At 47.4% G+C, this 144,179-nt stretch overlaps 11 non-coding genes across 11 annotated transcripts; all 11 read right to left on the bottom strand.

Moving 5' to 3' along the window:
- Window positions 1–12,614: 12,614 nt before the first annotated feature.
- TRNAR-CCU (transfer RNA arginine (anticodon CCU)) lies at window positions 12,615–12,687 on the bottom strand. Its single transcript has one exon. It is a non-coding gene; the product is annotated as a tRNA-Arg (tRNA).
- Window positions 12,688–18,502: 5,815 nt separating this feature from the next.
- On the bottom strand, window positions 18,503–18,575 carry TRNAR-CCU (transfer RNA arginine (anticodon CCU)). Its single transcript has one exon. It is a non-coding gene; the product is annotated as a tRNA-Arg (tRNA).
- Window positions 18,576–18,729: 154 nt separating this feature from the next.
- On the bottom strand, window positions 18,730–18,802 carry TRNAR-CCU (transfer RNA arginine (anticodon CCU)). The gene has a single exon. It is a non-coding gene; the product is annotated as a tRNA-Arg (tRNA).
- Window positions 18,803–18,953: 151 nt separating this feature from the next.
- On the bottom strand, window positions 18,954–19,026 carry TRNAR-CCU (transfer RNA arginine (anticodon CCU)). Its single transcript has one exon. It is a non-coding gene; the product is annotated as a tRNA-Arg (tRNA).
- Window positions 19,027–19,179: 153 nt separating this feature from the next.
- TRNAR-CCU (transfer RNA arginine (anticodon CCU)) lies at window positions 19,180–19,252 on the bottom strand. Its single transcript has one exon. It is a non-coding gene; the product is annotated as a tRNA-Arg (tRNA).
- A 4,384-nt stretch (window positions 19,253–23,636) lies between these two features.
- Window positions 23,637–23,709, bottom strand: TRNAR-CCU (transfer RNA arginine (anticodon CCU)). The gene has a single exon. It is a non-coding gene; the product is annotated as a tRNA-Arg (tRNA).
- Window positions 23,710–50,409: 26,700 nt separating this feature from the next.
- On the bottom strand, window positions 50,410–50,481 carry TRNAM-CAU (transfer RNA methionine (anticodon CAU)). Its single transcript has one exon. It is a non-coding gene; the product is annotated as a tRNA-Met (tRNA).
- Window positions 50,482–70,921: 20,440 nt separating this feature from the next.
- TRNAM-CAU (transfer RNA methionine (anticodon CAU)) lies at window positions 70,922–70,993 on the bottom strand. The gene has a single exon. It is a non-coding gene; the product is annotated as a tRNA-Met (tRNA).
- A 10,722-nt stretch (window positions 70,994–81,715) lies between these two features.
- Window positions 81,716–81,787, bottom strand: TRNAM-CAU (transfer RNA methionine (anticodon CAU)). Its single transcript has one exon. It is a non-coding gene; the product is annotated as a tRNA-Met (tRNA).
- A 27,412-nt stretch (window positions 81,788–109,199) lies between these two features.
- On the bottom strand, window positions 109,200–109,271 carry TRNAM-CAU (transfer RNA methionine (anticodon CAU)). The gene has a single exon. It is a non-coding gene; the product is annotated as a tRNA-Met (tRNA).
- Window positions 109,272–109,753: 482 nt separating this feature from the next.
- Window positions 109,754–109,825, bottom strand: TRNAM-CAU (transfer RNA methionine (anticodon CAU)). The gene has a single exon. It is a non-coding gene; the product is annotated as a tRNA-Met (tRNA).
- Between the last annotated feature and the right edge of the window lie 34,354 nt (window positions 109,826–144,179).

Raw genomic sequence — 144,179 nt, 5'->3', positions numbered from 1 at the left:
CCAACAAAGCAGTTCTTTAAAAAATATCACAGCACTTAGTGACGTACATGCTGTAACTCCTTGTAGAAACTTAAAACAAACACGTGAGGACACAGAAAGCTAGCAGCGGGCCTACATGGGAATACCACCGCCTCAATACTAATTCACAAGTGTAAAACTAACCAAACAGTTCTTTAAAGAATATCCAAATGCTTAGTGACATACATTTTTCTAACTAGCTTATATAAGCTTTATACAAACATGAGAACATACACAAAGCTAGCGGTGCACCTACATAGAAGTGCGGCCATCTGAACACGATTATTTGCAATTGTAAGCTCAGCAGAACAGTTCGTTATAGTGACGCACATTTTGTAACTGCCTTACACAAGCTTAGTGCAAGCAAAAGAATGCGGAAAAATATAAATTAAAAACTTGCTCTATGCATACACAAACAGATCAACACAAATGGTAAACACCGCTTTGAAGACACATGTGACTGTGGCAAAGCGCAGTGCTGTGCCGGTTGAAACTGCCAGCCACAAAAGTATTGAGCAATGCTTGAACTACAGGCAATAAAGTGCTGAGAGACTGCGTCTCTAGCGTAACTATTTTAATTCATATTTCTTGAATATAGGGCTCTCTTGCAGATAAGGCATCTGATCCAACTGACCTGATTTTACACCTGCTACATGCATACAATGCACTCAGATATAACTGGTAATAATAATTATAAAAGGCATTTAAAAACTTGATAGTATGATGAAGATGCATGACTAGAAAAGTTCTGTCCCCCTCGTACTTGTTAAGAAGGCGTAAGTACGACGCATCTTTTTTTCCTCAATTTTTGCATTAATGGATACCCGGGAACCTCGAACCGACAAAAAAAAGATGGATACTGCTATGTTAATACTGTTATGAATAATTTTTTGTGAAAGCTTTTTTACAGACAAGTTGCAGTCTCGTTTCTGGAGGTTGAGCTGTATCTTGCAAAATAACTTGGAAAGTGGTCACATGGGAGCATGACACTATGTCATAATGTTAGTTTCAGTTGACTCTCTTGCCCTACAAGTAGCTGCTCACTGTGGCCAGTGATGCAACAGCAGTGTCTGTGTGACTTTCATCACACTTCTGTCCTATGCCATCCTTACCAGAGTTGACGGCACATAGATACCCAAATTTCGATAGTGTTCCTTTCTCAGGTGGTCGCTTTTGATTTGCTCAATATCAGTTGGCACTTCAGCTGCATCAAACTTCTTTTTTACCTCTTCAAGAACAACATCAACAATCTTATGACACCTGTGTTGTCCTTCTAGCTGCCTACAAAGACCAGTCAATCTAGCAACAACGCTGACAGTCTCTACTATGTTCTAATGGAGGAGAGGTGTGTCCCACCATGTGTTCCACATTGTTGTCGCTATGTGGGCTGGCTGGAGAGGCAACAACTGTAATATGTTTGCATTTGCGTATCTTAAAGTGATGCTTGTACTGTGTTATAACACCTAACTTAGTCTTGCACTTGCTGCACAAGAACACTGGCTCACAGTTGTGGTGAAAAGCTTTTGTATGTTGAGCAAATGAGTTGTATGCACTACAAAAAAATCACAGTGATAGCACACATGTTGCTCTACCAGGCCTGGTGTGTTTCCTTCTGACACTGCTGCTGATGCTGACGCGCTGCTGCTTGCCTCGCACACTGTTGCAGCTGCAGTAGACAGGCAGTTTCTGTATCTGTTGTTGCAGTGTAATCTGTCATGGTAACTTCAAGTGGTATCGGGCTCACTTCTGCAACAGAGATGTCGTTTGCCCCTTGAGGGCTTTCGTCATCAGGGCCAATAATTTCGTAGGCATTGTCTCCTGCATCGAAGAACCAATAAGAACAGCCTGAATTAATAAACATAGCTCTAAAAAGTACGGACATCAAGACTTAACCACAAGCTTTGCACGTCCGTGACCGGGCTTAATGAATAGTACTTGCAGGAGGAGTTACACAATTGTGTGTGTATATTACAGTAAAGCCTTATTAAAAGAGATACTCAAGAGGCACGAGAAACATGTCTCTCGAAACCAAAAATTTTAAAACACTGAGGAGCCAGACTAGATCACTTTATTATGCATCATCACTAATGTATGTTTAGATATATCTGAAGGAATAATTGCTCAGGGTGGCTTAAAGGGCCCCTAAACCACTTCTCGACATTTTTTTGAACATTTCAAGTAAACATGCGTATCGAAATCAGAATGCCGTCACAATCGACGAAGCCAAACGACCCCGTGCACATCTCTGGACCTATCCTGCACCGCCCAGTTTGTCCTGACGTCACCAGGCTGTCTCTGATGATGTCACCAGTTTCCGGTGCTGTCGATTGGTCGAACGAAAGTGTACGACTGCCGGCAAGGCCTGCAAGCAAATACACACACTCCTTCTTCCTCGTCGCGTTGCTCGCGATGCCATTGTGGGCGGACAATGGGGGCAAAGAACAGAAACGCCAACAGAAGGGTCTCCCTATGAGGCTCTCCAACACGAGTCACCATACAGTTCCATTGTATTGGCGAGGTCATTAGCGCCACCCCTCGCAGGACGACGGGCCAGCGCGGCAGCAACAGAGCTCGTTGGTGATGGCCTGTCCCGTAACATTTGGAGGTGTACTAGGCGACGAAATGCGATACTGTCCAGATGGCGTGTACCAGATGAAAGAGTAAAATGAGTGGGGATTACTTTTCGATAATAAAACACACATAGCTCCCCTATTACTGTACCGCTTCAAAAAATTCTCGTGGCTACCTGTTCGTTGCCTTATCGTGTACAACTGCAACACCGCAACTAAATTTCAATCTCGGTGATTTAGGGGCCCTTTAAAGAACATTCACAGCTTTTTAGTGACTGTAGATTGTGTTAGCTTCCTTCCCAACTTCTGGAATTTAAACACTTCAATTTGCAAGCCTTGTTGCTCACAGTACCTTTGAGGTGCTCTTAGACGCTCGTCAGCTTCAACTGCCGACACTTTCTGCCCTGCACTGTCCTCATTGCCCTCCTATTCGAGTTCATGCTAAAAGAGACATGCGCAACTGACTTGTGTGAGGATTGCGTGACCTTTACGGCCTTTGGAGCACACAAGGTGCACGAAGTGAATGTGTCTGGGTTCTGTCCCTTCGAAGTAGTGAATACCTTTAAAGTCATCCTTAGTATCAAAGGTGTCTCTTGTACACAGTATTGTTAAAGTGGCAAACATCGGAAAACCAACCAAACCATTTTGAGATGTCTCTTACAACCAAGTGTATCTTGTAATGACATTCTACTGTACTGAATATTTTTCATCTATGGATCATCTGCATGTACATATAGTCACAAAGACATGTTGTGTGGAATGGCGAATCTGGAAACAGCTCGTACTCTTACTTTTTGTCCCTAACATAAGCAGCTGATAACAATATGATAAAAAAGCAGGCAATGAGGCTAGCATTGAACATAATCCTTCAGCTCTAAACAGTTTTTGGGCCCACATCATTCCCTCATATGACATAAGGAAACAACTTGATTGCAGCAATGGCTGCATGTGATCTCAGTTGATTGAAACAAACTATACGTAAGGTTGTCCTGTATGTAATTTTATCAGAGTGCTTTTTAGATGTCCTGCTGGCGATCCTGGCTGCATGATGCATGATGAGTGGAAAAGAAAGGAATGATGCCAAAAAGCATGATTCCTTTCTTTTCCACTCCACTCTTTTTTCTGGTTTTCTCCCCTTTTCCTTCTCCCTTGTGTAAAATAGCACACCTGAAGTATCAAATCTGTTGAACTAACGTGTGTATCAAACCTGTCAACATGCGCGCTTCTCTGTGGTCTGTGTTGTATTTTTGCGCTGTACAAGTCAATTCAAGTTGAAAGATGGAACGCCCCTGCCTTTAGTTTAATTGTATGTATATATATATATATATATATATATATATATATATGTATGTATGTATATATATATATATATATATATATGTGTGTCCCTCTCATGTTTTGAAATATATGTACATTCAGGAGTGCCTGCATGCTCTTCTCCCCTGCTCCAGTGACGCAAAGGAGAGCCTGTTTATGTACCATAGTAAAGCATTCAAAGGTTTTCGCTCTGCCCATTACATCCCTTATCATACAGATCTGTCACAATACAGAGTAGCAGTGGTCCATAATATTAGCCCATCCCAACATAACTATAGATTAGCACATACCGACATGCTGCGAAACAGCTGTTGCAAAGCCGCTGGTGCTGGCAATTTCCGCAGCACTGCAGTGGTACAGCCGAGTTTCACCTGTATAGTGACAAATGCATATGCATGTTAACAACTTAGTAGTTGCTGATGGTTTGATAAACTTTACACTACACAATAAAGTAATCTAGACAACTTTGTTGGAACAAATGCACATAATTACGACACCATTTAAACACTAACATGATTAACTGCCCCCAATCTCTCACTCACTAAGGGATAATACTACTGAAATATCGGTGGAGAGCTCAGATTAACACAGCCCATAAAGGACAAGCTTTCCTTGAGGAAAACAGCTAAAACAATGATTAGTTTTCTAGATCATTTTATGTGGTAGCTTTGATTTAATTGTCATGCAGTACTATAAAATATGAAGTGCCGCATTTCTAGCAGCAGAAGGCGTCGTCAGCCTCATGGTACAACTGATTTTTGCACTGTTTGTGTCAGTGAGCCGACACATACAAAGAAAACCAAATTCACACAAACATATACAGTGCCAAGTGCACTTCTTCTGAAAACACAGCCACCAGTTCCAATGGTGCTGAAAGGAAAGGTTATATATAGTGCGAGACTGCATGGAACTACCATTTATGACTAAGTGATTTATGACTAATGATCTGCTGATTGAAGAGGTAGTCACATGCTATTTCTAGTTTCTTTTAGAAGCATTACTAAAGGATAAATTAAAATCTATTCACAAGTCACGAATATCACGCATCCACAGCTTGGCTCAATAACTTGTGAGAAAAAGACATGTTTACCTAGAATAGCAGCCTTTTTTCCTGCTGCAAAACTTTCCTTAGAATTAATGAAATAACTTCTCAGCGTCATAATATATTGCGTTTCTCGCAACTACTTGCCGGCAGTGGCGAGTTAGTGTTTATATCCGACTCATTGGGCAACAATACTGCCAAGCACAAATGCTTCACGAACACGAGAACACGTCCCTCGCAGAGAATAGCAACCATATATGCCTCTGTGAGACATGATCGCACCTTTGTGGTCAAAATGTACATTAGAACGACATCACCATCTCATTAAAAAAAAGCCTCAGTACAAGGCAGCAGCCAACTCTATAATGTGAAATTGCAACTGATGTCCACTTACTGGTGGCCTGTGTTTGAGTCACTTCTGGCAGTTGACTGGCTGCTGAGAAATGCACGTCCTGGGTTGTCCCTACAAAACATACAGGGTTATGTCAAATGTTGAAAATATATATACGCCGGCATTTCATAAGTCGCAAAACAAACGAGTAAACTAATAAACAAATGTAATTTAAACAGAGTACACATCATAAGATAGGCTGTCAACTGGTAGTGCATTATGCGAAAAACCTAATGCATAGGAAAGACTATATGTATACACACGAAGCTGACACACAATCTAATTCGCTCTATGTTTTTCCGTGCAATATAATATATTCAAATTATTATGTCTCGTGGTTAGAGAAAAATGAGTGTAAGTTGCGCACTAAATTAGGTACCCTGGAAAGCTTTTATTCAAGATGCACCTGTGCGCGCTTCAAATGAGTAGCGTTGTAAAATTTACGCACATGGCATTTAACATAGTTGCTGAACACGGATTTCCTTTGCCCTGTGTCGTGTGCAGTGAGCTACATATATTTGCCCCCCCCCCCCCCCTTTTTTGTACTAGCCATACTGCGTGCCACTGCACCTATACGCACGTCAGTAAACCTTACGACACAGAAATAAAAAAAAAGAAGCACGAATCACCCATGCCTGCATGTTGTACTGGGCCTAACCTAACCAAGCGTGGGCTGTTGCTTTTTATAGTAAACACAGGCACCGTGCTCATTGCAAGTATGTATCATGTTACTAAGCAAATATGCAATTTCATTGTACCACTATTTTTTTTTTTTTCACGTGGATGTACCTGTTGAGAGGCAAGACAAAAAGCAGTCACTTCTCAGAACTAATCAGCTTTTTTAAACACATTTCTAACTTTTCAATTACACTTGCTGCTATGTGTTTGTCTCCAGAGAGCATACTTGATTTGACTTTCCAATCAGAGACATTACATAAATATACCATGTTAAGATGACTGCTTAGAGCACGTGAGAATTTTCATCTTGGTGTAACATACTGTATCTTGATTTTGTTGACATTTGGTCGAATGGTACACCCAATACACTCACATACTAGTTTTTGTGTCCAAATTCCATGCCAATGTATTTTGATTTCTTGGCATTCGCTCCTCTGCACTACGTGAAGTCGCGCTGTACTGGCTCTTTCACATCCTCGTGTCCTTGCAGCTGCCTTCTTGCGTTATATAAAGCGGGTGCCTGAAAAATATCGTGTGCAAGAGTCAACACAAGGGCATGGTGCAAAACAACATCAAGACAGTCAAGGCCATGGCAATAAAAGAAAGTCTTAGCTCTTAGTCTTCCTAGTGAAATGCATACAAAACATCCAAATGACTGCAACAGTCAACTGCTCTACTAACTTCAATTTTTAGATTTAAACAAAAAAACAAATAACCAACAGTTCATCCTTGTTTGTCACCAATGTTAGAATACTCCTGCTAATAAATAGAATATTGGTTATTTTCAGACATCATAGGTCTGTCGTAAGCCTGGTGTATCGCAAACACCACTTGTGACACATCCTAAGCACGGGCCCAGCGTGCCCCCCGCAACATCCCTGGTTGTGCCACTGCTGAACCCATATTTGAGGATCATAGCTGCAAACGTGATGCTCAGTAGGCATGAAAGTGTTGTCCTTCAGTTCAATGGATATATAGATGTGCCTATAAAAAAAGGGCAACAAGGCTTGTTATATCAAGCTTATCCACATTTCAATACTAACAAGTTCACTGCGGCTTGCATCTAAGCTTACTAAAAGGCATGAACTTATTTTCATTTATGAGGTGCGCAATGGAGTTCATTTTTGACAGACTCGACTACTGCTGCAGTTTGAAATCTAGCATTTTAGATTCTTGAAGGCATGTAAAAGTTGCAGTTAAACCGCAGTTATTAGTTTATTAGACCAACTTATTGTTCTGTGTACGCCAGACGACTGGTAACACGGAACTAAAGCAACATTTTATTTTGATATTTTATTTCTCTACTAAAAATATTCAAGCGATAAACACATTTTGATCTGCCATGCAGTAGCAAAATGCACCCATGACGCTTGTAACCCCCAGAGGAAGGCTGATTTAGCTGTTCATATGACATAACTCTGACACGCCAACTCATATTAGCAAATGCACAGGCATGTCCAAAAGAATAAGCGTACGCGAAGTGCCCCTGCAATTGTAATTCCACACAGCAGCCGTTATATTCGATGCCGATGCATAACTAGCTGCTCGACAATTCACCGAGTTCGTAGACATAAGCATCCTTTCAGTTTCGCATCGCGCTCGAAAACCGCAACAGGAGACAAAACCAGACCTATAATCACACCATTTCAATACATGAGCAAAAGCAGTTCAGTCTTAGAGATAAACACTGTGAGATCGATTTTGTGGGCGACGGCGACGAGCGACGGCTTCGAGCGACAAAACGAGGCGTCGCTTGAACAGATGGCTCGGTTCTGGAAATCTAGAAATCGTCGCTCGTCGCCCGGAAGTGCTATGAGCCACTAGCCAATAGCGCGAAGCCGGAACTGGATGTACATCGCTCAAATACTACCGATTGTCGCGCGGAACGAGCAGATGATTCAATTTTTATACATGCAAGGATAAGAACCTACTTCAATACCTCCGGAAATATTTTATGCTACTTTTTACAGTAAAATACATCAACGTAAATTACTAAAGCACGCGTCACGCGTGATTGCAGCCCCCATACCGGCAACACCGGGGAAGAGTCGCTCAATATCGTCGCTCGCACGGAGTACGACTTGTAGGCGACGAGCGAACGCGACAGCCATCTGCCGCGCACAAGATCGCTTATATGGCGTTTATACTTTTTTCAGCATAAAACATGGATTCCTCATGCGTTTTCAGTAAGTTCAAGATAACGCTCCCAATTGACCTCTTGCAGCATGCAGCTGAATGCCTGCGGTAAAGTTTCTAACTAGCACTGGTGCTGCACGTAACTTCAGTGGTCGCATATTCGCCCTGGGCGAGACACCGTCAAGCGCGCGGTTTATTTATAACAAAAGTATGCTGCGAGCCGAATGACGCCTTCTATTATGTGATTCCTTATTTCAACAGCGTTCCGTACACAGCAGACTGCCAAACTGAATAAACTGAAACACACAAAACGCACGCTAATCGCGCTCCGTATAGGCTCGGAATCACGGGCTGGTGAACGAACCATTTTAAGCGTCCTCTCGCCTGGCGTCTTACTGTACATACCATAGTTCGGGCAGCGTTTGCGATTTTCAAAGCTCTTACGGATAACGGCAAAGTGATAAAATCACATGCAGTTATCGCGACGACTGGCTGTTTCGATTGACATCGAGAGACACAGCGCGTATGCCTAGTCCGTTGTCAATCGCGTCGGCTAAGCGCAGCGACGACTTCCTGGCGATAGCATGTCATATACGGAGAATGTGAACCTAAGTTAGAATTCACTTACCGTGGAGGATTTCTTGTTATATCCAAGGCATGACGAACGACTGTCGCGTTTTCGCGGCGACGCGAGATGACTGACACACAATCTCCCATGGACGGACTTTGCTGCTGCTCGCTGGACCAGTGGCTGGCTGGACGGATCACCTTTCTCCGGTGCTGTGTTGTTCCGCGATCTTGAGCGCGCGCGCGCGTTGAGGCAACTCCGAGTGAAAACGTAGTGCGCTCGCTACGCGTTCCTTTGAACTGCGGCGGGATGGTCTCTTAGAAGCAAAACGATGTGCTCTTTGCTCAGCGTGCATGAGTGACACATTGCCATGTTCGGGGCCAGCCACCTACAGTTCAAGCAGAAGATTGCGCTAAGTTTTGTTCTCTATTGCCGCAAGAGTAGAACGGGCATTCTACTCTCTCTCTGAAGGGGAGAGTGAAAAGCACATTTTACTGTCCCCTTCGTGACAGAGTGAACAATGCATTTCACTCTCCTCGACATTTTGCGAGAGTAAAACAACTCTTTGAAGAGTAAATCAGCAGCTTCACTCCTGCGATACCCTTCCTAGTTTTTTGAGTGTAGGTCGAGCTGAAGAACTGCAACTCCGCCACCGGTGACGTCACAGCACTCGAGCACACAACGCATCTTATGGATGTTTGAAAAAATAGATCGCTCTTTGATGCCACAAGTTTGATGGTCTGCGACTATTTCCTTGATGACGCCTTGAAGCCTGCTAGCTAAAATCTTCATAAATATTTTATAATCGACGCTTGTTAGTGAAATCGGCTTGTAGGATGACACGAATCTGAGTTTGTCCATTGGATCGCTCTTCGGTATTAGAATGGTGTGCGTTTTTCCAAAAGAAGGTGGTAATGATTTCTTTTCGTATGCGTCATTAAGTACGTGTGCCAGCAAAGGCGCCAGCTCTCTTTTAAAAGCTTTATATAGACCCGCGATGAGTCCATCAGGTCCTGGTGATTTACCCAAGTTCAAATCGTCAATTGCCTTTTCGACTTCTCTCTCCATTATTTTTTCCTGTAATCGCTTTTTTACGTCATCACTCAAGCGTGGCATGCGATGTAGAAAACCTGCTTTAAAACCCTCAACATTCGCTTCCTGAAATGCGAAGCGCGACTGATAGTACTCACAGAAGGCACGCCGAATGCTATCACTGTCTTCAACGACATTCGCATTCACTAAAATCTGGTCGACATGGTTTCTTCCTCCATACGCCTTCTCTAAACCGAGCGCCCTTTTCGTGCGCGTCTCCCCTGCCGCTAGTGCATCTGCTCGTGCTCGCACGATGGCACCTTGATAGCGTTCCTTGTCAAACAGTTTTTGACGTTTTCCACATCGTCTTTGTACGCACCAGGCGCTCTGCACTCAAGCGTTAGCAGCTGCCCAAGCAGTGTTCTTAAACCCTTTCCGTTCATTTCCTCCTCGAATTTTTTACATCTGGATCTTTCTATCGCTTTGAGTTTAATCTTTTGTTTAAAACATTCCCACTTGTCGACGATTGTTCCCGCAGCATCACATTGAACTTCATTAACCGCATCCCGTACTACCTGTAAAAAGGGCTGGTCATTTAGTAACAAGGCATTCATTATCCACATATCCCAGGTAAATACATGTCTTCTTTTCATTATACCTATGTTACATTTCACCAGGCAGTGATCTGAAAACGACACTGGCACTACACAATAACCGTGGCATCTTGGAATTGTATCCAATGAAATGTACATTCGGTCCAAACGCGCAAGGCTGCTGCCCTGAAAACGTGTGAGAGTCACTTGACGCCCCCCTTCCAGACATTCAAAAACATCGAGATCATTTTCATTAATTAAGTTTGATAACACTGCACTGCTTCGGTCACGCACACCTGTATTATTGACTCTGTCTCCGGCACTTAACAAACAATTAAAGTCACCTAACAGCATCACGTGCATATTACAACATTCATATTGTGAAACGTTCAAAAAAAAAAAACGGACGCGCTCATCTACTGAATTCGGCGCATATACGCATATGACGCGGAACTCAGCATCACACATAACAATATCGCAAAGAACAATCCTTCCTGACTGACACGAAAAAATATTTTGAATCTGCAGTCCAGGCAGCTTTTTCACAAGAAGATCGCACCCTCCAGCCGTGCCTAACGCATGGCTAACCACCACAAAATACCTAGTCGTGAAACGTCGCACCATGCTCCCGGTCCCCTCCTCTCCTTCAACCTTAGTTTCCTGGACGGCTAGTACGTCTATGTCGTGGTCAGTGACCAATCGTAGGACCTGACTTTGCCTACGACTAGCCGCCAGCCCTCTCACGTTTAATGTGGCAATCCTAAGGGACGGTATTTGAGCCATCTTGATCTAAAAGAAAAGTAGGCCCGGAGCATGGTGCTTACCGCTCACGACTAGCCATCGGCTAGCCGCCTCCGGGACCTCCCGGCTTGTTGGTGTCCTTAGGCGTGGGCGCTTTGTCGACAGGCTTCTTTTCAGGCGGTATGTTGGGCTTTGGCTTGAATCCCATCCGCCTCCCACGAGGCGTCTTCGTCGGCGGTCCCTCGCTGGTGCTGGTTGCCCGATCCTCGCGGTCCTTCGTCTGGTCGTGGGTGCGCTTGACGGAAGCAGCAAGAGCCCCAGTACGGTCGTCGTCGGTGACGCCCTCGTCCTGCTGCATTGCGGTCGCGTCGTCAGGTGCGTCTTCACTGTCGCTTCCCGTCGCCTGCCCCTCAGTCGTAGCGACATGTTCCTCCCTACTCGGTTTCTGGGTAGCCTCAGCCGCCTTTACGTCTACCTCCAAAGTCGTCATCCCTCTAGTTGTCGCTGTCGACACCATGTCACCAGTTCCTTTAGCCGCGTCCTCCGCCTCGGCCACGTCCATCACGTGCTCTGCCGCCACGTCAATAGCTGGTGGGCCTGTCACAACGGCATAAGACTTGACGCAGTCAGCATCGACGTGGCCGAAACGTCTGCACCGGGAACAGCGGGGGACTCGGCACTCTCGGCGGACGTGACCCGTGGCGTGACAGCGTAGGCACTGCATCGGTCGACCAGGAACGACGACCAAGGCCAACTCACCGCCGACGCGGATCTAATGAGGAAGGTCCTCAACCTTCACGCTGCCCTTCAGTTTGAGGACGACGGTCCTGGTCGTTGAGGTCTTGGTCCCCATGCGTTCCACGCGCCACCACTCACGACTCACCTCCTCCACCTTGCCGAAAGCCGCGAACGCCATCCGGACGTCCTCGTCGGCAACGCCATACAGCAACCACTGAAGCCTAATCTTCACCTGCTGGTCCTGCGGGTCAACGATGACGCACCGTCGTCCCTTAACTTGTAGTTCCTTAAGGTCCAGCATCCTTATTGTGGCAGTCGCATCGCTGAGGGTCACTGCCCAGACGTGGTTGATGTGGTACGCCCCTATGCATACCACGTCAGGCAACAGTCCCGTCGGCAGTAGGGCGTGTCTAAAATCTTCGACCTTGTAAGGTCTGGCGCGAATATCACCGTGCTAAAAGATGGTGTTAATCACCACTTGTCCTTTCGGCAGTTGGGGCAAGATAAATGCATATTCCTTATGGTCACTTAGCCTGTTTCCGCGGCCAAAAGTGGCCGCTGTCGCTGCTCCACTGGAGCCCATGACTCTGCCGACCGCTCAGCTCGGCTGCCGGAAGCAGAATGAGACCACGAGGGCTAAACCTTTTTGGTAGGCATACTTTACTTACAACTGCGTGGTTGGCTGCAAATTCCGAGTTGCCACAAAAGGGAAACACATGCGGAGGAGTCTCGACATTTAACTCTGTACAGAGGAACATCTGCAAGGATAATGTTTCAAAAAGGAAACGCGTACCCTCGGCGGGACTCGAACCCGCAATCCCCGGTTTAGGAGACCGATGCCTTATCCGTTATGCCACGAGGGCTTTTTTTTTCTTTATTGCCTCCTTAGACATTACCACACAAAAAAAAAACGAATTCATATACACAGTGCACCCACATCACATCAGGTGGGATGGTCGCTAAAATTTCTTGAGGCACACCAGTTCATCAAGGACGCTTACCAAGTCTGGGGTTTCGCCTTGTGCACAATACACTTCTCGTAATAGTGACGTACTTTCAATGAAGTTCTCTCGCGCAGAGCACACATTCACATCAGCATGACGTACAGCCATTCTTGTCTTCCACAAACTGTGGAGGCCCAGCAACATGAACATGTCGAACGGTGACCCGTCATCACTTTCAACTGGAAGGAACCGAATTCCATAGGGGTTTATGGGGAGTTCTTTTTTAAGAGTGGGCTACAAGATGTCCCAGTGAAAGACAGCGTCCCAACACTCAATGAAGGCATGTTCAATTGTTTCAGGCTTTTTACACAGCAGGCAATTGGTAGTCCAGGGCACGAATATTCCTTTCTGTTCTAGCCATACTTTAACGGGGAGGGTGTTCGTGTGTAGGTGGAAAAAGAAAGTTTTCGCAGCAGGTCTTGCAGGCATCCTTTTGACTCGTTTCAGCACATCTTTTCCTGGGCCTCCACAGTGAACACTCCTATACAGTGGGATAGGTAGCATGCTGTCAACTAAATCTGCGTACAGTTTCTTTCTTCTCACTGAGCACAAATACTCCAGCGAAAAACGTGCGCAGAGTATTCTAAAAGATGCAACGACTTCACGATAGTAACCAGTCGCTCTTCTACTGATAACACTAGATGTGAACACAACAAATTTATTATTTATTTTTATTTATTTATTTATGATACCCTCAGGGCCAAAGGCATTACAGAGGGGAGTGGTGTTAATATACAAGTAAAACGTACAAGAAAAATACAATATTCGCTCATTATACAATGTTAGCTATATCATTGGAAAAAGTACGTAAAATATTAGCACAATAACATGAAAAAAACCTTATTTATACATAGTTGTCTAGAAGATTTCGGAAGTGATGGTTATCAATGATAGATACAGCATCAGAAGGAAGGTGATTCCAATCGCGACTAGTCCTGGGCAAAAAGGAGTGAAAGAAATGCTTAGTGTTGCAAATGTCAATACCAACTTTGTGGCTGTGATCGATGCGATGGGATCGGTAATGAGGCCTAGAGATAAATTGGTCGCGCAAAACAGGTTGATGGTACAACTTATGAAAAAGAGTTAGTCTGGAAATTGGGCGGCGCGCAGACAGGGATGGGAGAGCAAGATTATACTTCATGGCAGTAATACTAGCAGTTCTATTGTAGTTGCACAAAATAAACCTAACGGAGTTATTTTGAAAAAGTTCTAGTGCCGTTACAAGCTTGTCCTGACTTGGATCCCATATCGAGCATGCGTATTCCAGCTTGGAACGTATTAGTGTTTTATACAGCAATTTATATACAATGTATACAGTCAAATTTTACATACAATCAAAATTTATATACAATTTTATACAGCAAATTCAGGCAGTTCTGTTGCCATTTTTGCCTGAATGACTGTACGGCGAAAAACATTTCTTTCGTCTCGCAGGAAGATGAACCGCGATACGATCTGTCTAATGAACAAGTGTGAGAGCCCAAGGCCCCCATTTCGAACTGTGCGAAAAAGATTTGTTTGGCTGGATCGCTCCCAAGAGGAGTTCCAGATGAAGATAGCAAACACTCGATGTATTTTTTGAACGTTTACACGGGACATGAACATTACTTGCAGTACGTACCAAACATTGGCAATCAAAAAAACATTGCAAGCTGAAGCACGTGCAAATACTGACAATCCCCGGCCCTGCCATCCTTTTATCTTTTCTTTCATTGATTCTATTTGTCCGGTCCACAACTGCGTCGAGTCCCGACAGTGCTCAAGGGGCACTCCTAGATACAGTGAAGGCACTGTAGTCCACTGCATACCGGCGAATTTTGTGGGTGTCGCGTCCCAGCTTCCATGCCATATCCCAACACTTTGTTCGAAGTTTATCTGGGCACCAGTGTACCTACAAAAGGATCTTGCAAGGCGGACAGCCTCGACCACGCTTTGCCTGTCTTCACAAAAGACGGCGACGTCATCTGCATAAGCTAGCATTTTAACTTCTGCGGCGTGCAGCCTAAAACCACGAATGTTTTCATCCCGTATGACTGCCATACAAAAGGGTTCGAGGTACAGGGCAAAAAGCAAAGGACACAAGGGACAGCCTTGCCGTACAGACGAGCGGACTGGCACCCGCGAACTAAGGCACTTATTAACTATAAGCTGCGTGTAACAGTCTTCATAAGCCATTTTAACGCCGTCTACAATGATGCTCCCAACATTACAGTACTGCAGTATAGCGAAAAGCACCTGATGTGACACCCGGTCGAACGCCTTCGCAAGGTCTAGCTGCAACATTGCCACCCGACCCCCAATGGCATCACAACATTCGAGCACATTCCTTGGAATGTGGGTGTTCGTGAAAATGGTGCGGCCTTTACTGCCACACGTCTGTCGTGGCCCTACAAGCTGCTGAATCAGGCTTTGAAACCGTCGAGCCAGTACTTTCATAAATATTTTGTAATCTGTGTTGGTCAGACTTATCGGTTTGTATGAACCTAGTGAAAGGAGCTTTTCCCGGTCATCTGCTTTCGGAATTAATACTATGTGTGAAGTCCGGAATGAGGGTGGTACTTGTTTAAATTCATACGCCTCTGAGAGTAGTCGGTGCAATATACACGCAAACTCCTGACTGAATGCCTTGTAAAAAGCGGCGCCTAAGCCGTCCGGCCCTGGCGATTTGCCTGACGGCAGCTCTTCTATCGCCCTTTCGATCTCGGACACAGCTATTGGTCTCTCAAGACTTTCTCTAACGTCGTCATCCAACCTTGGCATTTCGCTCATGAATTCACTCTCGAAGACCAGTCCAGAACGTCACATTGCCGAACAATTCGCGATAGTGCTCCACAAAAGCTTTCTCGATCGACGAAGCGTCTGACGTCACCTCGCTTTGAAGACGTATCTGTTGGATCTCATTTCTTGACGCGTGACGCTTTTCATCGCTCATTGCCCGTTTGTTTCGCATCTCACCCATCCATAGGCGTTCGGTTCTAGCGTGTATAACTGCTGCTTTGCATCGCTCGGCATCGATAACTTCAAGCTCATGTCTTACTTTCTTTACGTTTTCAGCTAATTGATCGTGATCAGCATTTTGTACGCTTGACAGACATTCTAGCTGTCTTTGCAGCTCTCTTTGTTTCTGTAATTTATCGTGCTGAAGGCTGCTTCCTCTTTCTATTGCAATGAACTTAACTTGAATCTTAAATTCCTCCCATGTTGCAATAAAATATTCATCCTCATTTGTCATCAACTCTGTTATCTCTTCCTTAACTCTGCGCACAAATGGTTCATCAACAAGCAGCTTTTCGTTGAATTTCCACATGTTCCAGTTGAATCGTGTTCTTTTGACTTTTTCCCCAATCGAGAAGCTTAGAAAGCTATCGTCCGTGAACGATTGCGGTGCGACGTTATAACTGTTACAAAGGGTGATCAAGTCGTCAGAAACAGTCACTCTGTCCAGCCTTGCTAGGCTATTTCGCTGAATGTGCATGTACTGCGGAATCATACCATCAGTGAGGATTCGGCTAACATCTTCGAAGTTGTGTTCTTCAGTTAGTCTGCTCAAAAGGAGAGCACTTTTATCGCGAACCCTTTCCCTTTTTAGTCGGTCTTCCGGAGAACACACACAGTTAAAATCACCAAGAAATATGACGAAGCGATCACACTTTAGATATTGCTCGATACATTCAAAAAACAAAGTTCGATCATTCACATTGTTTGGGGCATAAACGCATACGAGCCGCCACAAATCGTGAGGAAAAGCAAAATCTACAATAAGCAAGCGACCAGTTTCACAAACAGTTACACTTTCTTCAATAATACCAGCACTCTTCCGTATTAACAACGCACATCCGCCTGATGTGCCATTCGCATGGCACATGCACACATTGTAATTCGCCGTGAAAGGCGTCACCATGCGATCGGTGTGCTCTTGGATTTGGACCTTAGTTTCTTGTAAGGTAACTACATCGAGTTCCTGCTCGATACACAGGTGGCTAAGTTGATATTGCCTTCTGCACGCTCCATGGCCTCGAACATTTGAAGTGGCAACTCTCAATGCTCTCTCTAGTTTCACCGCCGTTTATATGCCAAAGCGAGCCGATCGCACGGTGCCGCTGAAAAACAAGCGATCCGGACACACTGTAGAAAGAAAAGCATGCATAACTTTTCCACTGAAAACCGCTCGATCCACACGCGTACCTTTAGAGCGTACGCGAAGGCTGATTCCGAAAAGGCAGCCATCTCTTCATGACGTTAGTCCGGGCGCCCCAGTAGGCGTCAGGTGCTACTTAGGCGCTTTTGCCGCAGGCCGTCTGTCCGGCGGGATGTTTGGTTTCAGGCGCACGGGTACACGACGACCCGCCTGCGCTTTTGGCGGCGGCTCGTCTTTGGCCCCGTTGTCAAGGTTGCCGTCCAGGTTGCCGGTCGAGTCTCCCGCTCTTTTCATAGCCGCATTGCTTGCACTCGATTGTTCGACGTCCATCAAGGGTGTTGCCGGTCCGTGCTCCGTGGCGGCCACCTCGGCAGCGGCGGATTTTGCGGCCGATTCTTCTTTGCCCCCTTCGTCGGATGCCCTTTGCACTGCATCTTTGGGGTCGGTAGGTAGCATATTTGCCACCTTCGTGGATTTAGCAGCCGTCACAGAAGGTGTTGCAACTGTGTCCGACGGCGAAACAAGCACGTGGGAAGCCTCATCAACGTCAGCCTCGTCCATTAACAGGTCAGCCACGTCGTCTCGAAGCGCAGGTCCTGTGACGGATGCGTAAGTCTTAACACATTCCGTCTCCTCGTGACCGTAGCGACGGCATACGGCACATCTCGGGACGCGGCGGTCCCGTCGGACATGTCCCGTGTTTCGGCACTTCAGGCAAAGGGGTGCTCTGCCCGGTATAACAACTAGGGTCTGCTCACCAGCAACACGAAGTTCATGGGGCAGGTCTTCTACGGTCATACCCGTCTTCAGAACCAGGGACACTGCAGGTGTCACGATGCTTTATCTTGAACTCCGTGAACACGCCACTTTTCATACAAAACATCTGTAACCTTTCCGTACGGTAAGAGGGCTGCCCGTATATCCTCGTCCGACACGTTATGTAGCATCCAATGCAGCTTAAGCCGCACGGCCTCATTGGCTGGATCAATGACAATGCACCGATGTTCATTTACCTTGAGGTTCTTGGCGCTTGAAAGCCTCTTCGCGCCTTCGTCGCTCTTGAAAGTCACCGCCCAAACGTGGCTCATCTGATACGCCCCTAGGGCGATGACATCAGGAAGTAGGCCTAAGCTAGCCAGCGCATCTCGGAAGTGCTCCACGCGATACGGCCTGGCACGTACATCAGCATGAAGAAACACTGTATTTAAAACAATCCGACCTGTCGGCAGTTGAGGCAGCAAAACTTGATAATCCGGGTCTTCCGAAGCAAAATTCCTGGTACCGCGGCCCTGCTGGGCCGCTAAAGCCGCTCCTGCGGAACTCATGATCGGCACGTCCGCTCGCTAGCGCGGCAGAAAGCCGAATCCCCTTGGCCACGAGGGCTGCACCTTTTTGGTAGGCATACTTTACTTACAACTGCGTGGTTGGCTGCAAATTCCGAGTTGCCACAAAAGGAAAACAGGTGCGGAGGAGTCTCGACATTTAACTCTTTACAGGGGAACATTTGCAAGGAAAGTGTTTCAAAAAGGAAGCGCCTACCCTCGGCGGGACTCGAACCCGCAATCCCCGGTTTAGGAGACCGATGCCTTATCCGTTAGGCCACGAGGGCTACACTTTTTTTGGTAGGCATACTTTACATACAACTGCGTGGTTGGGTGCAAATTCCGAGTTGCCACAAAAGGAAAACAGATGTGGAGGAGTCTCGACATTTAACTCTTTACAGGGGAACATTTGCAAGGAAAGTGTTTCAAAAAGGAAGCGCCTACCCTCGGCGGGACTCGAACCCACAATCCCCGGTTTAGGAGACCGATGCCCTATCCGTTAGGCCACGAGGGCTACACCTTTTTGGTAGGCATACTTTACTTATAACTGCGTGGTCGGCTGCAAATTCCGAGTTCCCACAAAAGGAAAACAGATGCGGAGGAGTCTCGATATTGAGCCCTTTACAGGGGAACATTTGCAAGGAAAGTTTTAAAAAGGAAACGCGTACCCTCGGCGGGACTCGAACCCGCAATCCCCGGTTTAGGAGACCGATGCCTTATCCGTTAGGCCACGAGGGCTACACTTTTTTGGTAGCCATACTTTACTTACAACTGTGTGGTTGGCTGCAAATTCCGAGTTCCCACAAAAGGAAAACAGATGCGGAGGAGTCTCGACATTTACCTCTTTACAGGGGAACATTTGCAAGGAAAGTGTTTGAAAAAGGAAACGCCTACCCTCGGCGGGAGTCGAGCCCGCAATCCCCGGTTTAGGAGACCGATGCCTTCTCCGTTAGGCCACGAGGGCTACACTTTTTTTGGTAGGAACCCCAAATGAAAATGGCAAACTGCCGGTGTATTCTTTGTATGCTGACTCTTGATGCGCACAATCCTTGTAAAACATACCAAATTTTGGCCCAAAAACACATTACACACTGTTGCTCTTGTGAACATTGATAGTTCTCTCCTTCCCAGCCTTGCCATTTTCGCCTTAATTTCTTCGACCTCTCCTTGCCAGTAATATTTGGTGTCCTGGTGATCTTGCAGAGGTACCCCAAGGTACTTGGTAGGCATATTCGTCCACTGCATTTTTGCAAAAAGTGAAGGTGTGTCCTCCCATTGTCCATACCATATCCCAATCGACTTGCCCCGATTAATTACACTCCCTGTCATTTTACAATACTTTGTCACAACATTAACAGCATTGCTTACACTTTGCTTGTCATCACAAAAGACAGCGACGTCATCCGCGTATGCTAGCAATTTTACCTCACTGTAACCCACCCTAAAAACCCGGACATGGCTTTTTTTTATTATCTGTAGACACAGTGGCTCGAGATATAGGGCAAACAGTAGAGGCGATAAACCACATCCCTGTCTTACGGAAGACCTGACGGCAATGCTGGGAGAGAGTGTTCTATCAACGATTACCTTTGTAGAAACGTCCGCATAGCACATTCTGATCCCTTCTGTTAAGATTGTTCCCACATTCACGTGCTCCAAAACATTGAACAGAATTGTGTGTGTCACTCTATCAAACGCTTTTTCTAGGTCCAATTGTAACATGGCCACCCTACCATAAAAGTCATCACAATGCTCAAGTACTGTTCTTGCTACGTGTACGTTTGTAGTTACTGACCTCCCCTTAATGCCACATGTTTGATGTGGGCCTATCAATCGTGTTATTATACTCTGTAGCCTTCTGCCCAAAACTTCAGTGTATATCTTATAGTCTGAGTTTGTTAAGCTGATTGGTCGGTAGGCTCGCACGAATAGGAGTGATGAAGGATCGATAGTTTTGGGTATCAGGACAATATGACTCTCGCGAAACGACGGTGGCAGTACCCGATTTTCATAGGCTTCTGTGATAACGTTATAAAGAGCTGCAGCTATATCTGTTTTGAAAGCTTTATAGAATGATCCACTCAGTCCATCAGGTCCTGGCGTTTTCCCAGGGCTCAGGTCATATATAGCCTGCTCTATTTCCTTGATGCTTATTGGCATTTCTAATCTATATCGCTGTTCATCATCTAGACTTGGCAAAAGGTGTAAGAATTCATTTTCGAAACCCTGTTCGCATTGCGTTTCATGTCCTAAGAGTTCGCTGTAATATTCTACAAAGGCAAGTTGGATGGTTTTCTTATCACGTACTATTTCATTTCGGTATGTTATCGCATTTATCTCCTTTCGGGTGGCATAACTTTTTTCATCCGAAAACGAGCGCTTTGTAGGTTGTTCTCCGCACCATCGATGTTCTGCGCGTGCGCGAATAATTGCGCCCCGATATTTTTCCTTATCGACAAGTTCCAACTGTGCTTTCGTTCGCTTTATTTCTTTAGCGAAACATCCAGGACAGGTGCTTTCCATACTTAAATAAAAGTTGAGCTCACTTTGTAATTCTATTTCTTTTCTTTTTTCTTGGTGGTGAAAAACGCTGGACCTTTCAATGGCTATTAACTTTGTTGCTTGCTTAAAACACTCCCACCTTTCCGTGCAGTACGTCACTGTGATCACCCGATAACAGCTCTTGAATGCTATCTTGAATTTTTTCAATAAATATTTCGTCCTGCAGCAATTTTTATTGAATTTCCAAAGACCCCAGTTGAAGCTTGGTGGCTTCTTTGGACCAAGCGAAAAACAGACCAAACTGTGGTCGCTAAAATAAACATGTTTGACTTCATAATCACTGCACAATGGCAACGCTTCCCCAGAAACATAGACACGATCCACTCTGGCATGGCTGTCCCCTTGAAAATGAGTGAACCGATGTGTATCATTATTGGCCAAAACGTCGCCTATATCCTCCAAATTATGTCCTTCAACGAGTGTTGCCAGGAGAAGCGCACTGCCTTCAAGACCAGAAAGATTACGGGCTCTGTCTTCCACTTTGCAGACACAGTTGAAGTCTCCCATCATGACCATAGTTATCTCACATTTCAAGTGACATTCCACGCTTTCAAAAAACGCCCTGCGCTCGGCTGTTCTATTCGGCTCGTAAACAAAGATAACACGGAATTTCAGATTGCAAAACATAAAATCGCACATTATAATACGCCCGGTACCATCACTAAATACATTTTCCACATTTATACCAATATTATTGCGAAGAAAGAGCACACAGCCCCCTGCTCTACCAACAGCATGAGAAACGCACACATAATATCTAGACATGAACGTTTGGACTAGGCGTTCGGTCCCTTCCTCAGTTTCAATTTTTGTCTCTTGTACAGCAATAATATCCAGATTATTTTCGATGAACAGGCGATTACGCTGGTACTGCTTCTTCTTTGCCGTAAGTCCCCGCACGTTAATCGTGCCTACGCGTAAGGGTGTTTCAATACGTATCGCCATTTCTACGGGAAAGAGATCAAGGCCGATAGATCCCAATAAATTTACAGCTCTCGTCAGTGACGAAGGGTCACTCACATTACTGTGGTGAGTCTGCGTTCAGCCTGCACTGTTGACTGGTCTTCCATCGGCAGCTCAGAAGTAGCAGCATTTTCCACCACCCCCTACCCTCCCCCCCCCCCCCCCCCCGCAACGGGCAAAAACACGCGAACGTACGACCTGTTAAGTCCGCTGTGTCGCCGCCGCCTTTCTGTCCGGTGGTATGGTTGGCGTTGGTCTAAATCTTGGCCTCCGGCCAGTTGCTGTCTTCACAGGTGGTTCGTTCGCACTTTGAGTGCTCGCCTTCTGCTCTTCGCCGGCACTTTCTTCGTGCGTTCTTTTGGCCGCTGCCGCTGCTTTGCTGGTTTCCGTAGTGTCCATTACGCTTGAATCGTCCTCACTCGTTGCTACGGAGGGTTTCTTGCTTGTACTTGCGTCATTACTTGTTTCAGCGTCCTTAGCTGATGTAGGCTTGCCACATGTCGGTATGGCTTCACTCGCAACCTGCTCTACATCTCGTTTCATAGAATTTGTGGCTGGGTCTTTCTTTGAAAGTGGCGACAGAGACAGTCTCAACGCGCTGGCACTTTCCTCTGCGTCGACTTCGTCCATGAGGTGCTCATTGACGACTTCCTCACTTCTCGCTAGCCCCGCAACGTTTGCATACGTGCGCACGCACTGACTTTCTTCGTGGCCGAAGCGTCGACACACGGAGCAACGTGGCACGCGGCACTCGCGCCTGATGTGCCCCGTACGGTTCCACCGAAGACACAGTCGAGCACGACCTGGCACGACCACTAGCGCCATTATGCCTGCTACTCGTAGCTGATGCGGTAGATCGTCAAGTGTCACGCCTGGCTTCAGCTTGAGGGTCACCGTACGCATAGACGACCCCTTGGCCGTGATGCCTGGTACACGCCATTGCTCTTTCTGGACGACAGATACTTTCCTGTACGGAGCATACGCCGCGTCTACGTCTTCGTCGTGCACATTGTGCAGCAACCAGTGGAGTTTAACCCGGACATCCCGGTTGTGTGGATCCACAACCAAACATTGTCGTTCCTTGACTTGAACTTCCATATACTTCAGCATCTTCTTTGTCGCCTCTGCACTCTCGAACGTCACCGCCCAGACGTGGTTCATTTAGAATGCCCCCAAGGCGACCACCTCGGGGAGCAATTTCAGATGAGCCAGCGTGTCGCGAAAATCTTCGACACGAAATGGTCTCGCTTTCACGTCGCCGTCAAGAAAAAGTGTTTAAAACGCACGAACCTGTAGGCAGTGGCGGCAAAACAACATGGTATTCCGGTTCAAAGGACACAGGCATCCTGTTTCCGCGGCTTGGCATAGCCGCAAACACCGCCCCTACGGAGCGCGACATTCGACGTCCGTACCGAACGGTAGCCGGAAGTAGAATCCAGGCCACGAGGGCTACACCTTTTTGGTAGGCATACTTTACTTACAACTGCGTGGTTGGGAGCAAATTCCGAGTTGCCACAAAAGGAAAACAGATGCGGAGGAGTCTCGACATTTAACTCTTTACAGGGGAACATTTGCAAGGAAAGTGTTTCAAAAGGCCTACCCTCGGCGGGACTCTAACCCACAAACCCCAGTTTAGGAGACCGATGCCTTATCCGTTAGGCCACGAGGGCTACACCTTTTTCGTAGGCATACTTTACTTATAACTGCGTGGTTGGCTGCAAATTCCGAGTTGCCACAAAAGGAACACAGATGCAGAGGAGTGGCGACATTTAACTCTGTACAGAGGAACATCTGCAAGGATAATGTTGCAAAAAGGAAACGCGTACCCTCGGCGGGACTCGAACCCGCAATCCCCGGTTTAGGAGACCGATGCCTTATCCGTTAGGCCACGAGGGCTTTTTTTTTTTTTTCTTTATTGCATGTTGGCAGCACAAACCAAGAACACATTCAAATGCTAAAACATGTCAACCACGCTTTGGCTAACATTACCTATAAAAATCGCTTCAGCTTGATCAGTTCATCAAGAATAGCAACCCACTCGGGAGGCTACTCTGGGCACGATATATTTCCCGAATATACGCGACACTTTCGATGAAGTTTATTCTCGCCGGACGGGTATCGACATCCGAGTGTCGCACTGCCATTCTCGTTTTCCACAGACTGTGGAGGCCAAGGAGCATAAACATATTGTACGGAACTCCTCCTTCGTTATCGGTTGGCAAATATCGTATACCAAGAGGTGTAATTGGTAGTTATTTTTTAAGTGTACGTTGTAAAACATCCCAATGAAATATTGGATCCCGGCAATCGATGAAAACGTGTTCAATGGTCTCTGGCTTTTTACAAAGTAAGCAGTTTACTGCCCATGGCACATATATTCCTTTTTCGTCTAACCATGCTTTTACGGGTGGCGTGTTTGTGTGTAGCTTAAAGAAAAACGTTTTTTGAGAGGGTCTAACTGCCATTTTTTTCACCCGTTTCAGTACATCGTCTCCTTGGCCTCCCCAGTTTACAGACCTGTACAATGGTATTGGCAACATTGTGTATACTAAGTCTTTATACAGTGTTTTTCTTGTCACAGAGCACAGATATTCCATGGAAAACTGCACACGCAAAATACGAAGTGAATTAACCACTTCGCGCAGATATCCCCTAATGCTTCCTCCCTTCACATCACTGGTCGTTACAACATATTGCGGCAGTGCTTTTCCCAAACGGACTTGAATTACTGTGCGTAGAAAATCATTTCTCTGATCCCGAAAAAAAAAAGAAAACGCGACACAATTTGTCTGATAAACAAATGACAGCCCTAGCCCACCACTTCGAGCTGAACGAAACAAATTGGTTCTGCTTATCCTCTCCCAACTAGAAGCCCATATGAATACGGCAAAAACACGATGCATTTTTTGCACACTAGAACGACACATTGATAACACTTGCATAATATACCACACTTTCGCTACTAAAAAGAGATTGCACACAGAAGCGCGTCCAAACATTGACATATCTCGGCCAAGCCAACCCTTTGATTTTTCACTCATTCTATCAGCTTCATCGGACCAGTACTGTGCGGTATCATTATAGTGCTCGAGCGGCACACCCAAGTATTTAGTTGGCGTTGTTGACCACCGCATGTTTGCAAAGTGAGCTGGTATAATGTCCCAATGACCGTACCATATACCGATGCTCTTTTGCCAATTGATCTGGGATCCAGATTGTTCACAGTACTTCTTTACAAGACGTGCAGCTTCAAGAACGCTATCACGATCCTCGCAGAAGACTGCGATGTCATCAGCGTATGCCAGTACCTTGACTTCAGAAAGCTGTAGCCGAAATCCTCGGACGTTGTTATTTCGTATCACTGCTAAACAGAAAGGCTCGAGGTACAATGCAAAAAGCAATGGACTTAGTGGACACCCTTGTCTAAGGGAAGATCTCAGCGACAGCTTCTCGCTGAGGGACTTATTAATTATAATCTGTGTCGTGCATTGGTCGTAGGCCATTTTGACGCCATCTAAGATTACTTTCCCTACGTTAACATATTCCAAAACAAGAAGAGCATCGTGGGACAGACGGTCGAAGGCTTTCGCCAGGTCGAGTTGCAACAAAGCAACGCGTCTAGCGAAAACGTCGCAACACTCTAGAACGCTTCGCGCTACGTGGCTGTTTGTAGTAATAGTGCGGCCTTTTATGCCGCAAGTTTGATACGGACCGACAAGATTTGTAATGACTGTTTGAAGTCTCTTTGCCAATACCTTCATGACTATCTTATAATCGGTATTTGTAAGGCTAATTGGCCTGTATGCCCTAACCGATAAAAGCGCCTTGTGGTCATCTGTTTTCGGTATTAAAACCATGTGTGCACTTCTGAAAGAAGGTGGCAGTCGTTTATTTATGTGCCTCAGAGTATACATGCTCCAACACTTGAGCAAGCCCAGGTGCAAATACCTTATAAAAGGCGGCTCCTAAGCCATCGGGACCCGGTGATTTGCCTGCAGGAAGTTCTTCGATCGCGTGTTCTATTTCTCGGACGCTTATCGGTTCCTCGAGACTGGCTTTTACGTCGTCATCAACGCGCGGCATAAAATTCACGAAACTTGCTTCAAATTCAGCTCCCACGTGGATTGGGACGCCGCACAACTTGCGGTAGTGTTCGGCAAAGGCTTGTTCAATCATATTCGAGTCGGAAGTAACCTCATCCCGATAATTAATCTGTCTTATTTCATTTTTCCTTGCGTACCTCTTTTCATCGGCAATGACGCGTTTGTTCGGCGTTCCATCAACCCACAGTCTTTCCGTCCGTGCCCGAATAACTGCTGCTCTATATTTTTCCGTGTCAATAGCTTCCATCGCGCTATTAACTGTTCTGATTTCATCACTAAATTTTCCAGGTTCCGCACTCTCCATAAAAATGAGAAAATTTAGTTCCTTCTGGAGCTCATTTTCTTTAATTTTTTCATTGTGTCTTCTAACTGTTCCTACTTCCATTGCAACCATTTTCACGCGAACCTTAAAGTCTTCCCATACTCCTACCCAAGGTACACTCTCATTGCTCAACATGTTTTTAATTTCGTGCTTTACATCGTTTATAAATTTGTCATCACTTGGGTGTTTTTCGTTAAATTTCCAAAGTGCCCAATCGAACCGCGGCTTTTTTGGCTTGGAACCGAGTGCAAACCACACTATACTGTGATCGCTAAAGGACATTGGCTTCACGACATAGTTATCGCATAGAGGCACAAGATCTAACGAGATGTAAGCTCTGTCAAGTCGTGCTTGGCTATCTCGTTGATAGTGCGTAAATTGTGGCTGCAAAGTACTGGCCAAAAGGCGACCAACGTCTTCTAGGTTGTAGTCATTTACTAAGGTGTTCAATATCACTGCACTCTTGTCCTGCGGGAATTTACGTTTAGCACGATCTTCTGCATGACACACACAATTAAAGTCACCAAGAAAGATGATGTACTTGTCACAACGAAGGTACTCTTCTAGATTCGAGAAAAAACGACATCTTTCATTGATATTATTTGGCGCATAAACACATATAATCCTCCATTGTGATCCATTAAAAGAAAAATCAAGAACAATAAAACGCCCACTTTCGCTCACAGTAACCATATCTTCATTTATACCAATACCCCTTCGAACCAAGACAGCGCATCCACCAAATGTGCCGGCAGCGTGACATGTGCATATGTTATAATGTGTTCTGAAAGGTGTTACCATTTTGTTTGTTTGCTCCTCGCTTTCAACTTTCGTCTCTTGTATAGCTATAATATCGAGTTCATTTTCAGCGCATAGTCGGCTGAGCTCGTACTGCCTCCGTCTTGAAGCGAGGCCGCGTACATTAATAGCACCAACTCGTATTCCCCTCTTCAAATCCATTCTTAATAAGCGGGAAAGGTAGGCATAAAAGAAAGACGTATATAATCACACGTAGCACTTCTAGGTATACTTATATTTACGTCTACAAGTGCTAACGGACAGAGCAGCTGTTTCGCGACACATGGAAGTGCAGTCCACAAAATACCTTGCTTGAGCAGCAGCTGACCTCCCCGACCCTTCGGTAGCGTTGGCCTCTCGCAAGCTCGCGTCTGAGTGCCTTTGCAGGCACAAGTCCCTACGGCTACTTTGGTGTCGGCGCCGCCGGTCTTTTGTCCGGTGGGATATTTGGCGTCGGCCGTAATGACGGCCGGCGCGTTACCACCGACTTTGGCGGCGGTTCCTCGCTGTTCGGTTTGCCAGTTTTCCCGCCGTCGCTTGTTGATTCTTCGTGTGTTCGCTTCCCGACCGCCACAATAGCATTGGTAACGTCCAACGCTTCGTTGTCAGCTTACGTCATTGTCGAGACGGCAGGCGTTTCTTTGGCCGCGATGTCTTGCTTATGAACGTCGACGGCCGAGCCCTTGCTCACAGGTCGCGTAGGCGTTCCTGTCACACCCACCGCTCCGGCAGTCGTTTGCCCCTGCAGTTTCTGTGGTTGTGTCGCTGTGACCTTCGCCTCGTTGGCGCTCCCGGCAGAGGCTTCCTCGGCATCCACTTCGTCCATAAGAAGTTCAGCGTTTTCATCCGCAGCCGTCGGCCCCGTCACGTTGGCGTATGTCCTCACGCACTGCTACTCGTCATGGCCATGACGACGACAACGTGCGCAGCGCGGGACGCGGCAGTCGCGCCGGATGTGCCCTGTGTTGCGGCAACGAAGGCAGAGCGGTGCTCTTCCAGGAATCACCACGAGAGCTTCCTCACCGGCTATCTGTAACAGATGAGGCACGTCGTCCGCCCCCAAGCCCTTCCTCGGCATCAGGGTGACTAGGCGTGTTGAAGAACCTTTGTCCTGAAGGTCATGCACCCGCCACCGCTTTCATGCCACATCCGTGACTCAGCCGTAAGGCGCCAGGGCTTCACGAATGTCCTCGTCCTGCACGTTGTGTAACATCCAGTGTAGCTTGAGGTGCATTGCTTGATTTCCAGGGTCGACGACGATGCATGGTCTATCCTTCACCTTCAAGTCCTTCGCCCGCAGCAGTTCTTTCACTCCATCACTACTTTTGAACGTCACGGCCCACACATGACTCATTCGATACGCCCCTAGGGCGACAACGTCAGACAGCAACTTCATGCTCGACAGCATGTCACGGAAGTTTTCCGCCCGGTATGGCCTTGCACGCATATCAGCATGCAAAAATAAAGTATTCGTAACAAGTCGCCCTGTTGGTAGTTGAGGCAGTAGCACCTGATAATCAGGATCCTTGTTGACAAAAAAACCTAGAGTCGCGGCCCTGCTGGGCCGCTGATGCCGCTCCGATGGAGCTCATGACAGCCACGTCCGTACACCACAGTGGCCGAAAGTGGAATCTAGGCCACGAGGGCTACACCTTTTCGGTAGGCATACTTTACTTACAACTGCGTGGTTGGCTGCAAATTCCGAGTTGCCAGAAAAGGAACACAGATGCAGAGCAGTGGCGACATTTAACTCTGTACAGAGGAACATTTGCAAGGAAAGTGTTTCAAAAAGGAAACGCCTACCCTCGGCGCCACTCGAACCCGCAATCCCCGGTTTAGGAGACCGATGCCTTATCCGTTAGGCCACAAGGGTTTTTTTTTTCTTTATTTACGCATTTCGTCAATTATACGTCATACAAGAATTTGAAACTCTGAATTCAACATAACTGGACACATATCGATACATACTGAAAACGGGACTTTCAGCTCGTCCCGTGTAGCTTGGTTAGTAAGGTTTAAGCTCCAATAACGTTTCGATTATGCGCAACCATTCAGGTTGCTCGTTAAGAGCCTTTAACACGTCTCTAACATATGAAATATTTTCAGCAAAATATATCTTGGCTGGTTTGGGATCCACATGCTCGTGTCTGAAATCCAATCTTGTTTTCCAGACACTGTGCATTGTAACCAACATCATAACATCATATGGCACGTCCCCTGTTTGCGCAAATGGGAAGAACCGAATTTCGAATGGCGTTAGCGGAAAATCCTTTTTCAGCATCCTCTGTAGGACGTCCCACAAGAAAATTGAATCCGAGCAATCTAAGAAAATATGTTCAATTGTTTCTGGCTTGTTACATATCGTACAATTTACACCCCAAGGCAGATAGATACCTTTTTCTTTTAACCATGGTTTAACAGGGAGCGTGCCACTGTGCAGTAAGAAGAAAAATGTTTTAGTTGACGCTCTAATAGGCATTTTTTAGCACGTTTCAGTACATCCCGTTCGGGTCCTAATGCATACTTTGCACGATATAAAGGTACAGGGCATAGCACATCAACTAAATACTTATACAATTGTTTTTTTGCTTACTGATGAGAAATAATCCCTAAAAAAATGCACTTCAAGAAAACGAGCAGCATAAACAGCTTCTTTCAAAAGTCCTTTTGCCGCTACATGCGGTGCACAAAAAGAGGATACAATGTACTGTGGTAGCGCATCACGCAGGCGCACTTGCATGACCGTACGTAGAAAGCCATCACTTTGATCACGCAAGAAAAAATATCGCGAAACAAGTTGCTTAAGGAACAAGTGCGACAGGCTAAACCCGCCTTTCTTGACAGAATGAGAGATTTATTGAGCCGGTCCTCTCTCAAGTCGATCTCCAGAGACAGATAGCAAAAATTCTATGGATCCTTTGCACACACGTTCGCGACATGCATAGCACCTGTAGCATATAATAAATTTTCGCCACGAGAAACACATTGAAAACTGTTGCGCGCGCAAATATCGACAGGTCGCATCCGCCCCACTTTGTTGTCTCTGTCCTAACGTGTTCCACTTGATCAATCCACTATTCGGTATTTTCCTGATAACATCCTAAAGGTACGCCAACATACCTGGACGGAGAAGTGGTAAAATTGATCCCCTCAGGCAGTTCTGGCCTAGAATCCCACTCCCCATGCCAAAACCCTAGACACTTTTTCCAACTAATGGCACTTCCAGTGAGTCTACAGAAAGCTCTTGCGTCACTGACTGCCTCTTGTATGCTCTCTTCATTTTCACAAAAAATCGCGATGTCCTCTGCATAGGCCAAAACCTTTATTTCATGCGATAAAAACTGATAACCCGTTATTCTTTCATTGCTCAACACTCTTAAACAAAAGGGCTCGAAGTAAATAGCAAACAATAAGGCTGATGCGGGACATCCTTGACGGACACTAGAACGCACGGCTATATCTTCGCTGAGTTTCCTGTTAATTACTATTTTAGCCTCGCAACGATTGTATACCATTTTCACACCATCTCTTATTACCGCTCCTACATTTACGTAATCCAGCAATGCAAAAAGTATGTTATGACACACCCTGTCAAATGCTTTTTCCAAATCTAACTGAATCATGGCTATACGGCCACATGACGCATCACAGCACTCTAAAATTGTTCTTGCCGTATGAATATTGCTAAAGATACTTCTTCCTCTTATTCCACATGTTTGGTGTGCACCAACAATATCGGTAATTACCGTTTGAAGTGTTTTTGCAATAACCTTCATATACACTTCGTAATCAACATTTGTTAGATTTATTCGCCTATAATTTTCTACCGACTGCAATCTTTCAGGGTCTTCAGTTTTCGGTATAAGTATAATACGGTATTTCCTCAAAGACATGGGCATTTGTTTGACGTCGTATGCCTCCGTTATGGTACGGTGAAGCATTTCTGAAATTTCTGTTTTGAAAAACTTATAAAAGGCAGTCCCGATGCCATCTGGTCCAGGTGCCTTGCCGTTACTGAGGTCATCAATCGCTTTCTGAATTTCTTCTATTGCTATTGGCCTTTCAAGACCAATATTAACGTCCTCATCCAGTTTGGGCATAGGTGACAGAAAATCTTTTATAAAAGGATCTTGCACTTCTGCTTCGCTGCCCAACAAGCTGCGATACCGTTCAAGGAAAGCCAGTTCGATAATCTGGTCTGACGAAACCGTGCTACGATAGCGTATTTCTTTTATCTCCTTTTTGGTAGCATACCTCTTTTCTTCAGCTAGCGCGCGTTTGGTGGGTGTTTCTCCCACCAAAAACCGTTCCGCACGTGCCCTTACCACGGCGCCTTTATATCTTTCCTCAGCAATGGATTCCATCTGTCTTTTCACTTCTTTGATTTCTTTTCTGAACAATCCGGGTATCGTGCTATCGGCATTTAAAAGATAGTCCAGTGTGGCTTGTAGCTCGTTTTCTTTTTGTTTTTCTTTATATCGTAGGATGCTTTACCTCTCAATTGCGCACATTTTTACTTCGGTTTTAAAATTCTCCCTAACCGCGGTAAAGCTTGTGGTATCATTATTCAGAGCTTCTTTGCACTTTTGGCTCACCAGTTTAACAAACGCTTCGTCTTTCAAAAGGTTTTAATTTAACTTCCAAAGGTCCCAATTAAACGCACTTGTTTTTCTTTTATTACCTACTTGGAACATTACAAGACTCTGGTCACTAAAGCTAACGTGTTTCACTATGTAGTTGCTACAGAAAGCCAAGATACATTGCGAAATGTACACGCGATCTAACCTTGCGTGGCTTTGAAGCTGAAAGTGTGTGAACTGCGCATGATTTCCGCGAAGAACATCACCAACGTCCACAAGGTCACAGTCCTCTGTTAAAGCTCGAAGCTGTAGCGCACTTTTGTCACGAACTGGATTATTACTAACCGTGTCTTCAGGCATGCAAACGCAGTTGAAGTCACCAAGTAACGCGACAATTCTGTCACACTTTAAAAAATTAGCTACGTAATCAAAAAAACATTTTCTGTCAGAACATGTATTAGGTGCGTATAAACAAATAATTCGCCATTTTTTTTTTTCATGAAAAGAAAAATCACAAAGTGCTAATCTGCCATCTTGAGAAGTTGTGATACTTTCTTCAATAATACCAATAGACCGTTTTAAAAAGATGACACATCCTCCCGACTTTCCAATGGCATGGAATACACAGACATTAAAATTTGCTTTATAATTATCAACCATGTGGTCAGCCTGCTCCTCGCTCTCAATTTTTGATTCTTGTAACGCTAAGATGTCGATATCATTTTCAATTAACAGACGCTTTAACTGTACTTGTCGCTTTCTCGCCGTTAACCCTCTTACATTCAGAGTACCTATCTGAAGCGCTGACGGTAATTTAAAACACATTGAATGCGAGGGGTCAAGCCGACCGCACTCAGACTCAGTCTCACGCCGCTCTGTAAGAAGTGGCCTCGCTGTGTGAAACGAGGCCGAAGTGTGTTCCTTGGCGGCACACATTGCCGACACACAGCGCTGCTCGTCCGACCCAGTTCAACCGTCAAGTGCTATTCCGGTCAGCAACCCCGCTAACGCGGGGTCACTGTCGGTGTGGTCCTTTTGTCTGGCGGCACGTTGGGTTTTACTTTAAGTGAACTTCTTCTGATGACTGGTGTCTTCAGGACTGGCTCACCAGTGCTGTCTTCGCCTCGCTTGCCGACGTCTTCATTCCGTTCACGCGGCCTCTTTGAAACAGCTGAAGTGCCGCTTTTGCCTCCGTCTTTGTTGGCGTCTTCCTTGTTAAGTTCGAACTCATGAGTTTCCATGACGGTCGCAGGAACGCTTGTGTTGTCCGAGACTTTATCATCTGCTGCTGTTTCTTGTAGCTCGTTGGATTGGCTGTCCTGGCTGTCGTCCTTTCCTTCAGCGTTTTCAAAGGAGGGTTGCGTTAATGGCTTGCGGCCAGAGCTTGATGCAACCCCACCTCCACTGGTTGTTTCCTCCGCATCGACCTGGTCCATGAGGTGTTCGTTCACAGTGTCATTTCTACCGGACCCTTTTACGTTTGCGTAGCTACGCACACACTGGGTATCGTCGTGGCCATAGCGACGGCCGAGCCTGCAGCGTGGAACTCGGCACTCGCGCCGTATGTGACCCGTGCCATGGCACCGCAGGCAGAGCGGCGGTCTCCCTGGTACATGCACTAGTGCATGGTCTTCGCCGACGCGGAGCTGGTGTGGCAGCTCTTCCGCGGTGTAGCCAGCCTTCAGGCGCAGGGGCACTAGACGCGTGTGGGAACCCTTGTCATTACAGCCTGCCACACGCCACTACTCCCTCGATATATCGCTAATAGTTCCGTAAGGAGCCAGGGCAGTTCTCACGTCTTCGTCCGGTGTGGTGTGCAGAAGCCAATACAGCTTCATCCTGATGTCTTGGTTGCAGGGGTCTATGACAACACACCGCTGCTCCTTAATACTGAAGGCAGGGGCTGTCAAAATCTCCTGCTTGGCTTTTCCGTCTTTGAATGTTATCGCCCAGAGGGGATTCATTTGATACGCCGCTAGGGCCACAACTTCCGGCATTAGCTGCAGACGGTCTCAAGCATCTCGGAAATGTTCGACACGGTATGGCCTTGTCTTTACATCAGCGTGTAAAAAAACAGCAGTCGTAACGGTCGTTCCTGAAGGCAACTGCGGTAAAATGATCTGGTATTCCTGCGATGTCGTATCGTTCAACCTGATGCCACGACCCAGCTGGGCCACAGAAACCGCCCCTGAGGAGCAAGACATTCTGCGTCCGCACCGTACGGTAGCCTTTAGTAGAATCCCTTAGGCCACGAGGGCTACACCTTTGCGGTTGGCATACTTTATTTACAACTGCGTGGTTGGCTGCAAATTCCGAGTCGCTTCAAAAGAAATACAGATGCAGAGGAGCCGCGACATTTAACTCTTCACAGAGGAACATTTGCAAGGATAATGTTTCAAAAAGGAAACGCATACCCTCGGCGGACTCAAACCCGCCATCCCCGGTTTAGGAGACCGATGCCTTATCCGTTAGGCCACGAGGGTATTTTTTTTTCCTTATTTTCGAAGTTCACATGAGGAACAATAAGTCACAAACAATAAAACACTTCAGCCACACTTTAGCTGAGGCGAGCAAAGTTAAAATTTCCTCAAACTTACGAGGTCATCAAGAAGTATTACCCACTGAGGTGGGTCTTGCTGTCCCCGCATACATTCCCGAAGGTTAGGCCAAGAAGCATGAACAAATCATACGGTACATCTTCGTGATCAACCAGTAAAAACCTGATACCATAAGGGTCTAGTGCTAACTCTTTCTTTATAGTTCTCTGTAGGACGTCCCAGTGAAATATCGCGTCCAAGCAGTCCAGAAAAACATGTTCGACTGTCTCTGGCCTCTTACATAACATACAGTTCGTTGTCCAAGGGACAAAGATTCCCTTTCCTTAAAGCCACGTTTTGGCAGGTAATGTATTAGATTCTAACTTGAAAAAGAATGCTTTCACGCCTGGCCTAACTGGCATGTTCTTCACTCGCTTTAAAATATTCTGCCCTCGGCCTCCACGGTAAGGCGCACGGTACAATGGCACCGGCAGCATGATATCCACAAGATCTTTGTACAGCTTTTTCTTGGGAACACTGTACAAACAGTCTGGGGAAAAACGCATTTCTAACAACTTACAAGAAAGCACAACCTCGCGCAAAAATCCGGTTACAGCACCGCACATGTTTTCACCAGAGGACACTATGTTTCTTGGGAGTAGCCTCTGCAATCGGACTTGTATAACCGTTCTTAAGAAGGCGTCATTTTGATCACGAAAGAAAAAAAAGCGTGATACCACTTGACGCAAGAACAAATGAACCAGTCCAAGGCCTCCACTCTTCAGTGAAAGAAACAGGTTTGTTCTCTTCGTTTTTTCCTAGGTCGAAGTCCAAAGAAAGACGGCAAATATACGATGCAATTTTTGAATAGAGGTCCGCGAAGCACACAGCACATTCATGAGGTACCATATTTTTGAAATGAGAAAAACATTGCAGACAAAGGCACGGGAGAAAATTGACAGATTCCTTCGTTGCCACGCTCCCGCTTTCTCTCTCGCCCTTGACATCTCTTCGTTCCAAAGTGGGCTGGGATCGCGATAACATTCTACGGGCACACTAAGGTATCGCGTTGGCATGGGAGACCATTGCAGCCGTGAGAAAAATTCTGGTGTAATATCCCGTTCCCTGTTCCAAAATCCAGAGCTTTTTTCCCAGTTCACTTGACATCCAGTATGGTTACAAAACCTTTCCAGAATGTTTGTAACTTCACAAATGCTTTCTCTGTTCGTGCAAAACACCGCTATGTCGTCCGCATACGCAAGAAGTTTCACCTGAGCAGATTGCAGCTTGAAACCCGTGACGTAATCAGTGCTGAGAATGGCCAGACATAAAGGCTCTAGATACGCTGCAAAAAGCAGGGGAGAGAGCGGACAACCTTGCCTCACCGAAGAACGCGCTGTGAGGCGCTCAGTAAGGTCACCATTAACTATAATGCGTGTCATACAGTTAGCGTACGCCATTTTTACTCCTTCTACTATTACTCTACCCAGGTTAGCATGCTCTAGAATGGAGAAAAGAATGTCATGTGAAACGCGGTCGAACGCTTTGGCCAAGTCCAGCTGTATCATAGCTACCTGGCTTCCAAGCGCCTCAACACATTCCAATACAGTTCTGGCCACATGGATATTCGTTGCAATGCTTCGACCTCTGATGCCACAGGTTTGGTGCGGCCCTTCTAATTTGTCGATTACACTCTGAAGTCGTCTGGCTAGTACCTTCATGTACACCTTGTAGTCGACATTAGTGATGCTAATAGGTCTGTAGGAAACCACTAACATTCGTTTCTCCGAATCATCAGACTTCAGAATAAGTACAATGTGTGAAGTACCAAAGAACAATGATACTTTTTTACGTTCATAGGCTTCTGTTATCACTTGTAACAAGAACTGAGAAACATAATGTTTAAAGGTTTCATAAAAGGCAGCGTTCAGCCCATCTGGCCCTGGAGCTTTTTCAGACGGAAGATCATCTATTGCTTTCTCAATCTCTTCCAAAGTAATAGGCAATTCAAGACGCTCTTTTACATCATTCTCGAGTGTTGGCATTAGTCGGAGGGAATCCCCTTCAAACCCTTGCGCATGCACGCGCCTATTGCTAAAGAGTTCAGCAAAGTATTCCGTAATAGCGCGCTGAATCTCACTAGGGTCGCTTGTAATGTGCCCCTCGTATCTTACTTGTCTGATTTCCTTCTGGCAAGCATACCGCTTTTCATCAGATAGCGCCTGCTTTGTAGGCGCTTCGCCTGCCCACAAGTTATCGCTCCTTGAGCGTATTATTGCTGCTCTGTACCTGTCAGTGTCAATTGTTTCGATCTGACGCTTCACGTCTTTTATTTTCTTACTAAAATTTTCTGGCCGATTGGTTTCCATGCTAACTAAGCACTCGAGTTGTTCGCGAAGTTCCTTTTCTCTTTCTTTCTGTTCATACCGAATTGCGCTACATTTTTGCATAGCTTTAAGCTTTACTCGTTCTTTGAAACTTTCCCATTCAACGGCAAAGCAGTCCACTTGCTTAGCTAGTACACCGTCGAGATCGCTTTTAATTTCCTTGACAAATCTGCCATCGTCTAAAATTTTCTCATTTAGTTTCCAAAGGTACCAATTAAAGCGTGATTTCCTTTTCTTCGTTCCAAAAGTCGCGCTCACAAGGCAATGATCGCTAAACGACACAGGATTTACATCATAGGCTGTGCATAGCGGCACGAGATCAGCAGAAACATACAGCCTATCTAATCTTGCGTGACTGTCGCGTTGAAAGTGTGTGTAATCAAGCTGTGTTCCAGCCGAAAACACACTTCCAACGTACTCCAATAAATTATCGCGCACAAGTTCAATCAACAGTTGCGCGCTCTTGTCCCTCACTGGTCTACACTTCACTCGGTCAGTAGCAGCACAGACGCAGTTAAAGTCTCCCAATAAAAGCAGCACCTTGTCACAATTCAAGTACGGCTCAATGGAATAAAAAAAAAACATTTACGTTCACTTTCAACATTGGGGGCATAAACACATACAACCCGCCAGTGTAAGCTTGAAAAAGAAAAATCAACAACCAAGAGGCGGCCACTTTCACAAGCAAATACAGACTCCACACTTATACCTAGTGTGTTGCGAATGAAGAGAAGGCATCCACCCGATGTCCCAACGGAGTGACACACACACACTTCAAAGCTGGCGCGGAAAGTGGGCACCATGCGGTCAGCGTGTTCTTGCGACTCTATCTTTGATTCTTGCACAGGTCAAGGTCATTATCAATAAGAAGGCGATTAAGCTGATATTGCCGCCTTCCGGCTCCCAGCCCTCTAACATTCAAAGTTTCTACACGCAATGGGGTTCTTAGCTCAACTACCATACGTTTACGTAATAAAAAGGGGCGCGATCCGCATGGTGCCTACCTCTGTCGACCATGTGATTCTCCCGAATGATGTTCCGCAATGACGTTCGGGGGGTCTGTCTGGCCACCCAAAGGGTTGTCTGGTGTTTGTCTCGAAGTGGTCTGAGGCACTTCCTCGTCACACCATCCACTTTGCATGCGCGCAAACTCGAAATGTCAGCCAAAAACACTGTGTCGGTCGACACACAACCGACGCTGACATTCCACAGAACGCATAAAAAAAATTACGGAGGCAGTTTACCCGCCTTCCGTGACTCTCCCAGAAGGTTTGGCCGCGGCTTCAACGACGAGCGTCGACTTCCTGTCGTTTTCGGAGGCGTCTCCCCACTGCTACTACCACCAGGCTGCAGGTTCTCACCGGCGCTCTCTGCGTGGGACCGTTTTCCAGCGATTAGGGCAGCCGCTTCATCGTCGGCGTCCATGGCGTCGGCAATGCGAGGCTCCATGCAGTCCGGGGTTTTCAGCGAAACTTTCGTATCGGCCACCGAACTGTGACCGCTCTCGCTTTCGGGGCCACGCTGCGCTAGCTGAGATGCCACCACTGCAAGAGGCGTCAACGTTGTCGTTGCCTTTTGCTTAACCAGAGGCGTAAACGAAGGCGCATCTTTCATCCCCGTTTTCCCAGTTGTCCTCGCTGCCTCTTCTGCGTCCGCCTCATCCATCAAATGCTCCGAGGCATCTTCACTGGTTCCAGGGCCGGCGATGCTCGCATAAGTACGGGGGCACTCACCGTCTTCGTGACCGAAACGTCGACAAGCTCCGCATCGCGGGACCTTACACTCCCGACGAATGTGTCCCGTACCTCGGCAGCGAAGGCATAACGGAGGCCTTCCAGGCACGACGAGTGCCAACTCACCCCCAACGTTAAGCTGGTGCGGCAAGTCGTCCAGTTTAACGCCAGCTTTCAATTTCAGCGTGACCATCCTGCTTGTTGAGCCTTCCTCTGACACGCCGTGCACACGCCAGCGCTCCCGGGCCACCTCGGAGACCTTTCCGTACGGTGCAAGCACGACACGCACGTCCTCATCCGGCACGGTGTGAAGCAGCCAATGGAGCTTGAGACGAACGTCCTGGTTCGCCGGGTAAATAACCATCCAGCGGCGTTCTTTGACGCGCAGCTCACCGACGCCTGCATTCTTCTTAACGGCATCCGCATCCTTCAGCGTGATGGCCCAGACATGGATCATCCGATACGCCCCCAGGGCGATAACATCCGAGAGAAGCGATTGCCTAGCCAACGTGTCTCGAAAATCTTCCACCCGGTACGGGCGGGCCCTGATATCCGCGTGCCAAAAAATCAGTATTTAAAACTCAACGCCCGGTTGGGAGACTTGGCAGAACAACCTGGTAGTCGTTTTCCATTTCCATAGCCCTGTTACCGCGGCCAGAACTGGCCGCTGAAGCCGCTCCAACGGAGCCAGTCATCATACGTCCGTCACGCTTGGTGGCTGGAAGCAGAAAAATCTGCGCCACTTTGCTGCTCCTGCACGCTATGTAAATTTGTTTATATTTGTAATAAACGAGAGTGGCCTTTTTTTTTTAAGGCGGGAAACACGAGCGCGCCGCACAAGAGAGCACTTCTCGGACTGCAATTATGTCTATAAGACACCAAATTACTGCGCTGATAAGCTCTTCCTGTTAAATGGGAGCAAAATAAAATAAAGGAAACATGTAGCAGAGCGTTGATTCGATCCACGGACCACTGAGTTATGGGCCCAGCACGGCTCCGCTGCGCCACTCTGCTGCTTTTTTTTTTCTTTATTGCTGGATAATCAAAGATGCAGTACATTCACCATACTAAGGTAAGAACAAAACAAAGTGTTACATAGTCATTACATATACTTCTCGAAGTGCACATGTTAAGAACGCCTTAAGGTCACCAGTGTATCCAGTACAGGTAACCATTCTGGTGGTTCAGCCTGAGATTTATACACATCTCTTATTTGAGAAACACTTTCAATGAAATATTGTCTGACTGGTTTGGCGTCCACATCAGCATTTCGTACGGCCATTCGTGTTTTCCATATGCTGTGTAGGCTCAGCGTCATGATCATGTCATAGGGCACGTCGTTTTCTTTTTCAACTGGGAGAAAGCGGATACCGTAGGGTGATATAGGGAGCTGTTTTTTCAGCGTTCTTTGCAAGACATCCCAGTGGAATATTGCATCCCTGCAGTCTAACAAAATGGGTTCTATTGTCTCAGGCTTTGAACAAATGAGACAATTAACTGACCACAGTACGAACAGTCCTCTCTCTTGCAACCATGGTTTAACTGGCAAGGTATTGGTATGGAGCTGAAAGAAGAACGTCTTAACTGAGGAGCGGACTGTCATTCTTTTAACACGTTTCAACACGTCACCTTCCGAACCTACACAATACAAGGCACGATATATGGGCACTGGCAACATAATATCAATCAGATCCTTGTATAAACGCTTTTTAGGTACATTACTTAGGTACTCCATTGAGATTCTCACTTTTAGCATTCGAAAAGACATAACGACCTCACAAAGAAAGCCGCGAACACTCCCTTTTTTGGTGACATTTGATACAACATATTCAGGAAATTACATCACTCATTCGTAATTGTAAAATTGTTCGCAGAAATCCATTATTTTGGTCGCGCAAAAAAATAAATCTTGACACAACTTGTTTGAGAAATAAATGACATAAACTTAGTCCGCCGCTACGAGACTGATCAAAATAAATTAGTTCTGCTGCATCTTTCCCATGTTGAACGCCACACGAACACTGCAAAGACTCTGTGCAACTTCTGCACTTTGGTACGAGACATACAAAGCACTTGAAGAACATACCACACTTTCGCGACTAAAAACACGTTGCAAACTGTAGCACGCGCGAAAACGGAGAAATCCCGCCCACCCCATTTATCTGTTTGTTCCCTAACACGTTTGGTTTCCTCGTTCCAGTATTGCGTTGTATCGCGATAATCTTCTAAGGGCACTCCGAGATATTTGACAGGTGTCACAGTCCATTTCATGTTAGCGAAATAATCTGAGGTGTATTCCCACGGCCCATGCCATAAGCCTAAACATTTGTTCCAATTTATCATACTGCACGTGTGCGAGCAAAAAATTTCTGCTTCTTTAACGGTCTCCTTAACGCTTTCCTTATCGCCACAGAAGACTGCTATGTCGTCAGCATAACACAGTATTTTAACTTCACTTGTGAGTAATTTGAAGCCATGTATAGTGCCATTATTAAGAACCTTTAAGCAGAAAGGTTCGAGAAAAATTGCAAACAATAATGATGATAATGGACACCCTTGCCTAATACTACACTGAACTTTGAAACTTTCGCTGACACTTTTGTTTACAATTATGCTTGCTGAACTGTAAGTTTAACACATTTTCACACCAGTCGCAATCACAAACCCAACATTAATACACTGCAAAAGACTAAAAAGAATTTGATGTGACACACGATCGAAAGCTTTTTCTAGATCAACCTGTAGCATTGCTACGCGTTCTGAAAAGTCATCGCGGTATTCAAGTAAACTTCTGGTAACATGAATGTTAGTAAATATCGAGCGTCCCCTGATCCCACATGTCTGGTGGGGTCCTACCAAAACTGTGATCACGGTTTGTAATCTTTTGGCCAGTACTTTCATATATATTTTGTAATCTACATTGCTTAAGGTTGTCGGTCGATAGGACGAAACCGATAGAAGTTTAACTGGGTCATCTGTCTTGCGTATTAATACAACGTGAGAACAGTTGAAAGATAGGGGCACTGCATTTTCATTATATGCTTCGGTTATTACATGATGCAGGGCTTTTGCCAGGTCCACTTTACAAGCTTTGTAAAAACAACTGCTTAAGCCATCCGGGCCTGGAGATTTGCCTACGGATAACTCATCAATTGCGTCTTCGATTTCGCGTACGGTAATGTCTGCTTCAAGGCGGGTCTTCACGTCATCGTCAAACCTTGGCATTAAGTGAAGGTAATCATTTTCAAAGCCGGTTTCAATATCAATTTTGTGACCTAACAGATTTTTAAAGTACTCTACAAAAGCAAGTTCAATTATCCGTTTGTCTTATGTTATAACGCCCTCGTACTGTGTTTCTTTTATTTCATTTTTGACGGCATAATTTTTCTCATCCGCTAGTGAGCGCTTAGCAGGCGTTTCTCCCAACCACAGTCTTTCGCCACGAGCGCGAACAATGGCTCCTTGATATCTTTCGACATCTATTGCTTCCAGTTTGTTTTTGACATCCTTAATTATATTATTTAATGCCCCTGGTTGTGTGCTTTCTGCGTTCAGCAAATAGTCTAATTGACTACGGAGCACATTTTCTTCGTTTCTTTCACTGCGGCGTAGTGCGCATGCCCTCTCGATTGCAATGATCTTAATCTCTTGTTTGAACAGCTCCCATTCAGCGATGAAACTATCCGTTTTAGACAGTAGTCTTTCTATGCATTTTTTTGCTTTGCTCACAAAGTTATCATTGTTCATAAGCTTATCATTAAACTTCCAAAGTGTCCAACTGAATGATGACCCTTTGTGCTTTGCTCCTAAGGAGAACATAACCAAACTGTGATCACTGAACGAAACATGTTTTACGTTGTAATCTTGGCACAGCGCCACTATATTTGCAGATACGTATAACCTGTCCAAGCGTGCATGGCTTGTGCGTTGGAAGTGGGTGAAATGTGGCCGTTTTCCGCCAGCTCCAATATGACCAATGTCTTCTAGGCAGTGATCCTGAACTATCGCGCTTAATTTCATGGCACTATTATCGCGTACCGGTTCATCCTTTATTCTATCGGCAGAAAAACACGCACAGTTAAAATCGCCAAGCATTAGAATCATTCTTTCAGAATTTAAATAGGATTCAAGACTTTCAAAAAAAGCTGAGCGATCGGTTTCTCTGTTAGGCGCGTACAAACATATTGCCCGCCACTTCAAAGCAGAGAAAATAAATTCACACATAACTAACCGCCCAGTTTTACACACAGTCACGGTCTCTACTACGATTCCCAGGGAGCTGCATAGTAACGAGGCACACCCACCGGACGAGCCTACTGCGTGACACACACATACATAGTACCGTCAAGTAAAAGGTTCTACCATGCGATCTGTTTGATCTTGGCTTTCGACTTTGGTTTCTTGAATTGCTACGATATCAAGGTCATTTTCCATTAAGAGACGGCTTACTTGGTACTGTCGACGCCTTGTAGAAAGGCCCCGCACGTTTAACGTGCCTATGCTAAGTGGCGCGTCAAGTTTTACTGCCATTTATGAGAATGATCAAACAGGTCGCATGGCGCTCACCTTGTGCTGTGAGAGGCTGAAAATTTTGACTGGAAGCTTTTCTATCTTCAGTTGCCATGGGCAAACACACCATGAGTGTCTCAGAAAGAAGGAACTGGGGTTCCAGCCCCTTAGCTTGTCCTCGCCCACTTTCAGCATGTGTAGCGTCGGAACCAGGAGGCTGACCCGGGCTTCACTGATCCAGGGGGGCTACGTGCCCCCCGGAATATGACGGTCCAGTGGTACGTTGGGCTTTGGCTTGAAGCTCGTGCGGCGCCCTTGGGCCGCTTTAGGGGGTGGCTCGCCGGCAGTGGGCTCGTTTGAGGCCGCGTTCGCTGCTGGTGTTTCCTCCCGTGTTCTCTTCCCCGCACCGGTCTTCAAATCCTTCATGTCGACATCTTCGGATTTCTCCAAAGGCGTTGACTGGCTCTTGATGGGTTTTTTTTCCTGAACTGTTGGTCGCACTGGTTTTCGTCGCAGGAGGCAGCAAAGGTTGTACAAATTGCTCACCGTTATCCTCTTTCTCTTTGTTTACGTTGGGCGAATGCGACGAAGGGGGCGTTTCCTCTTGTTCGGGTTCTCTGGTCTTGCTGGTGAAAACATCCTCAGCTTCCGATTCATCCATTTGTAGCTCTGCGTTGTCGTCCCACGCAGATCGGCCTGTAACCTTCGCATAAGTCTTCACGCACTCTTCCTCAGTTTGACCAAAACGTCTGCACAGCGCGCACCGAGGAACACGACATTCTCGTCGTATGTGGCCGGTCCCTTTACACCGTAGGCAGAGTGGATCTCTTCCAGCCACTACGACTAGCGTGAGATCACCTGCTACTAGTAGTTGATGTGGGATGTCTTCCTTCGTGTAGCCTGCCTTGAGCTGAAGACTGATAATACGCGTTGTAGAGCCTTTGTCCGATAACCCTTCCGTTCGCCATCGCTCTCTTGCGACTTCGGTGACTTTTCCGTAGGGTGCAAAAGCGGTCCGTATGTCTTCCTCGTCCACATAATGCAGGACCCAATGCAGCCTTAGTCGAACATCTTAGTTGTTTGGATCTACGATGAGACAACGGCGCTCCTTCACGGTCACTTCAGTTGCAGAAAGCAACCTATTCTTAGCCTCCGTAGACTACAGCGTCACCGCCCACACGTGGTTCATTAGGTATGCCCCTAACGCTTCAACGTCAGGGAGCATTGCCAAAGCACCTAGGGCATCACGGATATCTTCTACACGGTAGGGTCTTCCACGAACATCCGCATGAAAAAATACAGTGTTCAAAACAATATGACCGGTTGGTAGAGTAGGTAAAATAATTTCATAATCCTGGTTGGCACTGGCTGCATTCCGGTTTCCACGGCTAGACATAGCCGCTGACACCGCCCCAGAGGAGCGAAACATTCCTCGACCGTTCACGGCGGTGACCGGAAGTGGAATCCCTGCGCCACTCTGCTGCTCCTGCATGCTTTGTAAATTTGTTTATATTTGTAATAAACGAGAGTAGCCTTTTTTTTTAAGGCGGGAAACACGAGCGCGCAGCACAAGAGAGCACTTCTCGGAGTGCAATTATGTCTATAAGACAGCAAATTACTGCGCTGATAAGCTCTTCCTATTAAATGGGAGCAAAATAAAATAAAGGAAACATGTAGCAGAGCGTGGTTTCGATCCACGGACCTCTGGGTTATGGGCCCAGGACGCTTCCGCTGCGCCACTCTGCTGCTCCTGCATGCTTTGTAAATTTGTTTATATTTGTAATAAACGAAAGTAGCCTTTTTTTTTTTTTTTTAAGGCGGGAAACACGAGCGCGCAGCACAAGAGAGCACTTCTCGGAGTGCAATTATGTCTATAAGACACCAAATTACTGCGCTGATAAGCTCCTCCTGTTAAATGGGAGCAAAATAAAATAAAGGAAACATGTAGCAGAGCGTGGTTTCGATCTACGGACCTCTGGGTTATGGGCACAGCACGCTTCCGCTGCGCCACTCTGCTGCTTTTTTTTTTTCTTTATTACCGGTTTTGCAACAACAATACGCTTACAACACATGAAAAGTCAAGACGGGGTTACAATACAATTTGTCAACACATTGAGCTGAAAGCCATCAGTCGTCTTCTGACTGACGTTGTCACTTAAAATTCCTTTAGTGTGACTAAGGTTTCTACCCTGGCTACCCAGGGAGAAAGACATTCTTTTGTTTTTTCCACTTCTACTAACCGAGCAATGCTCTCCCTAAAGTACGGCCTTGCTGGTCTTGCATCCGGTTCACAGTAGAAGCCAGTCATTCTTGAGCGCCGTATACTGTGCAGGCCTGTCAGCATGATTAGATCGAAAGGTACACCTTCTTCGTTGCCTATCGCAAGGTACCTAATTCCATGCGTGTCTAGTGGGAATTGTTTTTTGATTGTCCTCTGCAACACATCCCAGAAGAACACCGCTTCCCAACAGTGAAGGAAAACGTGGTCGATCGTTTCCGGCTTTTTGCAAATAATGCACTGAGACCCCCATGGCATATAAAACCCACGCTCCTCTAAGAAGGTTCTTACAGGGAGAGTTCCGGTGTGCAGTTTGAAAAAGAAAGTTTTTGCACTTGGTGCTACTTGCATTCTTTTAACCCGTTTGAGTACGTTCTGACCCAGGCCTGCACTGTATATCACCCTGTACAACGGGATTGGCAACACTATATCACATAAGTCTTGATACAGTTTCCTTTTTTTAACAGAATATAAATAATCATTAGAAAAACGCACACTCAAAAATCGCACACTCGCTACTACTTCCCGAAAAAAACCTTGTGCCGTCCCCGTCAGGACTAGCGTGCTAATAACATATTCAGGTAGTAGTCGCCCTAATCTGGCCTGGCACACCGTTTGTAGAAATGGGTCGCTGACCTCGCGAAAAAAGAAAAATCTATTAACTAATTGTTTGAGGAAAAGGTGTGCCAGTCCAAGTCCCCCACACTTAACACTCCTGAACAAATTTGTGCGACTGCACCTTTCCCACGTCGATCCCCACACAAAGGTCGCAAAAACCCTATGAAGTTTCTGCACATTTACCCTAGAACAGTGCATCACTTGTATCACATACCATAGCTTAGCCACAAAAAACATGTTACACACGGTTGCCCTCGCAAACCTGGAGAGATAATTCGCCCTCCAAGCATTCGCCTTTTCGCGTAAGAGTTCTGCTTGTTGCTGCCAGTTGTCATTATTATTTTTGTAGAACTCAAGTGGCACACCAAGGTACTTCACAGTCGTTTTCTGCCATACAACATTGGCAAAAATGCCCGGGGTGAACGGCCACACGCCGTGCCAAAATCTCAGACACTTTCCCCAGTTTGCTCGGCTTCCTGTAACGTCGCTGAAAAATTTAACAGTTCGAATGGTTTCTTCAATGCCTTCGTAGTCAATACAACATACCGCAACATCATCGGCATATGCGAGCAGTTTTACCTCTGAAGTTTGTAAACGAAAACCACGGATAGAATTATTTTCAATTATTGACAAACATAAGGTTTCAATATATACACAAATCAAAAGTGGACTGATGGGACAGCCTTGACGCACGGAACGCTGCACTTTAATGGGGGCCCCCAATTCTTTGTTAATAATTAGTCTGGTAGAGCAGTTCCGATACACCAGAGCTACACCGTCCGTGATGACGGATCCGACATTAATGTGTTCCAACACTGCAAACAAAATAGCATGCGCTACGCAATCAAATGCCTTCTCCAGATCCAATTGAAGTATGGCCACACACGCTTCAAGGGAGTCACAACATTCAAGAACTGGGCGCATCTTGTGAACATTCGTCGCAATAGTGCGACCCTTAATTCCACACGTTTGGTGTGGGCCGACTATGTCTTTAACAACCGACTGAAGTCTAGCTGCTAAGACTTTCATTAGTATCTTATAGTCTACATTTGTGAGTGCTATTGGTCTGTATGATGTTACACTTTTCAACTTATCTACATCCTCTGTCTTCGGAATCAACACCGTGTGTGATTGACCGAAAGATGGCGGTAACGCCTTACCATCGTACGCTTCGTTAAAAATTGCTACAAGTACTGCTGACAATTCCTTTTTAAACCGCTTGTACCACAGAGCGCAAAGCCCATCAGGGCCCGGTGACTTGCCAGGATTCAAACTGTCAATTGCGCGTTCCACTTCAAAAACAGTTATCGGCGTTTCTAATGCAACTTTTCTTTCTTCAGTCAGTTGAGGCATTCTTTTCAAGAAGTTCGTCTTAAACCGTTCTAGGTCCACCTGCCTAAATGCGAAAAGATTTTCGTAGTGTTCAAAAAACGCACGTGCGATACTATCATTATCTGTAACTTCGTTACCACCCACCTCGATCACGTCAATATGATTACGTCGAGCATGCGATTTTTCCAGTCCGAGCGCCCTTTTTGTGGGCGCCTCCCCTATCGCAAAGGATTCGGCTCGAGCACGAACTATCGCTCCGCGATAGCGTTCCTCATCATGCAGTTCAAGTTTCTGCTTAATATTCCGTACGTCGCTTGTGTATGCTCCCGGTTCTTGACACTCCAGTTCTGTCAGCTTTTCCAAGATTATGCGCAGTTCCTTCTCTTTCTTTTTTGTTTCATGCATTATTGCTACGGAACGATCGATGGCGTTCATTTTAATGCACTGTTTAAACACTTCCCATCGATCTTTTAACTCACCCTTGTCGCTCATTAGAATTTTTTTGATGCAGTCCGATACATATTCTCCGAAACTTTCGTCAGTAGTTAAGTTTGAATTCATTTTCCACAGCTCCCAAGAGAAGCTGCCGCCTTTTTTCTTCCTTCCTAAGTCACATTTAACCAGACAATGATCAGTGAAGGAAATAGGATATACACTGTAACTATTACACATTGGTATTGCTTGAAGCGACAAGTAAATACGATCTAAGCGCGCATGGCTGTTTCCTTGAAAGTGCGTGAAACGCACATCTCGCGTCCCTATCATACATTCCGCCACATGCGCTAATTCGCATTCAGTAATTATCTCGTGCAAGACAACCCTACTTATATCGCTCCTTAAACCTCTATTAGACCGATCTCGGGCATTGAGAACACAATTAAAATCACCTAACAGCACCATCTGCTTTTCAGAAGATATATACTCTTTTAACATGGAAAAAAACAAAGCCCGTTCCTCCAACGCATTTGGTGCATAAATACATACCACCCGCCATTCAATTCCATGCAAAGCAAAATCACGGAAAACTAAACTACCAGATGGACATCAATAAAAACCTTGCACCGTTATACCGGGTAATTTTCTAACAAACAGCACACAGCCCGCCGACGTCCCTGAGGCGTGGCTCACCACCGCGTAGTAGCGTGGCGTAAAGCGCTGAACCATACTGCGGGTCTTTTCATCACCATCTACTTTTGTCTCTTGCACGGCTAACACGTCAAGGTCGTAGTCCACCAGCAGCCTACACACTTGGCTCTGCTTTCGCTTGGCGGCCAAACCTCGAACGTTTAGCGTGGCCAATCTAAGCGACGGGTTGGGAGCCATGATTATAGGTCTAGTGAAAAGATTTGGCCCGGAGCATGGTGTTTACCTTTAGCGCCTAGCACACAGCTAGACGCCCCCGGAGCCGCCCGGTGGACCGGTACCACTGGAGAGCGGTGGCGGCTTCTTCTCGGACTTCTTGTCTGCGTTAGCGGTGTTCGGTCGTGGCTTGTAGCTGCTGCGCCTGCCCGTTGGCGTCTTCGAAGGCGGCGCGTCTTCCCCACTTCCTTGGTGCGCTGCGCTGTGGTCTGCAGCCTTCTCAAGAGGCCCTTTGACCGAGGCTCCGGCATTGCTGCTCATAGGGTCGTTCTGCACCGACTGGTCCTCAGCTGTCTTCATTTGCTCGCTAGCTTCCGTTAGGCTGCTCTTGCTTTCTTCCATGGTCTCTTCTGCTGGCTTTTTTGCCACACCTTCCGTAGAGTTTTCCTTGTCCGGTGGTGTCCCTGCGCCCGCATCAGGTGCAAGCACACCGCCTACAGCACATGGGGTTGCCTGGTCTCCTGCCCCTTTCGCCGCGTCTTCGGCCTCGGCCGCGTCCATTACCAACCTTGCTGTGTCATTGCCTTCGGCTGGCCCAGTCATAGATGCATATGTACGTACGCACTGGTCCTCGGCGTGTCCAAACCGACGGAATTGCGAGCACCGCGGAACCTTGCAGTCTCGTCGTACATGACCAGTGCCTTCACAGCGCAAGCACTGCATTGGCCTGCCAGGAACGACGACTAGGGCCAGCTCACCGGCGGCGATCCTAATTTGGTGCGGAAGATCTTCCACCTTCACGCCGCTGTTGAGCTTGAGCAAGACGGACCGGGTAGTCGTCCCCTTGTCGTTGATACCCGGAACGCGCCATCGCTCTCGGGTGACTTGTACGGCTTTACCGAAAGCCGCCAATGCCGTTCTTACATCTTCATCGGCCAGACCATGTATTAACCAATGAAGACGCAGCCGCACCTGCTGATCCTGAGGGTCGACCACGATGCAGCGCCGCCCCTTTACCTTCATCTCCTTGACTTCCAGCATCCTTTTCGTGGCGTCCGCGGTGTTCATAGTCACAGCCCAGACGTGGTTAATCTGGTAGACCCCGAGGGCAAGCACTTCCGGCAGCAATCCTGTTGGGCCAAGAGCGTCCCGGAAATCTTCTACTTTGTAGGGTCTAGCTCGCACGTCGCCGTGCAAGAACACCGTGTTTAGCACGACGCGCCCCTTTGGCAGCGGAGGCAAAATAATCTGATAGCCTGCGTCGTCATCGCTGTTCCACCTGTTTCCGCGGCCAACAAAGGCCGCTGTCGCCGCTCCACTGGAGCTCATGATTCGCCGTCCGTCACGCTCAGTGGCCGGAAGTAGAATGCGCCACTCTGCTGCTCCTGCATGCTATGTGACTTTGTTTATATTTGTAATAAACGAGAGTAGCCTTTTGTTTTAAGGCGGGAAACACGAGCGCGCAGCACAAGAGAGCACTTCTCGGAGTGCAATTATGTCTATAAGACACCAAATTACTGCGCTGATAAGCTCTTCCTGTTAAATGGGAGCAAAATAAGGTAAAGGAAACGTGTAGCAAAGCGTGGTTTCGATCCACGGACCTCTGGGTTATGGGCACAGCACGCTTCCGCTGCGCCACTCTGCTGCTCCTGCATGCTATGTAAAATTGTTTATATTTGTAATAAACGAGAGTAGCCTTTTGTTTTAAGGCGGTAAACACGAGCGCGCAGCACAAGAGAGCACTTCTCGGAGTGCAATTATGTCTATAAGACACCAAATTACTGCGCTGATAAGCTCTTCCTGTTAAATGGGAGCAAAATAAGGTAAAGGAAACGTGTAGCAAAGCGTGGTTTCGATCCACGGACCTCTGGGTTATGGGCACAGCACGCTTCCGCTGCGCCACTCTGCTGCTCTTGCATGCTATGTAAATTTGTTTATATTTGTAATAAACGAGAGTAGCCTTTTTTTTAAGGCGGGAAACATGAGCGCGCAGCACAAGAGAGCACTTCTCGGAGTGCAATTATTTCTATAAGACACCAAATTACTGCGCTGATAAGCTCTTCCTGTTAAATGGGAGCACAATAAAACAAAGGAAACATGTAGCAGAGCGTGGTTTCGATCCACGGACCTCTGGGTTATGGGCCCAGCACGCTTCCGCTGCGCCACTCTGCTGCTCCTGCATGCTATGTAAAATTGTTTATGTTTGTAATAAACGAGAGTAGCCTTTTGTTTTAAGGCGGTAAACACGAGCGCGCAGCACAAGAGAGCACTTCTCGGAGTGCAATTATGTCTATAAGACACCAAATTACTGCGCTGATAAGCTCTTCCTGTTAAATGGGAGCAAAATAAGGTAAAGGAAACGTGTAGCAAAGCATGGTTTCGATCCACGGGCCTCTGGGTTATGGGCCCAGCACGCTTCCGCTGCGCCACTCTTTTTTTTTTTTTCTTTATTGCCGGTAATCAGCAGTACATCGGAAGGACAACATAAGGAACATATATACACAGACAGATGAACTTCTCATCCGTCAACAAAAATTAATAAGTAAAAGCCGCCCGTTATATGTGAGCTGGCGTTGTTTAAAATTCTTTAAGATTAGCCAGGGGTTCTATCCTGGCCATCCAAGGCGGTGGGCACTCATGTGTAGCAAGCACATCAAGAAAACGTGTTATTTGTTCTCGAAAGAAAACACGGGCTGGTCTCGCATCGGGATCGCAATAGAAGCCAGCCATGCGGGCTCGCCATATACAGTAGAGGCCAGTTAACATTATCTGATCGAAAGGTGTTCCGTCCTCGTCATCTATCGGTAGATACCTTATGCCATGTGGATCAAGAGGAAATTCTTTCTTTATTGTTCGCTGTAGAACATCCCAAAAGAAAACCCCCGCCCACAGTGTAAAAAAACATGGTCTATTGTTTCTGGTTGTTTGCATATGAAGCAATCTGAGCCCCATGGCATGTAAAAGCCCCTTTCTTCTAAAAACGTTGCAACTGATAGTGTTGCTGTGTGTAGCTTGAAAAAAAAAGTTTTCATACCAGGCGGTACCTGCATTTTTTTAACACGTTTGAAAACATTCTGGCCTGGGCCTCGACTGTACAAAGTTCGGTACCGAGGTGAGGGAAAAAGGCTGTCCAATAGATCATGGCGCAGCCTTTTTCTTGTGACCGTAAACAAATATTCTTTGGAAAACCGTACAGCAAGGAAACGAACACTCAGCACAATTCCCTTATAGAATCCGAACACTGCCACCGGTACACTTTCAGAGCTTATAATAAACTCGGGTAACAAATGCGCAAGTCTAACTTTGCAAATCGATTGAAGAAATGAATTATTATTGTTCCTGAAGAAAAAGAACCGTCCGACTAATTGCCTCACAAACAGGTGGGCCAGCCCTAGCCCTCCATCTTTCACCCGTCTGAAAAGATTGTTGCGGCTGCATCTCTCCCATCCAGAACCCCACACAAACACGGCAAAAACTCTGTGCAATTTCTGTACATTGGCTCTGTTACAAAAAATGAATTGCATAACGTACCATAGCTTAGCTACGAAAAACAAGTTGCACACTGTAGCCCTGGCAAATACTGAAAGGTGTTTGGCTCTCCACGCCTCAGCCTTCTCTTTAACCCTTTTAAGCTCGCACTGCCAGTATCCGTCGCTCTGTTTATAAGCTTCAAGTGGTACACCCAGGTATTTTACTGGCGTTGTCGACCACGTGACATTCGCAAAGATAGCGGGGGTCTTAGGCCACTCCCCATGCCAAATACCGTGGCACTTGCTCCAGTTTACTCTACTTCCAGTGATTTCGCCAAATTTTTTAACAACATTTATCGTTTGCAAAACGCTCTCTTTGTCATTGCAAGACACGGCTACGTCATCAGCATAGGCCAGAAGTTTAACTTCTGATGCTTGCATTGTAAACCCATGAATACATTTGTTCTCAATCACTGCCAAACACAGAGTCTCTAGATAAATACAGAACAGGAGTGGGCTGGCTGGGCAGCCCTGACGCACGGAACGTTGAATGCTGATGGGGGCCCCCAGTGACTTGTTAATTATAAGCTTAGTGCTTCCGTTCCGGTACGCCATGGCCACCCCGTCAGTAATTATGGACCCGACATTTATATGTTTTAGAATGGCAATTAAAATAACATGAGCAACACAGTCAAAAGCTTTCTCCAAATCAAGTTGGAGAATAGCAACTCGCGACCTTAAGGCGTCACAACATTCCAGAATTGATCTCATTATGTGTATGTTTGTGCTAATAGTACGTCCCTTGATGCCGCATGTTTGGTGACTACCTACTATGATTTCCATTACTGATTGTAACCTGCAAGCGATGATCCTCATGAATACTTTGTAATCATTGTTGGTAAGTGATATTGGTCTGTACGACGTTACATATTTTAGTTTCGTAGGCTCGTCGGTCTTAGGGATGAGCACGGTGTGTGCTTCCCCGAAAGAATATGGCAATGCGTTTACTTCATACGCTTCGTTAAAGACGTCAGCGAGAAGAGGCGACAAGTCTGATTTAAACTGTTTATAAAAAGCGGCGCAAAGGCCATCCGGACCCGGCGATTTTCCAGTTTTTAAATCATCAATTGCCTTTTCCACTTCACGTGCTGATATCGGTGCCTCTAGTCTGTTCTTCGTGTCGTCGTTGAGTTGCGGCATGCGTCCCAAAAACGTGGCTCTAAAGGCATCTACTTCAACAGGACTCGATGCAAAAAGCTGTTGAAAGTGCTGGAAAAACACTTGCGCTATGTCCTCACAGTCGGTTATTTCGTGATCATGTACTTCAAGTACACCCATGAGCAAAAGTATACGGACCACGGGAGCGCGTGCCAAACTGCATCGACGCGCCGTCTACCGACGCGGTGCCTGCTGTCGAGAGGGCCGCTAGAGCAGCGGTGCGCATGCTCGTCCCATCATATCTGCTGGCCAGACATGTAGCTTTGCCTGACGTGGCTGTGGTGCTCGTAGACTAAACGTCCACTGGGCGTCGTTTTCTCTGCTCTGTACTCTGTCGGATCTGGGCCATTGTTTTACGCAGCGGCTGCGGCTGGGCTGGCACGCGCGTCCGGCGCGCTTCGCTTTCCTTCTTTCTTTGGGGGGATTATCGCGCGCCGCTCTGCCTTCTCTGACGCCTTTAGATGACTCGCGCAAAATGGCTTTCTGCGGCGTTGTATTATCTCGAACTGTTCCAATGTTTGCTGCCGCAGGTAGAAGCAAGGTTTTGCAATCGGTGTCCGCCGTCGCGTTAAGAAGTAGAACATTGGAACAGTTCGAGATAATACAACGCCGCAGAGAGCCATATTGCGCGAGTCATCTAAAGGCGTCAGAGAAGGCAGTGCGGCGCGCGATAATCCCCCCAAAGAAAGAAGGAAAGCGAAGCGCGCCGGACGCGCGCGCCAGCCCAGCCGCAGCCGGTGCGTAAAACAACGGCCCAGATGCGACAGAGTACAGAGCAGAGAAAACGACGCCGAGTGGACGTTTAATCTACGAGCACCACAGCCACGTCAGGCAAAGCTACATGTCAGGCCAGTAGATATGATGGGACGCGCATGCGCACCGCTTCTCTAGCGGCCCTCTCGACCGCAGGCACCGCGTCGGTAGACGGCGCGTCGATGCAGTTTGGCATGCGCTCCCGTGGTCTGTATACTTTTGCTCACGGGTGTACATCTACGTGGTTACGCCGTGCGTGCCTCTTTTCAAGACCGAGCGCACGTTTAGTTGGAGCCTCATCTGCTGTCAAAGCCTCTGCCCTTGCGCGTATAATCGCTCCCCGATATCGCTCTTCATCGCATATCTCCAATTTCGATTTGATGCTACGCAAATCGTCTTTGTATGCGCCCGGTTGGCTGCACTCTAAAGCCGTTAACTTTTCCAACACCACCCTTAGTTCTTTCTCTTTAACTCTTTCTTCGTACTTTATTTTGCAGGAGCGATCGATGGCGGCTAGTTTAATTCGTTGTTTAAAATTTTCCCACTTTTCGGTGACTCGCAACACGTTATTTCCCACTTCTTTCAAATATTCCTGTACTTTGCTTAGAAAAAGCTCGTCAGTTAACAATTTGGAATTCATTTTCCACAACTCCCACGTGAAAGTGTGGTGTTTTGCTTTGCGTCCAACATACATCTTGACCAAACAATGATCAGTGAATGAAAGAGGCGTGACACCGTAGCTGTTACACAGGGGTATTACGTCTAGTGACACGTACATTCTGTCTAGACGCGCGTGACTATTGCCCTGGAAGTGTGTGTAATGAACCTCGCGTGTTCCAACCAGACAGTCGGCCGCGTCGTCTAGGTCGAAATCGGTTAATAATTCAGCGAGGACATGGCAGCTTTTGTCATTTGTTCTTCGGCCTGTTCTGTCCCGATCTCGGAGTACACAATTAAAATCTCCCAGAATTATCACTTTTTTGTTCATGCAAATGTGCGTCCTTAAGGATGAAAAAAACAGAGTGCGCTCTTCACAAACATTAGGTGCATATACACACACAACACGCCACGAATCATTACCAACATTAAAGTCAACGTACACTAACCTGCCTGAAGGGCATGAAAAATAATTTTCGATAGATAAGCCGGGAAGTTTCCTAATAAATAAAATAACACCCGCCGACGCACCTTTAGCATGGCTCACTACCGCGTAGTATAAAGACGTAAACCTTAGCACCATGCCCCGGGTCTCCTCCTCCCCTTCAACCTTTGTCTCTTGCACGGCCAGAACGTCGAGCTCTTGGTCCACCATCATCCGGTACACTTGGCTTTGTTTACGCTTGGCGGCCAGACCTCTTACGTTTAGCGTGCCTAAGCTAAGCGTTGGGTTGGTTGCCATTGCTAATACGAGAAAGTTACAGAGGCCGGGAGCACTGTGCTCACCACAACGTCTAGCCAGCGGCTAGACGCCTCCGGGACCGTCCGGTGGTTTGGTGTGGTCCGCGGACGGCTGTGGCTTGTCGCCGGCTTTCCTATCCCGATGAATGTTTGGAGAGGGCTTGAAGCTGCTCCTTCTCGTCAAAGTTGTCTTTGCAGGTGGCCCGTCGGCATGGTTCTTTGCAGCTGTTTTCCCATCAGTAGCGTCTAGCGGCCTCTTAAAGGTAGCGTTGCCGCTCGTATCCATAGGGTCGCTGGTTGGGGGCGGATCCCCACCTTCTGTCTCGCATGCGGCTTCATCAACTACAAGGCAGTTTTCCTTGCTTTTCGCCCGCTCTTCTGCAGGACCCGTTGTCGTCCCATCTTTCTTTTCGAGGGTAACAAATACATCTGTATCTTTCGCTGCCTTCGATGTCGCCTCTGCATTGCTGGCGCTCTCCTTGTCACCAGCCCCCTTGGCAGCGTCCTCGGCTTCAGCAGCATCCATCCTCATCTGCGCGACGACCTCGTTCGCTGGTGGCCCACAGCTGCAGCGTACGTGCGCACACACTGATCTTCAGAGTGTCCAAAGCTGCGACACCGAGCGCAACGCGGTACCTTGCACTCGCGACGGACGTGTCCGACACCCTTGCATCGTAGGCACTGCATCGGCCGTCCAGGCGCTACGACAAGGGCCAGTTCACCGGCAACTCGGATTTGGTGCGGGAGGTCATCGACTTTCATCCCGCTCTTCAACTTCAACAGAACGGTCCGCGACGTTGAGTCCTTGTCGCCTACGCCTCTGACACGCCATCGTTCTCTCGTCACTTCCACGACCTTGCCAAAGGCCGCTAGCGCTGCCTTTGTATCTTCGTCCGCCACCCAATAAAGCAGCCAACGAAGGCGGAGGCGTACCTGTTGGTCTTGAGGGTCGACGATAACGCAACGACGCCCCTTCACGTTGAGCTCTTTCAACGCCAGCATCCTTTTCGTTGCCTCGTCACTCGAGAAGGTGACTGCCCATACGTGATTGATCTGGTAGGCTCCAAGGGCCATGACCTCCTGCAGCAATCCAGTCGGGATGAGTGCATCTCGGAAGTCTTCGACCCTATAGGGCCTCGCTCGCACGTCGCCATGCAAAAACACGGTGTTTTTCACGACAGGTCCCTTGGGCAGTGGTGGCAAAATAAGCTGGTAGCTCGCTTCCTCGTCATCGTCCATAAGCCTGTTACCGCGGCCGGTGGCCGCAAAAGCCGCTCCTTCGGAGCCCATGATCCACACGTCCGTACAGCTCGGCTGCCGGAAGTAGAATCTTCCGCTGCGCCACTCTGCTGCTCCTGCATGCTATGTAAAATTGTTTATATTTGTAATAAACGAGAGTAGCCTTTTTTTTAAGGCGGGAAACACGAGCGCGCAGCACAAGAGAGCACTTCTCGGAGTGCAATTATGTCTATAAGACACCAAATTACTGCGCTGATAAGCTCTTCCTGTTAAATGGGAGCAAAATAAAATAAAGGAAACATGTAGCAGAGCGTGGTATCGATCCACGGACCTCTGCGTTATGGGCCCAGCACGCTTCCGCTGCGCCACTCTGCTGCTTTTTTTTTGTTTTAAACTTTTATTTAGAAAAGGCATGTACATACATAAAACCTACCTTGGTCTGCTTGACCAGTGTGGTTAATTAAAAATTTTTCATTCGTACCAACTCATCAAGTACCCAAATCCAATCTGGTGGCTCGGTTAAAGTGCTATATACCTCCCGCATGTAGGTTATGCTTTCTATAAAGTTTTCTCTGGCTGACTTTGCCTTGGGGTCTGCGTGCCTGACTCCCATTCTTGTGATCCAAAGGCTATGTAGCCCCAGTATCATGATCATGTCATAGGGGAAGCTGTTTTCATTCTGTACTGAGAGATATCGAATTCCGTGTGGTGTTATCGGTAACTCTTTCTTCAGGGTTCGTTGCAAAACATCCCAAAAGAAGACTGGATCCAAACAATCAATGAACGTGTGTTCGATTGTTTCTGGTTTCTTGCGTAAAAGGCAGTTTGTTGTCCTCGGTACAAATATTCCCTTTTCATCGAGCCATGTTTTTACAGGGAGTGTGTTTGTGTGTAATTTGAAAAAGAATGTTTTAACAGCTCCTCTAACAGTCATTTTTCGAACTCTTTTTAATACATCTTGCCCTGGGCCTGCAATGTTTAGCGATCTGTATAATGGTACTGGCATCATTACATCGATTAAAGCTTTATATAGTTTCTTTCTCGGTATAAGGCTCAGGTACGCGAATGATAAGCGTGTTTTAAGTATCCTAAACGACGTGACTAATTCCCTGAAGTAACCTTTTACACCACAGTCGATTGCAGCCGCACTAGACACAACAAATTCGGGCAATACATTCTTAAGGCGCATTTGCATCATCGCTCTCAAAAACGCGGCTCTCGTGTCCCGCAGGAACATAAAACGCGACACAATTTGTCGGATGAACAGATGAGAAAGGCTGAGGCCTCCGTCTTTCACTGGGCGAAACAGATTAGTGCGGCTGATTCTCTCCAAATTGGAGCCCCAAATAAAAACCGCAAATATTCGGTGCATTTTCTGCACGTTGACACGTGACATTTACAAAAACTGCAATGCATACCACACTTTGGCTATCAAAAAACATTGGACGCACTGGCCCTAGCAAACATCGATAATTCGCGGCCTTGCCACCCTCCAACTTTTTCTTTCACCCTTGGCGTCAGGTCATCCCAGTAATCTGCAGTTTGCTTATATTGCTCGAGAGGCACGCCTAAATACGTAGAAGGATTTCTTGCCCACGTGATGGTCGCAAATCTTTCTGGTGTAAAGTCCCATATTCCGTGCCAGAAACAGACACTTTTTTCCCAGTTTATCGCGGAACCTGACTGTTTTCAAAAATCTTTGGTGACGGTTATGGCTTCTTCTATGCTATTGCGGTCAGTGCAAAAGATTCCTACATCATCAGCGTAGGCAAGGATTTTCACATGATGCGTCTGAAGCCTGGAACCACGTACTTTTTCATTAATAATAAGACTGAGGCAGAAGGGTTCAAGATAAAGAGCGAAAAGCAGCGATGACAACGCACATCCTTGTTTTATAGATGACCGGACGTCAACATTCTGGGTGAGGTTCTTGTTAACTATGATGCGTACAGTACAATCACTATAAGCTATGTTTAAACCTTTTAATAACACTTCGCCAATATTGACATGTTCAAGCACAGAGAAAAGAACATCGTGTGCGACACGGTCGAAAGGCTTGGCGAGATCGAGTTGTAACATAGCAACTCGTCCCGAGATGGCATCACAACATTCTAGAACGCTGCGGGCTACATGCGCATTTGTACATATCGAACGTCCTTTTATTCCACATGTCTGGTGCGGTCCAACGAGAAGCATAATAACGCTTCGCAAATGTTTAGCTAAAATTTCGGTATAGATCTTATTGTCCACATTTGTAAGAGTTATGGGGCGATAGGATCCTACTGATAACAGTCTATTTGGATCATCTGTCTTCGGTATCAAAATAATATGGGCAGCGCGGAAGGAAGGCGGTAACCGTTTTTCCTCATAGGCTTTGCTTATAACGTTATGCAAAATCGGGCTGATTTCTTCAATGAATATTTTGTAAAAGGCTGCTCCTATTCCGTCCGGCCCAGGTGTTTTCGATGGAGTTAATTCTTTTATGGCACTTTTCACTTGCTCTATACTTATTGGTTGTTCTAATCGCGTCTTACATTCTTCATCGAGCTTAGGCATTAGACTAATAACCTCGGTTCTCAGCCCAGTTCTATCGCCTTTTTTATTCGCAAATAATTCGCTGTAATGTTCGACAAATGCCTGCTCTATTTTACTCCTGTCTGATGTCTGTTCGTTACGGTAGTTGATCTGTCGTATTTCGTTGTCAGCCGCGTATTTTGTTTCGTCACACATCGCTCGCTTGTTGGGCGTTTCACCCAACCATATCTTTTCGGCTCGCGCCCTTATCACTGCTGCTCTGTACTTTTCGGTTGCAATAACTTCTAGTTTGCTTTTCACTTCGCGAATTGCTTTTATATACATGCCGGGATTGCCACTTTCCATACATAAAAGAAAATCGAGTTGACACTGGAGTTCTTTTTCATTACACTTTTGCTTTTGACTAATAATGGTTCCCCTTTCAATCGCAATAATCTTGACGTCGTTCATAAAGTTTTCCCACTCAGCTGCCCACCCATGTGGCCCTTTGGATGTCATTTGTTTAAGCATTTTTGTTACAGACTCCATAAATTTTTCATCTTGCAAAAGTTTCACGTTGAACTTCCACAAGGCCCAATTAAAACGTCTTTTTCTGAGGTTGCTTCCTAGTGTAGTCATGACAAGGCTATGTTCGCTGGAAGACACATGTTTCACTTCATAGTGGCCACAATCTCTTGCAAGGTCAACTGTGACATAGATTCTATCCAGCCTAGCACAGCTTCCGCGCTGGTAATGGGTATAGATAGGGCTACTTCCTCTTAACAATAAATAACCGAGGTCTTCTAAATAATATTCCTGGAGCAGTGAAACAAGCACTCGCGAACTTTTATCTCGTACAGGGGTGTTCTTGGCTCGATCTTCAGCCGAACATACACAATTAAAATCACCAAGCGCAATTAAGTATTTATCACTTTTTAAAAATTGTTCTAAATCTTCAAACAAAACAACACACTCATAATCGATGTTTGGCGCATATATACAGATAACACGCCATTGCCTTGCGCAGTACGAAAAGTCATCAACAAGCAACCGTCCCTCCTCTGACGCAAGTACTTTTTCACCTTCAATGCCCACGTAGTTCCTTATATAAACTGCACAACCACCAGAGGTGCCTATCGCATGGCTAACACAAACATTGAAGTGCCTTCGAAAAGTCCCCACCATTCGATCCGTCTGCTCCTCACTTTCTATCTTTCTTTCTTGCACGGCCACTATGTACAAGTTATTTTCCAGAAAAAGTCGATTAAGTTGATTTTGCCATTTCTTAGTCGCCAATCCCCGTACATTCAAAGTGGCAACACGTATGGGAAGAGCGAGTTTTTCGTCCTTAATTTGTGAAGAGCACTCGGATCGGGCAGTGTTTACCCCAGAAGTCAAGGATGCAGTGGAGTCTTCACTCAGTTGTGGCAGTGGTGGGCCAGAATGAACTCGCTGCCCGTCGCCTGCTTCCTCAACCGAGGTTCGGTAGCTGGACGCGACAGCTTCGTCTAGGCGGCATCGCTTATTCGGTCCCATCTTGCTCACTCACCAAGGGGAAGCGAATCCCCGCCTTTATTCCGGCGGTGTATCCACCGGGCGTCGATCAGGAGGAATGTTTGGTTTTGGCTTTAACGACGTTCGTCTCGTGAACGCCGTTTTCAAAGACGGCCCCCCGCCACCTGCACAACCCAGATGGTCCGGTTCGCCGACACTGTCGCTGTGTATGCGCTTTGCCGACGCCTGTACAACACCTTCCATTGTTTGACACTGCACTGTCGGTGTTTCATTTGGCGAGGTCACCATAACTTCACTAGAAGATTTCCCTTGATGACCTTTTCCATTCATTTTGTTGTGCGCGTCGTCACTGTTTGCACCGGCCAGATTTTTTTTCACACGTTATTGTTTCAACAGCTGGCTCACGTTGTTGTACCGCTGCCGGAGGCGTTTCCACAGGTTTTTGCTCCTTCGTGACCGTGGCAGCTGCTTCTTCAGCTTCAGCCTCGTCCATGATATTATCCAATATATCAGCGTCCTTTCTGTGGCCCGTTATATTCGCGTACGTGGACACGCACTCGCTTTCGTCATGGCCGAAGCGTCGGCACCGTGAGCATCGCGGGATCCGGCAGTCGCGGCGGATATGCCCTTTACGCTGGCAGCGCAAGCAAAGTGGCGCCATGCCTGGAATAGCTACGAGAGCAGGCTCTCCAGCGACACGTACTTGATATGAAATATCTTCAGTCGTGACCCCGGCCTTCAGCTTGAGGTTCAGCACGCGCGTTGTCGTACCTTTTTCAGAAATACCAAGGACACGTCAGCGCTCCTTTGTCGTTTCCATAACATCGCCGTATGGCTCAAAGGCCACACGTATGTCGTCGTTCGTCACGTTAAGGAGGACCCAGTGGATTTTCACTCGGACATCTTGGTCGTTCGGGTCTACTACCAGACATTTTCTGCCTTTCACAGTAATATTCCCCGCAGTCAACAACTTCTTCATGCTTTCATGGCTCTTTAACGCAACAGCCCACACATGATTCATCTGAAATGCTCCTAAGGCGTCAACCTCAGGCAGCAGTTCCAAACGTCCAAGGACATCCCGGTAGTCTTCAACTCTGTACGGCCTTGCTCGTAGGTCACCGTGCAAAAAAAGTGTATTCAAAACAATACGACCTTTTCGCAAATGAGGCAGGAGCACTTGGTAGCCCTGGCTGTCTTCCATGTCGTCCCTGTTTCTGCGGCTAAACTGGGCCGCTAACACCGCCCCATTGGAGCACATGAAAAAGACGTCCGTAGGCTTTCACGGCCGGAAGTGTAATCTGCGCCACTCTGCTGCTCCTGCATGCTATGTAAATTGGTTTATATTTGTAATTAACGAGAGTAGTCTTTTTTTTTTTTTTAGGGCGAGAAACACGCGCGCGTAGCACAAGAGAGCACTTCTCGGACTGCAATTATAAGACATCAAATTACTGCGCCGATAAGCTCTTCCTGTTAAATGGGGGCAAAATAAAATAAAGGAAACATGTAGCAGAGCGTGGTTTCGATCCGCGGACCTCTGGGTTAGGGGCCCAGCACGCTTCCGCTGCGCCACTCTGCTGCTTTTTTTTTTCTTTATTTGCCGGTCATTGGCCTGGATAAAAATACACATTCCCAAATAATCAAAAGGCACACTCACAATATGTTAAAGACGACCGCAGAACTTGTGCGGCTGCGCTTGTGCTAAAATTCCCTTATCGCCAATAATAATTCCACACGTGGCAACCACTCTGGAAGGCACTCCAGCAACTTTTGTTCCTGTACAAAGTTCCGTGTGCTTTCTTTAAAATACTGGCGAGCCACTCTTGCATCGAGATCGGTGTGCCTTACCGCCATTCTACATTTCCAAATGCTATGCAGGGCCATAAGCATGATCATATCAAATGGGGTACCATCATCACTTTCTATTTGCAAGTAGCGAATCCCATACGCATCTAGAGGGAAATCTTTTTTGTTTGTGCGCTGGAGCCCATCCCAGAGGAAAACAGCATCCCAACAATGCAGAAAGACATGTTCAATTGTCTCCTCCTGCCTGCAAATTGTACAATTAGTGCCCCAAGGAACAAAGAAACCTCTTTCAGCTAGCCACGGTTTGACAGTCAGCGTTCCGGCGTGCAATTTAAAAAAGAACGTCTTAGCGCCTGACGGTACTAGCATCACCTTAACGCGCTTTAGAATATTGTGCCCATGGCTAGCTCTGTAGAGAGACCGATATAAAGGCACGGGAAGAACAACATCACACAGGTCCTTGTACAGTTTCTTCCGGTTGACTTCACTCAAATATTGAAGTGAAAAACGCGCTGACAAAAACCTGCATGAAACCAAAACTTCACGTAGAAAACCATAAACACCCCCTGGCAAACTGCCCGCTGAGACAACCGTATCGGGCAAGTGTTTGCCCGGGCAAAGTTGACAGACAGTGTACAAAAACGGGTTTTTCGCGTCCCTGAAGAAAAAAAAACGATTGACTACCTGTCTCAAAAACAAATGTGACAATCCAAGTCCTCCATTTCGAACTCGAAGGAACAAATTGGTGCAACTTGATCTCTCCCAAGACGATGCCCACACGAACACAGCGAACACCCGGTGAATTTTTTGGATGTTTACCCTTGAGCAATGGAAGACTTGGAGGATATACCAAAGTTTACTCATTAAAAATATGTTGCAAATTGTGGCTCTGGAAAACATGGACCAATTCCAGCCATTCCATTTGTTTACTCTGTCCCGCAGCTTGTCCACTTCACTCCTCCAGTACGAGTCACTGTCTTTGTAGCACTGAAGGGGAACACCCAAGTATTTCACCGGAGTCGTAACGAAACTCATGTTGGCAAACGTGTCTGAGGAATCAGACACTCCCCGTGCCCGACATTCCCCGTGCCAATCCCCGTGCCAGAATCCCAGGCACTTACCCCAGTTTACCGCGCTGCCGCTCACAGCACAAAAACTTTTAACACATTTGACAGCCTGTGTTATACTGTCCAAATCAGTGCAAAACACAGCAATATCGTCTGCATAAGCCAACAGGCGGACCTCAACCTCGTGCAGTTTAAACCCGCGGACACAGTCCTTCTCCATGACACTCAAACAAAAAGGCTCTATATACAAGCAAAACAACAGCGGCGAGAGAGGGCAACCCTGACGCACCGAACGCTTAACTTGGATACGCGCTCCGACCACCTTGTTGACAATGAGCCGCGTCCAGCAGTCCCGGTACGCCATGGCGACCCCCTCTCTAATTATTCTACCCAAATTCACATGATCTAGAATGCACAAAAGAATGTCATGAGGCACCCGGTCGAACGCTTTCTCAAGATCAATTTGGAGCATTGCCACTCGTGCACCCATGGCATCGCAACATTCGAGGATACCGCGTGCTACGTGTATATTTGATAAAATAGTTCGACCTTTAATGCCACACGTTTGATGCGGCCCCACAAGCTTTGCAATGACAGTCTGTAACCTCTTTGCTAAGATTTTCATCATTAGCTTATAGTCTCCGTTAGTGAGAAAAATTGGGCGGTAAGAAGTTACTCTTCGCAATGCAACGGGATCTTCTGACTTGGGTATAAGAACAGTTTGGGAAGATGAGAATGACGGGGGTAATACTTTGAGCTGGAATGCTTCGTTGTATACATCCGCTAAGGCTGGTGAGATCGCGCCTTTGAAATATTTATAAAAGGCTGAGGTTAGACCGTCAGGGCCAGGGGACTTCCCTGGATGCATACTTTCAATAGCACTTTTCACTTCCTCTTCCGAAATTGGTTCCTCTAACATTTCTTTGGTACTTTCATCTAGCCTTGGCATCAACGACAAAAAGTCATCTTTAAAACGATCAATGTCGACTGCGCAGTCGGTGAATAACCCACTGTAGTGCTCGAAAAAAGCACGCTCGATATCTTCTGCTGCGTCGCTGACTTTTCCGCAATATTCGATTTCCGCTATCTGATTGCGGCGCGCATGCCACTTTTCTGAGCCTAACGCTCTTTTCGACGGTGCTTCTCCCATTATCAGCCTTTCAGCCCTTGCCCGCACCAAAGCACCGCGGTATCTTTCGATGTCGAACTATTCTATTTTATGTTTCAGTGCGCGAATATCGTCCATGGACATGTCGGGCATCCTACATTCCTCACTGATCAATTTTTCTAAATTCCGGCACATCTGTATCTCTTCTGCTCCTTTTTCTCTGCATATAGCGCTCGCACGCTCTAAAGCCTTGATTTTAACCGCCTGCTTGAAGTTCTCCCATTTTTCCCCAGATGTCGTGTTACCAACAGCATTCATTTCTTCAACTTACTTCATTACGTCCGCTATAAACATTTCGTCGCTTAGTAATTTTGAATTCAATTTCCATAGTTGCCACTCGAAGCCCTTTTTCTTTTCTTTCGTGCTTGCTACTAAAAAACTGACCAAACAGTGATCACTGAATGAAAGTGCGCTCACATGGTACTCCTTACAAAGGGGTATCAAATCAAGGCTCACATACACTCTGTCAAGTGGGTGTACTGCGTAGTCCTCCCACCACCGAGACATTCAGCCACGTCTTCCAAACCATCGTCCCTTATCATATCGCTTAGGGCAATGGTGCCTGCATCCTTATGCGGTCGAGCGCTAGTTTTATCAAGGGCTGAAAGAACACAGTTAAAATCACCGGCAATAATGAGGAGCCTATTACACTGGGAGTCGGGACTAAAGCAGGTTTAGGCCCGACTCCCAGTGTAACATCGGCGTTGCGGTCAATAACCTCACTGCTCGAACAGACAGGGTTGAAATTCATATAGACAAAATTGAGACTCACATAGGTCTTCGCCCAGGCATGGGCCCTACAGTCATTCACCCTAGCCCTATTTCAGGTAACGCACAAGTACAGCACCACGATGGCCAGCCCCACTAACGAGCTCGTGGTGTGGCAGTGGAACTGTCGGGGCTTCACTAAGAAGCAACCACTGCTGCAACAATACGTCCGACACGCGCAACCCAAACCCGACATCATAATGATACAAGAAACAGTAGGTACCGTACCAAAGCTTCCAGGTTACACTGCGCATGCCTCGCCGATTCCCGTTGATCGCGGACTTGCAATTTTAATTCGGAAAGGGACAGTAGTGCAAGAACACAGCGTAAGCGGCACACATGCGGAAAACATGCTTGTAGAGCTCCTTCCCTGTAGAACACGCAACCACAGTGTATTTCTCCTCAACGTATATAGTAATCCGGCTCACTCACGGGCTCGTTTCCTCTCTCTGTTCCGAGGGGCGCTTGCCTTGGCGGGCGCAAACCCGTTTCTGGTGGGGGGAGATTTTAACGCCCCGAACGAGGCCTGGGGCTATGGCTACACTACCGCCAAAGGTCGACGCCTGTGGCAGGACCTACATGATGCCGAATTAACTCTTATTACCGATCCCACGGCGCCGACCCGCACGGGCACGTCTACGGCACGAGACACGACACCAGACCTGACGGCGGTCCGTAACATCCCTCAAGCAATGTGGCGCAATACCTTTGAAGATCTCGGTAGTGACCACATGATCATAGAAACACGAATTCCTCAGGCGGGTACACCCCCTTTTCCTAAGCTATTCAAATGGATGGACTGGGACAAATTCCGAAAGCAGCGAGCTGAACAGAGAGGTGAGGAGAACATCGATGACATCGAGGCATGGATGGAGACGCTCAACGACGACATGAACAAGGCGACGCAGACGCTCGCACCCGAGGTCCAGGTTGACAAGATCGACAGCCGACTAGCCCACCTCTGGGAAGCGAAGACGTCACTAAACGCAAGATGGAAAAAGCAAAGGCACAACCGAAAGCTTCGTAAGAAGATCGCACATATCAATCGCCAGCTGGAAGAACATTGCCGGACCTTAAGCCGCCAACAGTGGTATGACATCTGCAACGCGGTCGATGGGCAGCTCCACAATGGCAGCACGTGGCGTCTCCTTCGTCACCTCTTGGGGGAAACGCAGAGCAAGTCTGCTCAGCAAGCAAACCTGCAACGCCTTTTGCACAAGGAACAGACTACCACGAGTGATCACCAGCTCGTGACACGCCTGCTAGCCAAGTACTTCCCTCAACGGCCCGATGTGCAACACGGAGATTACACTGGAGAGACAAATGTGACACTCGATGAAGAATTTCACGAGTCAGAGATCCGCGCAGCTCTCCACGACCTTAATGGCAAATCAGCACCTGGTCCCGACAAAGTTACGAACAAGACTCTAAGAAACCTCGATGATGCCTCGATAACCGCTCTTACGGCATACATCAACAAATGCTGGCGAGCAGGTTGCATCCCAGAGGCGTGGAAACGCTCTAAAGCAGTCCTGATACCGAAGCCAGGCAAGCCGTCCAGCCTCGACCACTTGCGGCCCATTTCCCTCACATCCTGCGTCGGCAAGGTGATGGAGCACGCGTTCCTCTCCCGCATCAACCACCACCTCGAGGACACTGGAGCCTACCCACCCACTATGGTGGGCTTCCGGTCACACCTCTCCACTCAAGACGTCATGCTCCAGCTCTACCACCACATTATCAATGACCCAACTAGTGGCAATCGGGCCATCCTCGGCCTAGATTTGGAAAAGGCATTTGACAATGTAGCACACGCAGCAATCCTGAGCCGCATAAACAAGCTCAACTTGGGTGAGCGAAGCTACAACTACGTCAGAGACTTCCTCTCGCGCCGCACAGTCACCCTCGCGGTCGGCAGCATGACATCCGACGAACATACACTAGGAAGCACCGGCACTCCTCAAGGATCGGTCATATCCCCGCTCCTTTTCAACCTCGTGATGCTGGGTCTCCCGGCCTACCTCGACGAGATCGATGGCCTCCATCACGCCTTGTACGCAGATGACATCACCCTGTGGGTCAACAAGGGCAGTGACGGTCAGATAGAATGCACCTTACAAGCAGCGGTATCTGCAGTCGAAACCTACCTCCAAGACACAGGTCTCCGACTATCTCCACTGAAATCGGAGCTGCTCGTCTACCGCTCGCGCCGCCGGCCCAAGCCTACAGCCGAATCGCGCCAATGTGACGACATAATCCTCTATACGCAAGACGGCTCCTGCATTCCCCGAGTCCCGAAGATACGCATCCTAGGCATGCATATAACAGCCAACGGGTCAAACATAGAAGCTATCCGCAAAATCGAAGGCAAGGTTACAGCGGCTACCCGCCTGATCAAACGCATTACAAACAAGCACACGGGCATGAAGGAGGACAGTGTCATGCGCCTCATACACTCTTTCGCAATCAGTCACATCACTTATGTGGCTGCCTTCCACAACTGGAATGTCACTGATAGGGAGAAAATCAACACCCTTATACGCAAGACTTACAAGATCGCCCTTGGCCTACCGGAGTCCACAAGCACTGCTCGTCTGCTACAGCTTGGGGTATACAACACACTTGAGGAAATCGTGGATGCGCAAAGAACCTCTCAACTCGAACGCATGTCTCTGACAGCCACGGGCCGGTACATCCTGCAGAAACTCGGCTTCAACTACCATGTCCAACACGGTCAGAAACAGGTCATTCCACCTGACCTCAGCGACACGCTGATTGTCGCCCCTATACCTCGAAACATGCACCCCGAATTTAATCGGGGCCGACGCCAGGCCCGTGCCAAGGCACTGCTGCGCTCCTTGGGTGGAAAGAGGACTACGCGCTTTGTAGACGCCGCAGAATACACACGAGAACACCGATTCACGGCGGTAGTCGTAGACGTTAGCTCCCGGCTTACGCACGCGTGTAGTCTCGCAACGGAATACCCCGAAACAGCAGAAGAGGTAGCAATTGCGCTTGCGCTTACCGACCCCCTCTGCGAGGTAGTTTTTAGCGACTCACAATCCGCAGTTCGCAACTACGCGCGGGGGCGCATTTCCTCAGAAGCTCTCCAGATTCTAAGGAAAGCTGGTCGACAGCACTTCGATAACACTGCCATCATATGGTTTCCAGCGCACGTCGCCACCCCCACCGATGAGGGCCTCATTAACTTGAACGAGGTAGCACACCGCTCTGCGCGAGAACTGACCCGCCGCGCAGAATCGGAGACCGCCTCTTCGAGTTCGGAACTGCTGGCTCAAAACACGCGAGAACGCCTGGTCAGGTACAGTGACATCACCAAGCACTACCAGCTAGGCAGGCGGTTGCTGCCCCCACCTCACCCCATGCTGAAACGACGCCAGGCAGTCATCTGGCGACAATTGCAAACACAAACATTCCCCAGTCCGGTGCGATTGCAGCACATTTTCCCCGCGCAGTACCCGACTGCTCTTTGCAAACTATGTCAGGACACTAGAGCGACGCTGTCACACATGTTGTGGGAGTGTCGGGTTGCATCAGCTATAATGGCAGTAGCTCCGGAGGCTCTTGCGTCGAAGTGGGCCGCCGCTCTGCGCAGCTCCAACCTCAAGACACAAGAGTGGGCTGTCCAGCAAGCCCGAGAGGCGGCGACGAGGCAAGGCCTCGAAGTCCCCTCATGGGAGACCTGAGCCCGGGTCGTCAAATTTGCCGGATTCAGAATAAAGTTGTTTCCATCCATATTACACTGGGTATGCTGTTTTAGCTGATAGAAAAATCTGCGTCTTTGCTCAGCGACAGTCGGCGCGTACAAACAAATAACACGCCATTCCAATGACGATAATAAAAAATCGCAGACAATAAGCCGACCTGACGGGCATGACATCACAGCTTCTAGTTTTGCTCCAAGACTATGTCGGATGAACAAAGCGCACCCGGAAGAAGTTCCCACAGCATGGCTCACTATAGCGCAGTATCGCGCTAAGAATGGACGCACCATGCCCCCGGTTTCGTCGTCGCTCTCGACTTTCGTCTCCTGCACTGCTAGAATGTTCAGGTCGTGTTCGCTAACTAGTCGGTACACTTGACTTTGCTTCCTCCTTGAGGCAAGCCCACGTACGTTTAAAGTGGCCACACGAAATGACCTATCCATAGACATCATTGCGAGGCGGTGAAAACCCGGGGGCATGGCGCTCACCTCACTACTGCGCTTTTTTCCTGGGTGCCTTGTCACGGTGCAGTCCTCAGCGCGGCAAAGGCGGCGTTTCCGCCGTCTTGCGCTCCGTCGAAGTGTTCGGCCGTAGCCGAAGGGGAAGACGCCGCACGGGAGTCGTTTTCGCAGGCGGCTCGTCCGTTGCGACGGCGCTGGGCCCCCTCTCCTTTTCGCCTGCTTCGTGGGGCTGCTTTGCGGTCGCACTGGCACTGTCGCTATCGATGCCTGTCATCGGCACTTCCTCGGGAGTAGTCTCTACAGCTCCGACGGAAAAAGTGTGGCCGGTACTACTTGAAGCAGCCTTCTTGCTCCGGTCTTCCACGACTTCATGCAGAAGCCCGGCTTCGGGCTTACCTGGTGCTTCAAGGAGGGCGTCCTGTGGAGTGTTCCGCGTACCATCTTGGGTAGTCGGGTTTCGGCCCACTACTGCTGTTTCCTCGGAGTCGGCCTCATCCATGAGGTGGTCCAATGCGTCGTTTGCCTGGGCAGGTCCGGTCACGCTGGCGCACGTCTTTGGGCAATCCGCGTCCTCATGGCCGAAGCGGCGACAACGACTGCAGCGCGGCACTTTGCAGTCCCGACGTATGTGCCCGGTGCTCTTACAACGCATACAGAGCGGAGCGCGGCCTGGAACAACGACGAGAATCAGCTCTCCGGCTATCTTGAGCTGGTGTGGAATGTCGGCGACTTTGACGTCGCCATGCAATTGCAGTCCAACTGAGCGAGTCGTCGAGGCCTTTTCAGTGACGCCTTGCACCCGCCACTTCTCCCGCGTCACTTCCAACACTTTCCCGTAGGGTGTCAGGGCCACACGAATGTCTTCATCGGTCACGCCGTGCAGCAACCAGTGTAACTTTAAGCGGACCTCCCGGTTATTTGGATCGATGAGCAAACATGGGCGATCCTTTACCTTCACGTTGACGGCGGTGAGCAATTTCCGAGCAGCGTTAGCACTCGTCATTGTTACAGCCCACACGTGGTTCATCTGATACGCCCCCAACGCCAAAACGTGGGGGAGCGCACCTAGATTGGCCAAAGTGTCCCGGTAATCTTCGACACGATAGGGCCGAGCTCTTGGGTCGCCGTGCATGAAAACGGTGTTCGCGACGATGCGTCCGGATGGCAGATTGGGCAGAATAACCTGATAATCTTCGGCAGTAGAAGCGAAAAACCTGTTACCGCGGCCCGCATGGGCCGCCAATACCGCTCCGTGGGAGCAAGCCATCCCGTGACCGTTTCACTTGAAAGCCGGAAGTGGAATGCTGAGCCACTCTGCTGCTCCAGCATGCTATGTAAATTGGTTTATATTTGTAATTAACGAGAGTAGTCTTTTTTTTTTTAGGGCGAGAAACACAAGCGCGCAGCACAAGAGAGCACTTCTCCGACTGCAATTATGTCTATAAGACACCAAAAAACTGCGCTGATTAGCTCTTCCTGTTAAATGGCAGCAAAATAAAATAAAGGAAACATGTAGCAGAGCGTGGTTTCGATCCACGGACCTCTGGGTTATGGGCCCAGCACGCTTCCGCTGCGCCACTCTGCTTTTTTTTTTTTCTTTATTGCCGACTTCGACGTACTTAATCAAGGTTGACAAAGATAAAACATGTGGACCACAGTTCGGCCAACACGGTAGTAAAATCTTTTTAACAACGCTAATTCATCAAATAAGGAGATCCATTGTGGTGGATCAGGCAGCGCTTTGAAAGCATCTCTTACACACACAACGCTCTCAATGAAGTTTTCCCGAGCCGGTCGAACAACAATGTCTCCGTTTTGAAATCGCAATCTAGTTTTCGACATAGCGTGGAGGCTCAGGATCATAATAAGGTCATACGGGACATCCTCGGCGTTATCAATCGGTAAGAAGCGTATTCAATATGGCTCCAGGGGTAACTGTTTTTTCAATGTTCTCTGCAGAACATCCCAGTGAAAGACGGCGTCCCAGCAATCTATGAATGCATGCTCTATTGTTTCCGGTTTTTTACATAATAAGCAGTCGGTGCTCCAGGGGATGAAAATACCCTTCTCATGAAGCCAGGTCTCAACGGGAAGTGCGTTTGTGTGCAATTTGAAGAAAAAAGATTTAGCTGACGGCCGTATTGGCATTTTTTTCACTCTCTTTAGAACATCTTGTCCTGGGCCTCCACGTTGCGGAGAACGGCACAAAGGTGGAGGGAACATCGTGTCCACGAGATCTCTGTATAGTTTTTTCTTGGTAACGGTGGACAGGTATTGCTGTGAAAAACGTACGTTCAACGTCTTATATGAACATACTACTTCACGTAGGTAACCAGTCACTGCTTCTGGCATATTGTGAACAGTCGAAACAATGAATCCTGGAAGTTGTCTACATAGCCGTACCTGTATCACTGTGCGGAGAAAAGGATCGTTTTGATCTCGTAAAAACACAAAGCATGAGACGACTTGTTGCAGAAACAAATGAGCTAATCCAAGCCCACATTTCTTGAGCGGGAGGAAAAAGTTCGTTCGACTCATCCTCTCCCAGGTGGAGGCCCAAATGAAAATAGCGAAAACGCGGTGAACTTTTTGTACGCTTACCCTCGCAGCACACAACACAATCATAGCGTACCATATCTTAGAAACTAAAGAAAGGTTGCAAACAGTGGCTCTAGAAAACATTGACAATTGTTTTCCTCTCCACCCGTCAGCCTTTTCCTTTGCTTTCGACACTTGATCTAGCCAGTAGGATTCAGGTTCACGGTAATTTCGGAGAGGCACACCCAAGTATTGCGTTGGTAACGTCGACCACTTCAGTCGATAAATGGACTCCGGCGTGTCTTTCCAACTACCATGCCAGAAGCCGTGACTCTTATCCCAGTTTGTCTGGGCTGCAGTTGAAACACAAAAATTTTTCACGACAGTCGTTGCCTCCTTAATGCTCGCTTTGGATGTGCAGAAAATCGCGATATCGTCGGCATATGCCAAAATTTTAACCTGTGCTGCCTGCAGCCGATAGCCTGCTATGCGCTCGTTATTTCTGATCGCCAAACAGAGGGGTTCGAGATAAGCAGCAAATAGAAGGGGCGACAGCGGGCATCCTGCCGCACCGACGACAGCACGGGAAAGCTATCGGTGAGCTCCCCATTAACAATGATGCGCGTTAAGCATTCTCTGTACGCCACCATGACGCCTTCCGTTATGACTTTGCCAACATTCGCATATTCCAGTATGGAGAACAAAGCCTTGTGCGAGACGAGGTCGAAAGCCTTTGCCAAATCGATCTGCATCATCGCGACGTGATCGCCAATCACATCGCAGCACTCAAGCACACTTCGAGCCGTGTGTACATTCGTTGCAATGCTGCGGCCTTTAATGCCACAAGTCTCGTGCGGCCCTACCAATGTTTTAATTACACTTTGCAGTCGCTTGGCCAAAGCTTTCGTGAGTATTTTATAGTCGACATTGGCTAGAGTTATCGGGCGATATGACCCTGGCAACAAAAGTTTTTCCTCGTCATCACTCTTCGGAATTAGCATGATATGCGAGGTTGTGAATGACAAGGGCAATCTTTTTCGCTGATACGCTTCGCTGATAACTTCGTGAAGAACACGGGCCAATGCAGACTTGAAGGTTTTATAGAAAGTGGCCCCCAAGCCATCTGGCCCAGGTGCTTTACCGATGGATAACTCGTCTATTGCGCACTCTATCTCACTCAGGCTAATTGGCAGTTCCAGCCATGTCCTGACTTCTTCATCGAGCTTTGGCATCAGCGAGAGAAATTCATTCTGGTGGCTACATTTAAGATTCCGCGGATGAGCTAAAATTGCTTTAAAGTGATCGGCGATCCCTTGCTTGATGTCATTTTTGTCGGATGTAATGTGATTGCCTTTAGCTAGCTGGCGGATTTCTTTCCGACAAGCGCACTTTTTCTCGTCCGATAAAGCTCGTTTAGTTGGAGTTTCTCCCGCCCACAACTTCTCAGACCTTGATCTCACAAGTGCTGCTCTGTATTTTTCTGTATCTATCTTTTCTAGTTCAGTTCTCACTTCCTTTAATTCGTTAACATACACACCAGGCTCGACACTTTCCATGCTAATAAAAAATTGCAGTTGCTGGCGAAGCTTTGTTTCTGCTTGTTTCAGGTTGTGTCGAATGACACTGCTTCTTTCAATGGCCATTGTTTTTACTTTCTTTTTAAATTCTTTCCATTGAATGGCAAAGCTTAATGGCTTGGCTGAAGTCAGGTTTTCTAGTTCCTTCGCTACAGCATCGACAAAAGGATCGTCATTCAACAACTGCGCATTCATTTTCCAGAGATCCCAGTTAAAGGGCCGTTTGCTCTGTCCTTTCCCGAACGTGGCAGTTACCAAGCAGTGATCACTGTATGCTACAGCTTGCACATCATATTCACAACATAAGGGCACTAATTCGGCTGACACATATAATCTATCTAATCGAGCGTGGCTATCACGCTGGAAGTGGGTATATCGCGGGCGAGTACCGCTGGCAAAAACAGTACCCACATCTTCCAGGTCATAATCATGCACCACTGCGTTTAGAAATTCGGCACTCTTATCACGAACGCGTGAACATGTTGCTCGGTCTTCAGCATAGCAAACACAGTTAAAATCACCCAGCAGTATTACGACCTTGGAACAGTTTACGTACGCTTCTAGACGCTCAAAGAAGGATCGACGGTCCGTTTCAATATTCGGCGCATAGATACAAATAGCACGGTAATCCACATCCACAACACAGAAATCAGCCACTAAGAGGCGCCCAGTTTCACACGAAAACGCTGACTGCACACAAATGCCAAAATTATTTCTTAGGAATATAGCGCAGCCGCCTGATCCACCAACCGCGTGACAAACGCACACGGAAAAGTGACCTCTAAAATTGGACACCATTCTGTCGGTTAGCTCTTGGCTCTCAATTTTCGTTTCTTGGATTCCTACTATATGTAAGTCAATATCCAAGAGGAGACGACTTAGCTGACATTGCCGTCTTCTTGCACTGAGCCCTCGTACATTTAACGTAGCTACACGTAGCCTTCCTTAGACATTAACCGCCGTGGCTACACAGTAGAGTGGTGCCCATCACAGTTACACAGGTATGAGCGCTCATAAAGGTGCGCCGATAACCACGTGGAATGCCTTTAAAGGAGACGCCGCTCGACCTTCCGGAAAGGACACTCAAGAGCAACTTGGGCCCCCCTTCCTGGCAAGGTTCTGAGAAACTAGCGCTCAGGATGACGGCCATTGCACTCACCAACCCCCCAACCCCACTCGAACTAGACAGCACGGAATTACGGAGGCGCTTTACCCGGCTGCCGTGGATCGACCGTAACGTTCGGCCGCAGCTTCAAGGTCGACCTCTGTATACGTGGCGCTTTGGGCGGTGGCTCGTCTACGCCGCTGCCGTCCTGATTTGCCGTCCGGCTAACGGTCTGGTTGTGGGGCCATTTCCCCGTCGGTTATGTAGTTGGGCCGGTAAGGGTGTCCATGCCTTCAGGTTCAACGAGGCAGGAGGTCACCTCCGCCTCAGGTGGGGTTTCTCTTCAGCATTCGGCATGGCCGCGGTACCCTCTGCAGTCGCTTGTTGGTGTCCTGTGACAACAGCCTGAGCGACTTGTTTCTCCTCCTGCTCAAGCCGCACCGCCGGCTTTGCCACGACGTCAGCTGCTTCACCCGCCGCGGACGACGTGTCTTCCATGTCCGCCTCGTCCATGAGTAGGGCGGAGTTGTCCTCGTTGCCCACGGGTCTGGTGACGCTAGCGTACGTGCGCTCGCACTGGCTGTCCTCATGACCGAAGCGTCGGCAGGCACCACACCGTGGAATACGGCACTCGCGACGAATGTGGCCCTTGCCTCGGCAGCGTAGGCAGAGGGGAGCTCTGCCCGGCACAACCACGAGAGCCAGTTCGCCGGCGACGCTCACCTGATGCGAAAGGTCGTCGAGCTTTACGCCCGGCTTCAACTTCAGCGTAACCAGCCTTGTTGTTGAGTTCTTATCAGCCACGCCGTGAACCCACCAGCGCTCGCGGACGACGTCGGTGACCTTTCCAAGCGGCGTGAAGGCAAAACGTACGTCCTCGTTATGAACTCTGGGCAGCAGCCAATGCACTTTCAGGCGTACGTCCTGGTTGGCGGGGTCGATGACGAGACACCGGCCCTTCTTGACCTGCAGCTCTCCAACACTGACGATCTTTTTCACCGCGTCGCTCTCCTTGAAGGTCACGGTGGAATGTGCTCCGGCGGAGCACATTCCACACGCGTCCGTTTGCTATCACGGCCGGAAGTGGAATCCACTGCGCCACTCTGCTGCTCCAGCATGCTATGTAAATTGGTTTATATTTGTAATTAACGAGAGTAGTCTTTTTTTTTAGGGCGAGAAACACAAGGGCGCAGCACAAGACAGCACTTCTCGGACTGAAAGTAAGTCTATAAGACACCAAATTACTGCGCTGTTAAGCTCTTCCTGTTAAATGGGAGCAAAATAAAATAAAGGAAACATGTAGCAGAGCGTGGTTTCGATCCACGGACCTCTGGGTTATGGGCCCAGCACGCTTCCGCTGCGCCACTCTTTTTTTTTTTTTTACCTTCTTGGTACATGACAATTAAGACATACAAAACACTAATATCGCGTTACAAGTAAAAGATGCGAGCGGTGTACTGGCCAGCTCACACCAAAGGATTAAAAGCGTTTCAGTTTGGTGAGGTCATCCATTAATGGGAGCCATTCCGGCTGTTCTTTTTGAGCCCTAAACACATCTCTTACATAAGACACATTTTCAATGAAATACTCTCGTACAGGGAGGATAATTTCATCTGCATGCCTAAACGCCATTCGATTTTTCCATATACTGTGTAAGCTGATAAGCATAAACATGTCCCACGGCACTTCGTCACCGCTATCTACCGATAGAAATCTTATGCCGTAAGGTGATATTGGAAGCTGCTTTTTTAAAGCTCGTTGCAAGACGTCCCAGTGAAATACAGCGTCTGTGCAGTGAAGGAACATGTGATCTATAGTCTCCGGTTTTCTACAGATTAGACAGTTTGTGGACCATAGTACAAATATTTCTTTCTCTTGTAGCCATGGTTTCACGGGCAGTGAGCCAGTGTGCAGCTGAAAGAAGAATGATTTCATTGAGGGCCGCACCGACATCTTTTTCACTCTCTTCAGTACATTCCCTTCAGAGCCAACACAGTATATGGAACGGTACAAAGGTATAGGCAACATAGTATCAATAAGGTCTTTATAAAGTTGTTTCCTTCTAACATGAGCAAGATACTGTGCAGAAAAGCAAACTTTCAAACACTGAAAAGCGCGCACAACCTCCCAAAGAAAGCCCCGCACCCGTACGCGTTTCACAGGGCTGGATGATACAACATATTCAGGCAGTTCCTCTTTCAACCAAATTTGCATTACCGTACGCAGGAAAGCATCTTTTTGGTCTCGGGGGAACATAAATCTTGACACAAGTTGCCTAAGAAACAAATGAGCCAAACCTAGGCCACCCTTTCCAACGGACAGAAATAGATTTGTGTGACTTGTCCTCTCCCAACTCGACATCCAAATGAACACTGCGAAAACTCGGTGCAATCTCTGGACGCTGGTCCGTGACATACACAGTGCCTGCAGCACATACCATACCTTGGCCACCAAAAAGAGGTTACATACTGTGGCCCGACCAAAAATTGAAAGATCGCGGCCACCCCATTTGTGCGTACATTCGCGTGTGCGCTCATTTTCCGCTTCCCAATATTTTGCAGGTTCTTGATATTGGTCTAGTGGTACTCCCAAGTATTTGACAGATGACGTTGCCCACTGAACGCTCTCAAACATTTCCGGCGCATAATCCCATTTTCCATGCCAGAAACCAAAACACTTTTCCCAGTTTATCACACTTCCGGAGGCTTTGCAAAACCTAGCCGCGTCCTTCACCACTTCAGTTAGACTTTCCCTATCTTCGCAAAATATGGCGATATCATCCGCATACGCAAGTACTTTAACTTCAGTGGACAACATCGTGAAGCCACGCACTTTTTCGTTTGATATAATTTTCAGGCAAAAAGGTTCGAGATACAGTGCAAACAACAATGGAGACAGGCACCCTTGCCTCACGGAAGAACGAACTGTGATACTTTCACTCAGCTGCTTATTAACAATAAGGTTTGCCGTACAACCAGCATATGCCATTTTGACACCTTCCAAGAGCACCCGGCCGGCATTCACGTGTTCGAGGATACAAAACAGAGCATGGTGGTTGACGCGGTTAAAGGCATTTTCCATGTCCAGTTGCAACATGGCTACACGTTTATCAAAAGCATCGCAGCATTCTAATAAGCTCCGTGCTACGTGAATATTTGTCGTTATCGTACGTCCTTTAACCCCGCACGTTTGGTGCTGGCCTACGATAGCTTTTATTACATTCTGCAACCTTCTGCCCAGAACCTTCATGAATACTTTATAGTCCACATTCGTGAGACTTATGGTCCGATACCCTCTGACTGACAATCTCTTAACCGGGTCTTCACTCGTCGGAACTAGGACGATGTGACTTCTTCGGAAGGACGGATACATCATCTGGTTTTCGTATGTTTCTTGAATTACGCTGTGTAGAATATGCGCCATGTCAGACTTAAACGCTTTGTAAAAAGCTGCGCCCAGCCCGTCGGGACCAGGTGATTTGCCGGAGCTTAACTCGTCGATTGCGCGCTCTACTTCCGCTGCACTAATCGATGCCTCCAGCCCCAGCTTGACTTCGTCCTCTAAGATAGGCATCAGTGCCAAAAACTCCGCCGCGAGGCCTTCTTCAGCACGTGACTCGTGACCCAGTAGTCCTTCGTAATAATCAACAAACGCACGTTGAATAGTATTAGAGTCACGAGCCATTTCGCCCTTGTACTCTATCGCTTTTATATCGTTCTTTATTGCATATCGTTTTTCGTCGCACAGGGACCGCTTTGTCGGCGTCTCGCCAAACCACAACCCATTTGCACGTGCGCGTATGACCGCTCCTTTATATTTCTCTTTATCCATCAGTTCTAACTTATTTTTTGGTTCTTTTATTTCTTTTTTGTACTGCCTCGGCTGAGCACTTTCCAACCTCAGCAGCAAATCTAAGCGGCTCATAAATTCTTTTTCGCCTGCCTTGTCGCTTTGACGCAGCGCACTCGCTCTTTGTATAGCGATCATCTTTATTTCTTCTTTAAGATGTTCCCATTTTCCAATAACGTCCCTCTGATCACCCGTTTGCAAACAGTCAATTTTTTCTTTTACTGTAAACACAAAACGTTCATCCTGAAGAAGCCTTATAATAAATTTCCATAGTTCCCAGTTGAACTTCGACCTTTTGGTCTTCGTTCCTATTGTAACCAGTACCATGCAATGATCGCTGAACGCAACGTTTTTAATCAAGTAGTCACTGCCCATTGGGACCAGGCCAGCAGACGCATAAACCCTATCAAGTCTTGCATGACTTGCTTGTTGGAAATGTGTGAACTGCAGACGGACACCTTCTGACAGAGCACTCCCGACGTCTTCCAAATTGTGCTCCAGGGCAATTGCTTTCAAAAGTAACGAGCTCTGATTTCGAATGGTCGCGTTAGTAACTCTGTCTTCGGGCATGCATACGCAGTTGAAGTCACCCATCAGAATAATGTATCTAGGAGACTTCAGATAGAGCTGAACCATTTCGAAGAAAGCTTTGCGCTCATTTTCCTTATTTGCGGCATACACACACATTACGCGCCACTGTAAATCAAGATACGAAAAATCACAAATCACAAAACGCCCGGTGTTGAAACCTGTAACAGATTCTTCTATAACACCTAAAGAATTTCGAATTAAAATGGCACACCCTCCTGACGTACCAACAGAATGACACAGGCGTACATTGTAACGGCTTCTAAAAGGCTCAGCCATGCGGTTCATCTGAGCTTCACTTTCCACCTTGGTCTCTCTCACTGCCACTACGTCCACATCGTTCTCAAGCAGGAGGCGACTTAATTGATACTGACGCCGCCTCGCTGCCAGTCCCCTTACATTTAAGGTGGCAAATTTAAGTGCTGCTTCTGTTCTGCCTGCCATTTGCGCGACAAATTAAATAGGCCGAACGGCTTCGTGCTCACCTTCAGCCTTAATACACCGAGAAGTGAAGCTCAGCAATTTTCCCTTCTCAAGAGTTCTCGAGCCCCCCCAAGAGGCGTGCTCGCTTTCTGCAGCAGGCTGGCGCAGTCTTAGCGCGCTGGTCGTCGTAGTCCCGTAGTGGGTCGCCTCTCGTCCCTTGTCAAGCCAGAAGGGAGCCATGGTTGCTACGTCGGTGTAGTCTTCGCCGGCTTTTTGTCCGGCGGGATGTTGGGCTTCGGGCGAAACGTCGGCCGGCGCTGCCCTCCCGATTTGGGGGGTTGTTCGTCGATACTCACAGAAGGATGCTGAACCTCTTCGACACAGGCCTTGTCGTGTGTCCTCTTTGCTGGAGCACTACTCATGCTTGTTTGGACGACGTCCATGCCTTCTCCCTCCTCTTGAGGTTTTCCATGTACTGCTTCCGTAGCAGTACTTGTGCTTAGCTCCGCTGCGTCAATCTTCGGGGCTACAACAGCCTGCTTCGACGCAGTGGTCTGATCTTCAATCTGTGTCGCTGCCACGCCCCACTTGACGGCGCTAGGCGCTGCCTGCGGCGTATTCTTTTCTGCTGTTCTCGCTGCCTCCTCGGATTCGTTCGCATCCATGAGAAGTTCGGAGTCGTCTTCTCCTCTCATGTGCCCTGTGACATTTGCGTACGTTTTGACGCACTGCGATTGGTCATGGCCGAAGCGACGGCACTGACTACAACGGGGAACTTTGCATTCCCGACGGACGTGTCCTGTAGTACGGCACCTTAGGCAAAGCGGGGTTCTTCCAGGAACCACAAGGAGGGCCTGCTCTCCAGCATTGCGCAGCTGGTGAGGCAGGTCATCAATTGTGACTCCAGGCTTCATCTTCAAGGACACACAACGCGTTGACGAACCTTTGTCCATGACTCCCTGAACGCGCCAGCGTTCCTTGGCGACTTCTGTCACCGTTCCGTAAGGTGCAAAGGCTGTTCGCACATCTTCGTCTTGCACGTTGTACAAAATCCAGTGGATCTTCATCCTCACGTCCTGGTCGTCGGGATCAATGACGATGCGCCGTCGTTCTTCAACAGTCACTTCACGGACTGAAAGCAGCTTCTTCATTCCGTCAACTCTCTTGAACGTGACAGCCCAGATGTGATTCATTTGGTACGCCCCCAAGGCGACAACCTCGGGGAGCAGTGCCAAATGAACCAGTGCGTCGCGAAAATCCTCGACCTTGTAGGGGCTTGCTCTGACGTCGGCGTGCAAAAACAGCGTATTTGCAAATATTCGACCTGTTGGTAGCCGCGGCAAAATAACTTCATAATCCTGGTCACTCGACCCAGAAAATCTGATTCCACGGCCAAGCTGGGCCGCTGATATCGCTCCGTTGGAGCACATGATGCGCACGTCCGTCACGCTCGGTGGCCGGAAGTGGAATCCTTCCGCTGCGCCACTCTGCTGCTCCTGCACGCTATGTAAATTGGTTTATATTTGTAATTAACGAGAGTAGCCTTTTTTTAGGGCGAGAAACACAAGCGCGCAGCACAAGAGAGCACTTCTCTGACTGCAATTATGTCTATAAGACACCAAATTACTGCGCTGATAAGCTCTTCCTGTTAAATGGGAGCAAAATAAGATAAAGGAAAGATGTAGCAGAGCGTGGTTTCCATCCACGGACCTCTGGATTATGGGCCCAGCACGCTTCCGCTGCGTCACTCAGCTGCTCCAGCATGCTATGTAAATTGGTTTATATTTGTAATTAACGAGAGTAGCCTTTTTTTTTTTTTTAGGGCGAGAAACACAAACCCACAGCACAAGAGAGCACTTCTCGGACTGCAATTCAGTCTATAAGACACCAAATTACTGCGCTGTTAAGCTCTTCCTGTTAAATGGGAGCAAAATAAAATAAAGGAAACATGTAGCAGAGCGTGCTTTCGATCCACGGACCTCTGCGTTATGGGCCCAGCACGCTTCCACTGCGACACTCTGCTGCTCCTGCACGCTATGTATATTTGTTTATATTTGTAATTAACGAGAGTAGTCTTTTTTCTTTTTCCTTGTTTTGGGGCGACAAACACGAGCGCGCAGCACAAGGGAGCACCTTTCGGACTGCAATTAAGACTATAAGACACCAAATTAATGCGCTGATAAGCTCTCCGTGTTAAATGGGAGCAAAATAAAATAAAGGAAACATGTAGCAGAGCGTGGTTTTGATCCACGGACCTCTGGGTTATGGGCCCAGCACGCTTCCGCTGCGCCACTCTGCTGCTTTTTTTTTCTTTATTTCCGAAGTTCACATGAGGAACAATAAGTCACAAACAATAAAACAGTTCAGCGACACTTTAGCTGAGGTGAGCAAAGTTTAAAATTTCTGCAAACTCACAAGGTCATCAAGAAGTATTACCTACTGAGCTGGGTCTTCCTGTGCCCGGATGCATTCCCGAAGGTAAGCAGCGCTTTCTATAAAATTTTCACGTGCACTGCGCGTATTAACATCCGCATGCCTTACTTGCATTCGTGTTTTGCGCAAGCTGTGGAGGCCAAGAAGCATGAACAAATCATACGGTACATCATCGTGATCAACCGGTAAAAACCTGATACCATAAGGGTCTAGTGGTAACACTTTCTTTATAGTTCTCTGTACGACGTCCCAGTGGAATATCGCTTCCCAGCAGCCCAGAAAAACATGTTCGACTGTCTCTGGCCTCTTACATAACAGACATTTCGTTGTCCAAGGGAGAAAGATTCCCTTTTCTTGAAGCCACGTTTTGACAGGTAATTTATTAGAGTGTAACTTGAAAAAGAATGTTTTTCACGCCTGGCCTAACTGGCATCTTCTTCACTCGCTTTAAAATATTCTGTCCTGGGCCTCCACGGTAAGGCGCACGGTACAATGGCACCGGCAGCATGATATCCACAAGATCTTTGTACAGCTTTTTCTTGGGAACACTGTACAAATAGTCTCGGAAAAAACGCACTTCTAACAACTTACAAGAAAGCACAACCTCGCGCAAAAATCCGGTTAGAGCACCGCACATATTTTCACCAGAGGACACTATGTTTCTTGGGAGCAGCCTCTGCAATCGGACTTGTATAACCGTTCCTAAGAAGGTGTCATTTTGATCCCGAACGAAAAAAAGCGTGATACCACTTGACGCAAAAACAAATGAACCAGTCCAAGGCCTCCACTCTTCACTGAAAGAAACAGGTTCGTCCTCTTCGTTTTTTCCCAGGTCGAAGCCCAAAGAAAGACGGCAAATATACGATGCAATTTTTGAATAGAGGTCCGCGAAGCACACATCACATTCATGAGGTGCCATATTTTTGAAATGAGAAAAACATTGGAGACAAAGGCACGTGAGAAAATTGACAGATTCCTTCGTTGTCACGCTCCCGCTTTTTCTCTCGCCCTTGACATCTCTTCGTTCCCAAGTGGGCTGGGATCGCGATAACATTCTAGGGGCACACCAAGGTATCGCGTTGGCATGGGAGACCATTGCAGCCGTGAGAAAAATTGCGGTGTAATATCCCATTCCCCGTGCCAAAATCCAGAACTTTTTTCCCTGTTTACTTGACACCCAGTCTGGTTGCAAAACCTTTCCAGAATGTTTGTAACGTCACAAATGCTTTCTCTGTTCGTGCAAAATACCGCTATGTCGTCCGCATACGCAAGAAGTTTCCCGTGAGCAGATTGCGGCTTGAAACCCGTGACGTAATCACTGTTGATAATGGCCAGACATAAAGGCTCTAGATACGCTGCAAAAAGCAGGGGAGAGAGCGGACAACCTTGCCTCACCGAAGAACGCACTGTGAGGCGCTCAGTAAGGTCACCATTAACTATAATGCGTGTCATACAGTTAGCGTACGCCATTTTTACTCCTTCTGGTATTACGCTACCCAGGTTAGCACGCTCTAGAATGGAGAAAAGAATGCCATGTGAAACGCGGTCGAACGCTTTGGCCAAGTCCAGCTGTATCATAGCTACCTGGCTTCCAAGCGCGTCAACACATTCCAATACGGTTCTGGCCACATGTATATTCGTTGCAATGCTGCGACCTCTGATGCCACAGGTTTGTCGATTACACTCTGAAGTCGTCTGGCTAGTACTTTCATGTACACCTTGTAGTCGACATTAGTGAGGCTGATAGGTCTGTAGGAACCCACTAACATTCGTTTCTCTGGATCATCAGACTTGGGAATAAGTACAATGTGTGAAGTACCAAAGAACAATGGTACTTTTTTACATTCATAGGCTTCTGTTATCACTTGTAACAAGAACTCAGAAACATAATGTTTGAAGGTTTTATAAAAAGCAGCGTTCAGCCCATCTGGCCCCGTAGCTTTTCCAGACGGAAGATCATCTATTGCTTTCTGAATCTCTTCCGAAGTAATAGGCAATTCAAGACGCTCTCTTACATCATTGTCGAGTGTTGGCATTAGTCGTAGGAAATCCCCTTCAAACCCTTGCGCATGCTCGCGCCTATTGCTGAAAAGTTCAGCAAAGTATTCCGTAATAGCGCACTGAATCTCCCTAGGGTCGCTTGTAATCTGCCCTTCGTATCTTACTTGCCCGATTTCCTTCTGGCAAACGTACCGCTTTTCATCTGATAGCGCCCGCTTTCTAGGCACTTCGCCTGCCCACAAGTTATCGCTCCTTGAGCGTATTATTGCTGCTCTGTACCTGTCAGTATCAATTGTTTCGATCTCACACATCACGTCTTATTTCCTTACTAAAATTTCCTGGCTGATTGGTTTCCATGCTAACCAAGCACTCGAGTTGTTCGCAAAGTTCCTTTTCTTTTTCTTTCTTTTTATACCGAATTGCGCTACTTTTTTCTATAGGTTTAAGCTTCACTCGTTCTTTGAAACTTTCCCATTCAACGGCAGAGTAGTCCACTTGCTAGGCTAGTAACACCGTCGAGATCGCTTTTTATTTCCTTGACAAATACTTCATCGTCTAAAATTTTCTCAATTATTTTCCAAAGGTACAAATTAAAGCGTGATTTCCTTCCCTTCGTTCCTAAAGTCGCGCTCACAAGGCAATCATCGCTAAACGACACAGGTTTTACATCATAGGCTGTGCATAGTGGCACGAGATCAGCAGAAACACACAGCCTATCTAATCTTGCGCGACTGTCGCGTTGAAAGTGTGTGTAAGCAAGCCGTGTTCCAGCCGAAAACACACTTCCAACGTCCTCCAATAAATAATCGAGCATAAGTTCAATCAACAGTTCCGCGCTCTTGTCCCTCACTGGTCTACACTTCACTCGGTCAGTAGCAGCACAGACGCAGTTAAAGTCTTCCAATAGAAGCAGCACTTTGTGACAATTCAAGTACGGCTCAATGGACAAAAAAAAAAAAAAAAACTTTACGTTCACTTTCAACATTGGGGGCATAAACACATACAACGCGCCAGTGTAAGCTTGAAAAAGAAAAATCAACAACCAAGACACGACCACTTTCACATGCAAATACAGACTCCACACTTATACCTAGTGTGTTGCGAATGAAGAGAAGGCATCCACCCGATGTCCCAACGGAGTGACACATACACACTTCGAAGTTGCCGCGGAAAGTGGGCACCATGAGCTCAGCATGTTTTGACTCTATCTTTGATTCTTGCGCAGCTATTAGGTCAACGTCATTATGAATAAGCAGGCGATTAAGCTGACATTGCCGCCTTCGTGCTCCCAGCCCTATAACATTCAAAGTTGCGACACGCAATGGCGCTCTTAGCTCAACTAACATACGTTTACATAATAAAAAGGGGCGCGATCCGCATGGTGCCCACCACTGTCGACCATGCGATTCTCCCGACTGGTGTTCCGCAATGATGTTCGGGGGGTCTGTCTGGCCACCCAAAGGGTTGTCTGGTGTTTTTCTCGAAGTGGTCTGAGGCACTCCCTCATCGTATCCTCCACTTTGCATGAGCGCAAACTCGAAATGTCAGCCATAAATACTGTGTCGGTCGACACACAACCGACGCTGACATTCCACAGAACACAGAAAAAGAAGTTACGGAGGCAGTCTAACCGCCTTCCGTTACTCGGCCAAAAGGTTTGGCCGCGGCTTCAACGACGAACGTCGACTTCCTGTCGTTTTTGGAGGCGGCTCCCTCTGCTACTGCCACCAGGCTGCAGGTTCTCACCGGCGCTCTATTCGTGGGACCGTTTTCCAGCGGTTAGGGCAGCCGCTTCATCGTCGCCGTCCATGGCGTCGGCAATGCGAGGCACCACGCGGTCCGGGGTTTTCAGCGAAACTTTCGTATCGGCCACCGCACTGTGACCGCTGTCGCTTTCCGGGCCACGCTGCGCTAGCTGTGATGCCACCACTACAGGAGACGTGAACGTTGTCGTTGTCTTCTGCTTAACCAGAGGCGTAAACGAAGGCCCATCTTTCGTCCCAGTTTTCCCAGTTGTCCTCGCTGCCTCTTCTGCGTCCGCCTCATCCGTCAAAGGCTCCGAGGCATCTTCACTGGTTCCAGGGCCGGCGATGCTCGCATAAGTACGGGGGCACTCACCGTCTTCGTGACCGAAACGTCGACAAGCTCCGCATCGCGGTACCTTACACTCCCGACGAGTGTGTCCCGTACCTCGGCAGCGAAGGCATAACGGGGGCTTTCCAGGCACAACGACGAGGGCCAACTCACCACCAACGTTAAGCTGGTTCGGTAAGTTGTCCAGTTTAACGCCAGCTTTCAATTTCAGCGTGACCATCCTGCTCGTTGAGCCTTCCTCTGACACGCCGTGCACACGCCAGCGCTCCCGGGCCACCGTGGAGACCTTTCCGTACGGTGCGAGCGCGACACGCACGTCCTCGTCCGGCACGGTGTGAAGCAGCCAATGGAGCTTGAGACGTATGTACGTCTTGGTTTGCCGGGTCAATAACCATGCAGCGGCGTTCTCTGACGCGCAGCGCGCCGACGCCTGCAATCTTCTTAGCGGCATCCGCATCCTTTAGCGTGATGGCCCAGACTTGGCTCATCCGATACGCCCCCAGCGCGATAACATCCGAGAGCAGCGATTGCCTAGCCAACGCGTCTCGAAAATCTTCCACCCGGTACGGGCGGGCCCTGATAACCGCGTGCAAAAAAACAGTATTTAAAACTAAACGCCCGGTTGGGAGGCTTGGCAGAACAAGCTGGTAGTCGTTTTCCATTTCCATAGCCCTGTTTCCGTAGCCAGAACTGGCCGCTGAAGCCGCTCCAACGGATCCCGCCAACATACGTCCGTCACGCTTGGTGGCCGGAAGCAGAATGCGCCACTCTGCTGCCCCTGCAATCTATGTAAATTTGTTTATGTTTGTAGCTAACGAGAGTAGTCTTTTTTTTTTTTTACGACCGGAAACACGAGCGCGCAGCACAAGAGAGCACTACTCAGACTGTAATTGTGACTATAAGACACCAAATTACTGCGCTGATAAGCTCTCCTTGTTAAATGGGAGCAAAATAAAATAAAGGAAACATGTAGCTGAGCGTGGTTTCGATCCACGGACCTCTGTGTAATGGGCCCAGCACGCTTCCGCTGCGCCACTCTGTTTTTTTTTCTTTATTTTCAATGTGACAAAACAAAACAGAGAAACCAACACAAAATGTTAAAAGCGCCAACCAGTAGCTTGTTGACGCGACATTGCCAAAAATGTTTTAATGACACTAGGTCATTAAGTACATTATACCATGTTGGCTGTTCGTCCTGGGATTGGTACACATCTCGGATGTAGGCTATGCTTTCAATGAAGTGTTCTCTTACCGATCTTACAATAGGATCTGCATGTCTGACAGCCATTCTTGTTTTCCACACGCTATGCATGCTTAATACATAGTCATAGGGCACACCCCCGTCATTGTTAACCGCAAGAAAATTAATTCCATATTGTGTGAGGGGCAAATCCTTTTTCAGCGTTCTCTGGAGGACGTCCCGATGAAAAATTGAATCTAAACATTCTAGGAATATATGTGTTACTGTTTCTGGCTTGCGACATAAAATGCAGTCAACTTACCAGGGAAGAAAAAAGCCCTTTTCCTGCAGCCAGGGTTTGACTGGGAGCGTGCCACTATGGAGCTCAAGAAAGTTTTCAGAGACGACCGAACCGGCATTTTTTTAACTCTCTTTAAAACATCCTTACCCGGACCGACAGAAAAAATGGCTCGATATAAAGGTACCTGAAGCATCACATCACGGAGATCTTTGGACAATTGTTTCTTTGATACTATAATGACATAATCAAACGAGAAACGTACTCGAAGGACCTTGAAAGCACTTACAACTTCCCGTTGGTACCTGCACAAGCCGCTTCCAGTAACGCCACATGATGACACAATAAACTCAGGCAGAGCATTCTGCAGTCTAACTTGAAGCACTGCTCGCAAAAATGGGTCATGCTGGTCCCGCAAGAAAATAAACCTTGAGACAATCTGCCTCAAAAAAAGGATGAGCTAAGCCGAGCCCTCTTGCTTTCAGTGAGTGAAATAAGTTGAGACGACTTGTGCGTTACCATGTCGAATTCCATACAAACGATGCAAGAATTCTATGCAATTTCTGCGCACTAGTTCGTGACATAGCGAGCACCTGCAATACATACCAAATACCCGCAACAAGGAATGTATTGCAAATAGTTCTCCTGGTAAATATGGATAAATTTCTTCCGCCCCATTTCGCAGTTTTCTGGCGCATTCTCTCAACTTTTCTCTCCATTATTCTGTAGGCTCATCATGCGAGCTTAAAGGTGCTCCTAGATATTGTGTAGGAGAGACTGTCCACTAAGTTTTCAAAGACATTGGGCTTCTCATCCCAGCTGCCATGCCAGAAACCGGCGCACTTCTCCCAGTTAACAGCGCTTCCAGACATCTTGCAATACGTTCGTGCTTGTCTAACAGTTTCACGGACACTTTTTTTATCCCCACAAAAGACGGCTACATCATCCGCATACGAGAGAATTTTGAATTCACTGCCCATTAAACTGAAACCGCGGATTTTCTCATTGTGTATAACTTTTAAGCAAGAAGGCTCCAAGTAAATTGCGAAGAGGAGTGACGAAGCCGGGCATCCTTGTTTTATGCTTCTACATAAGTTAATATTACCAGAGAGTTGTTTATTCACTAATAAGTTCGTGCTACACCCTTCGTAAGACAGCATTAAGCCTTCTAATATAATGTTCCCAACATTCACGTGCTCTAGAATAGAAGAGCACACTGTGCACAACACGGTCGAAGGCCTTCTCCTAGTCTAGTCTCATCATAGCAACCCTTCCTTCCCAGGCATCGCAACACTCCAGAATACTTCTTGCCACATGAATGTTATTAATTGTCGACCGGCCTCTTATGCCACAAGTTTGGTGTGGGCCAACTATTGATGTCATCACTGATTGCAACCTTCTTGCTAACACCTTAATGAATATATTATAATATACATTGGATAAAGTTATGGGGCGATACGACCGTACTGAGAGCAGCTTTACAGGATCATCGCATTTCGGGATCAGCACGGTATGGGTTTTTCCGAAAGAAGGCGGCATGTATTTTACTTTACAAGCCTTGGCTAGAACACGGTGTAAAATGGCTGCTAGTTTATGCTTAAATGCCTTGTAGAATGCTGCGCCTAGGCCATCAGGTCCGGGCGCCTTTCCAGGTTTGAGTTCATCAGTTGCGGTTTCGATCTCACTCAACGTAATCGGTTCCTCGAGGACTGTCTTGACGTCATCATCTAGCCTCGGCATTAAAGGCAAGTATTCGCTATCAAAGCCAGCTTCTACCGCTCCTTTGCAGCTTAACAATTCTCTGTAGTGTTCGAAGAAGGCACGCTGTATTGTATTACTATCGCTACTACACATGTTGCCGTATTCAATTTCTTTTATTTCATCTTGCGATGCGTATCTTTTCTCTTCGCTCAAAGCGCGTCTTGTGGGCGTTTCCCCGAGCCACAAATGCTCTGAGCGCGCACGTATCACTGACCCCCTATATCTCTTGACATCAATGATTTCAAGCTCCTTTTTTTATATTCCTTATCTCTGTTGACAACACTTCTGGCTGTGTGCATTTTATCGACAACAATACGTTAAGCTTATTTCGTAATCCATTTTGTTTTCTTTTTTCCTTGTAGCGTGACACAGAGGCTCTTTCAATGGCTGTTATTTTAAATTCCTGTTTAAACTCTTCCCACATCGCTATAAAACCCGCGGATTCACACGAAAGCATCTCTCGTATACGTTCTTTTATAAACGCGAGAAAGGTTGCGTCGTCCAGAAGTTGGACGTTGAATTTCCATAAGCACCAATTAAAAGGCCGGTTTTCTTTTCTCTTGCCGAGCGAGAAAATTACAAGAGTGTGGTCGCAGAAGGATACGTGCCTCGCGTCATAGCTTCTACACAACGGAACCAGTCTCGCTGATATATAAGCTCGATCAAATCTCGCGTGACTGCCCCGTTGGAAATGCGTAAACACAGTATGCTTTCCACTGCAAAACACCGCACCAACGTCCTTTAATTCACGCTCTCGGGTTGCTGCGAGCAAGAAACCTGCACTTTGATCGCGTACAAGCAAGTTGTTATTCCGGTCGTCAGAAAAACAAACACAATTGAAGTCTCCCAGCAACATAATATAGCGCTCAGACTTCAAATAGACATCAAGTTTTCCAAAAAGTCACGGCGTCCTCTTTTATTTTTTGGCGCGTATATGCAAATTACCCGCCACTCCGAATCCCAGAGCGAAAATTCACACACAATCATTCGACCTTCAGATTTCCGCAACAACAAAACACACCCACCGGAACTGCCGACAGCATGGGAAACGCACGCACTGTACCGCGCTCTAAAGTTTGAACCATTCGGTCCGTGCGCTCTTCACTTTCAATATTCGTTTCCTGTAGAGCGACTATGTCTAAATCATTTTCTTGGAATAACCGTCTGACCTGGTACTGCCGCCTTTTCGCGCCCAGGCCTCGGACATTGAGCGTACCAATGCGTAGCGCTATTCCAGATTTTGAAGCCATTTCCTTTTTTTTTTAGAACAAAAACTAGCATACTAGTTCAAGCGAACCCATACATCCTGCCATTTCTCGGAACGCGCACAATTCTTTCCATGGCAAAAGCGACCGAACTTTACAATTGTACTCTGCAGCCCGTCCCTCACCTCACATACAGGCATTGCTGGGCGACGCCCTCGTTATTACGGGGGCGCCTTCGGTACCGTCGGACTGGAATCCGGCGGAATGTGAGGCTTTGGTTTGATAGAAGGACGGTGGTACGAACTTTCTTTCTTGGGCGGTTCCTGTGCCTTCCCGCGGCCCCCTTCGTCACCTTCGGAAACATGCGTGTGTGGGCGTTTCGCAGACGAGCTGCTCGCGACGTCCATGTCTTCTTGGTCGCTACTCGGCGAGGCTTGAGTGGTGTCAGAGTCGTCTTTGACGGCGCGCGTTGGCGTAGCGGTAACCTGTCGTACAGGTGCCACGTCACTGTTGTCGCTTCCAACACTTTTCAAGATTTCCTTCTCGGACGTTTCAACAGCTGCCGACGTAGGTTGTCTGTCCTTGATTCCCGCAGCCTCCGCCGCGTCCGCCTCGTCCATGATGTGCTCGGTGGGGCCCTCCCGGCTCCTTTGGTTCGCTACGCTTGCGTAGGTTTTAGCGCACTGGCTATCGTCATGTCCGAACCGCCGACAGAGCTTGCACCGCGGGACGCGGCAGTCTCGGCGAATGTGCCCTGTTCGCTGACACCGCAGGCAAAGCGGCGGTCTCCCCGGTACCACCACAAAGGCCGTAATGCCAGACACTCGTAGCTGGTGTGGCAGGTCGTCCAAAGTCACGCCACCCTTCAGCTGCAGATTAACCGTCCGTGTCGAGGAGCCCTTATCGCCGAGTGCTGGTACACGTCATTGCTCTCTGCAAACGTCCGTCACTTTTCCGTACGGTGCAAGAGCAGCGCGCACGTCTTCATCTTGTATGTGGTAAAGCAGCCAATAGAGACTTAGGCGGACAGTATGGGTGCTCGGATCTATCACGAGGCAGCGGTGATTCTTCACAGCGTCTTCAGTTACGGCGAGCAACTTCTGCACTCCTTCCGCACTCTTGAAGGTCACCGCCCACGCGTGGTTCATCTGAAACGCCCCCAAGCCAACTACCTCTGGGAGCAGTTCCAGACGATCCAATGTATCTCGGAAGTCCTCGGCTCGAAACGCCCTGGCTTTAACGCTGCCGTGAAGAAAAACAGTATTTAAAACAGACGAACCTGATGGCAGTTGTGGCAAAATAACGTGATAGTCCGTCGAATCCTGTGTATCTGTCCTGTTACCGCGGCCCTGCTGGGCCGCATTCGCCGCTCCAAGGGAGCTCGACATTACACGACCGTACGCTACGGTGGCCGGAGGTGGAAAATCGCCACTCTGCTGCTCCTGCATGCTATGTAAATTTGTTTGTATTTGTATTAACGAGAGTAGTCGTTTTTTTTAGGGCGAGAAACACGAGCGCGCAGCACAAGAGAGCACTGCTCGGACTGCAATTATGACTATCAGACTCGAAATTACTGCGCTGATAGGTCTTCCTGTTAAATTGGAGCAAAATAATATAAAGGAAACATATAGCAGAGCGTGGTTTCAATACACGTTCCTCTGGGTTACGGGCCCTGCACGCTTCGGCTGCGCCACTCTGCTGCTCCTGCATGCTATGTAAATTTGTTTATATTTGTAATTAACGAGAGCAGTCTTTTTTTTTAGGGCGAGGAACACGAGCGCGCACCACAAGAGAGCACTTCTCGGAGAGTAGTTATGTCTATAAGACACCAAATTACTGCGCTGATAAGGTCTTCCTGTTAAATTGGAGCAAACTAAAATAAAGGAAACATGTAGCAGGGCGTGGTTTCGATCCCCGGACCTCTGGGTTATGGGCCCAGCACGCTTCCGCTGCACCACTCTGCTTTTTTTTTTTATTGCTGGATTTCTCCTCGTACAATGGACAGGAATTCTTGCTGGAATTCGACATACATACACATAAGTTGTACTAAAAACGAGACTCGTACTTTGTCTCGTGTTGTTAGGTTAGTACGGCTCTTGGGTTAGCAACTGATCAAACACAGGTAGCCATGCTGGAGGATCGGAAAGTGTCCTGGAGACGTCGCGGACGTACATAATAGCGTCTCTGAAGTACACTTTTGACGGTTGTGATTTAACATTCTCGTGTCTTACATCCATTCGCGTCTTCCATACACTGTGCATTGTCAACAACATCAGGAGATCACACGGCACGTCCCCTGTCTGATCAAACGGCAGAAATCGAATCCCGTGAGTTGTAATTGGAAGTTGGTTTTTGAGTGTCCTTTGTAATATGTCCCACAGAAAAACAGAGTCTGAACAGTCTAAAAATACGTGCTCGATGGTTTCGGGCTTATTGCATATTGTACAGTTAGTACTCCAATGGACAAAAATACCTTTTTCTTTAAGCCAGGGTTTTACAGGGAGCGTGCCGGTGTGAAGAAAGAAGAAAAACGTCTTGGTCGACGCTCTAACAGGCATCTTTTTAACGCGACTCAAAACATTACGTTCTCGTCCTAGTACATATAAGGAACGATAGATCGGCACAGGACACATCACATCAAGCAAGTCTCCGTACAATTTTTTCTTTGTTACAGCCGAGAGATATTCAGTCGAAAAATGGCTTTTCAAAAAACGAAAAGCATCAACGACTTTTCATAAACCCTTTCAATGGAACATGATTAGTAGAATACGACGACACTATGTATTCAGGTAATGCCTGGCTCAAAAACTTTTGACAAATACTCTGCAGGAAAGCATCGTTCTGTTGCCTCAAGAAAAAGAACCGTGTAACAACTTGTTTAAGAAATAAATGCGATAAGCCTTGCCCTCCGTTTTTAACCAACTGAAATAAGTTCAAACGACTAGAACGCTCCCAATTCGACCCCCAGATAATAAAAGCAAGCAGTCTGTGTAACTTTTGCACAGACATGCTTGCCATGCAAAGCACTTGCATCATATAGAAAACTTTTGTTACGATGAACATATTACACACAGTTGCACGTGTAAAGATTGAGAATTCGTGTCTGCCCCATTTTGTTGTTTGGGATTTAACCCGGTCAATTTCACCCGCCCATTGGTCTTTGTATCCGCGATAGTGTTTCAAAGGAATGCCAAGGTATTTGCCCGGCGTATCAGTAAAGCTTATACCTTTGAATTGTGCCGGCCTCTCGTCCCATTCACCGTGCCAGAATCATAGGCATTTTTGCGTACTAATGGCGTGGCCAGTTAGGCTGCAAAATGTTTTTCCTTCCTTAACGGCACTTTCGATGCTTTTTTGAGTTCGGCAAAAGATTGCGATGTCGTCTGCGTATGCGATGATTTTAATTTCGTGCGTTAAGAAGCGATAGCCGCATATCGTTTTGTTGTTCAGAATTTTTAAACAGAACGGTTCGAGATATACGGCGAATAGCAGGCTTGAGGCTGGGCATCCTTGGCGCACACCAGACCATACTGTGATTCCTTCGCTAAGCTTTGTAGTACAGTTTTTATATGCCATTTTCCCGCCTTCACTTATTACGCTGCCTACGTTAACTTGTTCTAGCACTGCGAACAGTATGCCATGTGCGACTTTGTCGAAAGCTTTCTCTAGATCTAGTTGAGCATTGCTATCTTTCCGGAAAAAGCGTCACAGCCTTCTAGTATGCTTCTGGTGGTATGTATGCTTGTGAATATGCTTCTTCCTTTAATCCCGCATGTTTGATGTGGGCCAACTATAGCTGTAATTACTCACTGGAGTCTTCTTGCTACTACTTTCATAAAGATCTTATAATCTACATTTGTCAAACTTTTGGGCCGATAAGGCGCTACTGACTGCAATTTGGAAGGTTCATCGGTTTTAGGAATTAGAACTACGTGACTTAGTTTGAACGATGGAGGGATTTGTTTACTATCGTAGGCTTCTGCTATAACATGGTATAGTATTTCTGCTACTTCATTCTTAAAAACTTTATAGAACGCTGATCCGAGGCCGTTTGGCCCAGGCGTCTTTCCTTTGCTCAAATATTCAATTGCTTGTTTGATTTCATCTCTAGTAATTTGTCTTTCAAGCTCTAGTTTAATATCCTCGTCAAGCCTTGGCATTTGCTTAACATAGTCGTCTATAAATATATCATTTACTTGCACTTCGTTGCCGAGCAAACTACGGTATCGCTCAACAAATGCTGTTTCAATGACGCTCTTACCTGTCGAGACTTCATTTTGGTAGCGAATTTCATTTATTTCGTTTTTTGTTGCATATCTTTTTTCTTCACCAATCGCCCTCTTAGTTGGTCGTTCACCTAACCAAAGCCTCTCTGAACGCGCTCTAATAACAGCGCCTTTATGTTTTTCTTCTTCCATCTGTTCCATCTGTCTTTTAACTTCTTCGACTTCACTTTTAAACAAACCCGGTATTGTAGTATCTGCATTCAAAAGGAAATCAAGTGTTCCCTGTACTTCTTTTTCCTTTTGTTTTTCTTTGTCATAGTATGCATGATCTGTCTATTGCACTTAGTTTACCTTCGCACTTGAATTGTTCCCAAGCTTCGATGAAATTTGAGTGACTCGTGGACACTTTCTAATTTCTCGCGTACTATTTGGACAAATGTGTCATCGGTTAAGAGCCGTTCATTTAATTTCCACACTACCCAGTTGAATGCCGAGACTTTGAGCTTTCTACCTATTTCAAACATTACGAGGCAATGATCACTAAAACTAACATATTTCACGGCATAGTTACAGCACATAGACATAACATCCGAAGAGATATAAACGCGATTTAAACGTGCGTGGCTTTCGCCCTGAAAGTGGGTAAATTGCACTTCATTTCCACGGAATATGTCCCTTACATCAACTAGGCCACATTCATCCACCAACACCTTAAGCTGTAGGGCACTTTTGTCCCGTACTGGTTCATTCTTAACTGAGTCTGCGTACAAATACGATTAAAATCGCCAAGCGAAATGACTTGCCTGTCACACTTTAGAAAGCCAGCGACACAATAAAAAAAACTTTTCTTTCTGAAATTTGGTTCGGCGCGTACACATAAAATTCGCCATTGTACTTGGTTTAAATAAAAGTCGCACAACCGTCAGTCATCAGACGTGATAACACCCTCTTCAACGATTTCGATACCTCGTTTCAGAAAGATAGCACAACCGCCAGACTTTCCAATGGCATGGCAAACACAAACGTTGAAATCCAATGCGTAAGTTTGGACCATGCGGTCCGCCTGCTCCTCGCTGTCTATTTTTTATTCCTGTAAGGCTAGAATATCGATGGTATTTTCTTTTAGCAGACGTCTTAACTGCACTTGCCGCTTTCTTGCCGTGAGACCGCGCACATTCTGCGTGCCTATTCTTAATGCCGATAAGGACGTTGAATTCATAGAAAGCGAAAGGTCAAGCGGACCGCTGGGTGATTGTGCCGAATTGACAGGACGCACACTTACACTGTTGTATCTCACTGATTCTGATTGCTTCGTCAAGCATGGCGAAGCCGAGGTGTTTTCCTTGTCGGTAGGCATGGCGACGTTTCGTGGTGCGCGTCCCGCTCCAGTCTAGCGGTAAAGTCCTCCCTCGGACAGCGCCGTCCGCTAACGGGGAGGCCCTGTCGGTGTAGTCCTCCTGTCTGGAGGCACGTTGGGCTTCACCTTCAGGGGAGCCTTACGGTGGGACCCTGCCTTTGGGGGCGGTTCACCGGCGTGGACCTTCTCTCGGTTGTCGTCTTCGATGGTATTTTCCCGTGGTCTCTTTCAGACAGCGACGCCAGGGTTGGTTTTTTCTTCTTCCGAGTTGATGCCCTCCATTGCGGTTCCGCTCTCTTCCATCTCGACTGTTTCGCTAACGGCAGCACAGTTGCTAGGGGTTTCTCAGCCTCTGGCGTATTCTGTGGTACGTCGTTCTTTCCATTGTCACTGGCCGCCGCTATCATAGGTCCCTTGTTTTCGGATGGGACAGAAGGCGTGGCAGCCGACGTTGTCGGCTTCTCGCCTCCACTGACGGTCCCCTCCGCGTCGACTTGGTCCATCAGGTGCTCAAAGACGGTGTCGCTTCGCCCAGTTCCGGTCACGCTGGCGTAGCTACGCGCGCATTGACTCTCGTCGTGGCCTTAGCGAGGACAGAGCTTGCAACGCGGAATTCGGCACTCGCGCCGCATGTGACCGGTGCCATGGCACCGGAGGCAGAGCGAGGGTCTGCCTGGGACGCGCACGAGCGCATGGTCTTCCCCGACGCGAAGTTGATGAGGCAGGTCTTCCACGGTGACGCCTACCTTCAGCCGTAGGGACACCAGGTGTGGGAGCCTTTGTCGTTGCAGCCTGCAACGCGCCACCTTTCCCTCGAAATTTCACTGACCTTGCCAAAAGGCGCCAGGGCGCTTCTGACTTCGCCGTCCGGAGTCGTATGTAGAAGCCAATACAGCTTCATCCTGACGTCTTGATTTCGAGGGTCTATTACCATGCATCGGTGGTCCTTTACGCTGAAGGTTGTAGCAGACAAAATCTTTTGTTTGCCCTTTTCGTCCTTGAAAGTGATGGCCCAGACGTGGTTCATCTGAAAGGCACCGAGGGCCTCCACTTCCGGCATCAGCTGCAGATAGTCAAGTGCCTCACGGAAATGCTCGACTCGGTAGGGCCTCGCCTTCACGTCTCCGTGCTAAAAAACGGTCGTTGTAACAGTCGATCCTGTAGGTAGATGCGGCAAAATAACCTGGTAGTCAATCTTCGGTGTGTCGTTCAACCTGAGACCGCGGCCCTCCTGGGCTGCTGTAACCGCCCCTTCGGAGCCAAACATTCCGGAACCGTTCACTGCGGTGTCCGGAAGTGGAACCGTTCCACTCGGCCATCTCACTCCACTCTGCTGCTCCTGCATTGTTTATATTTGTAATTAACGAGAGTAGTCTTTTTTTTTTTAGGGCGAGAAACACGAGCGCGCAGCACAAGACAGCACTTCTCGGAGTGCAATTATGTCTATAAGGCACCAAATTACTGCGCTGATAAGCTCTCCCTGTTAAATGGGAGCAAAATAAAATGAAGGAAACATATAGCCGAGCGTGGTTTCGATCCACGGACCTCTGGGTTATTGGCCCAGCACGCATCCGCTGCGCGACTCTGCTGCTCCTGCATGCTGTGTAAATTTGTTTATATTTGTAATTAACGAGAGTAGTCTTTTTTTTTTAGGCCGATAAACACGAGCGCGCAGCACAAGACAGCACTTCTCGGAGTGCAATTATGTCTATAAGGCACCGAATTACTGCGCTGATAAGATCTCCCTGTTAAATGGGAGCAAAATAAAATGAAGGAAACATATAGCCGAGCGTGGTTTCGATCCACGGACATCTGGGTTATGGCCCAGCACGCTTCCGCTGCGCCACTCTGCTGCTCCTGCATGCTGTGTAAATTTGTTTATATTTGTAATTAACGAGAGTAGCCTTTTTTTTTTTTTAGGGTGAGAAACACGAGCGCGCAGCACAAGAGAGCACTTCTCGGAGTGCAATTATGTCTATAATGCACCAAATTACTGCGCTGATAAGCTCTTCCTGTTAAATGGGAGCAAAATAAAATAAAGGAAACATGTAGCAGAGCGTGGTTTCGATCCACGGACCTCTGGTTTATGGGCCCAGCACGCTTCCGCTGCGCCACTCTGCTGCTCTTTTTTTTTTTTTTTTTTTTTTATTGCCGGTAATCAGCAGTACATCGCAAAGACAACATAAGGAAGATATATACACAGACAGATGAACTTCTCATCCGTTAACAAAAATTAATAAGTAAAAGCCGCCTGTTATATGTGAGCTGGCGTTGTTTAAAATTCTTTAAGATTAGCCCGGGGTTCTATCCTGGCCATCCAAGGCGGTGGGCACTCATGTGTAGCAAGCACATCAAGAAAACGTGTTATTTGTTCTCGAAAGAAAACACGGGCTGGTCTCGCATCGGGATCGCAATAGAAGCCAGCCATGCGGGCTCGCCATATACAGTAGAGGCCAGTTAACATTATCTGATCGAAAGGTGTTCCGTCCTCGTCATCTATCGGTAGATACCTTATGCCATGTGGATCAAGAGGAAATTCTTTCTTTATTGTTCGCTGTAGAACATCCCAAAAGAAAACCCCCGCCCAACAGTGTAAAAAAACATGGTCTATTGTTTCTGGTTGTTTGCATATGAAGCAATCTGAGCCCCATGGCATGTAAAAGCCCCTTTCTTCTAAAAACGTTGCAACTGATAGTGTTCCTGTGTGTAGCTTGAAAAAGAAAGTTTTCATACCAGGCGGTACCTGCATTTTTTTTAACACGTTTGAAAACATTCTGGCCTGGGCCTCGACTGTACATAGTTCGGTACCGAGGTGAGGGAAAAAGGCTGTCCAATAGATCATTGCGCAGCCTTTTTCTTGTGACCGTAAACAAATATTCTTTGGAAAACCGTACAACAAGGAAACGAACACTCAGCACAATTTCCTTATAGAATCCGAACACTGCCACCGGTACACTTTCAGAGCTTATAATAAACTCGGGTAACAAATGCGCAAGTCTAACTTTGCAAACCGATTGAAGAAATGAATTATCATTGTTCCTGAAGAAAAAGAACCGTCCGACTAATTGCCTCACAAACAGGTGGGCCAGCCCTAGCCCTCCAGCTTTCACCCGTCTGAAAAAATTGTTGCGGCTGCATCTCTCCCATCCAGAACCCCACACAAACACGGCAAAAACTCTGTGCAATTTCTGTACATTGGCTCTGTTACAAAAAATGAATTGCATAACGTACCATAGCTTAGCTACGAAAAACAAGTTGCACACTGTAGCCCTGGCAAATACTGAAAGGTGTTTGGCTCTCCACGCCTCAGCCTTCTCTTTAACCCTTTTAAGCTCGCACTGCCAGTATTCGTCGCTCTGTTTATAAGCTTCAAGTGGTACACCCAGGTATTTTACTGGCGTTGTCGACCACGTGACATTCGCAAAGATAGCGGGGGTCTTAGGCCACTCCCCATGCCAAATACCGTGGCACTTGCTCCAGTTTACTCTACTTCCAGTGATTTCGCCAAATTTTTTAACAACATTTATCGTTGGCAAAACGCTCTCCTTGTCATTGCAACACACGGCTACGTCATCAGCATAGGCCAGAAGTTTAACTTCTGATGCTTGCATTGTAAACCCATGAATACATTTGTTCTCAATCACTGCCAAACACAGAGTGTCTAGATAAATACAGAACAGGAGTGGGCTGGCTGGGCAGCCCTGACGCACGGAACGTTGAATGCTGATGGGGGCCCCCAGTGACTTGTTAATTATAAGCTTAGTACTTCCGTTCCGGTACGCCATGGCCACCCCGTCAGTAATTATGGACCCGACATTTATATGTTTTAGAATGGCAATTAAAATAACATGAGCAACACAGTCAAAAGCTTTTTCCAAATCAAGTTGGAGAATAGCAACTCGCGACCTTAAGGCGTCACAACATTCCAGAATTGATCTCATTATGTGTATGTTTGTGCTAATAGTACGTCCCTTGATGCCGCATGTTTGGTGACTACCTACTATGGATTCCATTACTGATTGTAACCTGCAAGCGATGATCTTCATGAATACTTTGTAATCATTGTTGGTAAGTGATATTGGTCTGTACGACGTTACATATTTTAGTTTCGTAGGCTCGTCGGTCTTAGGGATGAGCACGGTATGTGCTTCCCCGAAAGAATATGGCAATGCGTTTACTTCATACGCTTCGTTAAAGACGTCAGCGAGAAGAGGCGACAAGTCTGATTTAAACTGTTTATATAAAGCGGCGCAAAGGCCATCCGGACCCGGCGATTTTCCAGTTTTTAAATCAATTGCCTTTTCCACTTCACGTGCTGATATCGGTGCCTCTAGTCTGTTCTTCGTGTCGTCGTTGAGTTGCGGCATGCGTCCCAAAAACGTGGCTCTAAAGGCATCTACGTCAACAGGACTCGATGCAAAAAGCTGTTGAAAGTGCTGGAAAAACACTTGCGCTATGTCCTCACAGTCGGTTATTTCGTGATCATCTACTTCAAGTGCATCTACGTGGTTACGCCGTGCGTGCCTCTTTTCAAGACCGAGCGCACGTTTAATTGGAGCCTCACCTGCTGTCAAAGCCTCTGCTTGCGCGTATAATCGCTCCCCGATATCGCTCTTCATCGCATATCTCCAATTTCGATTTGATGCTACGCAAATCGTCTTTGTATGCGCCCGGTTGGCTGCACTCTAAGGCCGTTAACTTTTCCAACACCACCCTTAGTTCTTTCTCTTTAACTCTTTCTTCGTACTTTATTTTGCAGGAGCGATCGATGGCGGCTAGTTTAATTTGTTGTTTAAAATTTTCCCACTTTTCGGTGACTCGCAACACGTTATTTCCCACTTCTTTCAAATATTCCTGTACTTTCCTTAGAAAAAGCTCGTCAGTTAACAATTTGGAATTCATTTTCCACAACTCCCACGTGAAAGTGTGGTGTTTTGCTTTGCGTCCAACATACATCTTGACCAAACAGTGATCAGTGAATGAAAGAGGCGTGACACCGTAGCTGTTACACAGGGGTATTACGTCTAGTGACACGTACATTCTGTCTAGACGCGCGTGACTATTGCCCTGGAAGTGTGTGTAATGAACCTCGCGTGTTCCAACCAGACAGTCAGCCACGTGGTCTAGGTCGAAATCGGTTAATAATTCAGCGAGGACATGGCAGCTTTTGTCATTTGTTCTTCGGCCTGTTCTGTCCCGATCTCGGAATACACAATTAAAATCTCCCAGAATTATCACTTTTTTGTTCATGCAAATGTGCGTCCTTAAGGATGAAAAAAACAGAGTGCGCTCTTCACAAACATTAGGTGCATATACACACACAACACGCCACGAATCATTACCAACATTAAAGTCAACGTACACTAACCTGCCTGAAGGGCATGAAAAATAATTTTCGATAGATAAGCCGGGAAGTTTCCTAATAAATAAGATAACACCCGCCGACGCAGCTTTAGCATGGCTCACTACCGCGTAGTATAAAGACGTAAACCTTAGCACCATGCCCCGGGTCTCCTCCTCCCCTTCAACCTTTGTCTCTTGCACGGCCAGAACGTCGAGGTCTTGGTCCACCATCATCCGGTACACTTGGCTTTGTTTACGCTTGGCGGCCAGACCTCTTACGTTTAGCGTGCCTAAGCTAAGCGTTGGGTTGGTTGCCATTGCTAATACGAGAAAGTTAGAGAGGCCCGGAGCACTGTGCTCACCACAACGTCTAGCCAGCGGCTAGACGCCTCCGGGACCGTCCGGTGGTCTGGTGTGGTCCGCGGACGGCTGTGGCTTGTCGCCGGCTTTCCTATCCCGATGAATGTTTGGAGAGGGCTTGAAGCTGCTCCTTCTCGTCAAAGTTGTCTTTGCAGGTGGCCCGTCGGCATGGTTCTTTGCAGCTGTTTTCCCATCGGTAGCGCCTAGCGGCCTCTTAAAGGTAGCGTTGCCGCTCGTATCCATAGGGTCGCTGGTTGGGGGCGGATCCCCACCTTCTGTCTCGCATGCGGCTTCATCAACTACAAGGCAGTTTTCCTTGCTTTTCGCCCGCTCTTCTGCAGGACCCGTTGTCGTCCCATCTTTCTTTTCGAGGGTAACAAATACATCTGTATCTTTCGCTGCCTTCGATGTCGCCTCTGCATTGCTGGCGCTCTCCTTGTCACCAACCCCCTTGGCAGCGTCCTCGGCTTCAGCAGCATCCATCCTCACCTGCGCGACGACCTCGTTCGCTGGTGGCCCCACAGCTGCAGCGTACGTGCGCACACACTGATCTTCAGAGTGTCCAAAGCTGCGACACCGAGCGCAACGCGGTACCTTGCACTCGCGACGGACGTCTCCGACACCCTTGCATCGTAGGCACTGCATCGGCCGTCCAGGCGCTACGACAAGGGCCAGTTCACCGGCAACTCGGATTTGGTGCGGGAGGTCATCGACTTTCATCCCGCTCTTCAACTTCAACAGAACGGTCCACGACGTTGAGTCCTTGTCGCCTACGCCTCTGACACGCCATCGTTCTCTCGTCACTTCCACGACCTTGCCAAAGGCCGCTAGCGCTGCCTTTATATCTTCGTCCGCCACCCAATAAAGCAGCCAACGAAGGCAGAGGCGTACCTGTTGGTCTTGAGGGTCGACGATAACGCAACGACGCCCCTTCACGTTGAGCTCTTTCAACGCCAGCATCCTTTTCGTTGCCTCGTCACTCGAGAAGGTGACTGCCCATACGTGATTGATCTGGTAGGCTCCAAGGGGCATGACCTCCTGCAGCAATCCAGTCGGGATGAGTGCATCTCGGAAGTCTTCGACCCTATAGGGCCTCGCTCGCACGTCGCCATGCAAAAACACGGTGTTTTTCACGACAGGTCCCTTGGGCAGTGGCGGCAAAATAAACTGGTAGCTCGCTTCCTCGTCATCGTCCATAAGCCTGTTACCGGGGCCGGTGGCCGCAAAAGCCGCTCCTTCGGAGCCCATGATCCACACGTCCGTACAGCTCGGCTGCCGGAAGTAGAATGCGCCACTCTGCTGCTCCTGCATGCTATGTAAATTTGTTTATATTTGTAATTAACGAGAGTAGTTTTTTTTTTTTTTTTTAGGGTGAGAAACACGAGCGCGCAGCACAAGAGAGCACTTCTCGGAGTGCAATATGTCTATAAGGCACCAAATTACTGCGCTGATAAGCTCTCCCTGTTAAATGGGAGAAAAATAAACTAATGGAAACATGCAGCAGAGCGTGATTTAGATCCACGAACCTCTGGGTTATGGGCCCAGCACGCTTCCGATGCGCCACTCTGCTGCTCCTGCATGCTATGTAAATTTGTTTATATTTGTAATTAACGAGAGTAGTCTTTTTTTTTTTTTAGGGTGAGAAACACGAGCGCGCAGCACAAGACAGCACTTCTCGGAGTGCAATTATGTCTATAAGGCACCAAATTACTGCGCTGATAAGCTCTTCCTGTTGAATGGGAGCAAAATAAAATAATGGAAACATGTAGCAGAGCGTGCTTTCGATCCACGGACCTCTGGGTTATGGGCCCAGCACGCTTCCGCTGCGCCACTCTGCTGCTCCTGCATGCTATGTAAATTTGTTTATATTTGTAATTAACGAGAGTAGTCTTTTTTTTTTTTTTTTTTAGGGTGAGAAACACGAGCGCGCAGCACAAGAGAGCACTTCTCGGAGTGCAATTATGTCTATAATGCACCAAATTACTGCGCTGATAAGCTCTTCCTGTTAAATGGGAGCAAAATAAAATAAAGGAAACATGTAGAAGAGCGTGGTTTCAATCCACGGACCTCTGCGTTAAGGGCCCAGCACGCTTCCGCTGCGCCACTCTGCTGCTCCTGCATGCTATGTAAATTTGTTTATATTTGTAATTAACGAGAGTAGTCTTTTTTTTTTTTAGGGTGAGAAACACGAGCGCGCAGCACAAGAGAGCACTTCTCGGAGTGCAATTATGTCTATAATGCACCAAATTACTGCGGTGATAAGCTCTCGCTGTTAAATGGGAGAAAAATAAAATAATGGAAATATGCAGCAGAGCATGGTTTAGATCCACGAACCTCTGGGTTATGGGCCCAGCACGCTTCCGATGCGCCACTCTTTTTTTTTTTTATTTATTGCCGGTCTTCGACATTGTATAGAGCACATAATACAGAACAAAATTACAATGCACAATTAACAAATACAAAACATTTTGAAAGAACATACATGCCATCAGTCCTATAAGGACTTGCGTTGTCTAATTCAAATTCTTTCAGTGCTGTCAGAGGTTCTATCCTCGACAGCCATTCGGGTACACATTCTTGTATTTTCTTTATTTCAATGAAACGAGACATGCTTTCGCGGAAATACGTACGCGCAGGCCTAGCGTCCGGGTCGCAGTAGTACCCAGACATCCTTGCACGCCATAAACTATGAAGGCCCTTGAGCATTATTAGGTCGAAGGGAACCCCGTCGTCATTCGTTACCGCTAAGTACCTGATGCCACGCGGATTTAACGGTAACTCCTTCTTCATTGTTCTTTGTAGGACATCCCAGAAGAACACTCCGGCCCAGCAATGCAAAAAGACATGGTCTATTGTTTCTGGTTGCTTGCAAATCAAGCAGTGCGAGCCCCAGGATACAAGAAAGCCACGTTCTTCCATGAATGTCTTCACTGAGAGTGTTCCTGTGTGTAATTTAAAAAGGAATGTCTTTACCCCAGTAGGCACCTCCATATTTTTCACTCGCTTAAGGACATCCAGTCCTGATCTTCCACTGTATAGCGCTCTGTACAATGGCACTGGAAATACAATATCGCAAATATCTTTATACAATGTTTTCCTTTTAACGTTACATAAATACTCAAAAGAAAAACGCACAGAAAGAAAGCGCACACTATCTGCAACTTCTTTAAAATAGCCACGAAGCGTTCCGGGCATACTATCTGTACTAACAATAAGTGCCGGCAACGCACCTCTCAACCTGAGTTGGCATACAGTGCGCAGAAACGGATCACGCACATCCCTAAAAAACAAAAACCTGTTCACAAGCTGGCGTACAAAAAGATGCGCCAAGCCCAGCCCCCCTTTCTTCACGTGCCGGAACAGATTGGTTCGGCTACTCCTTTCCCAGGTAGAGCCCCCGATAAAAACCGCGAACACTCTGTGCAACCTTTGCACGTTTACCCTTGAACAGTACAACGTTTGCATGACGTACCACAACTTCGTAATAAAAAACATGTTACACACCGTTGCGTTTGCGAAAATCGACAGGTTGATGCCTTTCCACCTGTCTGCTTTTTCTCTTGTTTCTTTTGCTTGGTTCGTCCAGTATTCGTCGCTATTTTTGTAACTGCCCATGGGGACACCTAAGTACTTGGTCGGGGTTTTTATCCAGCTCACATTTGCAAGATGGTCCGGGGCCGAAGACCACTCTCCGTGCCACAAACCGAGGGACTTTCCCCAGTTCACTCTACTGCCCGTCACATCACAAAAATTTTTCACTACCCTTATTGTTTCCGTCACACTTTCTTTCCTTGTACAACACACCGCGATGTCATCTGCATATGCCAAGAGCTTGATTTGTGTGGCTGCCAAGCTATACCCGCGTATTTGCTCATTCTCAGTTATTGCCAAACACATATTTTCTATGTAAATGTCAAACAAAAGAGGACTGAGAGGGCAGCCCTGACGCACAGAACGCATGACGTTAATGGGGGCCCCCAATGATTTATTCACAATTAAGCGTGTTGTGCAGTTCTGGTACGCCAACGCCACTCCCTCAGTGATGATGGAACCAACATTAACGTAATCCAATATGGCAAACAAAATATCATGAGAGACACAATCAAACGCTTTCTCGAGGTCCAGCTGGAGCACCGCGACTCCACCCGAGGTGGCGTCACAGCACTCCAGCACGCACCGCATCGTGTGAATATTCGAAAAAATGGACCTTCCTTTGATACCACACGTTTGGTGATCTGCCACTATGTCATTTATGACGCTTTGAAGTCTGGCAGCCAAAACTTTCATAAAAACCTTATAATCAACATTGGTTAAAGATATTGGCCTGTAAGATGTTACTAGCCTAAGTTTCTCCACTTGGTCACTCTTAGGGATGAGTATGGTATGAGCATTTCCAAAAGAAGGCGGCAGAGTTTTGTTATCATACGCATCATTAAACAGCTCTGTTAGTAACGGCGACAGTTCTTTCTTAAAAGCTTTATATAAACACGCGCCCAGACCGTCCGGTCCAGGTGATTTGCCTTGGTTCAAATCATCAATCGCTTTTTCAACTTCACGTTCTGTTATTTTCCATTCCAATCGTTGTTTTGTATCGTCACTCACTCGCGGCATCGGAGATAGAAAGGCCCTTCTGAACTCGTCGATATTCACTTCTTCAAACGCAAAGAGTGACTGATAATACTCTAGAAACGCTCGGCCTATGCTCTTGCTATCGTCGGCAACTGTGCCGTTCCATAAAATTCTGTCGACATGATTCCGTCGAGCTTGCGCTTTTTCGAGTCCCAGCGCCCGTTTAGTGGGCGTCTCTCCAGCTACTAATGCATTTGCTCTTGCTCGCACAATCGCACCTTTATACCGTTCCTTGTCAAGCTGCTCGATTTTTTCTTTAATGGCTCCTACATCTTGCTTATACGTCCCAGGCTCTTCGCACTCCAGCGCTATCAGCTGCTTAAGTGTCTTTCGTAAGCCCCTTTCTTTCATTTCCTTCTCAAATCGTAAGCAGCTCGATCTTTCTAAAGCTTTCATTTTTACGTTTTGTTTGAAGTATTCCCATTTCTCTGCAATTGTTTCACTGTTTTCTTCACTTACTTTCCTGACGGCCTCACGTACTGCCTCTACAAATGGCTCGTCTTTTAATAGTAAGGCATTCATTTTCCATAGTTCCCAATTAAAATCTTGTTTCTTCCTCTCCGTGCCTATAGGACATTTCACAATGCAGTGATCTGAAAACGATACTGGTGCCACTGAATAACTATGGCACTTTGGAATTATGTCTTGCGATACGTATATGCGGTCTAACCGCGCATGACTACTACCTTGGAATCGTGTGTAGATGACTTCCCGCTTCCCCTCCAGGCACTCACAGACATCGTCCAGTTCATTATCATTAATTAGCTTAGTCAACACACTACTGCTTTTATCGCGAATACCAGCATTATTGACTCTATCCCGAGCCCTCAAAACACAATTGAAATCCCCCAGCAAAACCATGCACTTATCAGTGCTAATATACTGAAAAAGGTTCGCAAAAAATGAAGCGCGTTCTTCCACAGCGTTCGGTGCATATATGCACATGACTCTGAATTCCAATTCACGAAAAACAAAATCACAAAAAACGATCCTTCCGGTTTGACATGAAAATACATTTTTAACAACAAGGCCAGGCAACTTCTTAACAAACAGGACACAACCGGCGGACGTCCCTACCGCATGGCTCACGACCGCATAATATCTAGTCATGAAACGCCGCACCATGCTCCCGGTCTCCTCCTCTCCGTCAACCTTTGTCTCCTGGACAGCTAGAACCTCTAGGTCTTGGTCAGCGGCCAACCGTAGGACTTGGCTTTGCCTACGCTTGGCCGCCAACCCTCTCACGTTTAGTGTGGCAATAGTGAGCGACAGATTAGGAGCCATTATGAACTAAAGTATGAGATAGACCCGGAGCATGGTGCTTACCTTTCACGACCAGCCCTCGGCTAGCCGCCTCCAGGACCACCCGTCTTCCCGGCGTTATTCTTTTGCTGTGCTTTGTCACCAGGCTTTCTCTCGGGCGGAACATTTGGCTTCGGCTTGAAGACCGACCGCCTCCCAAGAGGCGTCTTCGCTGGTGGCCCGTCACTTGTGCTGGATGCCGCGCTGTCCTTGTCTCCGCCCTCGTCACGGGGGCGCTTGGAGGTGGTACCGAGACTAGCCGCCCGGTCCCCGTCGTTTGCATCCTCGCCCTGTTGCATCGCTGACTCATTCTCCTCGCGTTCGCCTTCATTAGCACCTGCCTTCACAGGGTCTTCGTCCCTCTCGTCACGTGCAGGCCAAGTCACCTGCTCAGCACCCTCGACCACCTTGGCTTGAGCGACCTCCGGTACCGTCGTGGCGTTTGTCGTCAATGAAGGCGCTTGCACACCGGCTCCCTTAGCAGCTTCTTCTGTCTCGACTGCGTCCATGACGTGCTCTGCAGCAACATCACTCGCTGCTGGTCCTGTCACGGCCGCGTAAGATTTAACGCACTCAGCGTCGACGTGGCCGAACCGTCTGCATCTCGAACAGCGGGGGACTTTGCAATCACGGCGTACGTGTCCTGTCCCTTGGCAGCGCAGGCACTGCATGGGCCGCCCAGGTACGACCACCAATGCCAGCTCTCCGCCGACGCGGATCTGGTGAGGCAGGTCTTCCACTTTAATGCCGCTTCTCAGCTTCAGTAGCACGGTCCGAGTGGTCGAGGTCTTGTCTGCCATGCCTTGGACGCGCCAACGCTCCCTGCTCACCTCTTCTACCTTGCCGAAGGTTGTGAATGCCGCCCGGACGTCCTTGTCGGAAACGCCGTACAGCAGCCAGTGAAGCCGGAGTTTCACCTGCTGGTCCTGCGGGTCGACGATGACACATCGACGCCCTTTCACCTGAAGCTCTTTCAGGGCCAGCAGGCGTTTTGTTGCAGCTGCGTCACTGAGGGTCACGGCCCAGACGAGATTGACCTGGTAGGCCCCGAGGCACACAACTTCCGGCAGCAGGCTTGTGGGCGTAAGCGCATCCCGAAAATCCTCGACCTTGTACGGCCTCGCTCTTACATCACCGTGTAAAAAGACGGTGTTGAGAACAATTCGTCCTTTTGGCAGTTGGGGCAAAATAAACTGGTAGTCCCTTTCATCGTCGTTGCTGAACCTGTTTCCGCGGCCCAAAGTGACCGCTGTCGCCGCCCCGCTTGAGGCCATGATTCAACGATCCGATCAGCTCGGCTGCCGGAAGCGGAATGCGCCACTCTGCTGCTCCTGCATGCTATGCAAATTTGTTTACATTTCTAATTAACGAGAGTAGTCTTTTTTTTTTTTAGATTGAGAAACACGAGCGCGCAGCACAAGAGAGCACTTCTCTGACTGCAATTATGTCTATAAGGCACCAAATTACTGCGCTGATAAGCTCTCCCTTTTAAATGGGAGCAAAATAACATAAAGGAAACATGTAGCAGAGCGTGGTTTCGATCCACGGACCTCTGGGTTATGGGCCCAGCACGCTTCCGCTGCGCCACTCTGCTGCTCCTGCATGCTATGTACATTTGTTTATATTTGTAATTAACGAGAGTAGTCTTTTTTTTTTTTTTTTTTTTTTTTTTTTAGGGTGAGAAACACGAGCGCGCAACACAAGAGAGCACTTCTCGGAGTGCAATATGTCTATAAGGCACCAAATTACTGCGCTGATAAGCTCTCCCTGTTAAATGGGAGAAAAATAAAATAATGGAAACATACAGCAGAGCGTAGTTTAGATCCACGAACCTCTGGGTTATGGGCCCAGCACGCTTCCGATGCGCCACTCTGCTGCTCCTGCATGCTATGTAAATTTGTTTATATTTCTAATTAACGAGAGTAGTCTTTTTTTTTTTTTTTTTAGAGTGAGAAACACGAGCGCGCAGCACAAGAGAGCACTTCTCTGACTGCAATTATGTCTATAAGGCACCAAATTACTGCGCTGATAAGCTCTCCCTGTTAAATGGGAGCAAAATAACATAAAGGAAACATGTAGCAGAGCGTGGTTTCGATCCACGGACCTCTGGGTTATGGGCCCAGCACGCTTCCGCTGCGCCACTCTGCTGCTCCTGCATGCTAGGTAAATTTGTTTATATTTGTAATTAACGAGAGTAGTATTTTTTTTTTCTTTAGGGTGAGAAACACGAGCGCGCAACACAAGAGAGCACTTCTCGGAGTGCAATTATGTCTATAAGACACCAAATTACTGCTCTGATAAGCTCTCCCTGTTAAATGGGAGAACAATAAAATGATGGAAACATGTAGCAGAGCGTGGTTTCGATCCACGGACCTCTGGGTAATGGGCCCAGCACGCTTCCGCTGCGCCACTCTGGTGTTTTATTTTTTTTCTTTATTGCCGACTTCAACGTTCTTAATCTTGGTTTATAAAGGATAAAACGTGTGAGCCACACTTTGGGCAACACTTTACTAAAATCTTTTCAACAACGCTAATTCATCAAATACTGAGATCCATTGCGGTGGATCAGGCAGCGCTTTGAAACCATCTCTCACACACACGACACTCTCAATGAAATTTTCCCGAACCGGTCGAACAACAATGTCTCCGTTTTGGAATTGCAGTCTAGAGGCTCAGGACCATAATGAGGTCATACGGGACATCCTCGGTGTTATCAATCGGTAAGAAGCGTATTCCATATGTGTCTAGTGGTAAGTGTTTTTTCAATTTTCTCTGCAGTACATCCCAGTGAAAGATGGCGTCCCAGCAGTCTAGGAATGCATGTTCTATGGTTTCCTGTTTTTTACATAATAAGCAGTCGGTGGTCCAGGCGATGAATTTACCTTTTTCATGAAGTCAGGTCTTAACGGGAAGTGTGTTTGTGTGTAATTTGAAGAAGAAAGATTTAGCTGACGGCCGTATTCGCATTTTTTTCACTCTCTTTAGGACGTCTTGTCCTGGGCCTCCGCGGTGTGGAAGAAGGTACAAAGGTGCAGGGAACATCGTGTCCACGAGATCTCTGTATAGTTTTTTCTTGGTAACGGTGGACAGGTATTCCTGTGAAAAACGTACATTCAACAGTCTATATGACCATACCACTTCACGCAGGTAACCAGTCACGGCTCCTGGCAAGTTGTGAACAGTCGAAACAATGAATCCTGGAATTTGTCTACACAGCCGTGCCTCTAACACCGTTCGGATAAAAGGATCGTCTTGATCCCTTAAAAATACGAAACTTGACACGACTTGTCGCAGAAACAAATGAGCTAGACCAAGCCCACCTTTCTTGACAGGGAGGAACAAGTTCGTTCGACTCATCCTCTCCCAGGTAGACGCCCAAATGAGAATAGCGAAAACTCGGTGAACTTTTTGTACGCTTACCCTCGCAGCACACAACACACTCATAACGTGCCATATCTTAGACACTAAAAAGATGTTGCAGACAGTGGCTCTAGAAAACATTGACAATTGCTTTCCTCTCCACCCGTCAGCCTTTTCCTTTGCTTTCGAAACTTGATCGAGCCAGTACGATTCAGGTTCACGGTAACTTCCGAGAGGCACAACCAAGTACTGCGTTGGTAACGAAGACCACTTCAATCGATAAAGGGCCTCCGGCGTGTCTTTCCAACTACCATGCAAGAAGCCGTAACTCTTATCCCAGTTTATCTGGGCTCCAGTTGAATCGCAAAACTTTTCAACGACAGTCGTGGCCTCCTTAATGCTCACTTTGTTTGTGCAGAAAATCGCAACATCGTCGGCATATGCCAAGATTTTTACGTGCGCTTCCTGCAGCCGATAGCCTGCTATGCGCTCGTCATTTTCAATCGCCAAACAGAGTGGTTCTAGATACATAGCAAATAGAAGGGGCGACAGCGGGCATCCTTGCCACACAGACGAGCGCACGCGAAAGCTATCGGTGAGCTCCCCATTAACAATAAAGCGCGGGCTACATGGAGCGAATTGTCACGGCGAACGCGGCGCGGCGAACAGGGGCGCGGCGGCAAGACGTCGAAGATGCGCTGCATAGCAATACATGAGGCGAACAGCGGGCGGACGCCGCCGCGAGTTCGCCGTGTTGGCCCCAGTGTTATCAGACTTAGCATACGCGTTGTGGTAAATGATGAAACAAATATAAGCGCTTTTTAAGGTGGCATATACCGCTTTTATAACTGAAAAATACATCAACACTAGCGCAGACACCAACGTGGTTGCAGAAGACGAAGAAAGGCCCGCGCGCGATAGACCAGCATGCCTAGCGACCGGAACTGGCGCCTCCCGATTGGCTGTCGTCCGCCGCTGCGCGCTCGACGCTTCCGGCGGCCCGACGAAAATATTTGGACAGGCAGGTCGGCGGCGGCCGTCACATTTATGGACGCCGGCCGTTGGGCGTTCGTCGCCCAAGGAAGTTCGTCGCTCAGACGCCGGTTATTCGCTCCATGTATTCCGGGCTTAATGCGCGTTAAGCATTCTCTCTACGCCAACATGACGCCTTCCGTTATGACGTTGCCAACGTTCGCATGTTCCAGTATGGAGAACAAAGCCTTGTGCGAGACGAGGTCGAAAGCTTTTGCCAAATCGATCTGCATCATCGCGACTTGGTCGCCAAACGCATCGCAACACTCAAGCACACTTCGAGCCACGTGTACCGTGGCTCGAAGCCACGTTGTGATACTGCGGCCTTTAATGCCACATGTCTGGTGCGGCCCTACCAATATTTTAATTACACTTTGCAGTCGTTTGGCCAAAGCTTTCGTGAATATTTTATAGTCGACGTTGCCTAGAGTTATCGGGCGATATGACCCTGGAAACAAACGTTTTTCCTGCTCATCACTCTTCGGAATTCGCACGATATATGAGGTTGTGAAAGACAAGGGCAATCTTTTTCGCTCATACGCTTCGCTTAAATCTTGGTGAAGATCACGGGCCAATGCAGACTAGAAGGTTTTATATAAAGTGGCTCCCAAGCCATCGGGCCCAGATGCTTTACCGATGGAAAACTCATCTATTGCGCACTCTATCTCACTCAGGCTTATTGGCAGTTCCAGCCGTGTCCTGACTTCTTCATCGAGCTTCGGTATCAATGAGAGAAATTCTTTTTCGTAACTATCTTTAAGGTCCCGCGGAGGACCTAAAATGGCTTTAAAGTGATCGGCGATCCCTTGCTTGATGACATTTTTGTCGCACGTAACGTGATTGCCTTTAGCTAGCTAGCGGATTTCCATCCGACATGCGTACCTTTTCTCGTCTGATAAGGCTCGTTTCGTTGGAATTTCTCCCGCCCACAACTTCTCAGACCTTGATCTCACAAGTGCTGCTCTGTATTTTTCTGTATCTATCTTTTCTAGTTCAGTTCTCACTTCCTTTAATTCGTTAACATACACACCAGGCTCGACACTTTCCATGCTGATAAAGAATGGCAGTTGCTGGCGAAGATTTGTTTCTGCTTGTTTCTGCTTGTGTCTAATGACACTGCTTCTTTGAATGGCCAATATTTTGACTTTCTCTTTCAAATCTTCCCATTGAATCGCAAAGCTTACTGGCTTAGCTGAAGTCAGGTTTTCTAGCTCCTTCACTACGGTATCGACAAAAACATCGCCATGTAACAACTGCTCATTCATTTTCCAAAGATCCCAGTTAAAGGTGTGTTTGCTTTGTCCTTTCCCGAACGTGGCAGTTACCAAGCAGTGATCACTGTATGCTACAGCTTGCACATCATATTCACAACATAAGGGCACTAATTCGGCTGACACGTATAATCTATCTAATCGAGCGTGGCTATCACGCTGGTAGTGGGTATATCGCGGGCGAGTACCGCTGGCAAAAACAGTACCCACATCTTCCAGGTCATAATCATGCACCACTGCGTTTAGAAATTCGGCACTATTATCACGAACGCGTGAACATTTTGCTCGGTCTTCAGTATAGCAAACACCGTTAAAATCTCCCAGCAGTATTACGACCTTGGAACAGTTTACGCACGCTTCAAGACGCTCAAAGAAAGATCGACGGTTCGTTTCAATATTCGGCGCATGGATACAAATAGCACGGTAATCCACATCACAAAAACAAAAATCGTCCACTAAGAGACGCCCAGTTTCACATGAAAACACAGATTGCACACAAATGCCAAAATTATTTCGCAGGAATATAGCGCAGCCGCCTGATCCACGAACAGCGTGACAAATGCACACATCAAAGTGAGCACGAAAATTGAACACCATTATGTCGGTTACCTCTTGGCTCTCAATTTTTGTTTCTGGGATTCCCACTATATGTAAGTCATTATCCAAGAGGAGACGACTTAGCTGACATTGCCGTCTTCTTGCACTGAGCCCTCTTACATTTCAAGTGGCTACACGTAGCGTTTCTTCAATATTAACCGCCATGGCTACACGGTATAATGGTGCCCATCACAGTTAGACAAGGATGAGTGCTCATAAAGGTGCGCCGATAACCACGTGGAATGCCTTTAAAGGAGGCGCAGCTCGACCTTCTGGAAAGGGCACTCAAGTGCAACTTGGGCCCCCCTTCCTCGCAACGTTCTAAAAAGCTAGCGCTCAGGATGGCGGCCATTGCACTCACCGACCCCCCAACCTCACTCGAACTAGACAGCACGGAATTACGGAGGCAGTTTACCAGCCTGCCGTCGATCGACCGTAATGTTCGGCCGTGGCTTCAAGGTCGACCTTCTTATACCTGGCACTTTGGGCGATGCTTGTCTACGCCGCTGCCACCCTGTTTCGCCGTCCGGCCAACGGTCTGGTTGTCGGGCCGTTTCCCCGTTGGTTGGCTAGATGGGCCGGTAAGGGAGTCCATGCCTTCAGGTTCAACGAGGCAGCAGGTCGCCTCCGTCTCAGGTGGGGTTTTCACTTCAGCATTTGGAAAGGCGGTAATGCCCTCAGCAGTCGCTTGTTGGTGTCCTGTGGCAACAGCCTGAGCGACTTCTTTCTCCTCCTGTTCAAGCCGTACGGCCGAATTTGCCACGACGTCAGCTGTTTCACCCATCGCGGACGACGTGTCTTCCATGTTCGCCTCGTCCATGACTAGGGCAGAGTTGTCCTCGTTGCCCACGGGTCCGGTCATGCTAGCGGACGTGCGCTCGCATTGACTGTCCTCATGATCGAAGCGTCGGCAGGCACCACACCGTGGAATGCGGCACTCGCGACGAATGTGGCCCGTGCCGTGGCAGCGTAGGCAGAGAGGAGCCCTGCCCGGCACAACCACGAGAGCCAGTTCCCCGGCGACGCTCAACTGATGCGGAAGGTCGTCGAGCTTTACGCCCGGCTTCAACTTCAGCGTAACCAGCCTTCTTGTTGAGTTCTTATCAGCCACGCCGTGAACCCGCCAGCGCTCGCGGACGACGTCGGTGACCTTTCCAAACGGCGCGAAGGCAAAACGTACGTCCTCGTCAGGAACGCTGGGCAGCAGCCAATGCACTTTCAGGCGTACGTCCTGGTTGGCGGGGTCGATGACGAGACACCGGCCCTTTTTGACCTGCAGCTCTCCAACGCTGACAATCTTTTTCACCGCGTCGCTGTCCTTGAAGGTCGCACCCCATACATGGCTCATACGGTAGGCCCCGAGAGCAGCCACTTCCGGCAGGAGCGATAACTGAGCGAGCGCATCGCGAAAATCTTCCACCCGGTATGGGCGGGCCCTGATATCACAGTGTAGGAAAACCGCATTCAAAACAAAACGCCCTGTTGGCAGACTAGGCAAAAAACTTGATACTCGTTGTCCGAGGCAAAAATCCTGTTACCGCGGCCCGTCTTGGCCGCTGAAGCCGCTCCTACGGAGCCAATGATATACACGTCCGTCACGCTCGGTGGCCGGAAGTGGGATTGCGCCACTCTGCTGCTCCTGCATTCTATGTAAATTTGTTTATATTTGTAATTAACGAGAGCAGTCTTTTTTTTTAAAGCGAGAAACACGAGCGCGCAGCACAAGAGAGCACTTCTCGGAGTGCAATTATGTTTATAAGGCACCAAATTACTGCGCTGAGAAGCACTTCTTGTTAAATGGGAGCAAAATAAAATAAAGGAAACATGTAGCAGAGCCTGGTTTCGATCCACGGACCTCTGGGTTATCGGCCCGGCACGCTTCCGCTGCACCACTCTGCTTTTTTCTTTCTTTATTTCCAATGTAACAAAACAAAACAGACAAACCAACACAAAAATGTTAAAAGCCCCAACGAGTAGCTTGTTGACGCAACATTGCTAAAAACGCTTTAATGACACTAGGTCATTAAGTACAGCATACCGTGTTGGCTGTTCGTCCTGGGATTGGTACACCTCTCGGATATAGGCAATGTTTTCAATAAAGTTTTCTCTTACCGATCTTAGAGTAGGGTCTGCATGTCTGACAGCCATTCTTGTTTTCCACATGCTATGCATGTTTGATACCATGAACATGTCATAGGGCACACCCCCGTCATTGTTAACCGCAAGAAAATTAATTCCATATTGTGTGAGGGGGCAAATCTTTTTTCAGCGTTCTCTGGAGGACGTCCCAATGAAATATTGAATCGAAACCGCCTAGAAATACATGTGTTACTGTTTCTGGCTTGCGGCATGAAATGCAGTCAACTGACAAGGAAAGAAAAAAGCCCTTTTCCTGCACCCAGGGTTTGATTGGGACGGAGCCACTATGAAGTTGAAAAAAGAATGTTTTCACAGACGGCCGAAGCGGCATTTTTTTAACTCTCTTTAAAACGTCCTTACCCGGACCAACAGAAAAAATGGCTCGATACGAAGGTACTGGGAGCATCACACTGTATAAAAGTACTGAGGCATAGTACTGTATATCACACGATATAATGGTACTGAGGCATCAAACGGGAAACGTACTTGAAGAATCTTGAAAGCACTTACAACTTCACTTAGATACCTGCACAAGCCGCTTCCAGTAACGCCACACGATGACACAATAAACTCAGGAAGAGCATTCTGCAGTCTCACTTGAAGCACTGCTCGCAAAAAGGGGTCATGCTTGTCCCGCAAGAAAATAAACCTTGAGACGATCTGCCTCAGAAAAAGATGAGCTAAGCCAAGCCCTCCTGCTTTCAGTGAATGAAATAAGTTAAGACGATTTGTGCGTTCCCATGTTGAATTCCATACAAACCATGCAAGAATTCTATGCAGTTTCTGCGCACTAGTTCGTCACATAGCGAGCACCTGCAAAACATACAATATACGCGCAACCTGGAACGTATTGCAAATAGTTGGCCTGGTAAATATGGATAAATGTTTTCCGCCCAATTTCGTAGTTTTCTGGCGCATTTTCTCAGCTTCTTCTCTCCAGTATTCTGAAGGCTCATCATACCAGTTTAAGGGTGCTCCTAGATATTTTGTAGGAGAGACTGTCCACTAAATTTTCAAAGACATTCGGCTTCTCATCCCAGCTGCCATGCAAAAAACCGGCGCACTTCTCCCAGTTAACAGCGCTTCCAGACATTTTGCAATACGTTCGAACTTGTTTAACAGTTTCACGGACACTTTCTTTATCCCCACAAAAGACGGCTACATCATCCGCATACGAGAGAATCCGCATACCCAACGAAACCAGTCTCGCTGATGTATAAGCTCGATCTACATCTCGCGTGACTGCCCCGTTGGAAATGCGTAAACACAGTATGCTTTCCACTGCAAAAGACCGCACCAACATCTTCTAATTTACGCTCTCGGGTTACTGCGAGAAAGAAACCTGCACTTTGATCGCGTACAAGCAATTTGTTATTCCGGTCGTCAGAAAAACAAACACAATTGAAGTCTCTCAGCAGGAAAATATAGCACTCAGATTTCAAATAGACATCAAGCTTTCCAAAAATGTCCTGGCGTTTCTCTTTCATTATTGGGGCGTATATGCAAATTACCCGCCACTCAGAATCCCAGAGCCAAAAGTCACACACAATCATTCCACCTTCATCCCAAACAAATACAGATTCAGGAACAATTTCTAAAGATTTCCGCAACAACAAAACACACCCACCGGAACTGCCGACAGCATGGGAAACGCATGCACTGTACCGCGCTCTAAATGTTTGAACCATTCGGTCGGTGCGCTCTTCACTTTCAATTTTTGTTTCCTGTAGAGCGACTATGTCTAAATCATTTTCTTGCAATAACCGCCTGACCTGGTACTGCCGCCTTTTCGCGCCCAGGCCTCGGACATTGAGCGTACCAATCCGTAGCGCTATTGCAGATTTTGAAGCCATTTCCTTTTTTTTTAGAACAAAAGCAAGCATACTAGTTCAAGCGAACCCATACATACTGCCGTTTCTCGGAACGGGCACAATTCTTTCCTAGGCAAAAGCGGCCGAACTATACAAATGTACTCTGCAGCCCGTCCCTCGCCTCACATACAGGTATTGCTGGGCGACGCCCTCGTTATTACGGGGGCGCCTTCGGTACCGTCGGACTGGAATCCGGCGGAAGGTGAGGCTTTGGTTTGAAAGAAGGACGGCGGTACGAACTTTCTTGCCTGGGCGGCTCCTGTGCCTTCCCGCGGCCCCCTTCGTCACCTTCGCAAACATGCGTGTGTGGGCGTTTCGCAGACGAGCTGCTCGCGACGTCCATGTCTTCTTGGTCGCTACTCGGCGAGGCTTGAGTGGTGTCAGAGACGTCTTTGACGGCGCGCGTTGGCGTAGCGGTAAGCTGTCGTACAGGTGCCACGTCACTGTTGTGGCTTCCAACACTTTTCACAATTTCCTTCTCGGACGTTTCAACAGCTGCCGACGTAGGTGGTCTGTCCTTGATTCCCGCAGCCTCCGCCGCGTCCGCCTCGTCCATGATGTGCTCGGTGGGGTCCTCCCGGCTCCTTTGGCTTGCTACGCTTGCGTAGGTTTTAGCGCACTGGCTATCGTCATGTCCGAACCGCCGACAGAGCTTGCACCGCGGGACGCGGCAGTCTCGTCGAATGTGCCATGTTCGCTGACACAGCAGGCAAAGCGGCGGTCTCCCCGGTACCACCACAAAGGCCGTAATGCCGGACACTCGTAGCTGGTGTGCCAGGTCGTCCAAAGTCACGCCACCCTTCAGCTGCAGATTAACCGTCCGTGTCGAGGAGCCCTTATCGCCGAGTCCTGGTACACGCCATTGCTCTCTGCAAACGTCCGTCACTTTTCCGTACGATGCAACAGCAGGGCGCACGTCTTCATCTTGTATGTGGTAAAGCAGCCAATAGAGCCTTAGGCGGACAGTATGGGTGCTCGGATCTATCACGAGGCAGCGGTGATTCTTCACAGTCACATAAGTTACGGCGAGCAACTTCATTCCTTCCGCAGTCTTGAAGGTCACCGCCCACACGTGGTTCATCTGAAACGCCCCCAAGGCAACTACCTCGGGGAGCAGTTCCAGACGATCCAATGTATCTCGGAAGCCCTCAGCTCGAAACGGCCTGGCTTTAACGCTGCCGTGAAGAAAAACAGTATTTAAAACAGACGAACCTGATGGCAGTTGTGGCAAAAAAACGTCATAGTCCGTACAATCCTGTGCATCTGTACTGTTACCGCGGCCCTGCTGGGCCGCATTCGCCGCTCCGATAGAGCTCGACATTGCACGACCTACGCTACGGTGGCCGGAAGTGGAAAATCGCCACTCTGCTGCTCGTGCATGCTATGTAAATTTGTTTATATTTGTAATTAACGAGAGTAGTCCTTTTCTTTTAGGGCGAGAAACACGAGCGCGCAGCCCAACAGAGCACAACTCGGAGTGCAATTATGTCCATAAGACACCAAATTACTGCGCTGATAAGCTCTTCCTGGTAAATGGGAGCAAAATAAAAGAAAGGAAACATGTAGCAGAGCATGCTTTCGACCCACGGACCTCTGGGTTATGGGCGCAGCACGCTTCCGCTGCGCCACTCTGCTGCTTTTTTTTTTTTTTCCTTTATTGCCTGTTTTCTTTTAAAGGTGACAGGCCGCCATTGGAATATGAACCTGGCAACGTTTAACGCTAGAACGTTATCTAGTGAGGCGAGTCTAGCAGTGCTATTGGAGGAATTAGAGGGCAGTAAATGGGATATAATAGGGCTCAGTGAAGTTAGTATGCCAGAAGAAGCATATACAGTGCTAAAAGCGGGCACGTCCTGTGCTACCGGGGTTAGCGGGGAGAGGAGAAGTAGGAGTCGGATTCCTGATTAATAAGAACATAGCTGGTAACATACAGGATTTCTATAGCATTAACGAGAGGGTGGCAGGTCTTGTTGTGAAACTTAATAAGAGGTACAAAATGAAGGTTATACAGGTCTACGCCCCTACATCTAGTCATGATGACAAGGAAGTCGAAAGCTTCTATGAAGACGTGGAATCGGCGATGGGTAAAGTCAAAACAAAATACACTATACTGATGGGCGACTTCAATGCCAAGGTAGGCAAGAAGCAGGCTGGAGACAAGGCAGTGGGGGAATATGGCATAGGCACTAGGAATAGCAGGGGAGAGTTATTAGTAGAGTTTGCGGATCAGAATAATATGCGGATAATGAATACCTTCTTCCGCAAGCGAGATAGCCGAAAGTGGACGTGGAGGAGCCCGAACGGCGAGACTAGAAATGAGATAGACTTCATACTCTGAGCTAACCCTGGCATCATACAAGATGTGGACGTGCTCATCAAGGTGCGCTGCAGTGACCATAGGATGGTAAGAACTCGAATTAGCCTAGACCTCAGGAGGGAACGGAAGCAGCTGGCACATAAGAAGTCGATCAATGAGTAAGCGGTAAGAGGGAAAATAGAGGAATTCCAGATCAAGCTACAGAACAGGTATTCGGCTTTAACTCAGGAAGAGGACCTTAGTGTTGAAGCAATGAACGACAATCTTGTGGGCATCATTAAGGAGTGTGCAATAGAAGGCAGTGGCAACTCCGTTAGACAGGATACCAGTAAGCTATCGCAGGAGACGAAAGATCTGATCAAGAAACGCCAATATATGAAAGCCTCTAACCCTACAGCTAGAATAGAACTGGCAGAACATTCGAAGTTAATCAACAAGCGTAAGATAGCTGACATAAGGAAGTATAATATGGATAGAATTGAACGTGCTCTCAGGAACGGAGGAAGCCTAAAAGCAGTGAAGAAGAAACTAGCAATTGGCAAGAATCAGATGTATGCGTTAAGAGACAAAGCCGGCAATATCATTACTAATATAGACGAGATAGTTCAAGTGGCTGAGGAGTTCTATAGAGATTTATACAGTACCAGTGGCACCCACGACGATAATGGAAGAGAGAATAGTCTAGAGGAATTCGAAATCCCACGGGTAACACCGGAAGAATTAAAGAAAGCCTTGGGAGCTATGCAAATGGGGAAGGCAGCTGGGGAGGATCAGGTAAGAGCAGATTTGTTGAAGGATCATGTCCAGGAATTCTGGACATTCTCCTTCGGAACTTCACAGCAACGCACAAGTGTGACTCAATGGGAATTTTTTTTTTCTAATTTATATTTCAGAATATAGGGCGAGGGTCAAAAAGTTTCAAACGACGACAACAAGAGGGTAGTCCCTTCTAGCAACATATGCATTTTGGCACTTAGTCGGAACATTGGTGGTACGTTAAAGCAGTTAAAGAAAGTAAATGGGGCGGTGAAGTCCAACGACAGGAGAAAATCGTTTTGCACCCTCCCGCCAGAGGGCACATTGGCTTAAAAAAGCGCCAAATTTAAACCTTAAAGCGATTTATTACAGCTGACATTGAAAAGGTATTGGTAGAGGGAGTGTTATGCAGCCTGTTTGCACGTGCAGGCTTTTCTGAAGCAGCCGAGATGGTACAGAGTGGTTATGCATGTGCATGTCTTGAGCGTGCCTGGGTATGGTTCTATGCGCATGTTCGCTCTGTGTATGAGTGTGCGGGCGTGTGCCTCCGTATTTGCGTTTGCATGCGCGCGAGTGCGTGTATGCGTGTGTCAGCGTTCGCGACGTGTGTGAGCGTTCGCAGCGTATGTGGGTGCCTGCGTGTGTGCGCGCTTGTGCGCGCCCTTGCGGTGCATGCGTGGGCGTGTGTGTACGTGTACGCGTGCCAACGTGTGCTTTTCGAGTTTCAGCATGCAGGATTGCGAAAAAATGTGTGCGTGTTTGTGTGCGCATGGATATCTGTGCGTGCGTATTGTGCGTGTGTGTGTGCGCGCGTGTGTGTGTGTATGCGTATGACGGATGGAGAGAGAGTACGTGCGTGTGAGGGAGAGTGCGTTTGCGTGCGAGGGATACAGAGTGTGTGTGTGTGTGTGTGTGTGTGTGTGTGTGTGTGTGTGTGTGTGTGTGTGTGTGTGTGTGTGTGTGTGTGTGCGTGTGTGTGTGTGTGTGCGTGTGTGTGTGTGTGTGTGCGCGTGTGTGCGCGCGTGTGTGTGTGTGTGTGTGTGTGTGTGTGTGTGTGTGTGTGTGTGTGTGTGTGAGTGTGTGTGTTTGTGTGCGAAGAAAGAGAGAGACGCTGTTTAGAGACAAGACAAAGCGGACGTTGCGTACTACGCTGCGATGTTTTCCTTTGTTAAACTGTAGTGCATGACCAGAATATAAGTTCTTTTAAACTTTTTTTTTTCCTTTAAACTAAGTTCTGTGTTATCAATCTCGCACAGCCGGCGTATAATCACTGTCGCGCTCACCTATCACTGTTTCCAGCATGTGTGTGCGCGCGACGGAAAGAGAGCGTGTGTATACGCGAGGGAGAGAGATAGTGTGCGTGAGTGTGCGTGCCAGCGGAGAGTGTGTGCGCGTGCTAGTGCCTCCGTATGTACATATGCTTGCACGCGAGTGCGCGTATGTGTGTGTGAGCGTTCGCGGCGTGTGTGCATGCCTGCATCTGCGTGTTAGTGCATGTGTGTGTGCGCTTGCGTGCTTTCGGCGCATGCATGGCGGCGCGTGAATGTACACATGTGCGACCGTGCTTGTTCGTGTTTCAGCATGCATGCCTGCGGACATAACTGTGCGTGTTTGTGTGCACATGGATATCTGTGCGTACGATGGGCACGATGAAGAGGGCGTGTGAATGCGTTTGAGGAAGAGAGTGTGTGCTCGTGCCAGGGAGAGAGAGTGCGTGTGTGTGTGTGCGAGGGTATTTGCGTGTTTGCGGGTGTGAGCGAACATTTTCCTGCTTACACCTACTCTTGGAAACAAACGCGATGTGGAGACCATTAAAGCCCGTGTTTAAATCCACGAGACAACTACGAATGACACTGCAAAAAGAAAGCGCCTGCGATGTCAGTAATGCCGCCCTTGCCTACCACGGCCCGTAAGAGGCTGCCAAGCAGTTCAACTTCGTTATCTTGCTTCCGTCGGTGGCAGCGCAATGTCTTGAAGGCAATGACGCGCAAAATCTGCACTATCATTCGATCGTGCATCGTTTCGGTGACCAAGCGAGCTTTCGGCAGCGCACGTTTGTTGCTATATTGACATTTCAACTTTAAACGGCTTGCGTTCGGAAAAAACAATGTGAATAAAAATCGACAGTCGTCTGGCCGCAAGAAACATGCTCACGGAGCCGTGTCATTCATGACAATATCTCAAAAGGCTGGAAGCGGTCAGGTCGACGTTACCCTCGACCTTTTTCCGCGTCAGCGAGGCTTTCAGAGAGCGCTTAATTGCAAGATATTTGTTCTTACTCTTACAGGATCATGTTTCATAAGCATATATTCGCTCAACTATACAATGTCGAAGGCAGGCTCCAAACTACTCATTCGCTTTAGCCACCCAAGATCAATTATATAAAAGATAATCAACATACATTCGTGAATTACGCACACAACTGTTCAACTGGCTCCGTATCCGGAGGTTACCGTCTGAACACTCTAATGATAATAATGTCAGGAAGATTTACATTGATCTATTTCTTAAAATTTGGTGCCGTTAAAAAAGACCACCTGTATAATGATAGTGCAGTAGGCATCTAATAAAGCAGGTGCGAATGCTCGGACAGGTTTTCTTGATGCAATTCAAGTTGATGAACTTAGAACACACGCATCCAAGGATGCACCTCTGTCTTTACAATGTATTCTCCTACATTGTTCAAGAAATGCCTCAGTGCCACGGTACATCACAAAAGGTGTGTGGTAGCATTATTTGCTCTCCCTAATAGATTTCTGAGCGTTCGCGGCATCAGGCTTGGTTTTCTGGCGTCATCAGGAATCAGAACAGTGAATTAGGGTCTGATTTATCTTGCATGAGTAATTGACAAATCGCGCAACAGAAGGTTCCCGGAATGATGTGTGATGACGACATTCTGCCCCTATCGAGAATGAATGTGATTTATACACGAGCGAATGTTTGTGGCTACGCAGCGAAAAGCCTAGGCCTTAAGTTTAGCAGAGAGAAATCGGGAATTATGATGTTTAATGAAAAGACGAATAATTACATGGTGTCAATTCAACAGCAAGTCATACGCATAGTCAAACAATGTATATGCATATTCAGCCATTGCATATTTGCTTGCTTACGAGGGTATGGGCCATTCCTGATTATGTCGTTCTTGTTTCGGGTATGAGCCCCCATTGCAACGAGCCACCTTAGATTTTTTCGCCCTAATCAACCAATATATCGTTTGCCAATGTAGCCGTGCGGTTTGGGGCTGCCTCCACCACGGGCACTAGGTCGGAACTCATGTTTCCATTGACTGCATACGTATATCAGCAATAATTCTAGAAAAAAAGCGGTATTTTTTTCTTTATGTGTTAACAATAGCCAGTTAAAATATATTCCGCAAAGCACTCATCCCAATACTTCAGTACTTTTTGTTCTAACACACACGTGCGCGCTACTGTATTTGATATAATGTACCATAATAATTTTGCATTGATTTCCGCCAGGCAGCTGTTTTTATTTTTAATGACGCCAGGAAACCCAGCCTGATGTCAGCAACGTTCATATATGTAATCGGGAGCGCGCACAATGTTCTCGCACACCTTGTGTGATATACCGTAGCGCTGAGGTGCTTCTTGTATAACGTAGGAGAGTCCGTAGTAAAAGCAGAAGTGTACTGTTGAGCGCATGTGCTTAAGTTGATGAACTTGAATTGCGACAAGAAAACCCGTTGGAGCATTTGCACCTGCTTTAACAGAAGCGTACTGCACCATGAATATCCAGGCAGTTACTTTTTAACGGCGCCAAATTTTAATAGAGCAATGTAAATCTTGCTGACATTATTGCTATCATTCCAGTGTTGAAATTGGTAGCCTCTACATACGGAGTAAGCTGAGCAGTTGTTTTAAACGAAGGTACGATAATTAAATTGTCAATAATTGATCTTAGGTGGATAACGGACATGTGTAGCTTGGAGCCAGTCCGCGAGACTACCTAGCTGAGCGAATAATTAATAAACATGCTTCTATTTTACAAATCCTTTACAGATAAACTCTGAAAGCATAACTGACGCTGAAAAAGACCGTCTTTAAGGGCGACCTGACAGAGCCTAGCCTTTTGTGATAATGTGATCAATAGCATCACTCCGTGAGTACGTTCCCTGCGGCCAGTGCACTTTTGATGTACATTTGTTTTGTTTTTTTTTCTAAATCAAGCAGTTTAAACCTTTGATGTCAATACAAAAGCGAACGTGTGCCGCCGAAAGCTGGCTTGGGCGAAGTAGGGGTGCACGACGCAATGATAGTGCAGATTTAGCGCGTCATCGCCGTCAAGACGCAAGGAAGATAACGAACGCGAACCGCTAGTAGCTCCTAGCGGGACCGTGCCGATGGTGATGGTGCCATCGAGACAAAATACAGGGTGGCAATACTGACTTTACAGGCGCTTTCACAGCGAAGCTGTGTACCTCTGCCCCGAAATGCATTTGTCGTGTCAGGGAGCAAGAATTTTGGCCGATCCTGGAGGTTGCGAAGTATCGGGCTGTCACGCGGCGGAGGTGAAGCAGGCTTCAAGTGCTCCGCCAATACTACTACTACTACTACTACTACTACTACTACTACTACTACTACTACTACTAATAATAATAATAATAATAATAATAAAGATGCATTGTTTCCCGTCGATGGGCATGCTGGAATCATTTGTGAACCGCACATGGTCTCACGCGCAGAAGGCATTGCCGCATATGCATAGGCGGAAATGTATGTACAACCATACAAGATGACTCGTAAGAGGAGAGAGGCACCGACTGTGGAGTGCAGTGTCTGCCGTACAAACGAAAGACGAAATTATGATATCCACTGTCCATATATGTATATTCAGGCACACCCAAGTGTGGTACTGAGAAGTTCATTACCACGCACTTTGCATTGGTTAGCTGCGATGACACTACCTTTGTGATCATCATTGAAGACTTCAATGTGGGCATTTGAAAACCAGAAAATAAATGGTTCACTGAGTTTGTGCATGAAGAATTTGGTTTGGAGTGCTACACCACTCGAAGTAACTCAATTAACCAACAATAGTCGTGCATAGATTCTACTTTGGCCAAGACATCTGTCTAAGGTTGTAACCGGACCAACCCGTATATATCACAGTAATCACAGTAAGGCTATCGTCACTACCATTACCAAGTGGTGACAGTGACAAGAACTTTATTAGAGTGTCCTGAGGAACTTGATTAGGGGGCACCCGAAGGCTCCCCGATCAAGTTGGTGGCTCCACCCACTACGGGACAGGGAGATGGTGACTCTCCGCGACGTCGCGGGCCCTCTGGACGGCCTGTAGTTGGCTTGTGAAATCCGAGCTCTTCAGCAAGGCGTCCCACTTGGACTCGTTATGAAAGTCGGAGCCCGCGTTGTACGGGCACAGCCAGAGCATGTGGTCGAAGGAGCAGCACGCGTGACCGCATTTGGAGCACGATTGCGGAAAGTTCGGGTCTATCCAACTAAGCGCTCTCGGGGTGAGGTACGATCTAACAGCCTGAGCCCTGTTCAGTTTCGGACTGGGGGGAGGGAATTTTCTCCTGCTTTGTCTGTAATGTGACGTAATTTCGTGAAAGGTTGTAGGTTTATCTTTGAAGGGACAATCCTGCGGGAGAGCCGGACTGCTAGCTCTGGCGCGGTTCGTGAATTCACGCGCCAGGCAGTTGGCCCGCTCGTTAGGGTTGCAACCCGCTCGGTTAGTTGCATCGTCCATGTGTGCCGGGAACCATGCTATGTTGATATGACCTGCAGTTTCTTCTCGCGTATTAATACGAAAGCATCTGTTAACGATGTTGGCTGCGTGTTTACAAACTAGAGCGGACGAGAAAGCCCTGACCGCCGTGCGCGAGTCAGAGAAAATGGACGCCGGGCCTTTTGCGGCTTGAAGAGCCAAGGCTATCGCGGTTTCCTCCGCCTCGTTCGCGTGTTTGGCGTAGATTGATGCGGCGCTGATAAGCGTTCCGCGCGCGTCAACGACCGTGATTGCAAACCTGTCTTCGCTGCCATATTTGGCGGCGTCAACGAAGAATGCATCTGCCCCGTAAGGATCTATTCGTCGAAGGATGGCTCTAGCCCGCGCTCTTCTGCGACCTTCGTTATATATTGGGTGGATGTTCCTCGGCACGGGCTCGACCTTTATACCTTCACGGGCTAATTTAGACAGGGGGTGTCGGTTGAGCGGAGCCTGCATAGGGAGTTGACCAGCTTCATCAAGAATTTTGATTCCCGGCTTAGTTGACGAAAGCCTGGAGATCTGTGCAATAAACTGTGCTTCAATTAATTCGTCTGTGGTATTGTGAATTCCAAGTTCAAGTAGTTTTAATGTGCTAGCGGATTGTGGAATACCGAGTATTCTTTTGACGCCGGACCTGATGAGTGTGTCGAGTTTGTTCTTTTCAATTTTGCTCCACTTGAGGTACGGTGCCGTGTAAGTAATGTGACTGATAAAGAAAGCTTGGAAGACCCTGAGTAGGTTGTCCTCCTTGAGTCCCCCCCTTTTGCTTGCGATTCTAGTTATGAGTCTTGGTATGTTTTTCGCCTGCGCGCTCAGCTTGTTTAGAGCTTCTGCATTACAGCCTTTGGCGTTGATTAGAAGTCCTAAAATTTTGATGGAGTTCACCCTCGGAATGGGGTGCTCTTCTTGTGTTGTAATTTCGACTGGCAGCGTTTCCAGAGTGGTGAAAATAAATACAAGACCGCTTGTGTAATCCTGTGTGATGTGCTAGAGCTTAGCTGGTCATCCACCTTCACAGAGTTGAATGACCCCTACTTTTTTTTTTTCGCTTTGAGTTTCGCAAAGAAATAATGCTTAAAGACCGTGTCATTAGTCCTTGTCTCTGCGGATATAAATATTTCTTCAAATAATCACTATACCCCATTTGTCTCCGAGAGTAGGGCCAAGCAAGGAAATGCTCGCGCGCTCGCCCAAACATATACATACAAACACACAAATACCACTCTCTCTTTTTCACACATGCACACACAGACACATAGATACACACATGTTCGCCCCCATACACATTTACACACGCATAAAAATGTGTGCACGCACGCACACGGAAATGCACGCATATACAAACGCCTGTGTTCTCACAGGCGCATAAACGCGCTAGTGCGCGCGCAGATTCAAATAGGGCGACACAAGCACGCGTGCGCAGACAAACTCAAGCCGACACGCGCGGACGCTCAAGACGTGCTCAGGAATATACACGCCCATCCCCTCCCTGCTGCCTTTCAAAACTATGCGCGTGAGAACTGACTTAATGACACTCGCTTTGCAATTGCCGTTGCAACGTCAGCTATAAAAAATTGCCTTACGGTTTAAATTTAGTGCTTCTTGAAGTCAATAGGGCTACTTTTTTTACCTACACTGGCTGCACGAGTGTAGTTTGTTTAGGAAGCCACCACTTTTTTACTTGGTGTAGAAAAATGTAGCTCTGCCTACCCACAGGAAGCCATTTCTTATAGCTGTAGTGTAGCATGAAAACTACACTTCCCGAACTACACTCTCAAAACAGTTGCACCCTTCAGGGTGTACATTTGTCCGACAACAATAATGGTCATCTGCCTTGCTTGCGTTTCCTTTCTTGAAAACTCGGCGCTCGCTACTCTCCTGTCGAGAATGTTGTGTGCTACTGCTAGCGCACATGCCGTTCTTGCCTTGGAAGTACCGGGCTCACAGCGTTAAATAAAAGAAACGTAAGCAAGGCAGAAGCCGATCATTGTTGTGGGACAAATATACACCCCAAAGGGTGTAACTGCTTTAAGAGTGTGCACTCTTTAAAAACATTGTACCCTTTGTGGCTTATATTGTCCCACAACGACAACCATCAGCTATCTTGTCCGTGTTTCCTTTCTTTAACGCGGCGAGTCCACTACTTCCCAGTCACGAACGGCTTGCGCGTTATGAGTAGGACACACGATTCTCGACAGGAGAGTAGCGAGCGCCGAGTTTTCAAGAAAGGAAACGCAAGCAAGGCAGATGATCATTATTGTTGTGGGACAAATGTACACCCCAAAAGGTGCAACCGTTTTAAGAGTGTGTGGTTTCGATTAGTGCAGGCCGCGGACGTCAAACAAGCAAGGTCGCGTCGCAAGCACCTGGAGCCATTTCATCTCATACTGTAGGCGCTGATATAGCAACGATATTTAATGTTCGCTGCAATGACAGTAGCGAAGTGCCTGCGTGACCATGTGTCGCACAGGAAGGTGAACTAATCATCCAAGAAGACAAAATTATCGTACTCAGAAATAGTGCAGACTTTTTCAGACTCCGCGCGGTATTACATACGCATTGAGAAGTCGTCTTCGTGCGCTGCGCTTTCGCAATGTATTTAGCTACAGTTTGTCTAGATTTGTTAATGAATCGAAAACCGTACATTGGCGTTTAGTTTCAGGGTAGCGTGAGGTGGGTAGCGCTACGCTTGTCCGCGGCGACGTCAATCCGCGGTACCAGCGTGTGTGACGGGGATCATTGCTCCTAAAAGGGGGCGATGGCGAGCGGTTACGAGTAAAGATCGATCTGGCGCTCCCATGGGTTTTGTCGCCCCTAACACTGAAATACGGAGCCAATAAGTGCGAAGTCCGGCGCTTTTCGTCTGCTGATGCAGAAGACGACGCACAGTGACGCTACAGCAAAATTCCGCCCTTACCTGTATGGGAGGCCATTCAACGTGGTCAGCGACTATCACGCCTTGTGTTGGCTAGTTAAATTAAAGGACCCTTCAGGACGGCTGGTGCGGTGGAGCCTCAGACTACAAGAATCCAACATCACTGTAACCTACAAGTCCGGACGAAAACACTTAGATACCGATTGCCTATGACGCGCCCCCATTGACCCGCCGCCGCAAGATGACGAGGATGACGACGCCTTCCTTGGAATAATAAACGCGGAAGACTTCGCTGAACAGCAACGAGCAGACCCGGAGCTAAAAGGCCTCGTCGATTATTTGGAAGGGCATACCGACGTTGTCCATAGGGCATTTAAGCGCGGATTGTCTACGTTCGCATTCCTCTAGACTATTTTTTCTTCCATTATCGTCGTGGGTGCCACTGGTACTGTATAAATCTCTATAGAACTCTTCAGCCACTTGAACTATCTCATCCATATTAGTAATGATATTGCCGGCTTTGTCTCTTAAAGCATACATCTGATTCTTGCCAATTCCTAGTTTCTTCTTCACTGTTTTTAGGCTTCCTCCGTTCCTGAGAGCATGTTCAATTCTATCCATATTATAGTTCCTGATGTCCGCTGTCTTACGCTTGTTGATTAACTTCGAAAGTTCTGCCAGTTCTATTCTAGCTGTAGGGTTAGAGGCTTTCATACATTGGCGTTTCTTCATCAGATCTTTCGCCTCCTGCGATAGTTTACTGGTATCCTGCCTAACGGAGTTACCACCGACTTCCATTGCACACTCCTTAATGATGCCCACAAGGTTGTCGTTCATTGCTTCAACACTAAGGTCCTCTTCCTTAGTTAAAGCCGAATACCTGTTCTGTAGCTTGATCTGGAATTCCTCTATTTTCCCTCTTACCGCTAACTCATTGATCGGCTTCTTATGTACCAGTTTCTTCCGTCCCCTTCTCAGGTCTAGACTAATTTGAGTTCTTACCATCCTGTGGTCACTGCAGCGCACCTTGCCGAGCACGTCCACATCTTGTATGATGCCAGGGTTAGCGCAGAGTATGAAGTCTATTTCATTTCTAGTCTCGCCGTTCGGGCTCCTCCACGTCCACTTTCGGCTATCCCGCTTGCGGAAGTAGGTATTCATTATCCTCATATAATTCTGTTCTGCAAACTCTACTAATGAATCTCCCCTGATATTCCTTGTGCCTATGCCATATTCCCCTACTGCCTTGTCTCCAGCCTGCTTCTTGCCTACCTTGGCATTAAAGTCGCCCATTAGTATAGTGTATTTAGTTTTCACTCTACCCATCGCCGATTCCACGTCTTCATAGAAGCTTTCGACTTCCTGGTCATCATGAGTGGATGTAGGGGGCGTAGACCTGTACAATCTTCATTTTGTATCTCGTATTAAGTTCCACAACAAGACCTGCCACCCTCTCGTTAATGCTACAGAATTCCTGTCTGTTACCAGCTATATTCTTATTAATCAGGAATCCGACGCCTAGTTCTCTTCTCTCCGCTAAGCCCCGGTAGCACAGGACGTCCCCGCTTTTTAGCACTGTATATGCTTCTTTTGGCCTCCTAACTTCACTGAGCCCTATTATATCCCATTTACTTCCCTCTAATTCCTCCAATAGTACTGCTAGACTCGCCTCACTAGATAACGTTCTAGCGTTAAGCGTTGCCAGGTTCATATTCCAATGGCGGCCTGTCCGGCCTGTCCGGAATGTCGAAATCCCACAGGTAACGCCGGAAGAAGTAAAGAAAGCATTGGGAGATATGCAAAGGGGAAAGGCAGCTGGGGAGGATCAGGTAACAGCAGATTTGTTGAAGTATGGTGGGCAGATTGTTCTAGAGAAACTGGCCACCCTGTATACGCAATGCCTCATGACGTCGAGCGTACCGGAATCTTGGAAAAACGCTAACATTATCCTAATCCATAAGAAAGGGGACGCCAAAGACTTGAAAAATTATAGACCTATCACCTTACTGTCCGTTGCCTACTAACTATTTACTAAGGTAATCGCAAATAGAATCAGGAACACCTTAGACTTCTGTCAAGCAAAGGACCAGGCAGGATTCCGTAAAGGCTTCTCAACAATAAATCATATTCACACTATGACTCAAGTGATAGAGAATTGTGCGGAATATAACCAACCCTTATATATAGCTTTCGTTGATTACGAGAAAGCCTTTGATTCTGTCGAAACCTTAGCAGTCATGGAGGCATTACGGAACCAGGGTGTAGATGAGCCGTATGTAAAAATACTGAAAGATATCTATAGCGGCTCCACAGCCACCATTGTCCTCCATAAGGAAAGCAACAAAATCCCAATAAAAAAAGGCGTCAGGCAGGGAGATACTATCTCTCCAATGCTATTCACAGCGTGTTTACAGGAGGTATTCAGAGACCTGGATTGGGAAGAATTGGGGATAAAAGTTAATGGAGAATACCTTAGTAACTTGCGATTCGCTGATGATATTGCCTTGCTTAGTAACTCAGGGGACCAATTGCAATGCATGCTTAATGACCTGGAGAGGCAAAGCAGAAGAGTGGGTCTAAAAATTTATCTGCAGAAAACTAAAGTAATGTTTAACAGTCTCGGAAGAGAACAGCAACTTATAATAGGTAGCGAGGCACTAGAAGTGGTAAGGGAATACATCTACTTAGGGCAGGTAGTGACGGCGAATCCGGATCATGAGACGGAAATAATCAGAAGAATAAGAATGGGCTGGGGTGCGTTTGGCAGGCATTCTCAGATCATGAACAGCAGGTTGCCATTCTCCCTCAAGAGAAAAGTCTATAATAGCTGTGTCTTACCAGTACTCACCTACGGGGCAGAAACCTGGAGGCTTACGAAAAGGGTTCTACTCAAATTGAGGACGACGCAACGAGCTGTGGAAAGAAGAATGATAGGTGTAACGTTAAGGGATAAGAAAAGAGCAGATTGGGTCAGGGAACAAACGCGAGTTAATGACATCTTAGTTGAAATCAAGAAAAAGAAATGGGCATGGGCAGGACATGTAATGAGGAGGGAAGATAACCGATGGTCATTAAGGGTTACGGACTGGATTCCAAGGGAAGGGAAGCGTAGCAGGGGGCGGCAGAAAGTTAGGTGGGCGGATGAGATTAAGAAGTTTGCAGGGACAGCATGGCCACAATTAGTACATGACCGGGGTTGTTGCAGAAATATGGGAGAAGGCCTTTGCACTGCAGTGGGCGTAACCAGGCTGATGATGATGTCTTCGTTCACGCTTCAAAACAACGTACTCGTGAAGAACTTCTCACCAGTCTGCGCCAACTACCTTCTTGTTGTTCCGTCGGCGCTGCGTCCAGAAGTACTGCAGACCCTATACATGACGATCCGACCGCTGGGCACCTCGGTTTCTCCCGGACGCTATCGAGGATACAAGAAAGGTTTTACTGGCCGCGCCTAACCAGCGATGTCGCCCGTTACGTTAAGACATGCCGAGACGGTCAGCGACGCAAGACACCACCGACAAGGCCAGCGGGATTACTACAACCGATCAAGCGTCCTTACCGACCTTTTGAGCAGATCGGGATGGACTTGCTGGGACTGTTCCCGACATCAACTTCCGGAAATATGTGGGTCGTCGTCGCGACGGACTGTCGCACCTGCTTCGCTTAAACTAAAGCTCTACCGAAAGGTAGCGCAGCCGAAGTGGCGAAATTTTTCGTCGCGAACATCCAGATGTGACATGGTGCTCCAGAAGTCCTCATCACCGACAGAGGAACGGCTTTTACAGCAGAGCTCACCCAATACATTCTGCAATACAGCCAGACAAGCCACAGGCGGACAACTGCCTATGAAGAATGGTCTCACGGAGCAGCGCCTGAACAAGACCATCGCCGACATGCTAGCAACGTACGTTGACGTCGAGCACAAGACGTGGGATGCCGCCCTGCCGTACGTAACCTTCGCTTACGACACGGCGGTGCAAGAAACAACACAGATCACGTCATTTAAGCTGGTTTACGGCAAGAACCCGACGACGACTCTCGGCGCCATGCTGCGGCACGTGATCGACGAAGAGAATCTTGACGTCGCTATCTATCTCCAGCGCGCCGAAGAAGCCCGACAGCTCGCCCGCCTACGGATCAAGAACCAGCAGTGTATCGACAGCCGACACTACAATCTCCGACGACGCTACGTTCAGTACCAGCCTGGCGACCGTGTTTGGGTTTGGACCCCAATACGTCGTCGAGGACTCAGTGAGAAACTATTGCGACGCTATTTCGGACCCTACAAGGTCACCCGACGTGTTGGCGAACTGGGCTATGAGTTCGTTCCAGACGGCATTTCGCATTAACAGCGGCGCCGCTCACGACCTGAAGTAGTTCATGTTGTGCTTCTTAAGCCGTTTCACCAGCGCTAATGAATTTTGGGGACGTCGCATAGCTGAATTTTTTATTTTCTTTTTTTGGACTGTGTCACCTCGGACTTTGTTTCTTTGTTGTTACTTCAACAAGTGTCCTTTTGTGCTTTACTCTTCTGTTATGCTTGCTGCATCGGGACGATGCCTTTTGAGAAGGGGGAATTTACACGCCAACTCATTTATCTTTTACGGGTGAGCGCTTTTACCGTCCACGAAATGTTATCGCTAAAGGCAGGGCGCGTCTAAATGTATCGGAAGTTTCTAGAATGTTATCGATGCTTCTATCCGCTGTCTGTTGTCACCGAACCTTGCGTAATCTGATCGCGTGTATGCGCGACACGAATGGCGTAGAACTTTGTGGAAGGCATGCGGGTCCCAGCGATTACTCTGGAACGTTCGATGACTGATCTGTAAAAGCCGACGCGCTTTACCCGCTGATCAGATCGTGGCCGATCGCCGACTGTGTTCGCCGCTCTCGTTGTGCTTTGAGTGTAGCCTGTTTTGTGGGCACAGGTTCGCCCAATAAAAGCTACTTTTGTCTTTCACAGTATTGCTACTGTGTTCTTTAACGTCACTACCACGTGACAATATATATATAATTTTGCCCTTTCAGTAACGCTTGAATGTTCCTGTGGAGTACCACAGAATGTGTCCAGAATTCCTCGGCTTGAGATCCACCGTATAAAACATGAGTTTTACCAACTTTGAGTATGGTTACCATGTGGGAGGTCCGTTTTGTGGTGCGAATAATAATTTATTAGAAAAATCTAATTTGCCGCGACAAGGTATGTCCTGGGGAGATACGGTCGCTTTGTAAGTGTAACAGCAATGAAAAAAAGGTCTTGGTGTTACCCCTTTTTTTAATCATGAAGCAGGTTACGGCTTAAGCTGTTTTATTCAACATTCCATAATCATACGGAAGTATGCTCATCAGAAGGACCAGTATTGTTCACTCGCGTGAAGTCTATCCACTTAAAGTTAGCTCCTACATTTCCAGGTGTTATCACTATGATTGTCCTTTTTTTTTCTAAGAACCATTGTTCCTTGGAATTCACTTCCTGCGAATGTATTGTGCCACGACATTGTTGTCGTTTGCAGCACGCAATAACACCTTAATATCGATGTGGTTCATGCATGGATGAAAAATAAGGTTCAACTAATCCGTGACATGCGCATAAATTTATATTGGTTAGAGTCTATTTCCATGAGCCATCCGTTACGCCAATTAGTTGCGGTGTCAAGGTCAGGTAGGAGTCGAGTTATACCTTTGCTATTCTCTTATTTTCTATAGATAAATCAGTCATTAGCGAACAGATGAACGATGAATAATTATTACCACCTTTCGCCTTTCCTCTTCTTATTACCATCTTCCTTTGTTTTCCAAAGAAGAAACTGTTAACTGATACGCTAAATATTGTTTAATAACTTTAAATCACACACAGATTCGATAGTGGTGCAAATGGCGGATGCTGATGACACAAGAATAGCAAAAGGAGTTATCAATTGCCTTACCATAGCACCTTCTCTGCATTCTCTGGCTTAATTATGAGCTCTGCAGATAATTTGTGAATACTGATTTTTCACTTGTTTTCATGCGTATTACGACGCACGCAGTAGGCATCCCCTGTTGTTACACCTAATCGTTGGTGTCGTTATTGATGATCGTTCAGGAATGCACTGCCGTTTGATTTATATACTGTCGTTTATTCTTCAAGCAAGAGTTATACAAATAAGAGCACTTCCTTTAACATCTTCAGATCTCGTCAGAGTGGCCGTTACAAGGTGCTTGTGCACCAGCTCCTCCGAGTCGTTCTGCCTCCGGTCCCTCTCCCAGTTTCCCACAGCCCTGCCTCCACAGCCGAAACATCCCCCACGGCAAGCCCAACCAAAGTCGTAAATTTGAGGAGAGTCTCGGGCTACGGGGAAGCCGTCGGCGGAGGGAAGCGCCGTCCGTTCTGATGGCAGAGAATCTGGAGCATCTCAATTCACGATGCAAACAAAAGAACCAGACAAACACAACGAAAAGTCACCAGTGAGTACAAATGTCTTAATATCCCCGTTGTCCTTTGTCAGCTAAACTAGGCAGTGACATAATATTTTTAGAAATGGCTCAGGTAAAGTTACATACGGATGCAAAGTTTAACTCGTTTTGGTTATTTATTGCTTTATGTAAGCGTTAAACTTGTATTTTACGGCGTCTTTGGAGAACGAGACGTGACACTGGCTTCCATTGTGGAGAACATGGGGTTCAACGATGAATCCTATGCGTGCAAAGTTTTAAGCTGTATGTTAATATTACATGCAATTAAAATTCCTACTGGAACTGTTCGACAGAGTCACTTTCACTGGAAATCTTGTTGGATTCTGTAAGGTCGCAGAACGGCTCTGCATTTTTGAGATTGTCAAGTTATAGCTTCATAATGTTTCAGCCGTGTATTAAGAATAATAAGGGGAGAGCAGGACCGCTGTAAGGCAATTTGTAGCGCAGCGCTTTGAAAATCTCTGGTGCACACGGCAGTAGCATCTACTGAATTATTTAATCTGACCGTTATAGAATTCTCGAAATAAACACTTAGTGATGTTTAGCCAGCCCGACGTCGTTCTGATTAACATCCCTGCCTTATCCCTTTCTTTGCTCTTCTTTCTTCCCAAGCTGTTTTACCAACATATCCTACCAACAAATATATTGTTACACTACTCCGCACAACGCTGAGGAAGATGAGCACGAGCGTGGGGGTGAAGACGACGACGCTTTGGAGCCACACGCTTCACAGGTTACAACAACAACAACAACAGCGACAACAACAACAACAACGACGACGACGCTTCAGCGACTAGCCTGCTGTAGATTTGTCTTTGTCAATTACTGTAGATTACTGTACATTCTGTAAGTACATTTCCCGTCTTGCTTCTTCCTTCCGGAACATATTTCTTGGAGGTGTGGGTTACTGCTGTGCACGACGGAGCTCCGAAACGGACGTACGCTGGCCATTAACAATAGACAGCTTTAGTAATGCGTCATGACGATACGTACGCTGCACGAAAGTGCTCTGTGGAACGTAGGAGCGCGTGTCGCGTTAGGGCTTTTAGTACTGCGATATGCCTACGTACGTAAGAGGGCGAGCGTTAGACGCCGGGCGCGTCAGAGCGCATTGGCTGCGCGTCCGCCAGTACGTCGAACCATCGGTCGAACTAGACGCTGTTGATCTCGCTAACGTGATGTAACGTGTGGGCACGTTTCCGCTTCATGGAAATATATTTAGGTCTTTAAGACACTCTACTTTTAATACGGATGAAATGCACGAATCATATTGAAAAAAATAAAACCGAGTACTTGCTTTCTGAGGCTGGCACGGTCATTTGCGACGGACTGCGCCAAAAGCAGCTGGAGCCTTTCGCGCAAACAGCACACACTCAACATTTTCTCAAAAACAGAATTCCTATTTTTGTTATGCATTCCCACCATGCAGGATCTGGGAATGGCTTCTGCGCGTTCACTTCACGCAGCAAAGCCAAATCGTAGGCCATTGAAAAGTACAGCCTTCCGCTGGTCGCCTTTGACGCTGCCATTTCGGGAAACTATTTGGTCTCGCGCTCTCCGGAACAAACGAGAACCACGAGAGCAGCATGCAAGGCTCCCTACGTACGCACGCACGAATCGGATGTGTGCGTACGCAGTACTAAAACCGTCGAATATGACGACCGATGGAGCCAGTGCAAATACAGCCACCATGCCGATAGACGCAACCACTACCATAACGCCGACAGTCATCTTGTCCCAGTCCCGCAACTCAGGAACATTTTCCGGGACAGACAATCTTGATGTTGATGAGCGGCTCCAAATGTACCAGCGCGTCAGTGCCCATAACAGGTGGTACCAAACTGTTATACTGGCTAACAATTTTCTACCTGAATGGAACGGCACGGGCCTGGTTTCGAAACCACAAGGAACAACTGTCGAGGTGGGAGCAATACAGCTCCACGATTTGTTCGGGAAATCTGTTGGCTGTCAGCGAGATGCGCAAAAGAACTTGGCTTCTGCGTCTAGGCATCAACGGATTCATATGTGACATACATCCAGGACGTTCTCACCCTTTGCCGCAGGGTTTACGAGAGGATGTCAGAAGAAGGCAAAGTGAACCACGCACTGAAAGGCAAATTTTCCCACTATCGCGGACGTCGTTAACGAAGGCGGACGCTTCGAAGAAGCAGAAATTCGTCGCATCGCTCGCCAGTTCACGCGTCTTCCAAATACGGCTGCTACGTCGTTGTGCAAGGTCCTTCGCTCCGCGCGTCAGCCGTAAGCGTCAGAAAGCTTCGTTCGTATCATTCGCCAGAAGATGAAAGCCGCGGTGCCTGTTCGCTTCCAGACCTGCTCGAACGGTTCTCGACGGACGATTTCCCTTGTGCAGTCTGTCGTCGCGACCAGTTGAGTAACCTTGGAATTCAAACTGTTCCGTCAACCGATCGGACACCTATGCCTTTCCTACGGTCCCTCATTCGTGACGGCAGTGCCCCTCTCGACCTTTTCGCAATCCAGCGGAATAGCGAACATCTATATGGTATATATATATGGATATATATACCATAGAGAACCATAGAGCCATAGATTCCATAGATCGGCCGATTTGTTGCAACTGCCGAGGCGCTGCAGCCACATTTCCCCTCACTACCGCAATACCTGGACGTCATCCCAATATCAATCTGCGTTCCAACCTTACCACCGGTCACCAGGTACTCGTATAGTACAGGAAGATTCCATAGAGCCATCGAACTCTACTAAGGCGTCCTCATCTACACGGCAGAGTCGTTCACCTTCACCACGACGACCTCTGTCTCACTCACTCCCTGTTTGCAGTTCTCCTTCGCCCATGTACCGGCGCTCTACGGGAAACTGAAGGGTGCAGCTCCTTGGAGTGACGCTGCTAGAACGATCCCGACTGCAATTGCTCTACTGACCTTGCCGACGGATACGGATTTACTTGAAGTGTACGTAGATGGTGTCCCTTCACTGCTCTGCTAGATGCAGGCGCGTGCATCTCTGCGATGAGCGACCAGCTTCGTAGACGGTTCACTAAAGTTTCGCAATTTTCAACTTTGACTTCTGATATTACGCCATCTCCTGTTGACGTCTTCTTTACCGGCTGTCTTTCCTCACCTAACAAACATGGTTGCTCCCGAACTTTCGCCTCACCACGCCGACCAGTTATGCCACCTGCTCTCCTCGTTCAGCGACATTTTTTACTTGGGTCGCCCGTTAGGACAGACCTCTCTCACGACCCACTGTATTGATACCGGTGACGCACACCCTATTCACAAGCGATCATGTCATGGTCCTTGCACAAACGACAAACAATTCAAACGGAGGTCAGGAACATGATCTCGAGAAGTCGTGGAACTGTCATTCAGTCCTTGGGCGTCCAATGTCGTTCTAGTTAAAAGGAAGGACGCCAGCTGGCGCTTCTGCGTGGATTACCAGCGCCTCAACAAAATCACCAAGAAAGGCGTTTATCCTCTACCAGCCGTTGATGACGCCTCCAACTGCCTCCACGGTGCAAAGTACTTTTCTTCCATCCATCTTTGTTCCGGATACTGGCAGATTGCTGTTGACAACATAGATTGAGAGAACATCGCGTTTATAACACCTGATGGCTTATATCATTTCAAAGTCATGCCTTTCACCTTATGTGATGCTCCAGCTATTTTTTAACGCATGATGGACACACTCTTTCATGACCTCAAGTGGTCCATCTGTATTTGTTACTTAGATGACGCCTTGATTTTTGCTCCTGCATTCGCCACGTACCTGGGGTGCCTCTCGCACATTCTTTCTGCTTTTCTCAATGCTGGCCTTCAAATTCATTCTTCTAAAAGCCACTTCGGACGCAGTCAAATTACTATCCTCGGTTATCTTGTTGATTCATCTGTTGCGCGCCCAGACCCGGGCAAAGTTCGTGCCGTACGGATGCTTCCCGTGCCAAATGTGCTAAATATATCCGGAGCTTCGTGGGCCTGTGCTCGTACTTCCGCCGCCGCATGCACAATTTTGCGGAGGTCACCCGCCCTCTGCTCTTGTGAAGGCAGACGTTTCATTTTCTTGGGGTCCTGAACAAGCAACTGCCTACTCGGAGTTTATCTCTCTCCTAACATTTCCATTCCTTCTTGCGCACTCCGACCAGACTGCTCCAACAGGAGTCCGCACTGATGCCAGTGGTCATGGAATCGGTGCCTGTTTTTGCGGACGTCAACGACGCCACGACCACGTCATTGCCTGCGCCAGCTGTCTGCTTTCTCCAGATGAGTGCAATTAGTTCATTACTGAACGTGAGTGCTTTGCACTTCTCTAGGCAGTGGCAAAATCTCGCCCTTACCTGTATGGTCGGCCCTTTACATTCACGAAAGACCACCATGCGCTCTGCTGGCTTTCGTCCCTCAAAGACCCTACCGGTCACCTAGGTCACTGGGCGCTACGCCTACAGGAATACTCGTACACGGTTGCTTGTGCGAGTTTACACCAACATGCCAACTGCTAGTACTACCACCTAGACGATGCTCCTGATGTTCCTGTGTGCTATGCTTCTGCTTCTGCATTTTCGCTATGTGCTTCGCTGACCTCGCTACCGAAGAGTGCTGAGATCCGGTATACGTGGCATCATGTACAAGCTCACATCTAGATCATGTGATCCTTCTCTTGTTGATCCTTCTGTCCAAGCTGTACGATCTACCAACTTTTCGTCACTTCGGGGAATCAGTACGTACGACCGTGTCCGGCAACGATTCTTACGGCCTGGTCTATACCGATCGGCCCGCCGCTACGTCGCTTCTTGTGAGTTGCGTCAACTACAGAAGAAGCCATCTGTTCTCACTGATGGTTTACTCCTACCTCTTGGCAATCCTACCGAACCCTTTTATCGCGTTGGTTTACGACTGTTGGCCCCTTTCCCCACATCTTGCTGATGCAACAAATGGACTGCCGTCGCAACTGATTCTACAACTTGGTTCGGGTTCACCAGAGCCCTTCCAACAGACGTAGCCTACTTCCTCTTGCACAACATCATGTTCACCACGGCGCTTCTCGTCAACTTCTTACCGACAGGGGTCGCTCCTTCCTCTCTACAGTTCTGGTCTACTTGCTCCGCTCCTGTTCTACCAAACATAAACTTCGTACAGCATCCCACCCTCAGACGAACGATCTTAGGGGGCGGCTTATTCGATCAATAACGGACAAGCTCTCCATGTGTATTTCTGAAAACCATCTTGATTCAAATATTGCTCTCACTTTTGTCACATTCGCCTACAATTAATCACGCTACGACACTATAGGTTACTCGCCATTTTATTCCTTGTACGGCCGAGATCCAGTATTGCCTTTTTACAATACTGCCTACTACTCAAGAGCCCGTGTTTCAATATACCCGCCATGTAATTGCTCGAGCCCAAGAAACATGCCTAGTTGCTCACCGTCGCCTTTGTGCTTCTTAGAAAACGCAGAAAAGCATTTGTGACATTAGTCACCGGGACGCCGATTATGTTCCCAGGGATCTTGTCCTTCGGCGATCTCCCAGCCGCCGCTTCGGCCGCTCGAAAAAACTAATGTCCCGCTATTCCGGCCTTACCGGGTCCTTTGTCAGGTAAGCGACGTAACCTATGAGATCTCTCCGACCGCACCTACTACTCGCTCCATCCAGGCATCCCATGACGCCGTACTTGTCGGCTGCCTAAAACGCTACTAGTCCGTTTCAGCATAAAAATCAGCGGAATGGCGCTTCCATGCCAGGTGGAAATACGTTACACAGTTCTGCACAACGCTGAGGAAGATGAGCAGGAGCTTGGGACTGAAGAAGACAATGCTTCAGAAACTAGACTGCAGTAATTGTCTTTGCCAATTACTGTAAATTACTCCTGATTCTGTAACTTACAAAAAATTAAATTATGGAGCTTTACCTGCCAAAACCGCCATCTGATTATGAGGCACGTCATAGTGGCGGACTCAGGAAAATTTCGACCACCTGGGATTCTTCAACGTACACCAAAATCTAAGTACAAGGGTGTTTTCGCATTTTCACCCCCATCGAATTGCGGCCCCCATACTGTAAACACGCTACCCGTCTTGCTTCTTCTTTCAGCAATAATATTCTAAATCGAACCTAACCGGAAGCTTTAGCTCCTACATGGGAAATGAACAATGGTTTCTTCTCACAATCACTGCACCGAAATTAATTAGTTATGTTGAACTCACAAGAGACCGTTAAAATGAGATTGCAGAAACCACGAATTTTTATTTAACTTCCACTTTTTTAAATTCTGAAAATATGCGAAATTTAAAGAAACGCTACCTGAAGTATACAACCCCGCACCTCACCAACAAAAAATAATGTCGCAATTCTCTAAGCTGCACCTAATATTTCATTTATTGCGGACGAAAATGATATAACATATGCCACCCTTAAGTACACCACTAATTCCTGAATGTGGCATTCGCAAAACCTTGACAAGCATTGTAACAACCTCACATACATCATAAATTCATACGTCAAACTTGCCCGATTGAGCTGCTCCAATATAGAGATGTGATACCAGTTTTTGATGCTAACAAGCGGATTTGTAAACTTCGTACTTCTATTCTTTTTTCAGATTTACTGATTTCCGACGTCTTGTCAATACTTCTATATGGCCTAAATCAAAATTATTTCTGCTGCAATCACTGATTTAACGTTCTCTCTTAAATGCTACACGTTCTCTCTTAAATGCAACAATTCTCATTCAGGTCATTGAGCTGTTTTCGCACAAAATCATGCCTTTTACATGTATTTGAGCGGCCGGCATCGAAGATAGGCCCTAGCTAAAGCTTCCTCTTATTCAATCATTCCGGTTCTACCGGAAACCCACGAAACACAAAGCTGACTATATGGAAGCCCACGGCTGCAGTGGTGTACAAATAATAGGAAAATACAACGAAGGAAACCAAAGGGAAGCTTTGCGGGAGCGATTATCTCGGCCAGACATCTCACACGGAATGCCAACGAGCTGTCTGGCAAGGTGTCTAACAAAATCGTCGATTCATTGCCAGTCGGGCAAGTAGCAGATAAGGCCGATACTTGAGCGCGCTCGTTTTCAAGTACCGAGGTGAAGCAACAGTCTCAGGGTGCGCTTCTTTTTATTATGTTTTCTTTTGTTGTGCGTCATGGCATACGTCACGGCGCGAATTTCAAATCATTAAGGTGGATACGCCACGTGGTGGCGAAAAAGGAAACCAAACGCTTGTCCAGAATTCCTGGGTATGGGTGGCCAGATTGTTCTTGAGAAACTGGCCACCCTGTATACGCAATGCCACATGACTTCGAGCGTACCCGAATCTGGGAAATACGCTAACATAATCCTAATCCATAAGAAAGGGGACGCCAAAGACTTGAAAAATTATAGACCGCTCATCTTACTGTCCGTTGCCTACAAAGTATTTACTAAGGTAATTGCAAATAGAATCAGGAACACCTTAGACTTCCCTCAACCAAAGGACCAGGCAGGATTCCGTAAAGGCTACTCAACAATAGACCATATTCACACTATCAATCAGGTGATAGAAAAATGTGCGGAATATAACCAACCTTTATATATAGCTTTCATTGATTACGAGAAAGCGTTTGATTCAGTCGAAACCTCAGCAGTCATGGAGGCATTGCGGAATCAGGGTGTAGACGAGCCGTATGTAAAAATACTGAAAGATATCTATAGCGGCTCCACAGCCACCGTAGTCCTCCATAAAGAAAGCAACAAAATCCCAATAAAGAAAGGCGTCAGGCAGGGAGATACGATCTCTCCAATGCTGTTCACAGCGTGTTTACAGGAGGTATTCAGAAACCTGGATTGGGAAGAATTGGAGATAAGTGTTAATGGAGAATACCTTAGTAACTTGCGATTCGCTGATGATATTGCCTTGCTTAGTAACTCAGGGGACCAACTGCAATGCATGCTCACTGACCTGGAGAGGCAAAGCCGAAGGATGTGTCTAAAAATTAATCTGCAGAAAACTAAAGTAATGTTTAACAGTCTCGGTAGAGAACAGCAGTTTACAATAGATAGTGAGGCACTGGCAGTGGCAAGGGAATACATCTACTTAG

Source organism: Dermacentor andersoni, chromosome 1 (genome assembly GCF_023375885.2).
Source record: "Dermacentor andersoni chromosome 1, qqDerAnde1_hic_scaffold, whole genome shotgun sequence".
In the NCBI taxonomy this organism is placed as follows: Eukaryota; Metazoa; Arthropoda; class Arachnida; order Ixodida; family Ixodidae; genus Dermacentor; species Dermacentor andersoni.
This window is presented reverse-complemented; position numbering and strand designations above follow the sequence as displayed.